The sequence below is a fragment of the Salvia hispanica genome, chromosome 1, assembly GCF_029641045.1.
Source record: "Salvia hispanica isolate PSC_SH4W2 chromosome 1, Shi_PSC_v1, whole genome shotgun sequence".
Classification (NCBI taxonomy): Eukaryota; Viridiplantae; Streptophyta; class Magnoliopsida; order Lamiales; family Lamiaceae; genus Salvia; species Salvia hispanica.
Window position 1 is genome coordinate 69,546,801 of NC_142692.1, and position 136,993 is coordinate 69,683,793.

At 36.6% G+C, this 136,993-nt stretch overlaps 18 protein-coding genes, 1 long non-coding RNA gene and 2 pseudogenes across 21 annotated transcripts; 12 read left to right on the forward strand and 9 right to left on the reverse strand.

The window, feature by feature from the left end:
- Nucleotides 1–982: 982 nt before the first annotated feature.
- LOC125224001 (uncharacterized) lies at nucleotides 983–4,086 on the forward strand. Of its 2 annotated transcripts, XM_048127328.2 has the most exons (3): nucleotides 983–1,600; nucleotides 1,676–1,723; nucleotides 2,849–4,086. In XM_048127328.2, exons 1-3 carry the CDS (start codon nucleotides 984–986, stop codon nucleotides 3,969–3,971), a joined length of 1,788 nt encoding a protein of 595 aa, XP_047983285.2. In that variant the 5' UTR covers nucleotide 983; the 3' UTR covers nucleotides 3,972–4,086. The 2 variants fall into 2 exon arrangements, with proteins under 2 accessions (XP_047983285.2, XP_047983284.2); XM_048127327.2 differs by having other exon boundaries at nucleotides 983–1,723.
- Nucleotides 4,087–6,283: 2,197 nt separating this feature from the next.
- Nucleotides 6,284–7,222, forward strand: LOC125224159 (uncharacterized). The gene has a single exon (XM_048127518.2). The coding sequence runs from the start codon at nucleotides 6,284–6,286 to the stop codon at nucleotides 7,220–7,222; it is 939 nt and encodes a 312-aa protein (XP_047983475.2).
- Nucleotides 7,223–10,895: 3,673 nt separating this feature from the next.
- Nucleotides 10,896–12,688, reverse strand: LOC148934490 (uncharacterized). Its single transcript, XR_016134443.1, has 2 exons — nucleotides 11,236–12,688; nucleotides 10,896–11,173 (listed from the first exon to the last, which is right to left on the reverse strand). It is a non-coding gene; the product is annotated as an uncharacterized LOC148934490 (long non-coding RNA).
- Nucleotides 12,689–15,534: 2,846 nt separating this feature from the next.
- On the forward strand, nucleotides 15,535–18,190 carry LOC125219500 (uncharacterized). 2 transcript variants are annotated; one of them, XM_048121491.2, is made up of 3 exons: nucleotides 15,536–16,275; nucleotides 16,339–16,389; nucleotides 16,964–18,190. In XM_048121491.2, the coding sequence occupies exons 1-3, from the start codon at nucleotides 15,659–15,661 to the stop codon at nucleotides 18,078–18,080; spliced, it is 1,785 nt and encodes a 594-aa protein (XP_047977448.1). In that variant the 5' UTR covers nucleotides 15,536–15,658; the 3' UTR covers nucleotides 18,081–18,190. The 2 variants fall into 2 exon arrangements, with proteins under 2 accessions (XP_047977447.1, XP_047977448.1); XM_048121490.2 differs by having other exon boundaries at nucleotides 15,535–16,389.
- A 628-nt stretch (nucleotides 18,191–18,818) lies between these two features.
- On the reverse strand, nucleotides 18,819–23,050 carry LOC125221877 (polyadenylate-binding protein 2-like). Its single transcript, XM_048124190.2, has 9 exons — nucleotides 22,588–23,050; nucleotides 21,879–21,997; nucleotides 20,793–21,449; nucleotides 20,606–20,683; nucleotides 20,427–20,516; nucleotides 19,953–20,087; nucleotides 19,584–19,757; nucleotides 19,311–19,505; nucleotides 18,819–19,221 (listed from the first exon to the last, which is right to left on the reverse strand). The coding sequence occupies exons 1-9, from the start codon at nucleotides 22,862–22,864 to the stop codon at nucleotides 18,985–18,987; spliced, it is 1,962 nt and encodes a 653-aa protein (XP_047980147.1). The 5' UTR covers nucleotides 22,865–23,050; the 3' UTR covers nucleotides 18,819–18,984.
- Nucleotides 23,051–23,390: 340 nt separating this feature from the next.
- LOC125221878 (polyadenylate-binding protein 2-like) lies at nucleotides 23,391–27,323 on the reverse strand. The gene is made up of 9 exons (XM_048124191.2): nucleotides 26,924–27,323; nucleotides 26,434–26,552; nucleotides 25,315–25,971; nucleotides 25,118–25,195; nucleotides 24,940–25,029; nucleotides 24,536–24,670; nucleotides 24,172–24,345; nucleotides 23,898–24,095; nucleotides 23,391–23,809 (listed from the first exon to the last, which is right to left on the reverse strand). The coding sequence occupies exons 1-9, from the start codon at nucleotides 27,189–27,191 to the stop codon at nucleotides 23,582–23,584; spliced, it is 1,947 nt and encodes a 648-aa protein (XP_047980148.1). The 5' UTR covers nucleotides 27,192–27,323; the 3' UTR covers nucleotides 23,391–23,581.
- Nucleotides 27,324–29,207: 1,884 nt separating this feature from the next.
- LOC125185499 (WUSCHEL-related homeobox 4-like) lies at nucleotides 29,208–30,497 on the reverse strand. Its single transcript, XM_048082034.2, has 3 exons — nucleotides 30,237–30,497; nucleotides 29,685–29,930; nucleotides 29,208–29,618 (listed from the first exon to the last, which is right to left on the reverse strand). The coding sequence occupies exons 1-3, from the start codon at nucleotides 30,441–30,443 to the stop codon at nucleotides 29,454–29,456; spliced, it is 618 nt and encodes a 205-aa protein (XP_047937991.1). The 5' UTR covers nucleotides 30,444–30,497; the 3' UTR covers nucleotides 29,208–29,453.
- Nucleotides 30,498–38,142: 7,645 nt separating this feature from the next.
- Nucleotides 38,143–39,528, forward strand: LOC148934491 (uncharacterized). The gene is made up of 3 exons (XM_089063974.1): nucleotides 38,143–38,846; nucleotides 38,921–39,061; nucleotides 39,169–39,528. Exons 1-3 carry the CDS (start codon nucleotides 38,232–38,234, stop codon nucleotides 39,421–39,423), a joined length of 1,011 nt encoding a protein of 336 aa, XP_088920100.1. The 5' UTR covers nucleotides 38,143–38,231; the 3' UTR covers nucleotides 39,424–39,528.
- A 2,113-nt stretch (nucleotides 39,529–41,641) lies between these two features.
- On the forward strand, nucleotides 41,642–42,773 carry LOC148934492 (uncharacterized). The gene is made up of 2 exons (XM_089062325.1): nucleotides 41,642–42,379; nucleotides 42,462–42,773. Exons 1-2 carry the CDS (start codon nucleotides 41,642–41,644, stop codon nucleotides 42,771–42,773), a joined length of 1,050 nt encoding a protein of 349 aa, XP_088918451.1.
- Nucleotides 42,774–46,626: 3,853 nt separating this feature from the next.
- LOC148934493 (uncharacterized) lies at nucleotides 46,627–47,382 on the forward strand. Its single transcript, XM_089062326.1, has one exon. It carries the CDS (start codon nucleotides 46,627–46,629, stop codon nucleotides 47,380–47,382), a length of 756 nt encoding a protein of 251 aa, XP_088918452.1.
- Nucleotides 47,383–48,948: 1,566 nt separating this feature from the next.
- On the reverse strand, nucleotides 48,949–49,707 carry LOC125219387 (ethylene-responsive transcription factor ERF008-like). Its single transcript, XM_048121359.2, has one exon. The coding sequence runs from the start codon at nucleotides 49,548–49,550 to the stop codon at nucleotides 49,134–49,136; it is 417 nt and encodes a 138-aa protein (XP_047977316.1). The 5' UTR covers nucleotides 49,551–49,707; the 3' UTR covers nucleotides 48,949–49,133.
- Nucleotides 49,708–53,024: 3,317 nt separating this feature from the next.
- LOC125224076 (uncharacterized) lies at nucleotides 53,025–55,083 on the forward strand. Its single transcript, XM_048127424.2, has 2 exons — nucleotides 53,025–53,694; nucleotides 54,641–55,083. Exons 1-2 carry the CDS (start codon nucleotides 53,025–53,027, stop codon nucleotides 55,081–55,083), a joined length of 1,113 nt encoding a protein of 370 aa, XP_047983381.1.
- Nucleotides 55,084–60,666: 5,583 nt separating this feature from the next.
- LOC125220628 (kinesin-like protein KIN-4A) lies at nucleotides 60,667–69,451 on the forward strand. Its single transcript, XM_048122783.2, has 25 exons — nucleotides 60,667–60,892; nucleotides 61,921–62,067; nucleotides 62,178–62,327; nucleotides 62,791–63,044; nucleotides 63,457–63,644; nucleotides 63,713–63,837; nucleotides 64,064–64,100; nucleotides 64,242–64,333; nucleotides 64,458–64,568; nucleotides 65,134–65,247; nucleotides 65,345–65,432; nucleotides 65,626–65,738; nucleotides 66,199–66,297; nucleotides 66,397–66,510; nucleotides 66,603–66,719; nucleotides 66,804–66,884; nucleotides 67,026–67,097; nucleotides 67,368–67,461; nucleotides 67,582–67,613; nucleotides 67,696–67,793; nucleotides 67,929–68,027; nucleotides 68,109–68,330; nucleotides 68,443–68,605; nucleotides 68,682–68,825; nucleotides 68,917–69,451. The coding sequence occupies exons 1-25, from the start codon at nucleotides 60,776–60,778 to the stop codon at nucleotides 69,130–69,132; spliced, it is 3,087 nt and encodes a 1,028-aa protein (XP_047978740.1). The 5' UTR covers nucleotides 60,667–60,775; the 3' UTR covers nucleotides 69,133–69,451.
- Nucleotides 69,452–69,706: 255 nt separating this feature from the next.
- Nucleotides 69,707–73,324, reverse strand: LOC125220629 (putative inactive receptor kinase At5g67200). The gene is made up of 2 exons (XM_048122785.2): nucleotides 71,798–73,324; nucleotides 69,707–70,551 (listed from the first exon to the last, which is right to left on the reverse strand). The coding sequence occupies exons 1-2, from the start codon at nucleotides 73,176–73,178 to the stop codon at nucleotides 69,989–69,991; spliced, it is 1,944 nt and encodes a 647-aa protein (XP_047978742.1). The 5' UTR covers nucleotides 73,179–73,324; the 3' UTR covers nucleotides 69,707–69,988.
- Nucleotides 73,325–75,281: 1,957 nt separating this feature from the next.
- LOC125220002 (uncharacterized protein At4g06744-like) lies at nucleotides 75,282–76,807 on the forward strand. The gene is made up of 2 exons (XM_048122109.2): nucleotides 75,282–75,900; nucleotides 76,071–76,807. Exons 1-2 carry the CDS (start codon nucleotides 75,341–75,343, stop codon nucleotides 76,729–76,731), a joined length of 1,221 nt encoding a protein of 406 aa, XP_047978066.1. The 5' UTR covers nucleotides 75,282–75,340; the 3' UTR covers nucleotides 76,732–76,807.
- Nucleotides 76,808–78,289: 1,482 nt separating this feature from the next.
- Nucleotides 78,290–81,204, reverse strand: LOC125217538 (putative WRKY transcription factor 7; annotated as a pseudogene).
- Nucleotides 81,205–82,607: 1,403 nt separating this feature from the next.
- LOC125223230 (cysteine proteinase mucunain-like) lies at nucleotides 82,608–85,397 on the forward strand. Its single transcript, XM_048126268.2, has 4 exons — nucleotides 82,608–83,052; nucleotides 84,383–84,618; nucleotides 84,725–84,865; nucleotides 84,986–85,397. The coding sequence occupies exons 1-4, from the start codon at nucleotides 82,623–82,625 to the stop codon at nucleotides 85,256–85,258; spliced, it is 1,080 nt and encodes a 359-aa protein (XP_047982225.1). The 5' UTR covers nucleotides 82,608–82,622; the 3' UTR covers nucleotides 85,259–85,397.
- A 1,339-nt stretch (nucleotides 85,398–86,736) lies between these two features.
- On the reverse strand, nucleotides 86,737–88,332 carry LOC125219412 (putative WRKY transcription factor 7). The gene is made up of 3 exons (XM_048121384.2): nucleotides 87,694–88,332; nucleotides 87,472–87,597; nucleotides 86,737–87,216 (listed from the first exon to the last, which is right to left on the reverse strand). The coding sequence occupies exons 1-3, from the start codon at nucleotides 88,227–88,229 to the stop codon at nucleotides 87,057–87,059; spliced, it is 822 nt and encodes a 273-aa protein (XP_047977341.1). The 5' UTR covers nucleotides 88,230–88,332; the 3' UTR covers nucleotides 86,737–87,056.
- A 7,437-nt stretch (nucleotides 88,333–95,769) lies between these two features.
- On the forward strand, nucleotides 95,770–98,222 carry LOC125224027 (low-temperature-induced cysteine proteinase-like). The gene is made up of 5 exons (XM_048127366.2): nucleotides 95,770–96,306; nucleotides 96,789–97,024; nucleotides 97,131–97,271; nucleotides 97,384–97,833; nucleotides 97,923–98,222. The coding sequence occupies exons 1-5, from the start codon at nucleotides 95,871–95,873 to the stop codon at nucleotides 98,013–98,015; spliced, it is 1,356 nt and encodes a 451-aa protein (XP_047983323.1). The 5' UTR covers nucleotides 95,770–95,870; the 3' UTR covers nucleotides 98,016–98,222.
- A 6,365-nt stretch (nucleotides 98,223–104,587) lies between these two features.
- Nucleotides 104,588–106,779, reverse strand: LOC125224053 (RNA polymerase II C-terminal domain phosphatase-like 4; annotated as a pseudogene).
- Nucleotides 106,780–129,509: 22,730 nt separating this feature from the next.
- LOC125219299 (cyclin-D3-2-like) lies at nucleotides 129,510–131,213 on the forward strand. Its single transcript, XM_048121241.2, has 4 exons — nucleotides 129,510–130,033; nucleotides 130,105–130,309; nucleotides 130,377–130,507; nucleotides 130,856–131,213. The coding sequence occupies exons 1-4, from the start codon at nucleotides 129,602–129,604 to the stop codon at nucleotides 131,018–131,020; spliced, it is 933 nt and encodes a 310-aa protein (XP_047977198.1). The 5' UTR covers nucleotides 129,510–129,601; the 3' UTR covers nucleotides 131,021–131,213.
- The last annotated feature ends 5,780 nt before the right edge of the window (nucleotides 131,214–136,993 follow it).

Consider the following 136,993-nt stretch of genomic DNA (forward strand, 5'->3'; position numbering starts at 1 on the left):
TAAAGAATGACTCCCACTTTACTATTTTCTCTATTTTTGTCTTACATACTAATATGTGAAAGATATGTAATGGGTTAAGGAATTTTTGCCTAAATATTGGGTCTCTATGTTGTCCTTATCAACTGCGCCTTCACACTATCTCCTTCTCCCCTCTATTCTTTATAGGTTAGGAGTATTATTTTGAATTGCATTTTTATAGGTAATTGCACTTTAAAATGCTTAGAAACAATTAAAAATGATCAAAGTAAAATAAATGCATTAAAAAGTCTTAAAAATAACTAACAAAAAAATTAAATGTATTAGAAATAGAAAAATTTAATAAATGAATAATAACTAAGCTTTATAAGAGAATAGTGAAAAGATAAGAAAATTAAATCTATTAATGTAGTAGAAAATTAATATGTATTTTTAAAAGAAAAAGTTAAAGGCGTTAGTAATAATAAAAGTAAAAAAAGTAATTCAACTAAAGAGAATAGAATACTTTAAAATATATTAGTAGAAAATTAAATAATATTTTATTAAGAAAAAGATAAAAAAAAAAGTCGAAAAATGAACTGCTTTTGTACATGCTCATTGGATCTATGTATGTTTTTTATGAAAGAAAATGAGTATGTCAAGCTCTCTATAATATTGTGATATACTATACTACTTCCGTATGAAAAAAATAATTCTTATACAGTTAAAAAATCAAAGGAAATTTTGTATTTCCCACTATTAACTTTTAAATTGTTCGAGTAACTCAAATTAAATTACATAACCAAATTATGATCCCTTAAAAAGAGCAACATTTTACAAAATTGAAGAATAAATCATCCACTCTAGCTATGATGAAGAAATTCTGAAGGAAAATATGAATATTCTTTTCTTATATGTTAAGTTGTCCCTAATATGACTTTGGTAAGGAGCAAGATTTGTAAGTATATATATGTAAGTGAGCTGCAAATTCATGAAAATCTATTAGAAGAAGAAAAGAAAGAGAGAGGATGAGTGAAAATGGAAAGTACGAGTTGCTCCATCATTTCCTCCATCAACATCCACTCATTCTCACCCAAACAGACACTAACAGTGAAACATGTAGTGTCTGCCAGATACTTATCTTCTCTGGAGAGACGATCTACAGATGCAGCGAAAAGTGCGAGCGCGGGATGTATCTGCACGAAGAATGCGCAGAAATGCCGCGAGAGATCACTCACGCCCTCCACCCTCAACACTCCCTCATCCAACAACGAGCTCTAGCGTATTGGGATTCCAATACCACATGTGCAGTATGTGGAGGTTGGACTGTAGAGATTGCGTACACGTGCGACGCATGCAAGTTCAATATCCATATAAAGTGCGCGCACAGCATGGACATGATGGGTGAGGCCAGCTTCACCAAACATCCCAGCCATCCACAGCATCACCTAAAGCTGTTGCGTCGGCGGGGCCGTGGCATCAGGTGCGATGCTTGCGGAGTCATACACCCAGGGAATTCCTATATCTGCACCGTTTGCGACTACTGCATCAACGAGACCTGTGCCACCTTGGGCCCCACCACGAACCGCCTTCTCCACGACCACCCGCTCTCCCTTGCTTACCGTCTTCCACAAGAATATATCGAGTACCGATTCACGTGTGATGTGTGTTTCAAGGATTTTTTGCCTTATTATTGGGTCTATCATTGTGTGACTTGCAGATATGTTGTCCATATCAACTGCGCCTTCACACTATCTCCCCCCATCAGGTAAGATTCCCCATTAATCTTTCTTGGAGTATTTTGAATTGCATTTTTCTAGAGCTAATTAATTGCACTTTATATTCCAAATTACAGATTTATACTGCTATACAAAGTTAAAGTTGTGACCTAATCAAATACAAACTTTATATATCCTACAAATTCCATTTGGACATTTTCTGTTGAAATCAAATCTTGAAATTTAAATTATAGTTTAGAATTTGTAGAAAAGACGTAGCTTGGAGTTTCGTAATTTCATAAGTTTAGAGACCTGATCCAGACATTTATTGCACATGCTAGGGAAATAATAACTTAATCACAAAATTTCCCAACTATTTCATCCGTACGTATACGTCGTCTTAACAACCTTATTTCATTAAATTGGTAAAAGAGGAAGGAAAGAATAAAAATATAAAATATTTATTTTAGTGAAACACGTAATTTTGAGTGTGGCCCAAAAATGACAACTGCGAAAATTTGTTTTGAGAGTTTTTTTCCCCTCCTTTATTGTCAATTTGATAGTTGGACATTGACAACTGAATTTGACAAAATATCCGAATCATGAATTTTGATTGTCTTTTAGTACTCCCTCCGTCCCACAAAGATAGTCCCACTTTGACTCGGCACGGGTTTTAAGAAATGTAATGAAAAGTGAGTTGAAAAAGTTAGTGGGATGTGGGTCCTACTTTTAAAGTATTAGTTTTATAATAAAATGTGAGTAGGAATAAGTTGGTGGAATATGGGGTCCACTACCAAAAATGGTAAAAGTGAAATAGGACAAACTTTGTGGGACGAACGGAAATGGAAAAACGGGACAATCTTTGTGGGACGGAGGGAGTAGTATTTATTAAGTAGAACTCCCTCCCTCCTATAAAGTTTGCCATATTTTTCCATTTTTGTTTGTCTCGCATTTCAATTTTACCATTTTTGGTAGCAGACCTCATATTCCATTAACTCATTCTCACTCATATTTTATTATAAAATTAATATATAAAAATAGGACTCACACTGACTTTTTCAACTGCTTTTCCATTATATTTCTTAAAATTCATACCCGGTCAAAATGTGACAATATTTATAGGAGTATTAAATAGAATAAATTAAACATATATATATTTTAAATGTTTTTGGTAGGAGCAATAATGATGGAGATGTCCTTGTGTTGCCCACAAATAACGTAGCGGGAGATGTGATCGGAGCTTTTGTTAGGAAATTAGGAGTAACTGTGATTTGTAATGATAATGAGTTGGTGAAAGGCAAATATAAACTTCATAATCCTGAGCATCAGTTACGTTTAATCTCGGCATCAATGCATGATGATGAAGAAGAAGAAGGAGAAAATGATGATGATGATGATGATGAAGACGATGCTGAACTTGATCCGTGTGGGTCTCAAATAGTATGTGATGGATGCACCGATCCAATTTCATGGTGGTCAAATTACATAAGTTGTGGTGAATGCAATTTCTTTCTCCACTTAGCTTGTTTCAAATTACCAGCGGAGCTCAGCTGTCATCCGCTCCATCCCGAACATGATCACATGTTAACCCTTCAAATGAGTCACAAACTCAGATCTGTTTACTGCAAGGTCTGTTCGTACAATACAAATGGGCTCTTCTATAGGTGCACACATTGCAACTTCGAAGCTGATATCAAATGTGTTTCTCTGCCCGACATCATCAAACACAGAGCTCACCCACATCATCTCAATCTGTACACTCGAGAGATGACGATGGCTCTAACACACATTGCCCGCTTGTGCAGCGCATGTGGTGATAATCCATATTTCTTTCCCTGTTACAGATGTGATGTCTGCCAAATATCATTTGATTTCAAGTGTGTGTTGCTGCCGCTACAAGTGAATAATCGCAGATGGGATAAGCATCCGCTGCCGTTGACGTTTGATGCTACCGCCAACCATCCCAGTGACTTCTATTGCGAAGTCTGTGAAACGAAGATGCATCCCAGGAGCGGGATGTATCACTGCCGAGACTGTGATGTTTCCATCCATCCCACCTGCCTCAAGACAGTGGGGGGCGAGTATCGGAACTTCAAGTTTGGGCAGCGATGTGATGTCGGGGCACTTCACCAACACCCTGTCGTGTGTCAACTAACCAATAAGTTAGGCTGCAGCATATGCGGCGTAAGGAAGGTTTATGGTACTCCGGGATTGCAATGTGCTTCACAGAATTGTGACTTCTTCATGTGTGCAGACGACTGTGGTGGATATGAAAACTCCATACACACCATTGATTGAGGAAAATTTACATGAAATGGCATTGGAATGGTTTTCTCTTCCTCAACATTACCTTCTTCACCTTTCTTCTTATTTATACTATTCAAGTTTATTCATAATAATATTATCTCCGTCCCACAAGACTATTCTCATATGTTTTTTTAAAAGATATTCCATTTGTCTAAAATTCAAGATATCCACATTGTTGAATGACACGGGATTTTAGATGGAATAATTGAGTGTGATCAAGTAGAGTAAAAACGTGATTGAAATAAGAAAAGAGATGTATTTCCAAATATAGAAGTGACACTAATTGGGACAAATTAAAAAGAAAAAGGTTTCAGCTTCTCATATACATATTCTAAAAGCAACACAAAAGAAGGCGATTCTAAAAGAGATTCTTAGGTAAAAACAATTTCTTTTGGATATTCTTTACTTCTTTACTCACACTTTAAGTTCATAATATTCTAACTGTTGTGATTTTTAGGGTGCAATTTAAGTACACAAAACAAGTAATAAATCCCTAAAAATACTACCTCTACAAGTATATAGACGTGCAATGCAATATAAAAGGTGTGAACCCATAAGGAGGAGATTAATTGCTAAAACTACTAAACTTAACTAAAAAACAGTAAATTAGTTTGATTTTGAGTTTTGTAGGATCAAGAGGCGAGTGAAGTACTAAAACGAGAAGGTAAGAAAATGCAATAGAAACACAATAGAGAAGAAAGACTACTTCTAGCTTGTTTCGGGTTGCTTGTTCACATGAATCCTAAAATCTAATTACTTTCCAATATTTATCGGGATCGTGTTGATTTTACACTCTCACGCAGCTGATCACTGATCGTGGAATTTTACACCTAGGATAAGCTGATCACGTCTCCTAGGCTCTACTCACCAACCCCTCACTCCTACAGTCGCATAAGATCCACCCTGGACTATCCCATGATCAGTTTTAGCCCAGGGTTCCATATCTATATTAGTTCCCTACTCCAAGGTAAAGAGACATTGAAGGTAAGGCTTTTACCGGATTAAGTTTCCTAGAAAAATCCAACACGAATTGAAATAAAGATATAGATAAGAACCAAAACATGGAAATCTATGAAAACAAAGTTATGGATTCATATTTACAAGCTCCCTAACAAACTAGAAGTAATTCCTAAAATCTAGCCCCTCATAGTGGGGAACAATACAAGAAGATGAGTAAATGCTACCATATGAGGCTTGATTTTAGGTGGAAGGGGGCTTGATCTTCTCTCTCCTTCTAAAAATAGCTCCCAAGCTCTAAATGCTCTTCAAAGTTCGTCCCACAACCGCCAAAGATGCATTGGAAGTCGTGCCCTAGCTATTTTAATAGTTAGGGCTCGAAAAACAGGCCTAGTAGCATTTGCCCGGTCGGGCGATCTGCACCTTGAAAAACGCCCGATCGGGCATTTTTTCATATTCTCGATCAGGTCGAGCGTTTTGACGCCCGGCCGCGCGTTTTGCACTGCATTGCGCAGTCTTCGTAAACCAGCTGTATCTTCTTCATCCGGACTCCGATTGAGGCGTGCGAGGTATCCATGCGAAGCTCTTCCGAAGGTGAATGGAATGGTGGACTTGTAGAAGCATTTTAAGTTAATCTTGCATGGCTAATTACTGATCAGATTCGGACCTTTGTTTTCTTCCCCCTCTCTTATGCATTGGTCTTTTGTCCTACAATATATCAAAATGAGTTCATTTTTCACCTAAAAATGTGTGTTAAAACAATATAAGGACTACAATTTGATTCACATCACTAACCTTGTCGAATTTAATCGGATAAATATCGCCCATGGTCGAAATCTTAGTTCAACAAATCTCACACGCGAGTCTGTTTGTTGGAGTTTCGAATAAGAAAAGTAAGAGACAATCAATGAGAACCCATGTCATTTTTAAATTTTTTATTGGTAAATAAAAAGTGAGACTCACATTCCACTATCTTCTTCCACCCATTTTTCTTCACAATTTTTAACCTTGCACCAAGTCAAACCGGGAATATAAATTTTGGACTAATTGTAATACCCGCACAGTACTTTGTTTTCGATATAGTGATGTCGAACTAGAAAAGTAACATTCTCTCTTTTCGTGAAAATAAATGGAACTCGAGCCTGTTGTTGTGAAATTTTAAACTTATAAATTCAAGTAAAAGCTAAATAATCAAATGAACTAAAAGTATTGGAAATACATTGAAGAATATCAAAATTTTCGAATAACACTTCTTATGCAATAAGCGAACAACTAGTTTAAAATATATATATATATATATATATACATAATGTATGGAACGAGGCTTCAAGAAAAGAAGAGATTGAATGTGCAACCCACCGGTATTCAATGGCTTAGGGAATCCAGTGGTGGCTGAAAACTGGATACGCGCCATGGAACGTATCTTCAACTTCCTGCACTGCAATGACCAGGAACGCTTGACTTGTATGACCTTCCAACTGACAGGATCAGCTGATTTCTGGTGGGAGGCACGAAAGAAAATTTTGACCCCGGAGCAACTGGCTCAGATGACTTGGAATGAATTCAAGACTGGAATGTATGATAAGTACATCCCGAAGAGTTACCGTAAGGCCAAGGAAGTGGAATTCTATAATTTGAAACAAGGACGGATGTCCGTTACTGAGTATGACATAATGTTCTGCGACATGTCTCGCTATGCGCCTGACCAAGTCGACACTGATGAGAAGATGGCTGATAAGTTTTGTGCCGGTCTGAGGTACGAAATAAGGATGGCCTTGGCAAGCCTTGGAGGGTTATCGTACCCCGAATCACTGAGTCGAGCTTTGGATATTGAGGCAGCCATGCCCAGAGAGAAGTCAACTATACTTGTTGCCGCAGCACCACCTCAACAACAGCAAAACTTCCGAGAGAAAAGGAGGTGGGATGGAGATCGTGCTCCAAGTGAGATTAAGAGACCACAACTTGCTCTGAAGCCACCGCAGAATGGTGGAAGGCAAACTGCTCCGAGTCAGATGGTGGAGTACCGACCTAGGGCCCCTCCCTGTGCTAAGTGCTCGAAGAATCATCAGGGGGAGTGCAAGGCTGGGACTGATAGGTGCTTCAACTGTGGAAAAAGCGGACATTTCTCCAGAGAATGCCCGGATAAGAACGCTGGAGTAAGAGGGAGACAGAACTATCAGGGAGACAGAACTATCAGGGACAGCGTCCGCAGCTGCGGGCACTTCAAGCTGAGCCGAGAGGAAAAGCGGCCTTACCCCCAGTCCCAGAACACCCGCGGCAGTTAAGACAGAGGCTCCCCACTCAGGCCAGGGCTTTTGCACTGAGACAGAGGCAGCCTAAGACGGAGCCAGGGAACCAGGAGCAGGCCAATCTGGCAGGTATAGGAACTCTCCTCAACATACCTATTGCCATTTTGTTTGATACTGGTGCATCCCACTCATTCATAACAACACCTTGCGTGGATACTTTAGAACTACCTACTGATGAAGTAAGACATAAGATGAGGGTGTCTTCACCCGTAGGAGGCCTTATAGACATCACACGAACTTGCTCAAACGTAGAATTCACTATGGGAAACCTTAGGTTAGTGGCTCACAATTTGCATGTATGTTGATGTGGAGCGTCGACATCATATTGGGAATGGATTGGCTAGCCGAAAACTACGCTACCATTCTCTGTAAGGAAAGGTAGATCTCCCTGCAATACCCAGGGAAGGAACCCACAATTTTCCACGGAATCTCCATGAGGCGACGAAAGTCCATAATTTCTGCACTACAAGCAACCACTATGATAAGGAAAGGATACCCTGCATACCTCGTTTATCTGAATGGAGAAGAGAAAGAGGACCGTAAGATTGAGGACGTAGAAGTGGTACGAGAATTCCCAGATGTCTTTCCGGACGCACTACCAGGATTTCCGCCAGACAGGCAATTAGAATTCACGATCGATCTCGAACCAGGATCGGCCCCGGTATCGAAGGCACCATACAGAATGGCGCCTAAAGAGTTAGAGGAACTCAAAATGCAGCTACAGGAATTATTAGACCTTGGTTTCATCCGACCCAGTGTGTCACCATGGGGCGCACCCGTGCTCTTCGTGAAGAAGAAGGACGGAACACTGAGAATGTGTATCGACTACCGAGAGTTGAACAAGCTGGCGCTCAAGAACAAGTATCCTCTACCAAGGATTGATGACCTTTTTGACCAACTTCGAGGGGCTGGTGTATTCTCGAAAATGGACTTGAGATCAGGCTATCACCAACTGAAAGTCCGACATGACGATGTACCCAAGACGGCGTTCCGCACCAGATACGGCCATTACGAATTCACTGTAATGCCTTTCGGGCTCACAAATGCCCCAGCAGTATTCATGGACTTAATGAACCGCGTGTTCCACCCATACTTGGACAAGTTCGTCCTAGTCTTTATAGATGATGTACTTATCTACTCGAAGAACAAAAAGGAACACGAGGAACATCTGAGAACCACCTTAGAGACGTTGAGAGCCGAGAAGCTCTATGCAAAGTTTAGCAAATGTGAGTTCTGGCTCAACGAGGTGAACTTCCTAGGACATATAGTAACGGCAGAAGGGATCCGAGTGGACCCTGCAAAAGTGGAAGCAGTACAACGTTGGCAGTCACCGACAACACCTAGTGAAATTCGAAGTTTCTTAGGTTTGGCTGGATATTATCGGAGGTTTATTGAAGGATTTTCTAAAATAGCCAGACCACTGACTCAACAACTCAAGAAAGGAGCTAAGGTCAATTGGACGCCGGAGTGCGAAGCAAGCTTCCAACTATTAAAAGAAAAGTTGACCGCCGCACCAGTCCTAGCCGTGCCAGCACCAGGGGCAGACTATGTAGTGTACACCGATGCGTCAAAGATCGGACTTGGATGCGTACTGATGCAGTATGGCAAGGTGATTGCATACGCGTCACGCCAACTCAGGCCACACGAGCTAAATTACCCCACTCATGATCTGGAACTAGCAGCAGTGGTACATGCCTTGAAGATTTGGAGACATCACCTCTACGGAGTTCGATGTGAGATCTTCACAGACCACAAGAGCCTTAAGTACTTCTTCGAGCAGAAGGATTTAAACATGCGACAACGCAGATGGCTCGAATTAGTCAAGGATTACGACTGTGGTATAAATTACCACCCAGGCAAGGCAAATGTAGTGGCAGATGCCTTGAGCAGGAAGACTATACCCCAAGTGGCCATCTTCCTCACACAGAATGAGGAGCTCATACGGGAATTTGCTAAGATGCGACTGGAGGTAGTAAGAGCACCAGAGACGGTGGAAAGTAGGATCGCCACTTTAGTGATTGAACCAGACTTAAGGGCCAGAATTATTGAGGCTCAAAGGAGTGATGAAGCATTAGAGAAAATTCGTCTTAAAGTGAGGACGGGAAAAGAGGTGAGTTACCGCGAAGAAGCGGATAACGCCCTCACGTTTGAAGGGAGGTTATGTGTGCCCAATGACGAGGCCCTCAGAAATGAGATCATGAGCGAAGCGCATGAAACACCCTATACTGCCCACCCAGGAGGTACGAAAATGTATCAAGATATGAAGAAGCAGTTTTGGTGGGATGGCATGAAGAGGAGCATAGCGTCGTTTGTAGAAAAGTGCTTAGCATGCCAACAAGTGAAGGCTCTACATCAACGACCCTATGGGAAATTGTAACCCCTAGAAATTCCCGAGTGGAAATGGGAACACATTGCTATGGACTTCGTGACAGGATTGCCAAAGTCACAACGAGGGAATACTGCTATTTGGGTGATTATAGATCGCCTCACCAAAAGCGCCCACTTTGTACCAGTTCGTATCACTTACGGATCGGACAAGTTAGCTCAAATCTATGTGCAAGAGATCATACGATTACATGGAATACCGGTGACGATCACATCAGACCGTGATCCGAAATTTACTTCTAGATTTTGGATAAGCCTGCAGCAAGAGCTAGGCACCAGGTTGAATTTCAGTACGGCATTCCATCCACAGACTGATGGGCAGTCTGAGAGGACAATTCAGACCTTGGAAGATATGTTAAGGGTCGTAGTGCTCGACCGCGGAGGAAAATGGGAGCCAGTACTACCACTTATAGAGTTTGCTTACAATAACAGTTATCAGGCAACTATAAACATGGCCCCGATGAAGCGCTGTATGGGAGGAAATGTAGATCACCACTTTACTGGGATGAGGTCGGTGAGAGAAAGACGCTTGGACCGGACTCTGTAGAGGAAATGATAGAGATCGTCCGCCAGATTCGTGAGAGAATCAAGGAAGCTCAAGATAGGCAGAAGTCATACGCAGATGCTCGCCGAACCGATCTGCAGTTTAAGGTGGGAGACAAAGTTTTTCTGAAAGTATCCCCGTCTAAGGGAATTACGAGATTCGGCGTCAAGGGCAAGCTAAGACCACGTTTCATCGGACCCTACAAGATTCTAGAAGAAGTGGGTCATGTGGCGTACAGATTGGCACTCCCTTCGAGGTTCGGGAATGTGCACAATGTCTTTCACGTGTCACAATTGAGGAAATATGTGTTCGACCCAAAACACATAGTCCACCAAGAGGAAATGGTTTTGGAACCAGACTTAAGCTATGGAGAGAAGCCAGAGGCAATTTTGGACAGGAAGGTCAAGGAATTGAGGAACAAATCTATTGTAACGGTGAAAGTTTTATGGAAGCACCATGGTCACGAGGAAGCTACGTGGGAATTGGAAGACAAGATGAAAGAAAAGTACCCAGAGCTGTTTGAGTAACATAAGCAAAATTTCGGGACGAAATTTTTGCTAAGGAGGGTAGAATGTAATACCCGCACAGTACTTTGTTTTCGATATAGTGATGTCGAACTAGAAAAGTAACATTCTCTCTTTTCGTGAAAATAAATGGAACTCGAGCCTGTTGTTGTGAAATTTTAAACTTTTAAATTCAAGTAAAAGCTAAATAATCAAATGAACTAAAAGTATTGGAAATACATTGAAGAATATCAAAATTTTCGAATAACACTTCTTATGCAATAAACGAACAACTAGTTTAAAATATATATATATATATATATACATAATGTATGGAACGAGGCTTCAAGAAAAGAAGAGATTGAATGTGCATGAATCAAACGTCCTCGGGCCTCTTCCTTCGGGCCGAGAGTTCGCGGCCGTAGCCGATCAGCCGTGGAGCCCGAGGCACCAATCCGCCCCGGACAGCAGCTCGGCAGCCCAGTCTTCTCCCAACTTGCAAGTAGAAACCAGCTTTAGTTACTAAAGAACAAAAGAAAACTAAAGGGAACTCTTACCATAAAGAAGGAGACAACATCTCTTTAGTTGAGAGACCAAAGACTTACCCAAAAGGGGCAGTCCAGCCTGCAATCCTCCACACCAATGCAGCACCTGTTTCTCACCAGCCACAACAAACAATTGTCAATTAATATCCATGTACTAAGTACTCAAATAGAGCCATCTCTCAAGTATATCTTGCTGCAAAATCATAGTCAAAGGGGATTCTCTGCAAGATGGGAACAAAATAGTATAACAGCCCCAATTAATCCCCCATAGTACCTCAAGAATTCTGCCTATAAAAACCCCTCCACAGTACTTATGAACCCCCTCCACACCACCTTTAAACACCAAAAATATCGAAGGAGCAAAGAGAGTGAAGGGAGTGGCAGTGAGCCTAGGAGCATCTCAACAAAACAAGAGGGATCCACAGGCAAGGTAATCAAAATACTCCACTGTGCATCATATTAGAACCTCATGCTCCAGACCTTAGGGCTTTAGGATTTCCACATCATAGCAAATAGTGCAAGCGAACCATAGTCTGCCTCATAGACCAAGAACAATAGCAAATCATAGCCATCTTTCTACAGCATTCGCTCATGGTAGTTCATGAACCCAGCCCAACAATTTAATAAGCTCTATCCAAAAAAAATCAGCAACAACTTATCATAGCTACTGCCCCAAAACTCAAGCTAAATAGACCAAGCTTTAGACTGATAAAAAAAAAAGAGGAACTTAGCTTCAAGGCCGACCGACGGCGGCGGCGGCGGCGCTGGTCTGCAAAGCAAGCCGAACGGCGTCAGCTTCAGCCGGAGATGGCAGTGACGGCGCTGAGTCGCCGTGAAAGGATGGGAGGCAGCAGCGGCGATCCGCGATGACGGCGATAGAGGATTCGTCGGAAAAAGCCAGGAGAACGCCGGAGGCAGGGAGAGAGAGAGGCGACGCCTCTTTCCTGTCGGCGACTCCGCCAGTGAAGGATGAAACGACGATGGAACGGGAGGGCGCGACGGAGATGCCGAGGGCACCGGCGCGACTCAAATTGAGAGCGCCTCACGGAGCCGCGACGACAGCTCCGCCTCGCTGAGCTCACGGCCGGCGTCGACGCCGGTTTCGGAAGGCGGTGGGGATGAGACGAGAGATTTTGAGAAGGAGGCTATGGTTTCCTGTTGATTTGGGAATTCTGTTTTAGGGAGAGAGAGAGACCGATGAATTTGGGGGGGAGGCATCAATTTCTCCGGCGGCGCAAGGGAGGCGCCGACCGGAGCAGCTAGCGGCGGATGACGGGAGGCGCCGCCGGTCTTCCCTTCCAAACTAGGGTTTTGATTTTGGGAATGAGTTTTTGAGAGGGGGGGGAGCCGATAGTTTTGAGAAGAGGGAGTATTGGTCTGCTTTTCATTAATTTTTTTTTATTATTGGGCCTCCCTTAATTTAATTGTTGGGCCTCTTTAATTTTTTGTGTTGGGCTGCATTTTTTTTTTGTTGGGCCATCAACTAAATAAAGTATGGACTAAGAATTTAATTAAATCATGGACTTTCCTACGTTAAGGATTAAATAATAGTCCGCAAATTATTTTCTCGAGGATAAGTCTAATTTTCCGGAATTTAGTATAAGTGGTCTAATGATTAAAATTTAAGAAAATATGATACGCTAACGATGAAGAGACCTCGAGCCTTTTTCTAGTGCTTAAATAAATGGCATAGGAGGCAACACCCTTTAGTTAAGCGAATAAATTTCTCTAATTTAATTAAATCAACTGATTTAATTGGTATTCAAGAAATCTAGAACTCTTCTAGAAAAGTTAGAGAAAGAATAAAATGAGCACGCACTTAGGATGCATTCATGTTTAAGCTTAATGGATATCTCAAAATCTAATTAAGTATATGGTTATTTTATTTCCTAAAGGGACGTCTTCACACGGCGTCTAAGGCCAAGTTAAAGAAATTACGGATAGAGATTTTTGCTTTGAGGTGGGCACTTCTCTTTCAAAATGTGAATTTGCTTCTAGCATGACTATGTGAAAATTTTGCTACTTACGTTTTGTCATGTCATTTTATGTTTTATGGATTACCTATCTGTTTGGCTATGCCAATTATGTTTAATCGAATTCGGGTCCCAGTAGGGAAGTAAAGCCTACTCGAACTAGTGTACACATATGGGGATCGTGAGCTAGCTTTTAAGTTGGCCGATCCAGTGACCGTCGTGGAATGTGGCCACATTCCCGGTTCACATACGTTACAGATATGGTATCTATGTTATGTGATTGCGCAATCAACTTTATGAAATGAAAAGAATTTTAGTGACTCGGGCCTTTCAAGTTAAAACCCCGTATTCACTCAACTGGCTGACAAAACTCTTTACGAAAATTTGTTTCGGCAATGTGCCCACTGAGTATATCAAGTACTCAGCCCTACATGTTTCTTTTCTAATGTGCAGGTTGAACGTGAACGGGGAGGCGAAGGTGTTGGGTAATGACCGTTAATAAGTAGTAGGTAGCCCAAAGTAGTATGTCCTCATACATATTATTTTGTCTTGGACTCTTTCGCTGCACTAGAATTTTATCCTAGAAACTTATGTTTTTGATCTTCATACTCTGATTCCTTTTGACTATGTACCCCGTCTCCTTTGAAACTTTTTTTCCTCGAGTTGGATTATTGTTCTTATGCTATTTCATGATTGAATGCGGTTATTTTAGTTACGAAATAGCTACACTCACTAGTACTAGGGAGTTGTGGTCGTGACACTAATAGAGTTTGTGTTAAATTGGTCCTCAATTTATTTTAACAACATAAACAAATTTGACCTCAACGAGTTCAACGCTGATCCACAACAGAAGATGACCAACCGTGCACCACTTTACGAGCAATGCCACGCCGCCTTTGATTAGGTTCATTATTCTGGGTCAAAATTTATAAAAAACAATTTGTTTAAGATATTCTTTGATGACGCACCAAGTTTATAATATTATAATCGTAGATGGGATAAGCACGCTGCCACTGACGTACGATGCTAGCGCCAACCATCCAAGTGAATTCTACTGCGATCACTGTGAACGGGAGATGAATCCCAAGACTTGGATGTATCACTGCCGAGGCTGCGATGCTTCAATCCATCCTGCGTGCTTGCCAACCGTGCTGGGATGGTTTCGGAACATCAAGTTTGGGCAGCGATATAATCTCGGGGCATTTCACAAGCACGATTTTGGGTATTCTACAAGCCATCCTCGACGGGAGCGGATCTTGTCGGCCTGGTCTCAGAAAATAAGGGAGTTTGGACAGAGATATGATGGCATGATGCTTCACCAACACCCTGTCGCGTATCAACTAACCAACAAGTTGGCCTGTAGCATCTGTGGCATGAGGAAGGTTTATGGCACCCATGGATTTCAGTGTGATTCACACAAATGTGACTTCTTCGTTTGTTTTAACCTTTGTGGTAGATATCTCAGAAATGTAAAACGCTTTAAATGAACAACACTCCCACTTTACTATCTTCTCTATTTTTGTCTTACATACTAAGATGTGTAAGATATGTTACGTGTTTCAAGGAATTTTTGCCTAAATATTGGGTCTATCATTGTGTTATTTGCAGATATGTTGTCCTTATCAACTGCGCCTTCACACTATCTCCTTCTCCCCTCTATTCTTTATAGGTTAGGAGTATTATTTTGAATTGCATTTTTATAGGTAATTGCACATTAAATGCTTAGAAACAATTAAAAATGATCAAAGTAAAATAAATGTATTAAAAAGAGTTAAATGTTTTGTAAATAGAAAAAGGTAATAAATGAATAATAACTAAGCTTTATAAGAGAATAGTGAAAAGATAAGAAAATTAAATCTATTAAAGTAGTAGAAAATTAAATATGTATTTTTAAAAGAAAAAGTTAAAGGCGTTAGTAATAATAAAAGTAAAAAAAGTAATTCAACTAAAGAGAATAGAATACTTTAAAATATATTAGTAGAAAATTAAATAATATTTTATAAGAAAAAGATAAAGGCGCAGAATAAAAGATAAAAAAAATTCGAAAAATGAACTGCTTTTGTACATGCTCTTTGGATGTATGCATGTTTTTGTATGAAAGAAAATGATTATGTCAAGCTCTCTATAATATAGTGATACTACTTCCATGAAAAAAATAATTCTTCTGTAGTAAAAATAAATTAAAGGAAATTTGGTGTTTCCTACTAACTTTTAAATTGTTCGAGTAACTCAAAATTAATTACATTACCATATTATGATCCCTTGAAAAGAGCAACATTTTACAATATTGAAGAATAAATCATCCACCCCAGCTATGATAAGAAATTTAAAGGAAAATATGAATATTCTTTTCTTATATGTTAAGTTGTCCCTAATATTACTTTGGTAAGGAGCAAGATTTATAAGTATATATGTAAGTAGATACTAATCAGCTGCAAATTCATCAAAAAGAAAGAGAGAGGATGAGTGAAAATGGAAAGCACGAGTTGCTCCATCATATCGTGGATGAACATCCACTTATTCGCACCCAAGCAGTTACTAACAGTGAAATATGTTATGCCTGCGAGATGCAAATCTTAAACGGAGAGACGATCTACGAATGCAGTGAAAAGTGCCGGCCCGGGATGTACTTACACGAAGGATGCGCAGAGATGCCGCGAGAGATCTGTCACACCCTCCACCCTCAACACACCCTTGTCCAACAACGACTGGGTTTTTATCCCTTTCCCTCATGTTTAGCATGTGGAGGTATTATTACGGAGATTGCGTACTCGTGCGGCTCGTGCGATTTCCAGATCCACGTAAAGTGCGCGCACAGCATGGACATGGTGGGTGAGGCCAGCTTCACCAAACATCCCAGCCATCCACAGCATCACCTAAAGCTGTTGCAGAAGCCGGGCCTCAGGTGCGATGCTTGCGGAGTTGTACACCCAGGGAACTCCTATATCTGCACCGTTTGCGACTACTGCATCAATGAGAGCTGTGCCGCCTTGGGCCCTACCATGAACCGCCTCCTCCACGACCACCCGCTCTCCCTTGCTTACCGTCTTCCACTAGAATATATCGACTACCGATTCAGGTGTGATGTGTGTTTCAAGCGATTTTACCCTTATTATTGGGTCTATCATTGTGTCATTTGCAGATATGTTGTCCATCTCAACTGCGCCACAATATCTCATTCTCCCTTCGTCAAGTAAGATCCCCCATTCTTTATTTTTTGTGTTGACATTTTCGGTTGATGTTATTTGTTATCTGTTAACGTAAAATTTTGAAATCTAAATCATAGTTTGGAGTTTATAAAAAATATATAGTAGTTTACAGTTATCACTATAATATTTGAATATTTGATTTGTTACAACTTTTTTGCTTGTATTTCGTTGCATAAGTTTGGAGATTCAGACATTCATAGGGAAATATTCATTTAAATCACAAAGTTTGGTAGTATAAGTCTTGAAATTGGAATATAAAATAACATCACAAAGTTCAAAATTTTTTCCAATTGTTTCATTCGTATGTATATAAAATGTCATCATTTGGTGATATTCAAAACAATGTTATTTCATTAATTGGAAAAAAAGTAAGGAAAGAAAAAGATACTATCTCCGTCCACCAAAATTTATCTCAGTTTTTCATTTCCGTCCGTCCCCTAAAATTTTCCCCATTTCACTTTTACCATTTTTGGCACATTTTATTATAAAACTAATATATAAAAGTAGGACTCACAATCCACTAACTTTTTCAACTCACTTTTGAATTGTCTTTGGTAGGAGCAATAATGATGGAAATGTCCTTGCGTTGCCCACAAATGACGTAGCGGGAGATGTGATTGGAGGTTTTATTAAGAAATTAGGAGTACGTGTGATTTGTAATGATAATGAGTTGGTGAAAGGCAAATATAAACTCCATAATCATGACCATCAGTTACGTTTAATCTCGGCATCACTGCATGATGATGAAGAAGAAGACGAAGAAGAAAATAAAGATGATGATGATGATGTTGAAGACGACGCTGAACTTGTTCAGTGTGGGTCGCTAATAGTATGTGATGGATGCACCGATCCAATTTCATGGTGGTCAAATTACATAAGTTGTGGTGATTGCAATTTCTTTCTCCACTTAGCTTGTTTCCGATTACCAGCGGAGCTCCGCCGTCCTCCACTCCACCCTGATCATATCTTAACCCTTCAAATGTGTCCCAAACTCAGCTCTGTTTGCTGCTCCGCCTGTACATTGTGTACAAATGGGCTCTTCTATAGGTGCACGAATTGCGACTTCCAAGCTGATATCAAATGCGTTTCTCTTCCCCACACCATAAAATACACAGCCCACCCACATCATCTCTACCTGTACAGTCCGGAGAGGGTGTGGACTCTAATGTTCCTTGCCCGCGTGTGCAGCGCATGTGGCGATGATCCACATTACCATCCCTGTTACAGATGTGATGTCTGCCAAATCTCATTTGATTTTAAGTGTGTGTTGCTGCCGCTACAAGTGAATAATCGCAGATGGGATAAGCATCCGCTGCCGTTGACGTTTGATGCTACGGCCAACCATCCCAGTGACTTCTATTGCGAAGTCTGTGAAACAAAGATGCATCCCAGGAGCAGGATGTATCACTGCCGAGACTGCGATGCTTCCATCCATCCCTGGTGCCTGCCAACGGTGTCGGGCGAGTATCGGAACTTCAAGTTCGGGCAGCGATGTGATGTCGGGGCACTCCACCAACCACCTGTCGTGCATCGACTAACAAATAAGCTGCACTGCAGCATTTGCTGGAAGAAGGTTTATCGTACTACAGGATTTCAATGTGCTTCACAGAATTGTGACTTCTTCCTGTGTTCATACAGGTGTCAATATAAAAACTCCATACGCGCCATTGATTGAGGAAAATTTACATGCACAAATGGCATTGGAATAGTTTTCTCTTCCTCAACATTACCTTGTTTGCCTTTCTTCTTATTTATTCTATTCAAGTTTATTGATAATAAAATCTCCATTCCACAATACTATTCTCGTATGTCTTTTTAAAAGATACTTCATCTGACTCATTCAAGATATCCACATTGTTGATTGACACGGTATTTTAAACGGAATAGTTGAATGTGATAAACTAGAGTGAACAACGTAACTGAATATTTTAATGATCAGAGATGAGAGAGTGATTTATTTACGGGATTTTAAATGGAATAGCTGAATGTGATAAACTAGAGTGAACAACGTAATTGAATATTTTAATAATCAGAGATGAGAGAGTGATTTATTTCCAAATAAAGAGAGTTAACATCAAGCGGGACAAACTAACCAACAAGTTGGGCTGTAGCATGTGGCATGAGGAAGGTTTATGGCACCCATGGATTTCACTGTGATTCACACTAAGTGTGACTTCTTTGTTTGTTTTGACATTTGTGTAGATATCTCTGAAAGCTTTAATTGAAGAAAACTCTTGGAATACAGAAATACTCCTACTTTACTATCTTCTTCGATTTTCTTCTTAAATAGTAAGACGTGTAATGACTGGGGAAGGTGAGTGTGTACTATATCTAAGTAAATATCGCATTCAAAGTGGACAGGAAATCACCGGACTGAAATTGCGAGGACATTCAACTGTAGAGATATACGCAATTAAATTCCAAAAACCAACGAACTTAGGTTAAATCCATAAAAGTAATTGCAAGCCAACAGAAAGTTTCTCAAATGCAAAATCCTAAAGTGTCTCCAAATATAAAACCCTCACTACCAAAAAGTTGTTTCAGATAGGCAGGACAAGATGACCATGTCCACATCACTTTCAAGAAACAAGGTTGTCGTTGAGCGACAGCGAAGCAAGTTGGTCCGCAGGGCTACCAGCCTGCTGGACGTTCCTCAGGACATCCATTGCCTCAGAAACCTTCGATTTCAAAGCATCAGGCGACTCGAGCAAATGAAGAACCTCGGTCTGATCCATCTCCAGAAGCATTCCAGTAACCTTCGCAGCATGCTCGTGCTCAAGCTGATCAACGAGTGGGTACAAGTTCTCACCCAGCATCTGTTGAGTATACACATTAAACACACTGGACGAGGACGAGGACGAGAAAAAAATGAATGAAATTTGTACACTTGGGGCAGACTACTTACCGTCCTCTGTTGTTCAGGTGTTGCATTGGCAAGGGCAGAAGCCAAAGCAGTAACTGGCATAGGCTGTGGAACAGCAGAATCGCGAGGAAGCATGCCGCCCAGGTCGTATGGGACAGAAAGCATTCCACCAGGAATGGGCCCATCTGGCACATTACGACCAGGAGGATACCTATACATCCTCGCCCTTGGCACCATCTAAACAAAAGAATACATCATGATTAGCACAACAGCGAACCATGAAAGATCAAAAAACATCGGAAAGGTTGGTAGAACCTGCTGTTGCATCATTGGCACAGGTTGCTGATTTTGTTGCCCTGGACCTCCTCGTCTGCCACCAGGTCGTTGGCCCTGCTGACCCTGTTGGACTAGTGGCATAAAGAAGTTTGGCATGGGAGCAGCCCCAGGGCGCATTCCAGGAACAAGCTGCTGCTGATAACCAAAGCCACCCTAAAACATTTTGCAGTAGTTAGAATTATTATCTAATAATCATTCAAAACAACAGAGGTGCCACATGTCAAATGTAGCATATCCTATTCACATATTACAAGGATAAAAAAAAATTTACAACCAAAACTCACCTCCATATCACAATAATATGAAACAACCTCACATAATAAACTATTAAGCTCAGACAATGATCACCTGAGGAGGAATGATAGCTGGGGCTTGTCCATAAAATAGTTGCTGTCCGATACCAGGTGCACCAGGGGGATACATGGGCATACGTGGAGCCATAGAAGGTGGCATTCCTACAGGCCTCATTTGCAAAAATTGGGCCTAGGAGAAGCAGTGTACCACAGTTTTCCAAACAAATAAAGTCATTATACACGATAATTCGAAACATGTGCAAATATCAATAAGCAATAGCCGTAAATCAGAAAAAAAGAAAAAACTAGATCTGGGCAACTAGTTCAAAAATGGTTACACACATGCAGGTATCATGTCTTTGAAGTTTGTTACAAAAACACTGGTGGAAAGTGGAAACTAATTTAAACCATCATTTTATTCTCATTTTTGTGGAACAGTGGGTCATCAAGAGAAGGAAAATATATTTTGTTTCACCAAATCCATTAACAAATACAGCCATACATGCTTTTACAAATAAGAAGCATATACCTGTAACTTGGCTCTCCTCTCTTCCTTGCGTTGTGCCAATGCAACATAAAGAGGCTTGCTAATTAACATTTTCCCATTCATTTCAGTAAGCTAACAATGACAACCAACAACACGATTAGTTCAAGCACACAATATTGATATTTCATCTAGACAAACATAGTTATGGTATCAATACACACAGCTCGGGAAGCTTCTTCAGGAGTTGAAAAGGCAACAAACCCAGATCCCCTGCTTATTCCACTAGGATCACGCATAACCTGTAACCCAAGACAAGACATCATCGCATCAGTATAATTGGAGACAATTGGTATCACATGGTCATGACAGCATTATTTGAATCCAGTGTAAGAAACGGATATTTAATACCTTACAAGAGGTGATGGTACCAAAACCTGAAAACAGTTCTCTCAGTTTGTCATCATCAATGCTATCATCTATGTTTTTAACATATAAATTAACTCCAGGAAATTTATCAACAGTTTCCCTGGTAGTTTGTTCAAACCGAGTTTTAAGTTCCTGCTCTCTCTCAGACTTCTTCTGGGCTTTACCAACATACCATTCCTTGTCATCAAATTTCTTTCCGTTCAGAGCTTCAACAGCTTTAGCAGCATCATCAGCATGCTCAAAATTTACAAATCCAAAACATTTCGACTTCCCATCAGCATCCCTCATCACTACAGCACTAGTGATTACTCCATATTCACCAAAAGTTGTTTTCAAATCATCATCTGTAATGGTATCAGCTAAATTTTTCACAAACACATTGTTGAACTTAGCATTGGCCTGTGTAGTATCCCTTTCTTGCTTCCGAAGGAAATGCCCGACATAGACTTGCTTATCATTAATAAGCATACCATTTAACTTATCTATAGCACTTTGTGCAGCTTCTTCAGTATCAAATTGAACAAATCCATAACCCTTAGACTGACCATGGGGGTCTGTCGCAATCTTGCAGGAAAGGATGTTGCCAAAGCTAGAGAACGTGTCATGCAAAGCTTTGTTGTCAATTGTTTTGTCCAGATTCTACAAAAGAAAATTCATGAGAAAGTACATGCAGAAACTCTAGGTTCAAAATCATAACAATACAGCTCTAACAAGAATAGCATACAAAAAATGGGTGAGTGGAACAGATAAACAGCATGTGTAGAATTATGACTAAGGAATGAAACAGCAGTGGAGTTATTCCTAATTTCCTCTCAACATAAATTAAAGACTCAGTTGCTTGACAGTTCTGCTCACCAAATTGTCAATTACTATAACACTAGCAAATGGAATTAATTTCAGATCTTTGCTCAACCAGAAAAAGAGGCAGTAACAGAGAATAACCACATTATGTCAACAATGAAAAGGTGTGACGTAGCCGTGGATCTAAACATCTCAAAAAACAATGACTAGAAAGAAACCAAAAAGGCACTATAATGAAGAAATTAAAAACCAATCACAATACGTTACCTTGATAAAGATGTTTGCCATTCCACTTTTTCTAACACTTGGATCGCGGTGAGAATACATCACACGGATCGACTTGCTATTGAGGGGAGTGAAGTTCAACAATTCCAAAGCTCTTGCAGCTGTTACCACAGATGACGTAATAATATCAGCCAGTTAAAAACCACAGCTTTGGTTTAGCCAGAAAAGAGTATACGCAAGCAACAAGATCACCAAATTAAAAAAGTAACAAGAGCAGAAAGATTAGAAGTGAAAATGATTGCTCACAGTGCCGGACAGTAGCAAACAAAATAAGGAAATATGTTATCCAGATGGCAAGACGTCACATACATGCCTAAAATGCAAAACATATTGCAACAAGTTTCAGGTCTTAGAACGACCATCTTTTCTCAAGCATTTACATGCAAAAACAACCTGATGATTCAGATTATAAAAGCTCAAATTTTTAAATAACATTATCACATATCACACAATACTACTCAAAATTGTTGACAATCCAAATATTCATCATGACAAATTCACCATCTCCATTCCTATCAAACTATTCTCTCAAAATTAACAGATACTGTCATCAATTTCATCCGAAGGATTCAACATCACAACCATGCTTAACATCCTACTACTATACTGCGATTAAATCATGTGCATGCAGAGAAAGACTCTAAAACTCTGCAATCGGTGATACAAAACAATAAAATTTTAAAGCGCTAACCATCCTGGGGGTTGGCATAGTTGACATAGCCATAGCCAAGGCTGCGCTGAGTGCCAAGCTCGCGACAAACCCTAACCGAGACAACCTGCCCGACCGAATTGAACAGATCGTAGAGCTGCGAGTCCGTTACGTTGAAATCCAAGTCACCGACATACAGAGATGTCGTCTGAAACTGTCCCACCGCCGCTCCACCAGGCGCCGGCGCCGCCACCGCCGCCACTCCATTTGGGGCAGCCGTCGCCGCCACATTCTGGTGCTGCACCTGAATCTGGGCCATCACTCGAATTTCAGGGAGATTGGTGATTCTAGGGCTAGAATAAAAAAGAGGATTCTCTTTTTGGGTTTTCAGCTGGGTGTAATGATAAATTGGGGATAAATTGGGATACGGAAAGCGATATGGAGCTTTGAGAGAGAAAATTTTTGGGTTTTTTCGGGAGAGCAGGGAACTGCACCGCACTCGGTGAATACAGTTAACTGTGACGGTATAAATATGAAAATGTGAAACCCTAGCTGCAGGAAAGAGGTGAAATCACAGCCGTTGATACGATTATCTGGTCTACGGGTATCTATGATGATGCCACGTGCACCGTGGAATTGTCACTTCGTGACGTAGTCAAATTTTCCAGTTGAGAAAATTGCGGTATTTATTCATAGATTCATCATTTATTCGGCATTACAGTTGAGAAAATTTTGTGGTTTATTTAGAATTTGTTTAAAAATAAATGCTCTTAAAATCATTTTTCTATTTTCGACATAGGAATATAGTAGAATCACAAAAAATAATTGGACTACACAGCCCCAGATTATACTAAATTGCAAACCAAATGAATAGAAACTCCAGAAACCAACCACTGTAACAAATTTCAAAACAAAATGGAATTTAAACAATAATCTCAAATGAAAACTCCTAGACAATGTGCTCCCAAATAAGAACTACCCTCACTAGCAAAAAGTTGTTTCACATACGCAGGAAAGGACCATGTCTACATCACTCTCAAGAATCGTTGAGCGACAGCGAGGCAAGTTGGTCTGCAGGGCTGCCGGCCTGCTGGACGTTCCTCAGGACATCCATTGCTTCGGAAACCTTAGATTTCAAAGCATCAGGGGACTCGAGCAAATGAAGAACCTCGGTCTGGTCCATCTCTAGAAGCATGCCTGTGACCTTGGCAGCGTGCTCGTGCTCCAGCTGATCAACGAGGGGGTACAAATTCTCACCCAACATCTGTTGCAAAAGAAGTGGTGACATTATTAAAAACGCTACTACGAGACTAAAATAAATTTACTGTGTACACTTGGGGCAGTCTGCTTACCGTTCTCTGTTGTTCGGGTGTTGCATTAGCAAGGGCAGAAGCCAAAGCAGTAACTGGCTGTGGACCAGCAGAATCACGAGGAAGCATGCCGCCCATGTCATATGGAACGGAATGCATTCCTCCAGCAACACCGGGAATGGAACCATCTGGTGCATTACGGCCAGGAGGATACCTGTAAATCCTTCCTCTTGGCATCATCTAAACAAAAAAAACAATAATGATTAGTACAATATTTTATAAACAAGATTAGAAAATCCAGGAACTGAAGTACAACTTGCTGCTGCATCATAGGCACTTGTTGCTGATTTTGTTGTGGTGGACCTCCTCGTCTGCCACCAGGCAGTTGGCCTTGCTGACCCTGTTGGACTAGCGGCATGAAGAAATTTGGCATAGGGCCGGCCCCAGGACGCATTCCAGGAACAAGCTGCTGTTGATAACCGAAACCAGCCTAGAACATTTAATTGAGTTAGAATTATCCAATAAGTAGGACAGATAGCCATATTCCTAAGATTTTTAATTTTACAAACAAGTTAAAGATGATGAATGATCAAGAATCGGAAGAAGTAGATCCTGTAGATAACACTTAACACTCGATAAACACTACAATAAAAATAAATAAAAAATTCAGAAAAGAATACCTGAGGAGGAATCATAGCAGGACCTTGTCCATAAAACATCTGTTGCCCAATACCAGGAGCACCAGGGGGATACATAGGCATGCGTGGAGCCATAGAAGGTGGCATTGCAACAGGCCTCATTTGCATAAATTGGGCCTATATTAACATTGGTTTCGGAACACATCAGTGTATAATTCAAAGAGACAACACAAAACATGTGTAGACCATAAAAAGAAATTTCAGTATTAGAAAACCAGAACTAAAGGAGTAAAATAGGGTAGTGCAGTCCAACATCATACATATGCGTAATGAAACAAAAGAGTGGGCAACCAAGCACAGACAAAAGAGTGTTGGAGAATCCTCATGAATGCATGTTTCAGATTTAATAAGTAGACAAGAGAAAGATAATATAAAATAGAATGTACCTGTAACTTGGCTCTCCTCTCTTCCTTGCGTTGCGCCAGAGCAACATAAAGGGGCTTGCTGATTACCATTTGCCCATTCATTTCGGAAAGCTTGAATGAAAAACAAATAATATAAATCGTCCAGGAAAAAAATCAATTAGATAGCAATGAAAAGGATGTCATTAATGTGTAAACTCACAGCTCTGGAAGCTTCTTCAGGAGTTGAAAATGCAACAAACCCAGATCCTCTGCTTATTCCACTGGGGTCTCGCATAACCTGCATTCAAAGATATTATTATATCAGTATAACTAGAAAACATGCATCAAAAAGTGAAGAATAAGTGATAGTCGTTAGTCTAAATCCACTCTAGTCCAGAATCAAACTATGTAAAATACCTTGCAAGAGGTGATGGTGCCATATCCTGAAAAAAGTTCTTTGAGCTTTTCATCATCAATGCTATCATCTAGGTTCTTAACATATAGATTAACTCCTGGAAATTTGTCAACAGTTTCCCTGGTTGTCTGCTCAAACCGACTTTTGAGTTCATTCTCTCTCTCTGACTTCTTCTGTGCTTTGCCAACATACCATTCCTTGTCATCAAATTTTTTTCCATTTAAAGCTTCAACAGCTTTAGCAGCATCATCAGCCTGTTCAAAATTGACAAAACCAAAACCTTTTGACTTTCCCTCTGCATCTCTCATCACTACAGCACTAGTTATCGCGCCATATTCGCCAAAAATTGTTTTCAGCTCATCATCTGTAGTAGAGTCAGCCAGATTTTTCACATAAACATTGTTGAACTTGATATTGTTCTGAGTTGTATCCCTCTCTTGCTTGCGGAGGAAATGCCCAACATAGACTTGCTTATCATTCATGAGCATGCCATTCAACTTATCTATAGCATTTTGTGCAGCTTCTTCAGTCTCAAATTGCACAAAACCATAACCCTTAGGTTGGCCATTAGCATCGGCTGCTATCTTGCAAGAAAGGATGTTTCCAAAGCTAGAGAAAGTGTCGTGCAGTGCCTTGTTATCAATTGACTTGTCCAAATTCTGCAAAGGAAGTTCATTAGGAAGCGCATAAAGCAAAAGATAAACAGAGCTCTAACAAGAATACCGTAAAAAAGTAAGTAGGTTTCATATATACAGATAGTCAGTTATAATATTAAAACTAGTGATAGTCAGTTATAATATTAAAACTAGTGAATGAATGAGCAGCACCACTACTCATCTAAATAATCAGGATATGGGACAGAATCACTAGACAGTTCTACACACCAATAGCTGCGTATCATAATAACGGATAGAGCTAATTTCATATTTTGGCACAACGAAGAAGAAAGCTGTAAAAGACTCTACATAGATAAATCAAGATAACAATTCAATATAATAAGCATTAAATATATGTGACAGTATCTTTTTAATTAAGTTCAAACTATTTGAGAACAAAAACTACAATTAGAAAGGCTTAAATAATGGATACAAATAAAACCAAACACATGATCTGAACATTACCTTAATAAAGATATTTCCAGTTCCACTTTTTCTAGTGCTGGGATCCCGGTGAGAGTACATGACTCGGATAGACTTGTTATTCAGGGGTGTGAAGTTCAAGACTTCCATAGCTCTAGCGGCTGTTAGTTCGAATGATAGGAACACATCAGACAGTGCACAACAACATTCATTTATTTATATGGAAATATACATACACAAAAAGGCACAAGATATAAAGCTCCAGACAAAGCAGGAAGAGCTAAAAATAACTGACAAATCTTCTTAACCATAGGAATAAATAATAGGAAGCGATGAAAATTTTTACAGTCATGTGATTTATCAATTACAATACATTCACCATCTCCATTTTATTCCCAATCAATCTCTCTAAACACATAAATGTCAGAAAGCTAAAACATTTTGTGTCAAAATAAACAAGCACACGCAAACAAAGGCTCTAAAATGAAATGCAGCAAATGGTGATAAAAATCACAAATTTGGAAGTTCTAACCATCCTGGGGGTTGCTGAAGTTGACGTAGCCATAGCCAAGGCTTCGGCGAGTGCCAATGTCGCGACAAACCCTAACCGACACAACCTGCCCGGTCGAATTGAACAGATCGTAGAGCTGCGAGTCCGTGACGTTCAAATCCAAGTCACCGACGTAGAGAGAGGTGGTAGCCTGAAGCTGCCCAGCCGTGGCCGCACCAGGAGCCGCCGCCGGGGCTCCGCCGGGGGAGGACGCCGCCACATTCTGGTGCTGTGCCTGAACCTGCGCCATTTCTTCAATTTCAGCTGGATTATTGATTCAATTGGATACTTCCTCACTCCTCGGAACTGATCGAGAGAGAAAATGGAACAGAGTTTTTTTTGGGTTTTTCGGGAGAGCAGGGAACTGCACCGCACTCACGGAGGAAAATGAAGTGGTGGCGATATATATGAGTGACTCTGGTGTAACCCTAGTTGATGAAAGGGGCTTAAATCGCAGCCGTTGAAATTGAACATCTGCGATGTAGGAGCATAGATGACGCCACGTGTACCTACACTAATGACGAGGTAAATTTTATTCTCGCAATGTTCTCAAATTTAGGACAAAATAATTGACATCAAATTCTATTAATTCAATCTATTTACATTTTATTATAAAATTAATATTACATAAAAATAGGATTCATATTCTATTAATTTTTTCCTTTATTTTTTTAAAATCTTTATCAAGTGAACCAGTTTTAATTAATGAAAAGGAGGGAATACTCTGTACTGCCTAAGATTTTAAAGGAATCTTGGAATTTTCAAAGTCAAGTAGTAAGCAGGAGATTTTCTTAATAAAGTTTCCATTTCAGAAAAACAGATATTGTTATTAAGAAGGTAATTGAATTATTTGTACCATGTTTAAGATACTCGTGATCTTGATATTTAAAGTCAATAAATTTCATAAATAGTTCTATTTCAGGAAAAAAATATTGTTATTAAAATTAGTAAAATTAATTTAGTTAATTTGTACTGAATAAGATTTTAAAATATTTGTGATCTTGGAATTTTAAGAGTCAAATATCCTTTACTCCAAATAACAAAATTTATGTTACAAATTATATGAACTTCAATATATTTCACAGTTATTGATTTGTATTTTAGATAGTATAATTAACGAAATATAGGTATGATTATCTTTTTCTCGCTTAAAAACAAATTGGGCAACACCCATAAAAAGAATATTGGGCCAAAATGAAATATGGGGAAAACTAAAGAAGCCCGAATCTTTGTAGGAAGGCCCGTGATAATGTACTAATAATTTACTATTTAGAAAATATGAGGCCCATATACTAAAAGTATGGGCTAAAACGTCTTTTGGGAAAGCTTGATGGCTGTAGTCCATTCAATAATTACTTGTACAAAAAATTATAGTAAGAGAATCATACAAAAGAGATCCACAATTTTTATTGGCTTTTTAGGTTTTGTGTAGAGAGTGTCTGATAATATATTTCATCCGTCTCATTTCAATTTTACTTTTGCCTAGCTTCCAATTATCCGAGATATGTACACGAGTGAATAGTACTAACAAATTAAGAAGAAAAGTGGTGTTGGTAAGACACTTACTTCTCCTTGACTTAATAGATTGAAATTCAAGTTATTATACGTGATAAAGGAGAATCACAGTTAATTTTATTTAAGTAACTTGGAGATATCTCAAATGGAATACAATTCAAGTAATTTGAGACGGACATAGTACTTATTATTCATCGTTCCTCAATTCAAATCACAATATATGAAAAATTAAATGCTAGATTAGACACCAATAACTCCATGCGGTTTTACAGCAGTTTTAGACAATTCAAGTATCGAGATTTGAGGAAAATATTAAATTAAAAATAGTGAATTCAAATCTGGAATTAACTTGTACAGAGTAATTTACACTATAACAAATTATCTTCTTTAATGTAAAATTAAACTCTATACAAAGATTACATACAATACCACACAAACCTTCTTATTCAATTCGAGTTTAAAAGATGAAATTTGCATATGCCAAATTCAAAACATATATAATATCCAAAAATTATAGATTTTCAAATTCATTCCCTCCAAACCGGGGCCCACCTACCACTACCTCACAATTATTCATAAAATAAATTTATACATAGACACACACACTTGCACCAAAATTGCCCATGAAAGAAAGGAACTTATAGATATGCATGGACTTCAGTGTCCTACCATTCTCAGCAATTGAACCATTTTCCAACCAAAAAGTAAATATTTCTATAGTCAAAAGTAACGCTTCCAAATAGCCATCACATCTACAAATAATTCACTGTATAACTGAAAATATGATCAGAAAGTTGCCCACATACAACTAATTTTCTTCCTCCCTTCTTCAAACCAAGAAAATAAAGGAAAGTAAACATTGGACTGGCAGCTGCATACCATTAATTAATCAAAAGCATACTACAAATAAAAAGTTCAAACTCCACTGTTTTTCGCCTACAAATAACCATAATTAATTAATGTCAAACATTAATTCCATTAATTAATTATCAAACCCTCAAGATCTTCCCTCCGGGTGCAGAGGGAATAACTCGAGGGTTCTATCTTCTCCTTCTTTTCCGTCTCCTCCTTCTGTGCAGCATCTGTAATCCACTTCAACGCGTTGATCAAACGCCCTCGATCCACATTTCCTCTTTTGACCTCCGCACTCCAACTCCTCTCCCTACAGGTGAGCCTAGTAAAATATCCGACCAGGTAAAAAATTTGAGATAAAATTAAATAAATTTACCGCGGTAAAGGGAGGAGGCGGCCTCAGCCTCTGGGGGCTGAGGCTGAGCTTCTGCTTCTGGCGCTCGCGCGCCTTGTGGTTTTGGAACCAGTAAAACACGTTTTTCCCTTCGATCTTGCCGTAGTTGGCCAGCTGCGCCGTGATCTGCTCGATTTGCTGGGCGTTGGGGGTTCGCATGCCGCCTTGGTAAAGCCTCTCGAGTATTTCGATCTGCTCTTGTGCCGGACTCCACCTCGTCCCACCGGGCTGCATTCACACCACAAGTTTTTTTTTTTTGGTTGGATTTGAAAAAAGTGTGAAAAAGGAATATATATCTATAAGTAGATACATACACATTGAAAATTCTAATGTGTGTGTGTGTTTTATTGCATGCAATAGTGACATTTGCATAATGTGAACTGCAATTCCTGACTTGGAAATCTAGCTTCTATACCATTTTAAATGACATACACAGCTTAATTCAAGCAGGTTTTGGTGGAAAATCAGCATTTATCATATGTATTATTTAATTAGAAAAAAAATAAGAGATTTGATTTTGTAAGGACATGTCACCTGAACTGAATCTCTTTTCTGATTATCCGAGGTTCCATGTCTCCTAGTACCACATTCCGGTCTGATGAAGCTCTTGATATCGAACGCGGCGGCTGTGGAGGCGGAGGAGGGGGCGAGGGGGCGGAGGCGCTTGCAGGCGAGGGCGAGGGTGGCCGACTCGTACCCACGTGCGACTTTCATGGAGGCTTGGGTTCGCACGGGTGACATTTTTTTTGATTGGGAAAGGTTGTGGTGGTTATATATATATATATGTGTGTGTGTGTGTATAGGCTAGAAAGGTGGTGACATTGATGAGAAGAGGGGAAAAGATAATAAAGAGGGAGATAAAGTTAAGAGTGAGGGTAGTAGATTAATTAAGCAAGACCAAATGATGAGGTGAGGTTGACTTGAGATTTTTCCTATCTTATAAAGAGAAATGGGAAAGTGATACCCTTCTCTATTCTAGGTCACAAAAGCAACATTAGTGTATTTGCTTTAATGATATACTACCTAGTTCATTTTCATTTGATTCCTTCTTTTATACCTAGATAGTAATTTTTATTTATATGTCCTTTTTTTAAAGATTGATAAGTAATGGTGCTCAAATCTCATCGGCTCTTATGATGACTCGAATCTCTAGTCTATTGACTGAGGGGTAAATATTTTATCGATGGAGTATATGCGACTTCTTAGTATTGGACTTTTTAATTAGTGATGATTCAGTTGTAGCTTTTATGAAAGTGGTTATTTCGGTGAGTCGTAACTGCCTGGTATTTAATTTCTGTTGTACTTTTTGGATGGTTTATCGGTTGGATTCATAAATATCGTGACTCTTATTTCTCGTGTCATATGTTATGTCAACAATGGTCGTCGCGTAAATGGTGCTAACTGCTTTGTCACATATATCATATACATGTCAATCGAGACCTACTCGATATGCGTGTTAATTGGCCGTAAATTTATCGAATTTAGAAATTTCAAGCTCTAATACCCTAATTTAATGGACAATTTTAAATTACAAATTTTCAGGCTGAATTGGCATTCTTAGAGTAAGATTGCCCTACAATACCAAGCCCCTTTATACTTTATACTAACTACAAGTTAGTAAATATGATGAATTTATTGTTAAAAAGTATGAATTGGTTGGGGAAATAGTTTTTATTAATCAATTTCTTTAAAAATTGTATAAGTTCAATGAATCGTACGTGTTGTATATCGTGAATTCGGTATATATGTTTGTTTGATTATAGGATTATTGGTTCAATCCATAGTTTTCAAAGGGTGGTATAGTTTTCAAAATTCTCACACAAAAAAAATAATTTTAAATTTGTGTTGCAATTCTACTATTGGGTTTAAATGCTAATTTGAAAGTATTACAGTACTAAATTTTGTATCGATTCCAATTGGCCGAATAATAATTATACTTCAATTATCACTCTCAAAGTCTCCAAAGAACTATTGGAGCTAGTTTATATATCCTTTTTAATTTATATATAGTTTTAAACATACGTCACCAAGAAAAATGGATTCTGATTCACTCTATTCATTTTTTTGAAAATCAATTAATTAATCACCCCTCTAGCTTTTGGAGTGTAATTTTACTTAATAAAATATTAATAAATTGAATTGAAAATTCACTTAAAAATGAAAAATTGACACATGGGGCATATTTATATAAATTCATGCGTATGGTTGGGTAGTCTAATCAAACTGCTTAAATTTCTTGCTTTCATGATAACTTGTCGTCGTTTATATGCTTTTCGGTGGCTCTCTCTCTACAAAGAGGAGAGAGAAAAGAATGTTAAGAAGTTAAAAACAAAACTCCTCCAATCCCAAAACATGAAAATGCAAACACACTTTTTCCTTTTCAAGATACGGATGTGGTGTGTCGCCTCACACCTACTGAATGCAGTCTTTTTTTTTATCAGTGTGTTGAAACTTTCAAATAAAAGAATATAAATATACATAACAAAATAAAATAATACTATTAGTGTAAAATAAAATTACAATATATTATGTGTTTGTGTGCCCAAACAACAAAATCTACATGCATGAATGAATTATGAAACGAATGTATTATTGGGAACTGTTGATCCAGTCTCCCAAATAGTGTAATTCCACCAACTAACTTTTTATCCCATTTTTTAAATAAATTATTGCACTAAAGAGATATTCCACTCTCGTTTAATATTGCAATCTATCCAACAAATTTAAAATTCTACTATTTATTTTACTTTTTTTTAAGAGAGAGAGAGATATTATCATCACATAAATAAAAAAATAATTTAATTTTTGTGAAGAAAGTTTTTGGGAAACTTAAAAAGTGCAGTTCGTGATTAAATGGTACGTAGACGGCATGGGGGCAGAAAAAGAGTATATAAAGAATGTTCTAACATTTTTTTGACAATGGCAGATTGACAAGTAAATGCCGCTAATAGTAAATAATTTTGGTTTTGGGAATTTGAACATATCGCTGTCTTAACATTTTTTTAAAACTTAAACAATCAATCAAGTAGGAGTACTATGTTTTTAGCAGTGGTAGCAAAAGGCAAACTATACAATTTTTTAAATATTAATTTGATTTGAGTTAATGTCACTCAAGTTATCTATTTTTGACTCAGACAAGAGATGGGGAACTTCAAACACTGCAAATTTGTTAATCTAAATACACAAATAATCATGAATATAACAAAGACAACATACAAGAATTGTTTACCAATTTAATGCGGTATGTATCTAAGCATGGGGCAATATCAAATCAGAGATTTCACAAAAAATTTCTAATATAAACATCAAGCATCATCCTAGTAACAATAGGAATCAGGCTGTGCCTAAATATATACGTACGACCTTACAATTCTATCATCATGATCATGGACTGATTCACTTCTTTTCGGGTTTCATGCTCCAACAATACCGAGTCTCTAGAACAGTCGTCTCTTCCCGAGATCCCAATCGCATGTGTAGAGTTGTGCACTTTGTAGTATGTTCTTCTACATATAATATCGAAGTCTACATCAATCAAAGTCCTAAATTTCTAAAATCCCAGATACAAAGGGTCAACATATTTTGTGGAATAATCATACAAATCTTGAAATTTGAAGATTATACAACGTGAATATGGCCCTTGTCCGAAGACTTGTATACAATTAAGAGAAGAATATAACTGTACCTTTTGTTGTTATAAGTAGGCTCACTCCCATCAATCACGAAGTTGTTATCTTTGCCTAGTTTCATAGAGGCCATAATTCTCTTCACCTAAATCCATGTTAGTTGTCCCTTCATTTGAAAAAATGAAAAAATATTTGAAAATTAAATTAAGTCTTCTTATTGGGAATTATTGAGGGAACATATCATATGATAGATTTTGACGATATATGTTCTCCATAGAAAAATGTTTGTTTTTATTTATCTCTTTTCAAACTATAGCAATTTGAGTTGCAAAGAATTTGACAATTTAGTGTGATTTTTTTTATATCTAAGTTTGACTTTGCTGTCTCTTGATTATGAGCACAACATTTTCACAAAATATGTGCTCACTAATGTTAGCTTCGCTTTGTTCTAGCATAGGAGACTATAAAGATGACTGAGTCCCAATTCTATATGTGGCCCAAATCTATTACCTATTCAATAGTCTCCAGCCCAAATGCCCCACCGGGCCGGGTGCTAGTTGTGCTTTGACTCTGATTTGGGACCCGTGACTCTCTGATTGACCCGCATGGAAATCGAGGAGTCATATCTTCACTCAATTCTGAGTGAGGGTTCATTTTAAGCCATTTTATCTTGATTTGTCATTCTCTCGAGTCTGAGTCTGAGTCTGAGTCTGAGTCTTCTCTCTTTTGTGCAACAATGATGAGATTTCTCTGAATATTATCCCTTCCTCCGATTCTTTATCCTCCTATCTCTTTATAGTTCATGTCTTTAGAGTTGTTTGTACTTGGCAAAGATATCCTAGGATTTGCTTAATCGAGTCTGAACTTTTATTTTACCAAGATATATTAATTTTTATTTAAAAGAAAAATAATTCTATTACCATGGAACGTAATAAAATAATAAAATGAATTCATTATTATGAAACCGATACTTTTGACTTCGAATATTAACTATTTTAACATGGCCAACAACACACACAATTTAGTTAAATAGAGTATTTAATGAAAGCTCGATTTTCGATACAAATTAAAGAAAAACAAGTTGATGGAATATCTATACAAGAATGACAATAGGGAAAAGAGGTGGTAATATACCCTTGATTAGGGCTGACAATTTTTGACATGACACGATAACACGACACGAATCGGCACGAAATTAATGGGTTTGGGCCAGAGCTTATCGTGTTCGTGTCCTTATCAGGTCGACCCATTAAGGACACGAAAATTTCGTGTCGTGTTCGTGTCGGGTTCGTGTTATCCGTTAACAATGCGTGTTCGTGTCGTGTTCGTGTTATCCGTTAACACATAATATTTTAATATTATTATTCTTATTAACACATAATATTTTAATATTATTATTCTTATTATTTTCATTTTTCAATACTTATTTTCGTGTTATTAATGGGTTCGTGTCGTGTTCGTGTCATGTTGACCCGAAACGGTTCGTGTCGTTAATGGGTTTGTGTCGTGTTCGTGTCGTGTTCGTGTCTGAGAGTAGCGGATCGTGTTCGTGTTCGTGTTTGAGGTTTTCTTAACGGGTCGTGTTCGTGTTTGTTGTTATCGTATTCGTGTCGTTATCGTATCGACACGATAACGACCCGACACGCACGATTTGCCACCCCTACCCTTGATGGTCAAAGAAAAAGGTTGGATGGCATGATAATTAGTTGAGCCCACAAAATGGAACAAACGGTGGAACTTCATCATTACCATTTTCCACCACATCACATTCCCTTCTTTTGCACGTGTCCGTCGGTCCATTCTGAAATAAAAACATTTTTTTTAGTTCGTCCTCGTATAATAAAACCTTTTATTTAAAAAAATTTCATCTAAAATCTATTTTTCACTAGCACACGTTTTTTATATCTATCTTACTTTACTAATTTTATATTATAATTCAATATCATTTTAACCGTTTTTATTTTAAAGGGACGGAGTGAGTAATATTATTGTTTTAAAATAACTCAAATATCTAATTTTTTAATCGAATAACAAAAATTGAAATTTTAGTACAAGAATATATTGAAACAAAAATATAAAAAGGACACGAATTGACACAATAGAATCAATGAGTGTGAATATAGTAAAGAGAAAAATATACTACAAATAAAAATTAAAGTATATATACACACAACCTAATAAAAAGCTTACAATGGAATAGCAAAAGGTATGTTACATATGCATTCGCAATTAAATATATTCATATGATATTTTTTTTATATTTCAAAACTAAGAATCTCAAATTTGAATCGCGAAATTACAAACCAAAGAATAGAAGATACTGTACTAGTATATAAATAATGGAAACAAATAAAAATCTACAGATCACTAGCGGATCCACATGTGTTAGGCCCATCTGTAGTACTTACAGTTAATACTCATTTAATTGTTAACCAACATGAAGAATTCCAATAAGGTATTTCTGAAACCAAGTAGGAATATTAAATTTTTGTCCATTACAAAAAAGAATTCCAATTTGGGACATTAGTTCTTTTTATATTTTTCATTCTCTTTAATAAAGAAAATTTTGTATACACTAACTTTCCATACACATTTTTCACGAGAACACCGTTTTAAGTCACAAGATATATTTTCACTTTATGTTTATATTTTCCTTTCTCTTTACTAAATAAATTTAGTATAACCCAACTTTCCTTATGTATTTTTCTGGAGAACACCATTGATTTTTTCTTTAACTACTTCTTCTTCTAACGTGAGTTGCGTAAGGTTTTATTTACAATTTCGTTTACTCTTATAACGTGAGTTGCCGGACAAAACTCCGGAAACGACCACTTGCATAATATCGGCACGTCCTAGTCTTCAAAACTTCACCTTTAGGGTTGGTATATATTTCATGACATTGTCATATAGTACTATTTTCGTTGCTACTTAATTGCCAATTTATGCTTTTCAAACATATACACAGTTTCTTGACGAATTAGAAGAATTCAAAGTTGAGAGATGGCCACGCCAGCATATGAAAATGTTAAAGTTTGAAGAGTCTTGTGCGGCCAATATCATCAAATCGGTGACATATTTTTAAGGTAATTACAACTTCAAGCTCAATTATATCATCAACTTCACTTCAACCTTTTTACATAATACTAGTACTTTTTTTTTCTAGCATTAATTATAATATGTATTTTAATGCCCGATCTTATGCATTGAAAACATACCTTTTATTTTCAAAGTTTTGTAATATATGCAATTTTCTATTAATTTATGAGTTTGCAATTCTGCAATATGAGTAATTGATTGAAGCTGTAATTCACACGTAATTTACTTATTTGTATTGATATCATATAAATATCTTTCATTTTATTTTTGATGTATTTGTTTCTTGATCAAATATAATAATTTGCAAAAATTAAGTGGACGACTAACTTTTATTTTTTAACTATATGCGAGCAATTTACATTATTATATACTAAGGACTCGTTTGATACAAAAGATGGGATATGAGAAGATATGTAAAACAAGATAAGAAATACGGGTTTCATGTCAAAATATGCAAAGATATGATTTTTTTCCGTTGTTGTTTGATAGAAAAGAAATTATCTAAATTTGTATTGTATATTAAATAACATGGCTTAACTTGACAAATTGGTGAGATACATAAACAAGGTTAATGTTATAATTTTAGTAAGATTAGATAGGGCCCTGGTTTTATATTGGGCTTTGAGTTAAGCTTAACTATGATATCAAACAATTAGAAATGTGCATATATAATTTTCTATCTTGGTATTACTAACTTATCAAACATGCCCTAAGTGTCTCCAAAACCAAAATTAAGTGTCATAAAGTGTATTACAATTTTACATTTATATATTTTCCTCAACCTAACTATTTTTAAATTTTTTTTTGGTTGAAACAACCTAACTATTTTGATGCTATATTGAAAACAATATATGGTATTAAAATGGGTTGATATCTTTGGCGTGATTTACGGCCAATTTAAAAGGCTAATTTACACGTACATAGTAAGAAGGCATTCTTTAGGATCAAGAAATAAATAATAATCATCTAACTTTGATAAATCGATATGATCCTTGAGATTTCACATTGTAGAAAAGGAATCCTGAGATTTTACATTAACTTTCCCTAACATTAAATTCCGATTACTTTCTTTTGAATAATCAGATCACTAGAAGGCCCATCCCATCAGCCACAAACACTATCCCTAATCCCTATTCATAAATAAGCATTCCATATTTAAGATTAGGATTCGTTTATCGATGGTAAGAAACCTATCTGTCGCTCTTCTCAGGTTTTTATCGAATTCTTACATCATGCCTATGCAATTTTTATATGACTTGTGTTCGATTTTGTGAATATATTATTTTAATTCTGTTATCTTTGTTACATACATTCTGTGTGAAAATTAGTTAGTTTTTATATTGGAAGTGAGTTAACCAATCCAACCCTTTTCCAAAAATTTATGATTTTGTGTAGAAATTGATGGATGGAACCAACTCAAACCAGCAGGAGCCCTGCAAACAGCACAAGCATAAGAAAAGAAGGATAGAGGTTAGCTTTTTGTTACTAATTGTAGCTCAAATATATGTATAAAAAATGTTAATGTTTATCATTTTAATAAATTGACATTTGTTGATATATGTATTTATAGTGTGATAAGGGAGTGGTTGATCGGATAAGTGAGTTACCTGATGAGATCATTTACATCATACTCTCTTTCCTACCCTTAAGACTAGCTGCTTCCACTAGCCTTCTTTCTCACCGATGGCCGGATTTGTGGAAGCACACTTCTAATCTCGACTTCATCGATCCTAATCGTCGCCAGAACAGGAAAACTACTGAAATCGAGCACGACTCATGGGACGTTTCGACGTGCAAGAATGTCAAAATGGTGAATTCGGTCCTCGAGTCGCATCAAGACCTTTTCCTGAAAGACTTCAGACTCCAATTTTACATAAACAACTCAGCACAGAGCACAGTCACCAAGTGGCTCGAATTCGTGTGGCCGAGACAAGTCGAGAGATTGAACTTGAAGTTCATATGTTGCAATAGCCCAAAGCATATGTTAGTGTTGGGGGATTTGTTGGGAAAGATTAGACCTATGCAACATCTCAAGATTTTGTCTCTGAGAAGTCTGAAAGTGAGTGGTAAAGACATCTCCTTGTTCCTAAGAATTTGTCCTTTGTTGAGGGAACTGTCTATCGTAAACTCATCTTTGACGTCTGATGTTCATGTATCCGGTGCAACCCTCGTGTTGGAGAGTTTTAGGATAAGTGGATGCTTCATTAACGGATCCGTTATTAACATTTCTGCTCCAAATATTTCCATAGTTAGTGTCGATGCAAGACCGGGGAAACTATGGTTCAAGAATGTTCCAAGACTTAGTGAGGCAACTTTTGGAATTAAAAGTTCAAGATATACAATGCTCCATTTTGCTTCTGCAGTGTCTTGCATTACTTCCCAACTCCAGAAGCTTAGCTTTTCTCTCACATTATACCCTAAGGTAACTAAGACATCACTCACAGATTAATTGTTTATTCTTATATTTATACATTGGTTGTCTTATTTTGTTAGAAGCTTTTGTGGGGAGGGTTTCCAGTAATGCCTAATCTCAAGGAGTTGGTCGTTAAAGATAGCTCATTGTATGAGCACGGCTGTCTCTTGCCACTAACATCTGTAATATCGGCATGCCCTTGTCTCCAGGAGTTCATGTTCGAGGTAGGTGCATTTTCTAAATATATAGTATATTCGAAATTTGGTCAAATTCTAGTCTATCACGCAAAGTTTTTAGTAAACTTGCTTTTTTAATGTATGAATGTATGCAGTTTCTTGACAATGTTGCAAATGCAACACCAAAAGTTGAAAGATGTCCACACCAACATCTCAAAATGCTAAAGTTTCAAGGGTCTTGTGCGACCGACATCATCAAATCAGTGACCTATATTTCGGATTGTTGCGATGCATTGTGCAAGCTCATAGGGAGCATATGCTTCATCTTCAACACGAATTATCTTATCAAGTTCAACTCAAGTTTTTTAAGGTCATTGATAAATAGTGAAGAGAGAATTCTCATTCACTAACAATATGTTTATGCTGTGATAGTAATTTGTGAAAACAGAATTTTCATTGATAGACAATTAGTACTTGATGTTCGGTTTCTTTGATTAAAATTTCTAAAAAATGTAAATATATATTCTTCAAATTATATATAGTCACATTAAAATCCTTTGCAATTCCTCAATTAGTTGTGTCTCTATAATTAGATACAACATGATGTTTTACACATTGTTTTCCATTCTCATTAGCAAATAAATTTGGTACTTCCTTCGCCCCACTCAAGATATCCACATTTTTGAGAAATATGGAATTTTAGAAGTTGTTAGGTGAAATAAATAAAGAGAAAAAGGTAGTTGAAAATTTTAATAAGGAGATATGAGAGATGAATTTATTTCCAATTATAGAAAATGGACATCTTGAATGGGGACAAACTAAAAAGGAAATATGGACATCTTAAGTGAGATGAAGGGAGTATATACTACCTCCGTCCTTGAAATATATAAACTTATTATATAATAATGGGTTTTTGGCTTTTTAAACCAAAACCTTTCCCCAAATTCCGGTTTTTCCCATGAACTATGAGATTTGTTTTTAAAACCACGAACTTTCATTTCGTTAGGATTTTCTCAACCCGACCCGAATAGTACATTCCCGAATAGCATTATTCAAAATGTTAAAGTTGTGTCTTGTTTATTCAAAAGTTGTCATTTGTTATGTAATAATTGTGACTGTATGTATTATTGTGCCAAATAGGATCTAAGTAATCAATTTAGTGACAAATAGGATTAAAATTGACATGTAGACAACCCGGGTTTCGTCGTTGACCCGCCGGGGGAAAATCCCAACGAAATGAAAGTTTGTGGTTTTAAAAACAAATCTCATAATTCATGGGAAAAACCGGAATTTGGGGAAAGGTTTTGGTTTAAAAAGCCAAAAACCCTATAATAATCATTTATTGAAAAATTTAGTTTGTTAATAAAAATTATACTAATAAATACTTACAGTTTATAATTTTAAAGGTATGGAGTATTTGATTATGCTTTCATCAATCCTCTTAATATATACTCCCTCCGTCCAATAGTAGATGTCACACTTGGGAGATGACATGAGATTTAAAGAGATGTTATTTTGTGTGTTAAGTGGCGAGAGAAAATATAATTTTATAATTGATGCGAGAGGGAACTTTTTCTAAAAGAGGAAATGTGACATCTTTTGTAGGACAAACTAAAAAGGAAAGTGTAACATCTATTATGGGATGAAGGGAGTATTATTTATTATTTTATAAGTATTATTGTTATTACTTTTTTTATTTAAATATAATAAAATTTAAAATAAATTCATGTCAACAAACCATACTAATCAACAATTTTTATTTCTTTCAGGTTGTGCCAAAGTAGTTGAGTCATTATAATAGTAATTGGTTAGTAAATCAAATTTATTGTGGTATAATTAATTTTTTTTTAAGGAATATACATAGATATAATTATTTATGCAATTAAATTTTTAGTCATTTTTGTAATACATTCCTTTTTTTGGGAAGTGCATATAATAATATTACTTTCTTAATTCTTTATAATTATTTTAAATTTGTATCCAATAAATAAAAATCATATGACCCGTGTCAGTTATAATATTCCATTGCTGATTCGCCACTCCTCCTATTATTTACATTAGAAAATAAATCATTGATTTGATCCTTAAAAATAACCACTATAATTAATCTTCACATATTTGCAAATAAAAAATTCCTAACCCTAATACACGAAATCACTCCTTTTCCCCCAAATTTCTCCCTAACCTGTATTTTTGGCACACTCAATTCCAAAATCATGGTTTTCAGTTTTCTTATAAGTTCTTTTACCCTTATGCGTTCAAGGATGAAATAGAATCAAACCAGCAACCCTGTATGAAGAAGCAAAAGACAGAGGTTAGTCTTTTGTAACTCAAATTAAAATATTCATGATTAGTGTGGGTAATTATATAAAGTGTTTGATTGTATTGATATAGGGTTTAGGGTTTAGGACTGACAGGATAAGTGAGTTACCTGATGACGCCATCTTCACTATTTTCTCATCCCTACCCTTGAGAGATGTCGTTTCCACTAGCCTTCTTTCATCTCGATGGTTAGATTTGTGGAAGCACACTCCTTATCTAGAGTTTTTTGATGCTAATGATCTCTACCGAATAAAGAGTGATACAGAGCATGATTCGTGGGATGTCGGGACGTGCAAGCATGTCAAAATGGTGAATTCGGTTCTTGAATCACATCAAGCCCTCTTCCTAAAACACTTCAGGCTTAATTTCTATGCAAACAAGTCAGCACAAAGCGTGGTCACCAAATGGCTCTCATTTGTGTGGTCGAGACAAGTCCAGAGCTTGGATTTGAACTTCCGGTGTGAAAGATTTAAGCATGAAATTGTGTTAGAAGATTTGCTGGGAGAGATGAGACCAATGAAACATCTCCAGAATTTGTCTCTAATGATGATGAAATTAAGGGGTGAAGACATCTCCTTGTTCCTAAAAAATTGCCCTTTCCTAAGGAAATTGAGAATCGCAAATTCATCTTTGACGTCTGATGTTCATATCTCCGGACCATCCCTCGCGTTGGAGGAGCTTTGGGTAACTGGATGCGGCTTTTTGGAACCCGTTGTAATAAACATTTCTGTTCCAAATCTTTCTATAGTTAGTGTCGATGCAAGACCGGGGCAACTAAGGTTCAAGAATGTTCCAAGACTTGTTGAGGCATGTTTTAGAATAACAGGTCCAAGCTATACAATACACCATTTTGCTTCTACATTGACCTGCTTGACTTCCCAACTCCACAAACTTACCTTGCGTGGTCCTGACACCGACAAGGTTTTGGGGAAAGGGTTTACTCAACTGCCTAATCTCAAAGAATTGTTCGTTGAGCATACCTGTCTTTTTCCAGTGACTCATGTGATATCGGCATGTCCTCGTCTTCAGTACTTCATTTTCATGGTTGGTATATATATTTTTAGTACTACTTATCTTCTCAATGTCATATTTTCTTACATATATGGATATACATGTGCGTGTGCAGTGTCCTGACAATGCCAAAGATGGAACAACATATGACAAAAAATACAAAATGTTTTTTAAAGGATCTTCTTCGGTAAATATCATCCAATCGCTGACGTATATTGAAGAAAGCAGTGCTTTTCAAAAGATAAAAAATCCCACTTTGCTTATGGGTGAGGACAGCCAGAAACAATTTGAAGCCCAATTATCTCTACAAGTTCAACTCCGATCCAGTTTCAAGTTCAACTTCGTTTGGAACTTGGATGCTACTGCATTAAGTATTTATATTAGTACTAATGCATTTTTTTGTTCATGTAAAGGATGTGATATTTGATTTGATTTTCAAAGTAATTTTATGTTAGATTTAATAGTCATGATATTTTATCAAATTCTGGTCATAGCTACTTTGTATTTAACAATATCCCCAAGAGCATCACAACAGAAATTCTTTATGAAGATGCATACCTAAACATTTCTATTTCCAAGGCACGTCAAGTAGAAAGTGCAAATTGGAAAGTGATCTGTTTTGAAAATCTGATATTATTTGGTTTTATACATAATACATCAAAAAAGTTTTTTATAATTTCTCCTAACTACTTTAACTAATTTATTCAATCCTACTATTTTGTTAAGATTTCTGTTCTCTTAACGAAGCGTCTCTGTCACGAAACCAACAACACACGAATCCGGCGTCCCTAAGCTTGGGATCGGCGGCTGATAAACGATAGGCTGGCGCGGAAGAGGTTTCCGTCGGCAGCGTGTAGGGTTTGTTGTGTATTGCACAAGTTTTGTGGGCAAAATTATTACTTCATTAATTGAGTATCGAAATTAATGAATGCCCTATTTATAAATTCTAGGACCCTAGGGTTGGTTCGACCTAAACCTACATCGGGAAAGAACCAACAAAGAAAACCCGACGGAGCTTATAAATCGCTCAATTTAAATAACAAGACAAATACTTAAATAAAGAAAAAACAGAATGTTCGACTCTTAACAAAAATAAGCAAAAATAAAATAGAGGCTCCTGCCTATTTGGTGACACAATCATGAAGACGATTTGGAGGCTTCAATTGCTCCCTCGGACGTAGCCTCCTTCCCTCCACGATCAGCTTCGGTGTCTCTTCCTTCTCCAGTTCCTCCGACTCGCCTCCCCCTGACTCTGCTGCCGTTTCCTCTGTTGGCGTCACCAACTCCTTCGTTGGTGGCGTCTGCTCTGATATTGACTTTGACGGTGAATCGCATTCCTCTCCATCTGGTGTGTTCGTAACATATTTACAACACTTGCTTCAAAAAGATTGTTTTATGGTTAAATAAAGATGACACCTCCTTTTTCACAACTTATAAAGAGGATAGGCCATCTTCATATTTAGTTTTGGTTTCAATGATAATTAATACCAGTAATCAGCTATTGCTACATAAATACCACTTTTCCATCCAATATCGGATCCAGCTTTTCCTAAACTTGAAAAACCTGAGCAGAAGTTGATCAGATAATTCGAGTTGAAGGTGTTTGAGGACTGTTGGTGTGGACATTTTTCAACACCTGGTATTGTACTCCCTCCGTCCCCGAATACTTGACACGGTTTGACCAGGCACGAGTTTTAAGAAATGTAATGGAAAGTGTGCTGAAAAAGTTGGTGGGATGTGGGTCCTAATTTTAAAGTATTAGTTTTATAATAAATGTGAGTAGGAATGAGTTATTGGAATATGGGGTCCATTACCAAAAATGGAGAAAGTGAACTATGTCAAGTATTTGGGGACGAACCGAAATGACAAACTGTGTCAAGTATTCGGGGACGGAGGGAGTATAATTTAACATTCTCAAGAAACTAGTTGCATACATACATATATGCAACAAGCCAAGTTAGCATGCAAAACATATCACATTTCTTAAACTTATTATGCATGCATGCTAGTACTTTACTACCAAAATTTGACCAAACTTTGATTATAGACAACACTAATATACATACACCAACCACGATCGAGGATCTCTGAAGACGAGGACATGCCCAAGAGACATACGTGCTCATATGATGACCTCTCTCTAATGATCAACACTTTGAGATTAGGCATCTGAGCAAACCCTTTCTGCAACTCTTAACTTTTAGATTCATGGATTGTGATGATGATGACAAAGACGACCATATCTTAATTTGGCAAAAGCTATTGGGGAAATGTTTTCCTCAACTGCCTAATCTCAAGGAATTGATCGTTTGGCACTCTTGTCTTTCTCATTAAAATTATGAATGAGACTATTTTTAGTGGACAAACATGTATTAGGTAATAAGAGCAATATGTATTTAGTCTTTGGCCATGCATCATAAGTGGTACCAAGTCATCAAAACCTATCAATTTGGTACTTATTTGTAGTATAATATTTGTTGCAATTTAAGTTTTTTTCTTCTTATGAGACATTTAGTTTTTTCTCATGGGTTGTTATTAAGATAGCACTCTGGAATATAATTTTATGAGTTTATAAGTACTAGAATTTTACAATTTTAGGGAAAATCAAAAATAAATTCACTAAACTTGCATAGCACAATAGTATTTCAAGAAATGTTAGAAATAACTTACACAACATGACAGTGTTTGGGTGATGGTATTCATCAGATAAGATTGCAACAAAATAAAATGAAGTAAATATATTATAATGTATGATATACTAAAAGAATAATAATAATAATAATAATACAAAAATGCTCTATATATATTTAATTTAACATAAAATATTTTAAAATACTAAAATCATAATACACACTAACCAATTAAATTATATTCCCTTCATTCAAAGGTAGTTGAGTCATTTAATTTTTTGGCAAAATATTTTATTATGTTTCTTATTTTAGTGTCTCTTTTTCCCTCTTACTTTATTATAGTATATGGCAATCATTTATTGAAAAAAATAGTTTGTTGAAAAAACTATACCCAATATCATGGAGTATTTGATTATGCTTTCATCAATCTTCTTAATAAAATTTAAAATAAATTCATGTCAATAAACCATACTAATAAAAAATTTATTCCTTTTGGGTTGTGCCAAAGTTGTTGAGTCATTATTGGTTTGGAAATCAAATTTATTGTGGTATAATTAAATTGTTGTAATAAATATTTATAGATATAATTATGAATCATATTTGTAATGCATTCCCATAACGATATTATTTACATTAGGAAATAAATCATTGTTTTGATCCTAAATACTAACCACTATAATTATTCCTCAAATTTTCCAACCCTAATACACGAATTCACTCCTTTTCCCCCAAATTTCTCCCTAGCTGAGTTTATGCCACTGGCGGAACCTGTATTTTTTGCTCCCCCAATTCCAAAATCATGGTTTTCGGTTTTCTTTATAAGTTCTTTTACCCTTTTGCGTTCAAGAATGAAATCGAATCAAACCAAGCGTTTAAGGATGAAGTCGAATCAAACCAGCAACCCTGTACGAAGAAACGAAAGAAAGAGGTTAGCCTTTTGTAACTCACAATAAAAATATTCTATAATTAGTTATAACATTCCATTGATGATTTTCCTCTCCTATTTTTTACATTAGTAAATAAATCATTGATTTGATTCTTGAAAATTACCCATATAAATATTCTTTCGCAATGCATACTTGCAATTTCACTCCTTTTCCCTCAAATTTCTCCATAGCGCTGCAGCTAGAATCACGAAATTAGGTCAAATATGTACGTAAATTAAAATGCAGATTTAGAGTTTAAGTTGTTACTACGTGAGTTTAGATCCTATATATTTTTTCCCAAAATCACGGTTTTTAGTTTTCTTTACAAGTTCTTTTACCCCTTTGTGTTAAGGATGGAATCGAATCAAACCAGCAACCCTGTACGAAGAAGCAAAAGAAAGAGGTTAGCCTTTTGTAACTTAACATAAAATTATTCATGACTAGTGTTTAATTAATGTGTTTGATCGTTTTGATATATATTATTGTTTAGGGTTTAGTGTTTGGGGATGACAGGATAAGTGAGTTACCTGATGACGTCATCCTCACTATTCTCTCATTCCTATCCCTGAGAGATGTTGTGTCCACTAGTCTTCTTTCAACCCGATATTTGGATTTGTGGAAGCAGACTCCTAATCTCGACTTTTTTGACGCCGATGATCTCTACCGAATAAGGAGTTATACAGAGCACGATTCGTGGGATGTGGGGATGTGCAAGTATGTCAAAATGGTAAATTCAGTTATTGAATCGCATCAAGCCCTCTTCCTGAAACATTTCAAGCTTAATTTCTATGTAAACCAGTCAGCACAAAGCGTAGTCGCCAAATGGCTCGGATTTGTGTGGTCGAGACAAGTCCAAAGACTGGATTTGAACTTCCGGTGTGAAAGTGTAAAGCATGCGGTTGTGTTACAAGATTTGGTGGGAGAGATGAGACCAATGAAATATCTCCAAGATTTGTCTCTAATGATGATGAAATTAAGGGGTGAAGACATCTCCTTGTTCCTAAATAACTGCCCTTACCTGAGGAAATTGAGAATCGTACAATCATTTTTGACGTCTGATGTTCATATCTCCGGGGCAACCCTCGCGTTGGAGGATCTTTGGATACTTGCAAGCCACTTTTCGGGATCCGTTATAATTAACATTTCTGCTCCAAATCTTTCTAAAGTTCATGTCGATGCAAGACCGGGACAACTATGGTTCAAGAATGTTCCAAGACTTGCTGAGGCATGTTTAAGAATATCATGTCCAAGTTATCCAATGCACCATTTTACTTCTACCTTGTCCTGTTTGACTTCTCAACTCCACACACTTACCTTGTATGGTCCCGACGCTGACAAACTTTTGGGGAGAGGATTTCCTCAACTGCCTAATCTCAAACAATTGTTCGTTGAGGATACCTTTCTTTTGCCAGTGACTCATGTGATATCAGCATGTCCTCGTCTCCAGCTCTTCTTTTTCAGGGTTGGTATATATTTTTAGTACTACTTATCTTCTCAATGTCATATTTTCTTACATATGGATATACAAATATATATGTGCAGTGTCCTGACGAAGCCAACGATGCAACAACAGATTACAAAAGATACAAATTGTTCACTTTTAAAGGATCTTGTGCGGCAAATATCATCCAATCGCTGACGTATATTGAAGAAAGCTGTGCATTTCAAAAAATAAAAAATCCCACTTCGCTTATGAGTGAGGACGACCTGAAACAGTTTCAAGCTCAATTATATCAACAAGTTCGACTCCAGTTTCAAGTTCAACTTTCGATTCAACTTAATGGCTACTTCTTTAGGTATTTATAATACTAGTACTATAATGCATTTTTATGTAATGTAGTAGTATAGCATAGAATTTTTGGATTTTTGTTGATTTGATATTTGTTTTGGTAGTAATTTTATGTTATATTTAACACTCATTTAAATAGTGAAATTTTATCAAATTTTTGTCATTTTAATCTTGAAATTGTGTTAATAAATCACAATGCTAGCTATTTATTCTTTTATTTTCTTATTTATTTAAAACAAGGTTGCTTTTAACAACACATGCATCAAAAAAGATTATTGTATGGTAAAATAAACGTACGAAGCCTCCTTTTCCACAACATAGGATAGGCCATCTTCAGATTTCGAAATTAATATAAATCATTATATATTTTACAATCTAATTAAGTCATATTTATGGTATTATCCAATTATTATAAATTTACTGTATTATCTAATTAACATTAACATAACTACTCAACACATTAATTAATATATTTGACAATATCGAAGAAATCATCGATAAACTATTAACCGATTATTTGCACGATTTATATGAATCTATGATTTGTTTTCAGTTTACATAGGTAGGATTACACAAAACACATTTATCCACATTTTAAGTAAATGGGCCTCGTGATTTTCTTGAGAAAAAGTTACTTCTCTACATGGGCCATCATATTTTCCCATGTTCCCATCATATAAAAATTAAATATTTAATAAATGGCATTATGACCGTGAAATTCATCACTGAACCAACCAAGAGGAACAGAGAGAGCACAGCGCTTATAGCACACCAAACTCTGTTGGTGAATTACAAGTGTTCAGTCAACCAAGAAGTTTTTCTACATTTGCGTATGAGTTGATCAAGTGATAGAGTGACTAATGTTTCGTGATCAAAGAAATAGCGCGGCCTATACGCGGCCTATAAATTTAAATGCATTTACCAATTTTCAGCGCCATGTCCACCGCTAATCTTTTTGCTATCCCCCATTTTCTTAGAATGAATATAAAGCAATGATTATTGATTAGTCGTGCGATGCCATACTATTCCCTAATACAACATTATTAGGCACTCTAAATCGCAATATATTTTATCTTAAACTCGCATAAGGTGTCAATTCACTTTTTCTTTATAGGTCTATTATTAGGGAATAGAAAGGATTATAATATTACTAAAAAAATGTCTATCTTATCCTCTCATCAAGTTGCAATCCACAAAAGTAGGCCATCACACACTGAATGGAACAGAGAAATCATCCACATACAAAATATTCCCGTCTAGATCATCATAAAATAGCCCATACTATTATTGATCAGAATTTAAATAATTTCGACGCATACAACCTCTTATTCCCTAGGTTTATACAATTATCTTTTCTTTATATAAACCGAATTGAAGAAAATACAGTTAATTTTCCCGCGAATATTAAAAAAAGAAAAAAAACAAAAAAAAATCAGACTAATTCAATTCTCCTCCGAGGTCTCCGGGCTGGGAAACTCATTCAAATCGGGCTTCTCCGAGGCCCGGCCCGATCCCGTTTGCATGGCGTCGACTCTCGCGCCGACCTCGGTGGCTTTTTTCCTGATCGCGGCGGCGGACAGGCCGTCGGCGGCGTCCTCGGCGGCGAACTCGGGGAAATTGAGGCGCGCGGAGGGGCCGCGGAGGTGGAAGAGGGCGGTGTCGTAGGCGCGCGCCGCCGCGACGGGGGAGGAGTAGGAGCCGAGCCAGATTCTGGAGCGCTTGTTCGGCTCGCGTATCTCCGCCACCCACTTCCCCCACTTGCGCATCCGTATGCCTCGGTAGGGCTTCTCCCGCCGCTGCCGCTTCGGAATCCCCGGCGAAGACGTTGGGGAAGAAGCTGTGCAGTATGCTCCGTCCATTGATTTCAATCGATGATTTTTTTTTGTTGTTGTTGTTGTTGATTTAGTTTGTAGGGAGATTTTTGGGGAGGAATTTATGATTTCGGGATTGATTTTAGTATTTTTGAGGGAGAGGAAGAATGTAAAGAGGAATTCATGCTGGAAAAGAGTTCTTGCTCTTTGATGCGATGCGTCACAATATTTATATGGAGGTGGAGGGATTGGATTTTGATTTTTTTTAATTATTTAGGTACTAATTAAATATTTATGGAGTAATAATTAAGAGAAGTAATATGTACAGTTTGTGTCACTATACGATATTTTGTAGAACTAAAAGTTTTATTAGTATTAAACAGATAGTACTACAATTTGAAAGTTGGGATTTTCATTAAGAATAAATTATACAAATGTGTAATTGGTACATAAAAGTAAAAAAGAAATTATATTAAAACAGTCTTCATGTTTCATGAAAAAAGCAATCCGAAAAATTTATACTATTAAAAAATATTGCAAATTTTAAAAAAAATTAAGCAACGAAAAAAAGCAATATACTGTATAATATATAGTGAGACAATTCTCAAATGCTACCACTTAATTTGGATTTTATCTAAAAATAAATTTACGTTGAAGTAAAGCAATACTATAATGTATATTGAGACAATTCTCAAATGCTACACTCTGGATTCAAACTAAAAATATATTTTCTACAATTGTCAGAATGGAAATTTTAGACTGAAAATAAATACCATTTATCTGTTAAACTCAATTATTTAATAAATGTAATATTTAAATATAATCAATATTCAGCAATTTAGAAAAAATTCCCCCTCAATTAAATTATTGAATGATAATAAATTAATAATAATACATCAACATAATTAATGATATATTTATACTAATTATTATTATATTGTTGTACTAATCTGTAATCTAGTCATATATTTGTGTTGTTTACTTATTGGTGTTATATGATTAACATAATGATCAATCATCTTATTTGTGGAAAAGAATGAAAATGAGTGAGAGGGATATCGACCGTTGTTGGTGATAAGCTGTGGTGGTGGTGGGATTAAGGGTTATGTGTTGGCTGCTAGCGTGTCTTCCGTGAATGGTCGACACGTGTTGTGTGATATTAGAGATAAGTACAACTTCAGCCGACACCATACATCAAACATCCCAACTGTTCCGAATAATGTCTTCCAGCACAAATTGGACCATGCCATCATCAACAATAATAATACTCATCCAATTTCCTGCTTTGTCTACACCCAATCGTTATTTTCGGTTTGTTTTGGATATATTATTATGAACAAAGACTAAATATGATCCCTAACATATGACTGTTTTATTAATTTGGTCTTTAATATTATCTTTTTGATTATTTAGTCCCTCACAAATAAATTCGGACCCGAATCGGTCCTCACTTGTCAGAACCGTCAAGAAATAGACGATGACCGCAATTTGACTATATTAAATTACTAATGGTAATTAATTATACCTAATTATAATTTTTTTCCTATTAGCAAAATTGGAAAAAAGATAGTATCAGTTGCAAAATGAAATGAATAATTTGTAATTTAATAGCAATTAAGAATTATAATTTGGTATAATTAATTACCATTAGTAATTTAATATAGTCAAATTGCAATAACCGTCTACTTTTTGACGGTTCTGTTAAATGAGAACCGATTCGGGTCCGAATTTATTTGTGAGGGACCAAATAATCAAAATGATAATGTTAAAGACCAAATTGATAAAACGACCATATGTTAATGATCACATTTGGCTTTTACTCTATTATCATTTAGTTCTTTCATAAATTATCATTTAGAAAATACGAACGACGAATTATATTACTATAATGTCCAAAAACTTAAAATGTAATTCCCTCTAATACATGACATGTATAGATATACACTATAGATATAAAAAAAAAGTGTTTATCCTATTTATATTCGTGATTCTTACGCTTTTACTTCACTATAAATCTGTGAATTATTTAGCCCGAATTTTGTTAAAAGGCCTGAGTGATATAAGTGGTTTATCATTACGTAGTAAGTAATACCGACTCTGATTATAATTAACAGAATGTTTGACTATTTATTTTTATATCAATTATTAAAATATAAATATTCATTGCAAGTCCACGTGCACCGATCGATCACTCTTCAATTCGCAACGATTGAATGGACAGGAGTTGTTGTAGAAAACTAAGAAAAGAATGATAATTTAGCTCTTCATTTGCTTCTCATTTAAAATTAAATACTACTCCTCAAATTAAATGTTCATTTGGTACAATCCCAGGCTGACTACTGCAATGTGGTGAAAGTATTAATGCACAATATATCTCACTATAAAAGAATTGTTTGTTCCCATTCTTTATATTATAGGGTGGAAATATTAATGCAAAATATATAGTAATTTTACTATAAAGGATTCTTTTGTTTATATTTAAGGGGTGAAAAGTTACTAGTAATATATATACATAGGATGTAATCAAATGTAAACTCTAAATATTATACAAATACCAAACTATGATATGGACCGTTAAAAATGTCAACAGATAACAAAATAACAATAATAAAAATGTTAACGGTTGACGCTGTGTTGACATTTTTTTAGCTGTTATTTTGTCATTTGTTTACATTTTCTAAAGGTCCAAATCATAGTTTTAAATTTTTACAATATTTAGAATTTGCATTTTATCACTAATCTTATGTGTATATATAAACATTGTGACATAAAATATATAAACAAAGAATCATTTATAAGCAAGAAGCACATGCAATAATTTCTTACTAGAAAAGGATTCTTATTAAAGTGGATTCAATTTCATATTTTGTTGAACACTTAATCAATCGGTCTTGGTTTGGTTTAAATGGTAAAATAGTTTCACTACTTATATACTATCTCTGTCTACGAAAAATAGTCATATTTTTATGATCATCCATCAAAATTCGTCTCTATTTATCTGCGACAAGTTTTATCTAATAGGGTGTGTCTTATTTTTCACTAACAATACTTAAAGTCTTCAACCATTTTACACGGATTGAAGTCAAATCATTCTGTTAATTCATATATTAATTAAATATCATTTATAGAATAAATCTACTGAATCTAGTAGAGCATGCAAAATTTTAAGAAGAAATAAAAAAAAAAAAAAAAAGGGATATGCAAATTGAATAAATTCCCTTTTTAGCTTTAATAAGATTGCATCTCTATAAATGAATATGCGCTAGTTAAAAGGGTGGGAAAGGAAATTTTCCAATTTTTGTAATTAATCTAGTGTGTTCATAAATTCATTTGTCAAGTATGCCGATTTTCGATCGCGTTTATAATCCCTAATTAATTACATCAGACCGTCCTATTTAGTATTTGTACACAAATAAATGTGTTTTATATATGAAATCAAATCCCCTCTTTATATTAGTACTAACATCTTCTCCTCTTTTGAAATATTTTTCTTTCTCATTTCTGTATGAAGAAATTAGAGAGATGAAGATAAGTTGGATATATATCACTCTGATTTCTGTTTCTGCACTCGTAATAATCTTGCTGATTTTGATTATTATTCGCAAGAAATGCTCAAAGCCTACTACTCCTACAGATTTAGCTACGATCGATACAGAAAAAAGAGACACAAGTGTTAAAGAAGGCTCGAACAAAAGGAGAAGTGTTGTCCGACAAAGGAAACGGTTTTTCAGTTGGTCCGACCATCCTTCTCTCTCGGCCGAGGCCGTCGAAAATGGATGGCAGAGATTCGCTTTGGTTGCAGGCGACGATGGAGAGGGAAGCAATGTGGAGATGAGTTGGGAGGTTTTCGATGATTCGGTGGATTATATGCAGAAAATAAGGCTGGCTCGAACGACGTCGTTTTGTTTGGTCCGTTCAGCTCTGCCGTTGCCGGGCCCACAGTTTGCTAACACATCTTTCCCAAAGGAAGCATATTTTGAGATTAGGGTTTTGCCTAATCATCATGGTGAAGAAATGGAGGTGAAAAACAAGATTACGCCAGAGAAATTGGAAGAGGTTGAGGTTGATGATGAGAGTTTTTTGGTGGCTATAGGTTTGATTGGGGGAAGCGATTCACATTTCCCATTGAATAATCCAGGCAGCTTTCTGGGATCTGTTGGCTTTGATTCAACTGGTTCAGTCTATCTTGATGGTAATTCTTCAATCTTGATTACATTTTTTTTAAAGATTTTTTTGGTTTATTTGCATTAAAAGTGGGTTTATTTAAAAAACATTAGATGATTTTAATTGTTATAGACATTATGCATTTAGGTCAAACATTATTTATCATCATTTACCACACGTTTACAAAATTTGATATGGTAAATCTTGGAGAAATTAGGTCAAATTTATTGCTGAGTAGATTGCATAAATCAAAATCTGGTTTGACTAATTTGAAAAAGGGAATTAATATAATTTTTCTTTTGTTGTTATAAAGTAAATAATGACTATTAAGATTTTCATAATGATTAAAAAAGTTACTCTTACATTATGAAACTCTTTGCTTGTGAACTGATCATATTTTTGTCTGCAATTCACAACTACTAAGTTTTAGGAGTAATTACTAATTAGTTTATTCATTGACCATACTTTTAAATATTTTCATTTTTATTTTTATGATTACTTATCATCTTTACAATAACAAAATGGGCCAAGTGTGTACATAGTATCTGTAACTATTAAAATTCACAGTTTGTAAAAGAAGTTTGACTTGTTGATTATCCTATCTCATCTATATAAGAGTGGATAATCCAACCTTTTTATGAGACCTTTTAAGGAGGGTAAGTAGCTCATTTCTAATATAATTATCAGATCGGACCCAAGTAGATGATGAATTTCTTTAGTTACCTCACTTACCAGTGTGGAAATTCGATGATAATTCCGGTCCACGTTGATAATAGATCTTATCACTTGTCTTATCAAACTACGCGATGGAAGTCCGATGTTCATTGCCGGCCCACACATATGGGGCATGTTAAAATCTCTAAATATTGTCCCACATCTTAAGTTTTGTAACAAGGCACCCCTTCTCTCGAAGTTATGCTGAGTTATTTTTAAATGAGAATTGACTTGCGCCTCTAAGTATTCTCTACCTACAGGAACGAAGCTCGTGGGCAAATCCGAAAACGGAGAATGGGGCAGGACCGGAAACGTGATTGGTTGTGGTTTCGATCCAAACCATAAAAAGGTTTTCTTCACTCTAAATTCGAAGCTAGTTTACGAGATCCGGTGCAAGAGGGAGGAATTCGGACACCCACTATATCCTACGCTGGCTGCAAACAGCGACGTTTCAGTGGTGGTAAATCTTGGTCAGAGCCCTTTCAAATATGGTCCCGCGAATTCGCGAAGAACTCAGAACCCATGCTTCATGAACAAGAATGCAAGCACCAATACGGCGCCGTTCAATGAATTGGACAGTCAAGAGCTCTTTTCGATGGGAAAAATCGATGGGAAATGGAAGCAATGGTGTAACGAAGAATACAATAAAAGAGATTGTGATCAGATGTCTGAAGCTGATCTCTTTGAAATCGTTACCAAATAATTTTGTAATCGTTACCAAATAATTTTATTTATCGACGTTTTTGAAAATGTTGAATATTTCTGTTCTATAATTTTTATTACGTTGGGACATATTACAACTGTTATATCAGTCGTACATTGATAATTACAAAGTTACAAATTATATGTAGTTGGTGAACTTGTCAAATATAAAATAAATCAGAAAATTTGAAATTAAAGGAAAAAATAATAATAATAATAATAATAATAATAACAATAATAATAATAATAATGATAATAATAATAATAATAATAATAATAATAATAATAATAATAATAATAATAATAATAATAATAATAATAATAATAATAATATTGGTATGGGTTGATTCTAAATGCAATATTTGGAAGGAAAATGATTAAAATGGATATAGGCTTATATGTAACGCATATTGGGGACGATTGAGAATTGGGCTCTATCTCTACAAAAGAATAAGATTAGGCTTTAAAACAAATCCAAGTATTGGGCTTATTTTTATTTATTAAAATAAAAGGGATTCTGTTATAATATGATATGGATAATATATTGGTTTTCAACCTTTGACAATTTAATTAGATCATTGAGCAGCTTATTCAGTAAGATATTTTTATAATCGATTGATTGGCATGAGGAATAGGAGTGAACATTTGGATTTCGGATCGGATCGATCAATCCGATCCAAAAACCAAAATGTTATGAAAAATAAATCTAATATGATCTGAATTGTTTGAAAATCTGAAATCCAAACTATGAAATCTATCTGAAAATTCCAAAATTACATAAAAATATATGAAAAACCTAAAAATCCAATACCAAAAATATGAAAAATTAAAAATCTATTACCAGAATCCAAAAATTTAATACTCCTATCAAATATCATTATAATTGTTCAACACCGAGATTTTATAGTAGTATTTGTTAGGTTGTTTATAAACCATAGACCAGGCGAAAAACTAATGTAGTAAGTATTTGTATAAAATCACTAAGTGTAGACTAAATTGGTAAGTCACTAGGTCATGTGCTTCTTTTAACAACAACAATAATAATAATGATAAAGAGATCTTTAATCAAAATTTAATATATAAATAGCTATGACAACCGGATATGTAATTATATCGATCTTAAATCATCATTTCGGTTTTGTTTTAATTGTGTGTGATCTAATATATCAGTCTTCACTTAAATGTTATGAAATCATTAGTTTTCACAAAAGTGGACCTATTATGAAGCAAGACATAATCCTAACCATGAAATTAGAAAACAAAACTATCATGTGATGCCAAAAGGGGTATTATAGTTTTAGGGATGTTGGAATAAAGCATTTTTTTCTTGCATGCTAAAAGGTGGTGGCCTATCATAGAATTTGACAATGGTAATGGTGATGGCACTGTTTCAAGAATTTTAGTCACATCATTTACCATGTGGTTTGTTTTCATGGTCTAATCATAATGCTTTGCTGGCTATATGTAACTTATGTAAAATAAACCAATATAAAAAGCATAGTAGAAATATGTAAAGGGAAATAGGAAAAAAGATTAGTAATGTTTCAATTAGGAGTGATCCATTGTTGTGTTGTGCCGTGTGTATGATAGAATCTGTGATAGATATCATGATAGACTAATAGTTAATAATTAATATTAGGGGTGCGTTATATTGCTGACTTTTTATGTTGCTAACTCTGCTAACTCATCAACGCAACGTATTAAAAATATCAACACATAATGCCAATCCAATATATTGAAATGTCAACAAAATCATGTGTTGACATTGTAATGTCATTATGTTGACATTTTTAATACACTGTATTGATGAGTTAACAACTTAAGAAAGTTAGCAATTGAACACGCCATTTAAACTTAGTATTTAAAATTAAAGTCCATGATAAAAAAAATGGTCCAATCCAACTTAGATGTAAGTTATTTATGTAAGTTATTTATACAAATGAAATGCTTAAAGACTAAACTTACATGCATGCTATATGGTTTTATTTTTTATAGTACAAAAGAAATGCTTAGAGCCAAAACTTACCGTCCATATGATTCTCATTGTTGTGCAGTTTTTGAAGATTGGGCTCATTAACTGTATTATCATTTCGAAATATATGGTAAATGTGGGTGGATGCATTTGATAATTTAAGAGAGAAATTAGGTATGTATAAAGTAAGTATGTAACTTGGAAGAAACTAGTAATTAATTATGGAGTAGTACCAGTCATCAATCATTACTGATTTTTGTTTGCTAGTATTTCCAACAATTTAGTCTTAGGTTGTACGCAATTAACTAACAGTACACCATAATGCATGTATCAGGTTGCTCATATTAATAAATAAAACATTAAACTACTTATTATAATATCTTCATCAATAAATTTATTTGTTTGTGTGCCGACATCTCAAACTACTGTTGTCAAAATTGACTTCCCTCCAACCTTCCAAAATTAAGCAATATTTATATTTACATACTATAAAATTTTTAATTCACTGACAACAAAGCACCGTCCAAGAAATTCATCGAAAATTAATTAATATTTTCTTAATTTTAATTTCGTTGGTTAACTTCTATTTTTCATTAATCAATGCATTTTGTAATATGTTTGAAGAGAGGAAAATGAGATTATGTGTGTATAAACAGAAAATTATGAGTACATGACATGTAAATATATATTTGAAATAATTCGAGTACTAGTGACCATTATCTACTTTATTAAGTCATCATCTCTCATTTTCAGTCCGAAGTTAGGTATTAGTCGATGATGATTTAAAACTTCTATAATCTTGATGGATTTTAATTTGGATTTATCACCTAACTTTCATTACAGCTGAATTAATTAATATTCGAGAAGATTTGTTAAACATATTACTATAACATAAAATCTTCAAATTTTTACTTGCAATCGAAGAAAATCTACAAGTTGTTTCCTAACTGAAATTCAAATAAATTTCTTTACCTAGCTTTTAGTCAGCTGCGTTATTTCCTAGTGTGTGTTTTTCATTCAAATGTAATTAATTTGATTGGTATACCATTGAGGATATTATATATACGTTGCATCTGTTCATAATTATTCATTAATACATTCTCTCAACCCAAAAAGTTTACTTAAAGTAAATATTCCATCTTACTAATTAGTCTAAACAACTTATAATCATAGTATTAACTTAGGTTTGTGACCTATTACTGTGGCAGTAATAATATGCATTCATGCACCTACCCTCGTCCTGATTTTATTTCAAAAAATATGTTACAACTAATTTAAATTTTATCGCTTTTGATACAACATGAGTACCATATTTTATTGGCAATGATTCAATGTATGATTTTATAATACAATATAAATCTCGTTCCAATGACATGAGTTTGTATCTCAGTGTTATATTATCAAAGTATGTATGTATGTCACGTTTTTGTATTTTAGCAGTATCAGTTTTTGTATTTTATTATTATTTTACTAAGGGCGAGCAAAATATCGTAAATCCGATATAAACTAAATCTGAATTTAAAATTCAATTCGGATTTTCGATTCGGATGAAATCTGATTTTTTTCAAAATTTTCAGATGTTCAAAGCAGAATATTTTATATACTAATTCATGGAGTATAAAATATTTATGTTGAACAATTCTAATGGTATTTGGTTAGATTTTTGGATTTTGGTATAAGATTTTCAAATTTCTGGTTTTTTGATATTGGATTTTCTAATTTTTATCTATGCAATTTCTATATTTTAGTCAATTCAAATTGGACAAAATCAAACCCGAAATCCGACCTCTATTAGTAGCCAACTTGACATATACACAACCTTTTTTATTATTACATTACAATTTAAAATACGAAAATCGAATATAGGTATTTATAATTTATATCATACTCTAATAATTTACTATAGTTTTAGATGGGCTGTCATAACCATAAACATGTTGGGAGAGTTATAATTCAAAATTGGCACATTCAAAACCATAAATTTCCTTCCTAAAAATCATAAGTTCACAACCATAATTATGCAGGGTTTTGAATTTTCAAATTTCAACAAAGAAGTGAATAATTAATTTCTTTAATTGTAGATGCAATTTTTCTTCAAAATCGTTATTGCAACATAAAGTTTTGACCAAATTCGATTCAATATAATTATTTAAGATAAGAGTAGGTGCATTAATTAGGTAGTATAAATGACGCATTTATAACATACTAGTATTAAAGTGGACACTGGTCTTCTAGCTAGCGGGGTCGTCACTACTAACCGTTTAATATTTTTGTCCGTTTTAATTTAAGAGTACTAGTATATTATAAGGTAAGTTATTTAAAACAATTTTTGTAAGCCAAGTCATTATTCTAACTAATTCTCAATACTCAAATGATGATTATAACAAAAACGTTGACTTCTCTTTTCAAATAGGGATATTGGGCTCTAATATCATGAAACTTTCAATCCTACTAACTTTAAAATTGACAAATAATATCACGAACTTTACCCCTTGTTTGTTTTTTTCCACGAATGAAAAATTCATGTTATTTTAATAGATTGAAGACCAATTTTGGAGGGTGTGCTTCAAGAAAAACTATTTTCAAAGATTGAAAAACTATTTTTAAAGATTGAAAAACTTGAAGCTCTCAAAATTGTTGTTGAGAAATTAAGAAATAAAATCCATTTATTTGAAGAATTTTTTCATTCGTGGGAAAAAACAAACAAGGGGTAAAGTTCGTGATATTATTTGCCAATTTTAAAGTTCGTGGGAAAAATCCAACTTTTTGAAAGTTTCGTGATATTAGATGCCAATATCCCTTCAAATTATACTCCCTCAATCCCACAAATATTGTCTCACTTTGACCGAACACGAGTTTTAAAAAATGTAATGAAAAGTGGGTTGAAAAAGTTAGTGGGATGAGTCCAACTTTTATATATTACTCCCTCCATCCATGAAAATTCGTCTCGGTTTGACCGGACACGGATTTTAAGAAGTGTAATGGAAAGTGAGTTGAAAAAGTTAGTGGATTGTGGGTCCTACTTTTAAAGTATTGGTTTTATAATAAAATGTGAGTAGGAATGAGTTAGTGGAATATGAGGTCCATTACCAAAAATGGTAAAAGTGAAATGGGACAAATTTTGGGGACGGACGGAAATGGAAAAATGGGACAAATTTTCGTGGACGGAGGGAGTAGTTTTATAATAAAATGTGAGTAGGAATGAGTTAGTGGAATATGAGGTCCACTACCAAAAATGGTAAAAAGTGAAATGAGACAAACTTTATGGAACGGACCGAAATGGAAAAATGGAACAATCTTTGTGGGATGGAAGGAGTATATTAGAAAAAACAATTACACCATCGAAATTGTGATCCAGAGCTACGACATCACCAAAAATACTTTCTATTGTTTGTAATTATCACACATATTTTGATTTAGATGAAATCGTATCTTATGTAACAATTGATGAACTTTAATTTGATCGGCATTTTTCACGATTTTTCAAACAAATTAAATTGTTTATAATGTCGACTTTAATTGATTGAAAATAATTACTCAAAATAAAAAATAATTACACGCGCAAATACAAAAGCGCGAAACAGTAAACAGTCATCAACATCAACACTTGTCTCTCTCTAGTGTATAGAATAGATGCTGTGTCATTTTCTGCTGCGAGAAACACTCTCTGTGTCCCGCGATTCTCATAACTGAATTCATACACCATTTTTTGGCTTCGTCGATGGCAGCTGCCGAAGATTGCTGTGTCAAAGTCGCAGTCCACGTCAGGCCTCTTATCGGACTCGAGAAGCTACAGGGTTGTAACGATTGCGTCTCCGTACTACCCGGGAAGCCGCAGGTACTACTATCACTCCCGATCAAATTTGGGGATTTTTCCAACACAAAATAAAATGCGATTTTGATGCTAGCTTTATGATGCTGGAGCTGATGATTTGTTGAAACGCTGATTTTCAGCTTTTTCTCGATTTTGGAAGTGTTTGGTGGGATATTCATGTTGCTCTTTAGTTTCAGCAGTCTAGAGTTTGATTAGAGTTTTGTCACCATTGGCTCCTGAAAATAATTTTGTTTCTTGGAATGCACAATTTTTATAAAAAGCTGCACCTGTAAAAATTGGATTTTTGGCACCCAATTTTGTTCTAAGTTGCATAAGATTTCGGTTTTGGGTGAGTATGTGGTTTAGAGTTCCTTTATGTTCTCTCCACATCTAGTTTATACTGACACAGTAAGCCTTTTGCTTATTCTTGCGATCTTGCTTTTATTTCTGCTCTGAAATTTCAGAGTATATGATGCTTCAGCCTTCACTTAAGCTTCAAGAATGTGAATTTATCTACAAAAAAGTTTTCTTTTAGTCTGAGATTAATGTATGTCTAATCATGTTACTAAAGAAACAAGATTTTTTTTGTGTCCTATTCATTCGTTTTTCTTTGTTTATTGTTCAGGAAGCGAAAACTACGATCATTTTGTTCAGGAAAAATTTTACAATGCTTATGTGGGAAAGAAACTAGATGCATGTATGTGGGGTGGGATTGGTTTTTCATATTCACCATAGTACTAAGTGTTTCTAGTTTTTTGTGATATAAGAAAATAAGAAGAAAGAGCAAGCAATAGCTTCTTAGAGGTGGCCTCCATAGAAAGATTTGTAAAATCAAGAGAAAAGTATTTTTGGTACTTTTGAGCTATATTCAATTCTCCGTCTTGGTAGTGATGTATCTGTCTCTGATTTCCCCTTTTTTTAGTACATTGGGTGCCTTTTTCGTAGTTTTATATTTGTTGCTTATTCACTTTGCTGACTATATACAAGAACACAATTACATGCTACTATATATCTGTCTGGTGAAAAAAATCATGGTTTTGTGATTGCTGTAGGTCCAAATTGGCTCCCATTCATTTACATTTGATCATGTTTATGGAAGTACTGGCTCTCCTTCAGCGGCAATGTACGAAGAATGTGTAGCTCCTTTGGTTGATGGTCTATTTCAAGGTTATAATGCTACTGTTCTTGCCTATGGACAGGTGCGTCACGATCTGGTGCAACTTTTGTATGAATGAGAATCAACTTTACGATGCTCTGTCGCTACTATTAGTCTGTAATCTCTAGTTTCCTGAAATGCTATACGTTGCAGACGGGGTCTGGGAAAACATATACCATGGGTACTAGTCTCAAAGACGGATGTCAAACAGGATTAATTCCCAAAGTTATGAATGCATTATTCCACAAGATTGAAAGCCAGAAGGGTGATACTGAAGTTCAACTGCATGTTTCCTTCATTGAGGTTTGTCCAATAATCCTTTCCAGATCGTACTATAGCTAATCTGGTACGGTCAGGTCAGTTTACGTGCATGGGCTCAGTTTCACATCATTTCTTTTTAACATATGTCTGAACCTTTTGTGTTAGGATTTTTTCATTTAGACCAGTGTACGATTTTTTCTTGCCTCTCTGTCTGAACCTTTTGTGTTAGGATTTCTGATTTCAGGATTTCTACTTATACTGTCTCCGTCATATATGTTCTGATGTTCATATTCTTGAAGTTTCGGGAATGATACTATTACTTTGTCTAAAAACCAATGATGGCAATGTTTTCTTGTAAGTGAGTTTTTTGTGTTTGTGCGGACTTGTCTAGATGTCTTATGTTGTTCCTGGTGTATATGGACACCCCATCTATGTATGGCACTTGGATAAACACAACATTAGAAATACAAGATTTCTGATGGACACCATCATTATTTAATGCAAGATTCACAAGGAGGAAGTAAGAGATCTCTTAGACCCTAGTTCTTCCAGCAAGCAAGAGACAGCAAATGGAAATGCTGCAAAAATAACTACCACTGGGAAACCGCCAATTCAAATTCGTGAAACATCAAATGGTGTGATTACACTAGCAGGATCAACCGAATGCAGTGTGAAAACTCTCAAAGAAATGGCTGATTGTCTGGAGCAAGGATCACTAAGCAGGGCAACCGGGAGTACAAACATGAATAACCAATCGAGGTATACACTTATTTTGTTTTCTCATGTAACGCTTACACATCAGCCTTTTCCTATTCTTATTCTGTAACCTCATAATAAGTAAGCAGTAAGACTTTCTTGAGTTGCTACAGTGGAAATTCTAGATGAAAATCATACTCAGTTGCTGAATCAGATGATTTGTCCATGTATGCAAAGTCATGAAAATTTAAGCGGCTCTATCATGACATGTCTTTAAATTTACTTTAGTAAACCTAAACTTCATCTCATAAGTGGGAATTCTCAGACATGTTCAAAAATCCTTAGCAGATCCTAGTTAGCAATCAATAAATATTTGGAAAACTAATGCTGGATTTGTTAACCAAGACTGTCTTTAAGCTGCTTCTGAGAGTAATGATTTTTTTGCCCTTTCTTTCTTTCACACACACGTACACAGCCGCTCTCATGCCATCTTCACCATTACAATGGAGCAGATGCGCAGGCTTCATCCGGGCGATTCTAGTGCCAGCAATCTGAGTGATTGTATGACAGAAGAATATCTATGTGCCAAGTTGCATTTGGTGGATCTTGCTGGATCAGAGCGTGCCAAGAGAACAGGCTCTGGCGGTCAACGTTTTAAGGAAGGTAACTATCCCTTGAAATATGCCTTGCAAATATATGTGTTTTTATTTTGAAGCAAACTCTGCATACAGGAGTTCACATCAACAAAGGTCTTCTTGCGCTTGGAAATGTTATAAGTGCACTTGGCGATGATAAAAAACGGAAAGAAGGTCTTCATGTGCCGTATCGAGACAGCAAACTTACGCGGCTTCTGCAGGTCTGGTCTATCTACGTTCATTTACCGAAGGAAAAGAGTGTTACTATAACTGTACATTTTAAAGAACTTTTTCAGGAAATTATCACTATCTCCATCTCTTGTTACTTCAAAATCTGTAATAATATGTTATTTTCTATGACAAGTTTATCATATATGATAGATACTTGGTGCCTACAACATGAACCTTTTTTAAGCTAAAGTTGCTTACATCTTTGGTTATCTGCAGGATTCTCTTGGTGGGAACAGCAAAACAATAATGCTAGGTAATATTATTTTATAAGCTGTTCTCAAGGATTATGTTCGTTCTAATCTTATATGGTCCCATATCATATTAGTTAAAGCTTACTTATCTGGTGCACTTCTATACGTTTTTTTCTCACTCCAGTGTTTACCTATTTTTACAGCATGCATTAGTCCCGCAGATGTAAATGCGGAAGAAACTCTCAACACTCTCAAGTATGCTAACCGTGCTCGTAATATCCAAAACAAACCTGTTGTAAGTTGATATCTCTTGTCTGAAGCTTCTCATATTTTGGTTTGGCATTTCCACAATATAGAAGTGGATACTTTCAAGAAGAAGTTTGCTGTGTCCAAATGATCATTTGGTTCTCGATGACCAGATTAACAGAGATCCAATATCCAGCGAAATGCTGAAGATGCGTCAGCAGTTAGAATATCTGCATGCAGAACTCAATGCACGTGGGGGTGGAGTTTCATTTGATGAATTACAGGTTAGTGCAGCATCTAGTTTTTACTATTTTTTTTGTATGGACTTTGAACAGAATTAAATTCCCTAACTGGATGATCCACCAATCTAAAGCTTATGTTTGTTTCTTTTCTACCATTTTCTTGTGTTACTATACTTAATAATTAGAAGACAGTTCTTTATTTTCCACCACTCATGCCTTTAATTAACAGAAAAAAGTACTTAACTTTTTTATCTAGCAAGAACTTTGAATTTATGTTATTCTGTTTTCATCTAATTCTGGATTCAGTTATTCAACTAAAGTTCACTTTATTTCACATTAAGTTCTATGTGATGGGTTTTTGGCTGCACTAAATGATCTATAGTTCCATTTGAATTGATTTATCAATAAAATTTCTTCATTTCTCCACAAGTGTAGAAATTTTAGATTAATGGATAACTATCTTTTAAAATATGTGTTAATAAGTATCCCAGTAATGTTCGGGATCAGAGTTATCTTGATTCTAAATTTCCACCTAAATGATCAATTTATTTGAGAAATCCATTGACTACAGGTAGAGCTTTAATTGTGCTAAGACTGAGACATGCAGGTTCTTAAGGATAGGATTGCTTGGCTTGAGTCCACTAATGAGGAGTTGTCTCATGAACTTAGTCTGTTTCGTAATGGAGATGGCCATGTTAAGCAACATGAAGCAAGAACTAAAGTGAGTTAATGTCTTAAACATGCAATGTCAAACTCATCATGTGTACATAGAAGCACCAAATAAGTGTGTAAAATGTAAAACTAACTCAAATCCTCAGGTCCACAAAAGTGGTGCCACCAAAAACGAAGGTCTCAAGAGGGGGTTGGAGACTATGGAGTCCTGTGATTATCAAATGAGTGAAAGCAGTATGTTTCTCTTTGTTAGAAGTAGCTTCCGGCTGGATGTTATTTCTTTTCATATCAGTGAAACATAGCTAAAATTATTGATAGAGAAAGTGAATGCTCCGTATTAAGTATTTATTAGTCAAATTTTATGTCCATTGAGAGAATAAAATCACTTAGGAATTATATTTTGAGACTCAAATAATAATGTTTGCAGGTGATCCTGGAGATGTTGATGAAGACACAGCAAAAGAATTGGATCATACCTACTTCCAGAATAATATGGATAAAGAATTGAACGAGTTAAATCGAGAACTAGAGCAAAAAGAGGTACTCTCCATTCCCAATTCATGTTGTAACCTCTATGAGAACTTTCTTGTTTCTTTTCTGATTACTCATTAGTTGCATGAGTAGTAAACTGAGTTTAGAGGAGTTAGCGTAGCATTCTATTTTACATTTTACTCCCTCCGTCCGCCAATAGAAGTCTCAATTTGCCATATTGGTCTGTAAGCCAATAGAAATTTTGTTGCACTTTTACTGTACATTTTAAGTAGGCCCACATTCCATTAATTTATTCCATGCACATTTTATTATAAAACTAATACTACTATATAAAAGTGTGAACCACATCCCACTAACTTTTTCAACTCACATTTATTTACATTCCTTATAATTTGTGCCAGAAAAAAGTAAAGACTCCTAATAGCATTCGTAGGGAGTACATTGTAACATTTTTTGTGAGTCGAGATCGAATGTAACTCACTACTGTTCTATTACAACAATGTTGCAGTCACAGATGAGACTTTTTGGAGGCTACGACACTATGGCTCTAAAACAACACTTTGGAAAGAAAATTTTGGAACTTGAGGAAGAGAAAAGGACTGTTCAGGTCTTGCAATCAGAAACAAGTTACTGTATTTATGTTTTTTTGATCTTTTTGTTTTCTGTTATAAGTCTTTGATGATTTCAACAAATATGATGGCTGCAGCGAGAGAGGGATCATCTGTTGGCAGAAGTTGAAAATCTTTCAGCTACTTCTGACGGATATGCACAAAAACTGCGAGACACTCATGCCCAGAAGCTAAAAGCGCTTGAAACCCAGGTTTTGCCCATATTTCTCTCACAACATAAACTTATATAAACCATCACCTTGTCACATTGTGATTGATATATATGACATAATGTGCAAATCAGATACAAGATCTTAAGAAGAAACAAGAGAATCAGGTTCAACTTATAAAACAGAAACAGAAGAGTGACGATGCAGCTAAAAAGTTAAAGGAGGAAATACAATGCATGAAGGCACAAAAGGTCATATTTTGGTATTCAAGATAAAATTCTGGGGTCTATTGATTATTATGATTCTTCCATTCACATTCTTGTTGACTGTTGTAGGTTCAATTGCAGCATAAGATAAAGCAAGAAGCAGAGAATTTTCGACAGTGGAAGGCAACTCGAGAAAAGGAATTACTACAGGTGTTCAGCTTGCTCTGGATTTTAGGAATACATTTCCCACTGCACTACGCCTACGATAAAATCCAAGGATGATGTTTCCTTCTAGCCACTTCTTACCATCTTTTTAGTAATTACTTAGGCATGCAAATGTTTTGTATGCAGTTAAAGAAGGTGGGTAGAAGAAATGAGTACGAGAGACATAAATTGCAAGCTCTGAATCAGCGCCAGAAAATGGTGAGCATATTTGCCAGACTTGTGTGTCCATGGACCCATAACTGTTAGCTTCGGACCTCTTTGCTAAGAGAATTACTCCCCAAAGTCTTTTGAATTTCGATAAATACATATTTGCAGAGATTTATACATCTATTGTTTCACTTTGCAAAGAAGATTTCAGTACTTTTTTTATCTAAGTAATGTATTTTCCCTAAAGATCAGTTTTTACCTGTAAATCTAAAGGATAATTATTGTGCCTATTATGGATGCTTGCTAACCCGTTTATTTCAGGTTCTCCAAAGAAAAACTGAGGAAGCTGCAATGGCTACAAAGAGGTTAAAAGAATTGCTCGAAATTCGGAAATGTTCTACTCGGGAAAACTTTGGTAGGTATTTTTCTTGGATACGTAAGTTATGTTTTCATCCAAGTTCTTCAACTTAATAAAAATCCAGCGAATTAGTTCTTTTTGTTTTTTCCCCTCTTACCAATATGACATTCTTTGCAGCTAATGGTAATGGAAATGGAATGAGTGGGCAGGTATACTAATTCTCTTACATTGGGTATCTTATCCTTTTCTACCATTTTAATAGACTATATTAATATAAGGTTTTATTTCCAGAGCAACGAAAAACCCTCCCAGCGATGGCTTGATCATGAACTAGAAGTAATGGTCAATGTTCATCAAGTTCGTTACGAATACGAGAAGCAAAGTCAAGTGTACGCAATGCTCAACTTTCTTTTTAATCACTTGAATTTTCGGATATTCTTGCCTGGCTCAAGCACACCTCTGGAGTGTCCTTGACATCCAAATCACGTCATTATTTTGTTAAGCCTTGCTCGTCTCATGTCCAGAAAAGCTGCATTGGCAGAAGAGTTGGCTGTTTTGAGACAAGTTGGCGAAATTGTTTCCAAGGGTGTCAGCCCTTCTAGACAAAAAAATGGTGCTTCCAGGTGAGATATAACCGTATTTCTGCACTATATATTTAACTGAACTGAGAGATCTAGAAAATAATACTATTGTTCTTGAATCAGGGTATCTTTGATGTCACCAACTGCAAGAATGTCAAGAATTGCATCTCTTGAAAGCATGCTGAGTATTTCATCAAATTCACTCGTTGCAATGGCTTCACAGTTGTCAGAAGCTGAAGAACGTGAGCGTAGCATCAGTAGTCGTGGACGCTGGAACCAGCTCCGTTCTATAGGGGATGCCAAGAACCTACTCCAGTATATGTTCAATCATCTCAGTGATGCAAGGTAGGTGAACTCAAGTTTCCTCGCCCCGTTGAGAATTTCTGATTTTGTTCTATTTTATGGGTTCTTATTTTTGCTCTTAATCAGCTTTGTGGATTATTATGTGAATTGACAGGTGCCAACTTTGGGAAAAGGACACAGAAACGAAAGAGATGAAAGAGCAGATCAAGGAACTCGTAGTCTTATTACGGCAAAGTGAACTCAGACGAAAGGAAGTTGAAAAGGAACTGAAAAACAAAGATCAAGCTGCTTCTGTTGCAATGGCGACAACTCCCTCAGTATGATTTCCTTTTATTATTCTTAAAACAATCTCCTCTACGAGCAAAACGTGTCTTGACTGTTCTGTTGGTTCAGGCGAAGTCTCATAAACACACTGCCGATGAGATGAGTGCTCCTCTGTCAGTTTCAGCTCCGGCACAAAAACAGCTCAAATACACAGCAGGAATCGCTAATGGGAAGCTGAGGGAATTAGCAGCATTCACGGGTCGATCACAAAAGGTAAAATCCTACACCTCTAAATTGGAATTGCTTACAGGTTACAGTTCAGCGTCCACTTTTCTAATACAATAGAGTGTTGCTTCAAGTGCAGACGGATCAGTTGTCTACGAAGAAACTAGCAGTCATGGGACACGGTGGGAACTTATGGAGATGGAAAAGGAGTCATCATCAGTGGATCTTACAATTCAAATGGAGGTGGCAGAAACCATGGAGACTTTCAGAGTCAATCAAACGCAATGATGAGATGATCGCGAGGGGCAGGCCCCGTCCAGCTCCCTCCGATGCTGTGTATAGAAATGGCCGCTAGCTTTGTATATCCCAATGACGTATATATCCTCCAGCTACAACACACGGTGCAAGGCTGTGCAGTGGAATAAGTAGAAATGAAATTCATTCTTTCTCTATTCCTTGGACATTTCGTCTTCCTGATGATATGTCAACCCCATTCTGCATTGAAAAATGCAGGTATGGCCACTTCTATGAGGTGATGCCATTGTTAAATACATCTCACCTTCACCATTTTCTTCAACTCGAAGCATCTGGTGTCAGATCCCCATTCTTGTATATAGTTTTAGGTTTGTGGATATTGTATTCATTTTGTTAAAAGAGGTATAGTTCAAATGCTAGCAAGGATGATTCTTTCCATTTTTTAAGAAAAAAGGCCCAATTTGGCCACGCAACATAAGGGCAGCCTCATAATGCTAGAGATAAGTGCTTAAGATTCAAGCATCAAACTTCCTAAATGCTTCTCTCTATTTTTAGCATCTAAGTGCATTCAATTGTATTTAAATCTTGAGAATTTGATAAGTTGGAGTGAAAAATTAAAATGTGAAAATTGTAGGAAGTGAATGCATTGCATCATGTGGTTTGGGCTCCATAGATGAAAGAGTAAAGGAGAAAAAGTTCTCTCTTAGAATTAATATGAGATATCTAATGACTATCTACCTCTATGAGTTCGTATATCGCAGTTAAATTTCATTTATATAGTTGTAGGTGGCATAAAGTCTTAGGTCATAAATAGGGAAACACCTAACATCCTCTAACTCAATTACACCACCCACAAAATTGCAAAAAGCTAACCATAATTGGACCATCAATGCCACAATATCTAAGCTGTTGTAGGCCTATTCTTACTTCACATTTATAGCATAAAAATTTACACATTAATTAGGGTTAGGGTTGAACTCACTATCTTCCATCAAGATCATCTCCTTAATCTCTTGTATCATCTTCAGCACCTGCCACATTGTCGGCCTCTGCTCCGGGGACGCGACGCTGCACGCCAGCGCCACCTCCAGCAGCATCTCCAGCCGGCTCTCCCCGCCCTCCTCGCCCCTCACGGACCTCAGCCACCTCATCATCTCGTCCGGGGCCAGATTCGGGTGCTGAGACGGAGGCCTACCAGAGAGGAGCTCCAGCAGGAGGACCCCGAACGAGTACACATCTGACTTGGAAGTGGCCTCCCCGTGGCTGGCCCGGAGGGTCTCTGGGGCCTTGCAGGCCAGGGAGTCGGCATCCTCGTCGGGGGCCTGGGTGGCTACGGCCATGAGGCAGTAGTCCGTTAGGCAGGCCTCGAAGTCAGAGCCGAGGAGCACGTTGGACGACTTGAGGTTGCCGTGCACGAGCCTCCAGGCTTGGTGGATGTAGCAGAGGCCTTGAGCTGTGTCCTCTGCTATTTTCAAGCATGATGTCCAGTGAAGTGGTTTGGCCTTTCCTGACTTCGTACCTGTACAATGTTGCCACCCATAATTAACTCATTTCAACAACATTCTTTTTTATTTAATAATAATATGATTAGCTCATTTAGTCATAACCGTCATTGTTCAAAGAAGAAATGAGAAAGTAGAAAATAAAAAAATGCATGTGAACTTCATACGAGTAATTTTTTAAAAAGAAGTTGCATGAGAATCATCATTTTTAAACAGACTATTTGTTTAAAAAAATTTGTCGGTAAGAATAAATAATTGCAAAATTTTACAATGTTTGTGAAGTTATTGAGTTGTTTAAATTCATGTCAATCAATAGAGGATATTGCGTGACATTGCAATCAATTTGGTCCATGGGATATTGGGTCTTTCTAGGAAGACATTGTATTGACTGGATATACATGATGTGATGATGAAAAGAAAATGGAAATACAGCTTTTAAATGGAAATTAATCTATTAGGACTGAAAAGCATAGTGAATATATTAATAAAAACCTAGAAGTCTAGAACTATGTCCATAATTAAATTAATGAATGTCAGTTCCCTAGAGCTAAAGTGGTCTGTTAGATTCTCTTAAGCCAGAGAAGATACTATAGCAATCTTGATTTACACATAATTATGTCTCATTCCATACCATAATCTATTTGGCATTTGTTGCCACATACTGCAAATACTACAGTCCCCATGCCCAATTTACAATTTATTATTAAATGCTTCAATACGTTACATCAGTTTACTACTGTCCCCTTCAATTTCACATTACCCATACACCAATAATTCATAGCTGCCCATATCCAAAACAGTCAATAATTTGAATTTTATTAGTACTTCCTCGTCCTACAGATCTAAATGTAATTGAGTGATAGGAGTAATTTCTTTTTTTAGTCTCAACATATTTAGCTTCAACTATGATAGGACCTATGAAATTCTATCAAGTTAAACTCACTAATCATCTCATAATTGATAGTACTATTGAGAATTGAATAAAATGAGACTCTTTCCGTCCTGATTAAGATGACACATTGCTTAGCTTGCACGGGATTTTAGGAATTATTGATTAAAGTGTTTAATTGGAGAGAGAGAATGTGAGTATAAGTATTAAAGTAGAGAGATAAAAAAATATGGATATTTTAATAGGAATGAGAAAAGTGGTTGAGTATATTAATTGGAGAGAGAAAGTTACGTGTCATCTTAGTTTGGACAAACTAAAATGGAAAACGTGTTATCTTAAGCGTGGATTAGGGAAAAGAGGATTAGAGTAGTTACCGTGGATTAGGGAAAAGAGGCTGCCATTAGCGTGATAATCATAGATCAAGAGGCGTTCTTCCTTCGCCTGAAAATAAGCTCTGAGAGCCACCAGATTGGGGTGGCGGAGGCCTCCGGCGGCTCCCATATGCCCCTCGAAGACCTCCTGCTTGGTGGCGGCGAACCTCGCCGCTTCGAGCCTCTTCACCGTGACGATGAGGCGGCTGTCGAGCACCGCCTTGTAGGTGGTCCCCATCGTCCCCCTCCCAAGCAGCTCCGCCGAGGCGCGCATCAGCTGGTCCAGCGTGTACACCGCCGCCTCGCCGGCGCAGAACATCAAGCTCCCGCTCTTCCCCACCATCATCTGCTGCTGCTGCTTCACCTCCTGCGCTCTCTTCACCTTCTCCGCCAGCTCATCGTTCTCCTCCTCGATCCGCATAACCGCCTCCGCATTCCCCGTCACGCTCGGCTCCAGCCCGATCTTCGCCATCTCGCCCTTCCCCGCCGCCCTCCGCCACCTCCTCCTCGCCGCGATCCCCACGCAGATCGCCGAAATCGCCAAAATGCACCCGCCGATCGTGACTCCGATCGCCAGCGCCGCTCTCTTATGCCTCCGCATCACGCCGTCAGCGCCGTCCAATTTGGCGGTCTGGCCGAGCACCGCCGCGTGCGGATGCGGCGGCGCGGCCGTCGCATTCGCCGGAGAACCGAAAAACGGCCGATCGGAGCGGCATTCCTTGTTGATGATCTCGCCGCAGAGGCCGGAGTTCAACGAGAACGACGACGAATTGAACCGCGACAGGGCCGGTGTGACCGGAATCGCGCCGGCGAGGTCGTTGTGGGAGACGTTGAAGATCTGGAGCGAGGACTGGTTCAGCGGCGGCACGGAGCCGTTCAGCCGGTTGAAATCGAGGCGGAGGTAGTAGAGGCGGTCGAGAGCGTTGAGAGAGGCCGGAATCGCGCCGGCGAGCATGTTGTAGGAGAGATCGACGGTTTTGAGGCGGTGGAGCGCGGAGAGGGAGGGAGGCACCGCGCCGGAGAAGTAGTTCCGGTTGAGAAATAGCGCTTTGAGATTGACCAGACCGGAGAGATCGGGGATTGGACCGGTGAGCGAGTTGTTCTGCAGGCTGAGGACTCGGAGCTCGGCGAGCTGACTCAGCGAGTTCGGGGCGAAAACGCCGCCGAGTTTTACATCCTCGACGATGAGTCGAATCGCTCTGGAATCGGAGCATTCGACTCCTTTCCATTTGCAGAATGCGGAGGTAGATTTAGGCGAAAATTTCAATTGGTTGCTCAAATCGGCTTTGGACTTGAAATGGAGCAATGCAGCTGCATCGTTAGAGGAAGAAGAGGTTAATTCGAGGAATAGTAAAATGAGAAGAAGAGAAGGATTGAGCTTCATCGTCTTCTTCGATGGGGATGGAACCTAATTTGAAGCAAGGTTTAATGGAGGTTTGAGTTTTAAGTAGAAGCAGCAGATTTATGTTGACAGGTCACACTCTTCGTTTCGAGGCCGTACCATTTTGGATTATGGTAGTATGAGAGTCTCGTCACGTGCACTTGCTACATGGCTTTTTAATTATTTTTTTATGAAATTAAACTTATATTAGAGCTATGGTGAAGGATTAATAAATTTATTATAGCATATGGTATTAATATGGACTAAAGAGAGTATTTATATAGTGTATAGAAATTTAAAAAATGAAGAAAAAGGGGACGGTGACACAAGCATGCAAGGTATGAGAGAAAAAGGCAGTTGTCGGAGTGGAATTGAGGAAACAGGGTCAGTAATCACGTGACAAATAAAGGAAGCGAAAATAGAGGTGGGGAATTTTGAATCTCTCTTTCTCTTTCAAGTAATAATAGAGTATGATGCAAAAATATCATAGCTATAGAGCTTTTTATATTCTAAATGGAGTCGTAAACCTATTACCCTTTTTTGTTAGTATTAGACTTTCGGCCTTAATCCGCAAATTCAGTCGAGCAGGATTAGTCGGATTTTGCCGAAGGTGGATTCGGTACACCTGTGGTCAAACAAAAAAAAAAAGAAGAAATTCTACTAGTTTACTAAAATGATTTATTATAATAGCATAATTATCATATTAACATAATTTTAGCATTTAATAATATTTAACATTTCAATCAATACATTTATACTTAATTTATTGTACTACTAAATGTTTCTAAAATTCTACGACGAAATATTGAAAGGTTTATTCGAACAATATTATTATTGTGTTTAAAAGTTTCTTTTTAAATTATTAATATATAAAACTATTTAATGTTATTCTTTATCAAATAAAAAAATTATTAAGAATATAAAGATCATGATATACAGTAAAACTTTGTATTTACATTCGTAGATGGAAAGAAATGTTTTCGCTAAATGAAAATTAAAAATAATCTCAAACTATTTAGTAAGTTTTTTGCATTTTGGTTTTCAATACTGTACACGTTTGCATTTGTCACCTCCTCCTCTTAGTAGATGCATATGTATCCATTAAATTAATTATTAATTGTAAGGAAATAAATATAATATCAACTAACTATGTTAAATTACTATAATCAAACCTAAAAGAACAAATGAAAGAGGGGGGATAACAAAAGGCCCAATCCAACCATAATGTTGAAATTGGACTCCAATAAGTAAACAAAGGGGGAAAAGGTAAAATAGGGACTAGAAATAAGCCACAGTTATAGGCCCATCCAAAACTAAAGGGAATAGTATTTTCTTTTATAGATGTAATCCTAGTAAAAATATTGAGGAATTATGAGAAATTTACAAATTTTGAATATTATTATAATTGTAGATAATAACTAATATATAATTGTTAGGATAGAAGTTTACTATTTATATTAAAATTTAATCCAATAAAGATAAAATATTTTAGTAAAGGATTATAATAATCTCTATGATGAGAAATATACATAATTATTAAAAAAAATATGATATTCATTATGTGAAATATTTTTAAAATTATTAATTATATCATTATAATATATTTAATGATCTTAACATCTAACAAATAGAAATTAGAGAAAATATGATGAGAAATTCAATAAATAGGAGTATTAAGAACTGCTGTTATAAAACTACTGTATTTTTTAAATGGAAATAGTAGTAATGAGGGGACATGCATGTCACCAGTGATAGCTTATTTGGACATTAGAGGTATATTTGACAATTTTCTCTCAAAAAAATATTTGACCCTAAAAATACAAAGTATATTTCATTATAACTCTAAATCCAATTTACCCTACACTAGTAAAATCAAAATCTTCTAGTAGCTAGTTAATTTCTTATATGGTATTGCATTTGAGTAAACTTGTAATTTACTCAATATAATTATACACATGTACACACATCTTATAATAACATGACCTAACAATGAAAATTCCCAATTTCTACCAACCAAGCCACTTCTAGCCACCTAAGAAACAGCAAATGCACACTCCACATTCTAAACCTTCACACTACTTTAAATCTCATCATGCACTTCCTTTTCTCCCTTTTTATGCTTCATCCCCACCATTCAAAAATACTTGGAAAAAAACCCAATCAAAATGAGAGTAAAAACTTTCACAATTCCACTCCAAACTATCATATTCATCACCACCATCCTCCTCCTCTTCCCCACACACCACCAAGCCAAAAACAACCTCCCAATCTCCGCCACCGACGCCGCCGCGATACTCCCCCCTCTCCAAGACCTACTACTCTTCGCCGATCAAAGGCTCGCCGCGGTCTACCCCGTGATCCAAAGATTTAAAAATACCATCACCTCTGACCCCTTCAACGTCACCGCCACGTGGACCGGCAGCAACATCTGCCGCTACAAGGGCTTCTTCTGCGACACCCCTCCCGACAACCGCTCCGCCACCACCGTCGCCTCCATCGACTTCAACGGCTTCCATCTCTCCTCCCCGACGCTGGTCGGCTTCCTCGACGCGCTCCCTGACCTCGCCCTGTTCCACGCCAACTCCAACTACTTCTCAGGGGCCTTCCCCTCGTCCATCGCCGCCCTCCCCTACCTCTATGAGCTCGACCTCAGCAACAACCGCCTCTCGGGCCCATTCCCAACCGCCATCCTTGCCATGGATGGCCTATCCTTCCTTGACATCAGGTCAGTGCCTGACCAGGGGTGCTGGTCCAGCACCCCTGTCAGGTCAGACAAATGTTTTATAATAGGAGTACATTTTAAAATTTATTTTTTTCTTGAAAATCGTGCGAAATTCTATTTATAAAATAAAAAGGTCCAGGGTTCAAATTTCACCGTTGTACGATAATTATCAGGTTCAATTCCTTCTCGGGAGCCGTACCGCCAGAGCTATTCGCGATGGGCCTCGACCTCCTCTTCCTCAACAACAACAACTTCATGACGCGCCTCCCGGACAACGCGGACGCGGATGCCCACGTGGCGTATCTCAATTTGGCAAACAATAAATTCTTCGGGCCGATCCCGCGCAGCATAGCCAAGGCCTTATCCGGTTTGTCGGAGATTCTCCTTCTGAACAACCTCCTCAGCGGCTGCCTTCCCTACGAGCTGGGGCTGTTAAAAGACGCGGTGGTTTTCGACGCGGGAGGGAACGATCTCACCGGGCCGCTGCCGTTCTCGCTGGGGTGCCTGGAGAAGCTGGAGGTGCTGAATCTGGCAGGTAACAAATTGTACGGACAGGTGCCTGAGCCATTCTGTTTGTTGGGGAATCTGAGGAATGTGTCCTTGTCGGGGAACTACTTCATGGGGGCGGCGCCGGCGTGCATGAGGCTGATCGCGGCTGGGGTGATGGATGTGAGGGGGAACTGCATTCCCGGCCAGCCGCTGCAGAGGCCGGTGGCGGACTGCGCCGCCTTCATGGCGCGCCCCAAATATTGTCCGTATTCGGATACGTATTCCAAGATTCCTTGTTGGATTCCTAAGTATGATTCTTCTGGTTTAGCCCCTTCTCCTTCTTGATGCTTCCTTTTCTAATAATTACTGTATCATGTTTTTGGTTTAACTAAAATTGAAGAGGATTATAATTTTAAATTTAGTCTTAATCTTTCAAGGTTAAGCTCAATAATTAAAATTTTACAGTAATCATTGGAAATCTCTAATTTGGCCGTAATTCTTTGATCAATTTCTCAACTTTCAAACAACATTTAACAATACAAAACTAAAATAAGACAGCTATTTCGAAACCCTTAATTAATTCTGAGTTTTGATATTAATCATAAATATTTATAGGACAGAGGTCTTGAGTGAATTTATTCAAAAACTTATAGTGACGAATGTATTATAAATCGCAAAATTAGGACAGTATTGTTCCACCAATGTGCATGTGGTATTTTTGAATTTGTCCAAACAGAAATATAGTCTCTATACTACTAGGAATTTGGTTATTGTGTTGATATATTTTCATTTTATAAATTGATATCTTATCTCTTGTATTTTCAAAAGGCTAGTAGTATTTAATTTCATGAAACGTTCAACTATTAGGACTAAAGTTACATTTAACCTTAATAATAGGAGTATAACAAAAGGAGGATGTGTGATTTGGGTGCGATGAGGTTCTTCATCACATAGTTGTTATTATTGCAAATAATGATTGGGTGGGGAGAAAGTAGTGTTATAAGTCTTGCTTTTGTTAGTGGTTGACACTTAGTGGGTTCGAATCGAAATGTTTGCCAGCATCAATTTGTGGTGTGGCTAAAAGGTAAATTCTAGGTTTGGGCTCTACTTTAGCAATAAGGCAGATTAAGACTAATTAAATTCTGTTGGCATTTAATTGACTGAATAATTAAATCTTTTATCATCTTTAGGAATCTTAGGTTAGGAATTAATTAATCTTAAATTTAATTCTTATTCATGTCATACTATAAGATATATCTAAAATAAAGTACATTATTTAAATCTTAATAAGACATGAAAAATTAAATTCAAATTTTATCCTTGTTCAAGATTAAGATAAAAATAATTATATTATTTAATGTAATCTTACATATCTATCCTTATTAGGATTCTAGATATATAATATTTAGGAAACTATTAAATTATTCTTATCTAATCTATATCTTCTAGGATACAAAATATTCTATAGATATAGAAAATAATCAAAATATTCCTAAAATCTAGGGAAATCTTCCCAAAATATTTCATTTCCATTAAATAATATTAATTTAATGATATCTTTTAACTAAGGAATTAAATAATCATTCATCGTTATCTCGAGACCAATGTTAGCATGATCATCGACGACGAAGATACGCCGGTGATTGGCTCGCCGGAACGGCCAGGTCGCCGTCCAACGATCGCCGGCAGCCCGCGCTGGAGTCGTGGCTGCTTCCTCTCTCCCTCGCGACGAGCTGTCCCTCCGTCGACGTCACGTATTGCAGCAGCGATGGTGACGGTGCTCCGGCGACCTTCCTTCACCGACGGCGACTCTGCGATGAACCAGCGACGACCGCTCTAGGCGGTGAAGCTCTCGGCTCAGCGTCGCACATCCCGGAATTTGACTAGGGTTAGGGTTTAGGTTAGAGTTTGGGTCATCGTGGCAGAGAGAAGCCAGTGCTCTCGGACGAGCAGCGAGCTCGTTCGCTCTCCACCATCGTCGAACCGCCGTGAGCTGTGAGGAAGATGATTGATTGAAATGGACGGTGGTGATTGATTGAAACTTCCTTCTCTTTCACAAGGCGAAACCTAGGCCATCCGATCAAGATGATTCAAGTACTAGAGCAGGCTTTTCCATATTTGAAAGGCCGTGATTGTGCTCTCGTTCGTATGTTACGATCAACATAGTCGGGTCATCCAAGGCCCGCTCCACATGCTTTCGAGCCGGACACCTTCTTACGCTACTACATTTGTAATAACCCCTGAAAATTCATCATAACATTCAATCAATTTTCGATGCAATGTGTATTAGGACTATTATATTGGATACTAGATGTTACGATGAGAGGACATCTATATATAAGCAATATAATCTTAGTATCATTAACAATCAAATTGAACCTTAAAATATATTATAATGTGATCAACTGCATATATATATATACTATTTTTTAGATCAACTTTTACTTATAATCATTACCAGTTTTATTCAAAATTTGTGATTAAAATTGATTTGAGAGAAAAGAATTACCTAGGATTAGGGGAACCTTTAATGGGTTTTTGACCATATTTTCTCCAAGAATAGTCATCTGGTGGAATATCAGCCATTTTCATACTAATCGCCGGAACTCTAACCACTCTCTTCAATCTCGACTTCCTGTTTAAATAGTTACTAACCAAATTAGGAACAACCAACCAAGGTAGGAATTTTAATTAAATCAATTAGTTGACTTTCTATAATTTCAGCTGACCTTTTCTTGGGGCAGTGGCAACGGGACGCGCCGTCCATCGAGCTGCACTTCCTCTTAAACGACGTTGTCGACAGCGGCGACCGCCCTGTGATCTGAAACCCACACGACATTGACGGGTCTGTGTCGCCTGTCAGAGAGGACATGTAGGATGCGAAGGAACTGGTAGTGGAAGCGATTGATATTTAATCGAACAAATAAATCAAATAAAAATCAGATCTATTTAACAGATTATTTAAACAAATTCTATTCGCGTAATTCTCACATGTATCGTGCTCATAACTTGAATTGATCATGCTTTAAGTATGATTGGAACCTAAAACATTCTTTTCTACGGAGCAGGAATAATATATTATTAATTCTCCAAAGAATTGACGATGGCTAGCGACTTCTCCACATGACGCTTTGAATACTAGACCACGGATCTTTTCTCTGGTTCCCGAACTGTACTCCAATTTCAGTGTGGGCTGGTCTCACCGGAATACTAGGACTTAAATAAGAGAGACATAAATTCGACTACACGGAGGATAGGCAAAATTCGACCAACTCCAAAAAGGGGAGGGGAGGGGAGGGGGGGGGGGGGGACGAAAATTTTGAAAAAAAAAATTTGTTGTTATTGTCTTTTTCTGTCTCCTTTATTCTCTTATTTATATTAAGTTCATTTTGGGCCCAGACAGGGATCTATGGAAGGTTTTGGATATGAGCTCACCCAATTTACTTTTTACTAATTAAATTGAACCCACAGTTTAATATAAGCTTTAATTGGAATATTACGAGCAGCCACTACAGAAGTAATATTGAACTCTCCCCATCCAAATCCGAATGTATAAGTAATCCGGGTTTCCGTTTTAACTTTCATTCCCGCGCTTAAAATAAAAATGTCCATTAATTAATTAATGTCTGCTATGGACTTAATTAATTAATTTCTTATTAATTCCAAGAGTTGACTTAGCATGAAACGCTTATTTATTATTTTTAGAGTGATCAAACTCCAACTAGCTAGGTTCCGAATAATAAAACTTTGTTTCGCACTCCTCTTGAGGACATTATCAAACGAGACTCACCTCGCGCACGATTCAATATAATAGCAATCCTGACACCGCTAGATATTAATCACCACTACCCAATATATCAGGATTATTGGGTTGCGAAAAACCACCACCATTTGATAAGTCAAAGTAATGCATAATCAGTACCGTATGCTCAATGCTAACCAACATTGATTAAGAAACAAATATTTATCAAGACCTCGTCTTTCAGTAGATAGCACAAAGACACGTCTTGCTGTTAGATCCGTTCAGTGTTGTACCACACCAATGCCATCTAATTTCAGTAACGCTTAGAAATATGCGGAGTGACATTGCAACCTTTCACGATGGATAGTCTAATTCCATCTAGGTCGTGAAATTCTCCTTTTTCTTTGTTTAGGACTGACCGTGTTACCTTAAAGTGGACGTCGCCCACAACCGGTCTACTAAAACAAAGACTTAGACTTTGTTAAGTTAACTTATACATTTAAACATGCAATTAACATTCACTAAATGTAAATATGACAACATTATGACAAAAATAATCTGTTTTATTCATTGGGAAATAAAATAAGAGTTTTACAGTATTCAATCACTCAAAACGTGATATCTAGTATACAAAGTCTTACAGGATGTCGTCGGCAGAGGGAAGTTTATCGTCGTCGACGCCTCCTTCCTCTCCACCACGCTCTTCGCCTGCGGTGGCGGCGGTAACCGCTGAATCGGCATGGGGCAGTAGATTCTTGAACCGGGTCCGGCCTCATCTGTTTTCGGTGTGTGGACCGATGGACCGACCGGTTCGGTCTACGAGGAAGGAGAGTTCTGGACCGGTCCGCGGCGGAACCGGGCGTGACCGGTTCGTGAAGCCCGGTCGATTAGGGAGATGAACTTCTTGAATTTGTGGACGGCGGCATCGACAACGGTATGATAATCAGCGGCGGCGTCGAGATTCCGTTGGTGGGAGATTAATCTCATCAGCTGCTCGACGCTTTGGAGACCCGCCGCCTCGCCTTCTGAGCGGCATTGGAGTTGAAATGGTGGACCGGCATCAGCTCCACCACCATCTAGAGAGAGATTTGTGAAAGGAGAAATGCTAAGTCGAGGCGCAAGAGTTAAATAGAGGTTGCCGTCAATGGCGCGACGACACGTCGGGGGAGGAGAGAGAAAGTGGTGGATGATTTGACTAAAACGGGTGAAGGGAATTGATGAGAGTTGGGTGAGAAAGTCAAAAGGGGATTAAGAGCATCAGCAACGCGTCTCGTTACCATCCCTATCTCGTCCCGCAGAAACGAGACGGCGACGAGACGCCATTGCAAACACCATCTCGTCTCGTCGGGACGAGCCATCCCGTCCCGCGTCACGCGCGGAAGGGCACCGCAACGAGCTTTCTCGCCACGCGCTAGCGCCACGTGGCGTGCACTGGCACTAGGCGTGACACCCACTCACCGGCCCGCTAGTGGGCGTCGTAATTATGACGTCATAATTTAATTTTTTTTTTTTAATTTGATTTTTCGAAAAAAAAAATTTAATTAAAAAACGGTAATATGACCGTTAACGGTCGAATTTTTTAATTTTTTTTATTCTATAAATACTCTTCATTCTCCATTTTAAATTATGTCTTTTTTATTTTTTTAGTTTTTTAAATTGTAATTTTATTTTATTTTATTTAATGAAGTGTGTTTTTATTAATTGAATTTGATGGAAATAAAAATAAAAAATGAAATTGAATGAATAGTTAAGTGATGCGATGGTTAAGAGATGAAGGGATGCATGTGTTGTCTCTTAGTTAAGAGATGGGCTGAAAAGTACAATGGGGCCCATGAATAGTTAAGGGATGAGACAGTTAACGGATTAATAAGAGATACCGTTGCTGATGGCCTAATGAGCCGTTGGATTAGAGAGGAGGGGTAAAATGGTGTTTACGATCCTACACTGCAGCCAATCAGGAAGAGTTGACATTTTAACAGATTTAATTATTAAATAAGAAAGTCACCCACAGAAGAGTTGACATTTTAACAGATTTAATTATTAAATAAGAAAGTTACCCACAAATGAGTTGACATTTTAACAGATTTAGTTATTAAATAAGAAAGTCACCCACAGAAGAGTTGACATTTTAACAGATTTAATTATTAAATAATAAAGTCACCCACAGAAGAGTTGACATTTTAACAGATTTAATTATTAAATAAGAAAGTCACCCACAGAAGAGTTGACATTTTAACAGATTTAATTATTAAATAAGAAAGTCACTCACAGAAGAGTTGACATTTTAACAGATTTACTTATTTAATAAGAAAGTGACCCAAAGAAGAGTTGTCATTTTAACATATTTAATTATTAAATAAGAAAGTCACCCACATAAAAGTTGACATTTTAACAGATTTAATAATTCCCAAAAATTCCAAACCTTTCTCCCCCCTATATAATCTCACTTCTTTCATCTTCACCCACAAACACAGGAATCTCCTAAAACCTAACAATGACATCGATTGCAAAATCACTGCTCTTCCTCTCGCTCTTCCTCACGCAGGCATTCGCTGCCAACATGTCGATCATCTCCTACGACGAGAAGGAGCTGACGGCGATGTTCGAGTCGTGGATGGTGAAGCACGGCAAGTCGTACAACTCCCCAGGCGAGAAGGAGAAGCGATTCCAGGTTTTTAAGGAGAATCTGAGGTACATCGAGGAGCAGAACGCCGTCGAGGGGCGGACCTACAAGTTAGGTCTCAATTGCTTCGCCGATCTGACCAATCAGGAGTACCGGAGGATATATCTCGGGACGAGGCCACGGAGGCTCGCCGCGACGAAGAGCGATCGCTATGCGTTGAGGGACGGCGATGTCTTGCCTGACTCAATTGACTGGAGGACCAAGGGCGCGGTTGCTCCGGTGAAGGATCAGGGCACCTGTGGTAATTCATTTCTTCTTTTGATCCGCGTTGCTTTCGGAATTTACAACTTGATTTATGTGTTTTTTAATCTAATTTTTGAGCATCTTGTATATGAGTGAGGCTGATAGGGGAGTGTTATATTGCTAACTCATAACTTAATTGCTAACTACAACTAAATAATAGTCATTAGATATTCAAATTAAAGGCTTAGATCATTAATTCCTAAATGTCAATACGATTAACGAAAAACGTCAATAAGGCCATAGGATTAATTCCAAAAGATATCAATAGGGTATTAATGTCAATTAACTACATGTTTAGTTATAACTAACTTTGAAAAGAAATCCAAAAACTTTAAATTCATATAACATATATCAAATTAAAGATAATTTCATAAGGATTTCAACGATATCCTACATGCATATGTTCCGACGTCAAAATTTGAAAAAAAATTCAAAATTTTTTAATTTTTTCGTACAGCAGAAATGTCAACATACTATATAATATATGTCAATATAATACATGTAGAATATCAATATAAGCAATGGGTTAACATTCTAAAAGCTTTGTGTTGACATTCTCAAAGCATTGGGTTGATATTTTCGAAACACTATATTGACATTTGCATCCAAAACCCTAATTTGGAGTTTTTTTTTTAATCTTTTTTTTATTTTATTAATAAAAACGAAAATTACACGTGACAAATTATAGACCACGTGTTTTCTAAAATCATATGGCCTTAAATTAGTTGTAATTAGCAATTAAATGATGAGTTAGCAATTGATCACTCCCCATGTGTGCTGTAGAGATTATCGGATGAGAGGAGTGAAGAAAATGGTTGTTTATGTCTGGTGGCAAATTGTCAGTATAAAAAGTTAGAAATTGGTATCTTAATAAAGTTTCTCTGTGATTTTTTTATTTTCTATATATATACGATTGTAGACACGAACAACATGTCCTTTTATTTTGGAATAACTTAGAGCGAATAAGAGGGATCATCTTTTTTGTGATGTAGTGTTCCCGTTTGGCGAATAAAAACAACACATTGAAATAATGGATTCATGTTGTGTTGCTTACAATTATTATCATTTTACAAGTGAACATATAAAGGTTGAATCTTTGTTCAGAATGTAAATCAGTTTCCCACGTCTACTTTCGTGCCATTAGAGTTTTTAAAGTATCATCCATGAATCGGTTTTTTAATGACATTTTAATTAAATATTTATGACTTACAGTATCACATTTGTTGATTTATTTTATTAGGCAAAGACAATGAATTTCCTTGTGCAAGACATGTCTTCATTTTAATATTGTAATCATGAATATTGAGAGAAATTATTGAATTTTATAGGAAGCTGCTGGGCATTCTCTACAATTGCTGCTGTAGAAGGTATCAACCAGATCAAAACTGGATCTTTGATCTTGCTTTCCGAGCAAGAACTGGTGGACTGTGATAAGTCTTATAACCTAGGGTGCAGTGGTGGTCTCATGGATTATGCATTTGAGTTCATTATCAAAAATGGTGGGATTGACTCCGAAGAAGATTATCCTTACATGGGAAGGAATGGCAAATGTGATACTGACAAGGTGAGTTTTAAACGTTGATTCTTTGTTGGCAGTTTCTTTGAGCTAAATCAGCACTCCAGTTAGTTTTTCTCTGGAACTAACGACGTCCCTGGTAATTGTTTTGTAGAAAAATACCAAAGTTGTGTCGATCGATGGTTATGAAGACGTACCTGTATATGATGAGAAGGCGCTGCAGAAGGCAGTTGCCAACCAACCAATTAGTGTTGCCATTGATGCCGCTGGTATGGACTTTCAGCATTATCAATCAGTAAGTTCTGCACATTAATGCCTAGAAAGTTGTTACAATTTATTTTCATTAGTTGGAAAAATTATTTAGTAGTTCAAAGAATTTTGGTCTGAGTACATGATCTGGTCTTAAAAATCACAGGGTATATTCACTGGGAAGTGTAGGACGAGTTTGGACCACGGTGTGGTTGTTGTTGGGTATGGCACTGAAAACGGAACGGACTATTGGATCGTTAGAAACTCTTGGGGTTCAAGCTGGGGAGAGGAGGGCTATCTTAGGATGGAGCGCAACGTTGCAGATAAGGCTGGTCTTTGTGGGATTGCCATAGAGCCCTCGTACCCAACCAAGACAGGCGCAAACCCCCCTAACCCGGGTCCATCTCCTCCATCCCCACCACCAAAGCCATCAGTCTGAGACGAATACTATGAATGCCCTGAGAGCACGACCACCTGAAGTAGATATAAATAGTACTACTCCATAGTCGTAGTAGCTAGTAAAACGACAATTGAGCATTTGTTAGCATGGTAATCAAGGGAGATTCAAAGATTTAGCATCCCATATTCTCAATTGCTTCCATTAGTTAGTATTTGAATATGGATGGATCATAGCTTGAACGACAACACAATAGGAACAACAAACACATTAAAATTCCAAAACTGGAAATGCAAGCAAACTTTGATAAATAATCATAGGAAGGAAGAGCAAACCAAATTGATATAGTTACCAAATTAATCACAAAAAAAATATTGGTTTATTTAAGATTTAAACACGAAGCAAATGGAGAATCATGTAGAAACCAGAGCTTGGATACCTTGTGATTTGAATAGAGTTTGCCTTGTACCACCTTCTTCTTTTATTTAGTAGAATCAACCCATCGTTCGTCAATAAACTTAACCAAGAATTGAAATTTAAAAAATCAACGACATAGCGTATACGTGTTTTGGCCAATTAAACCTACGTCCAGTGGAGAACTCGAGCAATTTATATTGATTACAAACGTACAAGTAAAAAATCTCACACATAGCTACACAACCAAGCAAGCTGATCATGACCTTAACTTGATAGAAGTATCAACTACTAACCAATACGACGTGAGAACACCAAAACGAGGTTGTTCCTCGACTAAATCACGAGCTAGCTCTGTATTGTGTATTTCTCAGTTAAATGTGTATAATCTGCATGCACTCATGCTTAACAAAATGAGCTTTGAGATAGGAAGATGATACTATCCATATTTACGGAAATCACAATTAATTAGTTATCTTTTTATTCATCAAATCTTTTCCATATGTTAGTTTTCTTATTCAATAAGTTAGGGTAGTATTCTAGTATTATAAACAGGAGAGCATGTTATCATATTTAATCATCCAACAATGAATCAATGAATATATTGTTTTGGCCAAATGTCTTGCGAAATGCTTTGAATCCATAGTCCCCTACGCTACTTGCTGCCCGACGGAAGGTCTCCGCGCACAGCCGGAACGTATATCTGATTCGTAGCCGTTGCCCGATGGGTTGGAACCCGCGCACAGCCGCCCAAATCCTTATCTCCGCCGATCTTCACGGGCGTCGGATAATCTTTATTTGGTTATTGTCCGATTTATCGAATCGTTAGGGATTTAGATCCTTAACAACTGGATATTTCCTTAAATACCCCCAAAACTCTCCTTTTATATATTGTATAGATGTATTCACTATTCAACCGTCCCACACACGACACGTTCTAATTCATATAATTCCACCAAGTCATTAACTAATAATTACTCATTTCTCCCATTGACTAACCACTCCAAAGAATTGTCCTCAAACATTAGTCTCGTACTCGAAACTAGTTAAATTTGGTATCTATAAGCAACCCACCACATACTAAAAAATTTAAAAAATTTAAAAAGTAGGAGTAAGAAATACACTAGAAATCAAATCATCCTCAAAGAACATTTTTATATTCTCAAACTTGCGTGATTCATTTCCCACTAAATCCACAACTCTCTCCACTTTTTTCCTACCATTTTCAATATTCTTCCTAGACAATCCAATTGATTTTTCAACGGTGTGTGATAAAGAAAAGAAAAGAAAAAGTTAAAAATCAAACGAAATGGGTCCCACATTTTTTGTTCCCCTCTCATCGTTGACCATGTGTTTCCACGAAATGGACGGTGGTGATTGATCGAAGCTTCCTTCTCTTTCACAAGGCGAAACCTGGGCCGTCCGATCAAGATGATTCAAGTACTACAGCAGGCGTTTCCAAATCTGAAAGACCATGATTGTGCTCTCCTTCGTATGTTACGATCAACATTGCCGGGTCATCCAAGGCCCGCTCCACATGCTTTCGGGCCGGACACCCTCTTACGCTACTACATTTGTAATAACCCCTGAATAATCATCATAAACTTCAATTAATTTTCGATGCAATGTGTACTAGGACTATTATATTGGATACTAGATGTTACAATGAGAGGACATCTATATATAAGCAATATAATCTTAGTATCATTAACAATCAAATTGAACCTTAAAATATAGTATTATAATGAGATCAACTGCATATATACAATATTTAGATCAACTTTCACTTATAACATTTTTATTCAAAAAATTTCATTAAAATTGGTAGAGAAAAGAATTACCTAGGATGAGGGGAACCTTTAATGGGTTTTTGACCATATTTTCTCCAAGAATAGTCATCTGGTGGAATATCAGCCATTTTCATACTAATAGCCGGAACTCTAACAACTCTCTTCAATCTCGATTTCCTGTTCAAAATAATTACTAACCAAATTAGGAACAACCAACCAAGGAAGGAATTTTAATAAAATTAATTAGTTGACTTTTCTATAATTTTAGGTGACCTTTTCTTAGGGCAGTGGCAACGGGACGCGTCGTCCATCGAGCTGCACTTCCTCTTAAACGACGTCGTCGATAGCGGCGGCCGCCCTGTGATCTGAAACCCACACGACATCGACGGCTCTGTGCCGCCTGTCAGAGAGGAGATGTAGGATGTCGTCGGCGACGCAAAGTTTATCGTCGTCGTCGTCGTCTTCGCCTGCGGCAGCCGCTGAACCGGCGTAGGGTGGTGGATTCTTGAACCGGGCCCGGTCTCATCGGTTTTCGGTGTGTGGACCGATGGACCGGCCGGTTCGGTCTGCGGGGGTCCGCGGCGGAACCGGGCGTGGCCGGTTCGCGGAGCCCGGTCGATCAGGGAGATGAACTTCTTGAATTTGTGGACGGCAGCGTCGGTGACGGTTTGATAGTCAGAGGCGGCGTCGAGATTCCGTTGGTGGGAGATTAATCTCATCAGCTGCTCGACGCTTTGGAGACCCGCCGCCGCCGCCTCCTGAGCGGCGTTGGAGTTGAAATGGTGGACCGGCATCAGCTCCACCGCCATCTAGAGAGAGATTTGTGAAAAGAAGAAATGCTGAGTCGAGGCGCAAGGGTTAAATAGAGATTTCCACCAATCGCGGGGCGACACGTCGGTAGAGGAGAGAGAAAGTGGTGGAGGATTTGACAAAAATGAAAAATGGGTGAAGGGAGAGAAAGTCAAAAGGGGATTAATAAGCCGTTGGATTAGAGAGGAGGGGCAAAATGGGAAATATGATCCTACACTACACTAGCCAGTCAGGAAGAGTTGACATTCTATATACTCCATCCGTCCGTCCCCTGTTAGAAGTCACTCTTTGGCTGGGCACGGGTTTTAAAAAATGTGAAGAAAAGTTAGTTGAAAAAGTTAGTGGAATGTGAGATCCATTTTTTTATATTGGTTTTATAATAAAATGTGAGTGAATTGAGTTAGTAGAATGTGAGACCTATTTATTATTTATGGTAAAAATGAAGTGTGACTCTTAATTGGGAACGGACCGAAATGGAAAAATGTACTCCCTCCGTCCCGGAGTATTAGACTCACTTTTTTTGGGCACATGATTTAAGGAAGTGATATTTAAATAGTTAAAGTGAAGAGAGTAAAGTATGAGAGAGGGAAAAAGTAGGGGAGAGAAGAGAGAAAAAAATAGGTAGAGAATAAAATAAGATAGATGCTTTTTGCTAAAAAAGGAAATGAGTCTAATATATTGGGACATCCCAAAAAGGAAAGTTGGTCTAATACCTTGGGACGGAGAGAGTAACTCTTAGTGGGGGACTGAGGAAGTATTTAAATAAGAAAGTCATCCACCAACTTCTGGACTTACCGGGAACCGGATGCTATTATGATTTTAAAATTCAATGGGTCACCTTTGTCATGTCACTAGGGATTTCTTTTTATGGAAGAGAATGAATTCTTGTTTTGATATCCTATTTTGGGGCTTCTTTTGACTTTCACTCCTAACTTTACTTTAACAAGAAGATAATGCGTGTTTCATGTGGATTAGGGGAACGAAATTAATGAGCTATTTTGACATTATCTTTCCCATTTGTAATTGTGCTTAGATGACTAACGATGAAAAATCAATTTCACATAACACCTGTTATATTAATTCACATATTCTGAATAAGTATTCATGTTTGGTTTTATTGTACTTTATCAATCAATAATGATCCAATACACGTGAATTATTTGGTTTCTAATTTTAAGTTATTTATCGTAAACTTGTTGTCTAATCCATCATCAAACTTTTATCTTCTGTGTATGTCAAGACAACACAATAAGAAAACTTAACACTATTCTAAATGAGTATTTGGACTTTGGTCTTATTTTGTCGGTCGATAACTATTCGACACATGTAAATTGTCTGACCCAATTGAAGGTTTCGGATTTTAAATTATTAATTTGTGAATCGGTAGCCTACTCAAAAAATCAAAGATACCAAATGTTTAGTTTTATATCTTAATGATAAGAGTACAACTCCCTTTTGGTCCAAAACATATAGTCAAATTACGAATTTGGTCCATTACATTTATTTTCCGATTTTCATGTCCATAACATACGAAAATTAGTCTCGGTTTGGTCCTTTTTGGACGGCACCGTTAAAATGCGGAAGTCAAACGTTAATTAGCAAAAGTTTGACTCAATTAAGCTTAAAATTAGATTATTAAAGACTAAATAATTTGCTAATTTTTTTCTTAAAAAATATACCAATTAATTGTTTTCATAAAAAATACTAAATATTTATTTTCTTTAAAATAACAATTATTTAGTTTAACACTTTACCTCTCTTCTTTTCTTCTCTCGTTCTTTCTTCCCCCACACAGTAGCAAAGAATCCACCAAAACTTCGTCCTTAATTAGGAACACTGAGCAAACAAATTTGAAATCAAGAGGTTAGGGTTTTTGTTCTCTCGTTTCTGTTTTCTACAATTATTGCTTCAATTCTCTCGCGAATATAAGGTATTCTCTCTCCAACCATGAGTTGGGAGTCGCCGTCGCCGAACCCACCTGAAAATGAAGTGGATCCACCTGAGAATGAAGGCGAGAAGGGCCCTGGTCCGTCGGTAGCTAACCCTAGTCCCGAAGGTGGGTTGGTGTAGTCGAACCCTAGCCCCGCCGTGGAAGTCGAAGCAGAGCTACATTCTGGTAATGACGAGTCAAAGTCAAACCATAATTCTTACAAGGGTGCCGACGACCTCCGATTGACGCCGATGACCCCGAATTAGAGAGGAGGACGAAGATTAGACGCGACCGCTCGGTTTCTCGTAAGCCGCCACTTCCTCCGAAGGAGAAGGCCAAATTTGAGAAATTTATGTATATTGTTGTATATGCTCTATGTTTTGTAGTTGTTGTTGGGATATTTTGTATGTTGAATTAATTTGATGAAAATCCTAGTTTTTGTTTGAAATTTGTATTTTGAGTTCGATGCATTTGTAAGCTAGCTTGCTTCTTCTTCTTCGAGATTCGAACTTGTTCTTCGATGCATTTGCGAGCTAGCTAGCCGGGTAGATTTTGAAACTAACAAATCACCCGGCTGGGTGATAGAATATCTACCCATTCTGGACTCCTTACGCCTTTGAATCTTTGTATTTGTTGGTGCAAAACTCACCCGTTGCGATGTATGCCCGGGCGGGTAAGTAGCTTTGCTGTGTGAAATGGTAGATAGTGGTTCTGTTCGGAGCATTTGACGTGCATTTCTGGCGGGTCTCCGGCAAGATTCATGCTGCTGCTGTGCTGAATTTTGTGTTAAAGCGTAGTGCACACCAATTGTTTGATGGAATGTTTAAGTGAGCTCCAATAAGTTTTTTACATCATATGAACAGATTTGATGAAAACACGATTAAAAATATATATATTTATTGTTATATTTTTTTAAGAAAATAATTAGCAAATTATTTAGTCACTAATAATCTAATTTTAAGCTTAATTTAATCAAACTTTTGCTAATTAACGTTTGACTTCTGCATTTTAGCGGTGCCATCCAAAAAGGACCAAACCGAGAACAATTTCGTATGTTATGGACCTGAAAATCGGAAAATAAATGTAATGGACCAAATTCGTAATTTGACTATATGTTTTGGACCAAAAGGGAGTTGTACTCTAATGATAATAGTGATTAGAACTTGATTTTAGGCTAATTAGGTTGAATTTGGTGTGATGTTAGGAATGAATGAGTGGTTCGGATTTAACTAATAATTCAATCAAGATTCATATACTTCGATAGATAAGGAATATAGTAGTCAATACGAATTTATTCTAGGAAAATAAATTAACACGCACCAAAAACAAGGGAAAATTTTGCCTATTAATGAGAGGAAAAAAACATGGGTGTGTGAAAAGAGATTGCCAATATTTCACCCCATGTATCTAATGCGTGCTTGTCAATGCTTGATTTCTTCTGTTACGAATGAGGTCATCATATCATCTCAAAATAGCAATTTTCAACAGATACATCTAATCAAATATTGAAACACATCATTAATTCCATGCTTTTGACTTGGTTTAGGATCATCATGCACGCCACAAGAAAACATTTCAATACAATTGGACTTTACGTATTTGAAGGTATTTATAGTTTTTTCTTGAAAAAAATCTATAAATAACTTTGTTGGTCTTCTTCTTAAAAAAATATGCAAATCAGGGCCAACGGCCAACCGTTGCATTTCCTCCTTTTTTTTTATCTAATTAATTTCAAGAAAATATTATTGGGCCTTGGCCCGGTAAAAAATAATTACAGTTCATAAATCGGGTGATCTATTTTACTCGTGCTCGCTTCTATATTTATTAATCAATACAATAAAAAAATGGCAAACTAAAAATGTTGATTTAAATCTACTAAAAGAAAGAAAATACTCAATAGTAATTTATTCAATTACAACTACTTCAGCATTTAGAATCCAAAAAGAAATTAAATTGTTGGGCTATATTCCCTTAATTTAGTGGGCAACAATCAATTTCCATATAATTAACACTCCACAACTTTATTGGGCTTTTCCAGCTTTGCCATCTAATTAAAACTAGCAAATACTGTACTATAAAGAACGTATGGAAATATCCTTTCACTAAGTGCAATCCACCACAGAAACATATGGAGTGTAAGAGCACTCCCAATGGAGTTCCCTTATTTCTCCCTTATTTCTCCCTAACTCCTGCCACATCAGCGCCACATCAGCATCACATTTTATCCCCAGTTTTTAGCCAACCCCTACAATGGTTTCTCCCTTATTTCTCCCTTATTTCTCCCTAACTCAACATTTCATTTTTACATCATCACTAATTTAATTGTTTTATTTTTATATATAATAAAGCTAGCTTATTTAATTTATAAAGATAAATCAAATAAATAGTAATAAAGTTCGTTGTATTAAACACGGGTACACATTACAACGAAGAAAATTAAAAAAAAAAAAAGTACACGAATGGAAATAAAAAATCAAAAAAAAAATTCAAAGAAAAAAAAATTCAAGGGCGGTGGGCGCGGTTTCTATTTGCCCACAATTCTTCGATGATATCGTGTTGTAGTGCTTGATGGGCCTCCTTCTGGTGTATGTCCATGAACGCCTGGAACCGTTCATGTTCGTTGTGCGGTACACCCTGGCGGGCGGACTCGGTTGAGACACCGTGACTCGATGATGCAACACTTGGGTCGTTGGTGACGTCGAGGACGCCTTCGTGTTCATCTTCGATGATCATGTTATGCATGATGATGCACGCATACATGATATCGGCAATATCCCCCTGGTAGAAAAAGCGCGTCGGACCCTTTACCAGTGCAAATCGCGATTGGAGCACCCCAAATGCCCTCTCCACATCCTTGCGCGCAGACTCTTGCGCTCGGGCAAAATACCTTCTTCTATCTCCGAGTGGGCATCTGATCGTCTTCAGAAACACGGGCCATTGCGGATAGATGCCGTCAGCCAGGTAGTACCCCATGTTATGCACATTGCCATTGGCCGTGAATTCGATGGAGGGGCCTAATCCGTTGATCCGCTCGTTGAAAAGGGGCGAGGAATTGAGAACATTTAGGTCGTTGTTCGACCCGGCTATACCAAAATAAGCATGCCAAATCCAAAGCCGTTGGTCGGCAACGGCTTCAAGAATGATGGTGGGATGCGTACCTTTGTAGCCGGTAGTAAACTGGCCTCGCCACGCGGTTGGGCAGTTCTTCCACTGCCAGTGCATACAGTCGATGCTGCCGAGCATCCCCGGAAAGCCGTGGGTCCTCCAGTGCCAATCCAGTAGGAACTGGCAGTCAGCTGCGTCCGGCGAGCGAAGGTAGTGCTCCCCAAATATCTCTCGCACGCCCTGACAGAAATTCTTCAGGCACTCGTTGCCAGTCGTCTCGCCGCATTGCAGATACTCATCGAACATGTCGGCGGACCCTCCATATGCCAACTGCCGGATGGCAACAGTGCATTTCTGTAGGGGCGATAGTCCGGGCTTCCCTGCTGCGTCTCGCTGGAGCCGGAACTCGGGGTAACGCGCGGACAACGCATTAACAATGCGCAGGAAGAGGGAGCGGCGCATTCTGAACCGGCGACGAAATACATCTGCCGGATAACGTGGTTCCTCCGCGAAATAATCGGCGAACAGCCGATCGTGCGCACCAGTGTGGTTGCGAGGGATGTATCGGCGCCGCCGGCGGATTGGCCGTTGGGGGGGTGGCTGCTGCATTCGAGCGATCTCGCTTTGTATGCAGCGGGAGATATAGTTGTTGATTGGGTTGTTGGCGAAACCCGCTACATCCCATCCGGTGGGAGCGGGAGGTACCTCTTCTTCGGAAGAAGAATGTGATATTTCCTCGTCGGACTGAGCACGAGACGATGAATCAGAACTCATTTAATAAAGATGGAGAGAAAAAAGATTGAAAATTTGTGTGAATGAAGTTTGTGGGTGATGAATGGAGGAAGAGGATGAAATATTTATAGGGGTGGGATAAAATAGCCGTTCGGCCAAAAAAAAAAAAAAAAATTTTAAAAATCGCCGATTATCGCCGAGCGTCGCCCACAGTGGCCGGCGATCGCTCGGCGATAATCCGGCGATAAATCGCCACTCGGCGAAGCAACGGTAACATTATCGCCGAATTATCGCCGACTTCGCCACAATGGCCGGCGATAATTCGGCGATAATCGGCGATTTATCGCCGAGAATTCGCCACCTCCATTGGGAGTGCTCTAAAACACATAAATTTTCATTAATTGTTATACGTTAAATATTTATTTATTCCAAATGTGACAGATACATTATCGGACGACAATAGATGCATGCACCCATATGTAACGACATGATTGCAATATTTTGGAGTGGTTAATTAGTTAATTACATATGAATTGTCTCAGCTCTTAAGCATGCCAAATTAACCCAAAACTAAAAAACTTGCACAAATCAAAATATTGATTTTGCTATTTAAATAGAGTGGTGAAGTAAGATGCGTGCATCCACAAGAAGAAGTTGCATCTATCTCAAAAAATGTCTTGATAATATGATAAACATACATGGCCCCTGATTAAACTGAAATTATGACAATAACACCAAAAGCTATTCAAAGAAATTTAAAGAAAAAAGGTGCCATTTTATACCGTGTAGGTAGAATTAACCATTTTCATTTTATCCATGTAAAATAGTAACAAGAATTAGTTGTTTTTTCATTTTATATGACGAATATTAAAGTAGAAAGTAGAAACGTATTACTAATACAGTAGGTTACTTTTTTTGTCTACTTTATAGGCTTATCCAGATATCATTTACACCAACCATTTGTTTTTTTTTAAAATTAAAAGTTGTACTTTTATCGTCAGAGTATCATACAGTAATTGTACAACAAATCATTGGTCTATAAAAGAGATTTGCAGAGAATCTTTGTCACACCCTCTCAATAATGTGATTAAAAACTACGAAAATACAACAAATTGTCCATTATGTTGTGAGTGACAACTAAACCTTAATCTAAATTCATCAAATTGGCCTCGTTAGGCGATGATGTTGACCTTACGTAATAGAAGTAACGAATAGATTCATACTACCAATAATTGAACCAAAAATATCTCCTTCAGTAATAAAAATATCAAGGCACAGTCACTGTATATTTTATGATGTGACCAGTATTAGAAAAAGATCACATATTTTAATTAGATGTCTTAGCAATATAACTTTATGATTCAAATTTATCAATACAATGAATCGCGTGAAATTAAGAAGAGAGATCCAAAATTCCCAAAAATAAATGGCGTGTGTATAAGGAAAGACTTATCATAAAAATGTATCTCAATATCTAATGACTAATCACAGTTGCTTATATAATGCAGGTGTGCGATCATATCATAACTCATATTTATGTAATAATCTAATAACCCTATCATTTTACGGGTCAAAAGTATCATTTTTACTAAAAATGATATTTTTTCAACATGCATAAAATGATACTTTTATTCCATAAAATGATATTCTGTTCCATAAAATGATATTTTTCATCTATAAAATGAGGGTTATTAGATTATCACTATAAATATGGGTTATGATATGATCACATCCCTACATATACATAGGTAAGCAAGTTGGAAGAAAATTTTAAAATCAAATAATTCCCAAAAAGGTCCAAACCTTTCCCCCCCTTTATAATCTCACTTCTTCATCTTCATCCACAAACACAGGAATCTCCTAAAATCTAACAATGGCTGCTGCGATTGCAAAATCACTGCTCTTCCTCTCGCTCTTTCTCGCGCTGGCATGCGCCGCGGACATGTCGATCATCTCCTACGACGAGAAGCAGCTGACGGCGATGCACGAGTCGTGGATGGTGAAGCACGGCAAGTCGTACAACGCCCTGGGCGAGAAGGAGAAGCGATTCCAGGTTTTTAAGGAGAATCTGAGGTACATCGAGGAGCACAACGCCGCCGAGGGGCGGACCTACAAGTTAGGCCTCAATCGCTTCGCCGATCTGACCAATCAGGAGTACCGGAGGAGGATGCATCTCGGGACGAGGCCGCGGAGGCTCGCCGCGAAGAAGAGCGATCGCTACGCGTTGAGAGACGGCGATGTCTTGCCTGACTCAATCGACTGGAGGACCAAGGGCGCGGTGGCTCCGGTCAAGGATCAGGGCAGCTGTGGTAATTCATTTCTTCTGTTTTTATTTTCTATTTTAAAAAAAAATGAATTAGAAGAGTGTGTGCTGTTGTTTTTGTCGTCTATAGGATTGTAGACATGAACAACGTGTCCTTTTTGTGATGTAGTTTTCATGTTTGGCGAATTTAAATAACACAATGAAATAATGGATTCATGTTGTGTTGCTTGCAATTATTATCATTTTACAAGTGAGCATATAAAGGTTGAATCTTGATGGCTTTCATATCTTATCAGTATGTAAATCTGTTTCCCACGTCTACTTTTGTGCTATTAGAGTCTTGCAAGTATCATCCATGAATCGGTTTATAAATGACATTTTAATTAAATATTTGTGGCTTACAATATCTGTTGCTCTATTTTATTAGGAAAAGACAATGAATTTCCTTGTGCAAGACATGCCTTCATTCTATTATTGTAATCAAGAATCTTGATAGTGAAGCATGCTCTATATTATTGAATATTGTAGGAAGTTGTTGGGCGTTCTCTACAATTGTTGCCGTAGAAGGTATCAACCAGATCAAAACTGGATCTTTGATCTCACTTTCCGAGCAAGAACTGGTGGATTGTGATACGTCTTATAACCAAGGGTGCAATGGTGGTCTCATGGATTATGCATTTGAGTTCATTATCAAAAATGGTGGGATTGACTCAGAAGAAGATTATCCTTACAAGGGAAGGGATGGCAGATGTGATACTTACAGGGTTAGTTTTAAACGTTGATTCTTTGTTGGCAGTTTCTTTGAGCTAAATTAGCATTCTAGTTGGTTTTTATGTGGACCTAACGACGTCCCTGGTAATTGTTTTGTAGAAAAATGCCAAAGTTGTGTCGATCGATGGTTATGAAGACGTACCTGTGAATAATGAGAAGGCGCTGCAGAAGGCAGTTGCCAGCCAACCAATTAGTGTTGCCATTGAAGCCGGTGGTAGGGACTTTCAACTCTATCAATCAGTAAGTTCTGCACATTAATGCCTAGCAAGTTCCATTTTCATTAGTTGGAAAAATTGTTTAGTAGTTCAAAGAATTTTGGTCCGAGTACATGATCTGGTCTTACAAATCACAGGGTATATTCACTGGGAAGTGTGGGACGAGTTTGGACCACGGTGTGGCTGCTGTTGGGTATGGCACTGAAAACGGAAAGGACTATTGGATCGTTAGGAACTCTTGGGGCTCAAGCTGGGGAGAGGAGGGGTATCTTAGGATGGAGCGCAACGTTGCAGCTAAAACTGGTCTTTGTGGGATTGCCATAGAGCCCTCGTACCCAACCAAGACAGGCGCAAACCCCCCTAACCCGGGTCCATCTCCTCCGTCCCCACCACCAAAGCCATCAGTCTGTGACGAATACTATGAATGCCCTGAGAGCACGACCTGCTGCTGCGTCTTTGAGTACGGAAAGTACTGCTTCGCATGGGGATGCTGCCCTCTCGAGGGTGCCACTTGCTGCGAGGACCACTACAGTTGCTGCCCACACGAGTACCCTGTGTGCAACGTGTATGCCGGTACCTGCTCAATGGTGAGTTGAATTGCGTCTCTGTCTTGCTTTTTGTCATGATATTCTTGAGACTGGGATTGTTGGCTTATATAAAATGATTCAATGTGCAGAGCAAGGACAACCCGCTCAGCGTGAAGGCGATGGAACGCGTTCTTGCCAAACCCATTGCCTTCGGTACACAAGGCCTCAAGAGTGACCTTTGAGATATTTGAGATTGAAAGAAGGTGAAAGAAGGCAACTGAAATCAGAAGGTGTATGGAAGTTGTGGTTTGTACATGATGCTCGATTTGCTTCAGGTTTGAACCTTGAAAAAAACCAAGCAGAGATTCTTGTGTATAGTTGGATATTTGTTTTATGATTAAGATGTAACAATTCGCATAATTATTATAGTAGTACCTTTTCACTTCGTACATTGATGATTATTTATCAAGTTTGCTCCCATTTATGCTATTTGTTAATGCAGATTCCTTATAAACAATGAAATATCTAGTACTTGTTTATAAATATTGTGCATACTAGTACTTCCTTATGCAGAGTATATAATACTGTGCATACTAGTACTTCCTTTATTGGAACTTATTCATCTACATGCTTTCCAGGAATAACTTTATTTATTTATTCTATAAATACTGTAAAATACCTTATTAATGAATAATTCTATAATTATTTAGTGTGATAAATATAAACTAAAATTTTAAGGGACCACTCCACCCTTCAAAAAACATTACTATGACCGAATTTTGGTAAGGAGGGCAAAGCTTTGGTTGATAAACCGGAGTGGAAATTGAGAATAGGGGATAAAAGCAGAAAATAATCATATGGTACTATTTAATTGAGGAAAATGACATCTCCATTGGGCACCCTAACAAGCCGATTTGCAAAAGAGTATTTAGAGGCAAATTAATAAATTTGAAATATGTGAGTGAAGTAGACTAAATTAAAGGAAAAGAGTAGCCTAAATATCCTTCAAAAAAACATTACTATGATTCGAAGTTTTTTTTTTTTTTTTTTTATTGTGTTGACTGTTTTGAATAAAAGGAAAAATTCATGTTGTTGGTATATGATTGCATCTAAAATTTAATCCAAATTGATGTTGTTATGTAGCCAATGTGTGCAGACAACCTTAATCACGCTAATAAATAGCTTGTTTGGCCAAACGTAATCAATATACTCTTTTATTAATTCTCTAATTCATGAGTGTGGTCTAAAAATTATTTAAGTGTCGACGTAATTTGAAGTTGAGTATACTAATGAATTGCAACATACTGTGATCGGTTATACTAGTAGTATATGTTTTCCCTGGAAACTTCTTTAGATAAAATATCCTTAATATTTAAGTGAAAATAAGATGAGAATTTATTTGAGTCGATTGGTGATTATATGAAATCTTATAGTAATAGACAAGAATTAATACTGATGTACATTATTAATATATACTCCTATATTATAACGTTCCAACCTAGTAAGTGAATGAGAAGTGTCCTAAGAATTAAACTTGCAATTATGGCATGTGATGGCAAAATGATTACTTTGGTCAGAAATTATTTTTGATGATGCATGAGTGGTGTTGTCATAAATTAAATGGGTTGAAAGTCGTTGAGAAATTCCAAATAATGACCAAACTGGGCTCAGTAATGTGGTTGAATTGTAATTTGTGGAACATTCGAAATAGAATAATGTATTGTGAGAGAGAATTAGTTTGAATGAATAATATCATAAAGACGTTTAGAATTTGTAATAGTAAGTTGTTTTGCATTATATTGATTAAAGATTAAAGAGAGTGTGCAAGTTATAAGGGTGGATTCCCTAAAATGTACACATAAAATAAAAGCAAGGATGGTCGAGGATGGAAACATGATCTGAAGCTCCACCCCTGGCTGCAAAAAGAGTAGCCTAAATGTGGTGATATGTAAGTAAATGAGGGAGTTTGGTGGTTGTTTCCGCTTAGATTAAGTAGAAATGAGTAGACAAATTTAGAGAGAGTTGGAAAAAGGTTGGATTTTATGGTATAAGTGATGATAATGAAAGCACCCCAAGTCCCGAAAGTGGGAAGACTTGGGGAGGCCGCTTCCATGGTGAGCTGAAATAGAAACAAACTCTCTCTATATATTTATCACAACACACACGAACACTCTCACACTCACACGGAGAGAAAAAAACAGAGATCTCACAGAAAATGGCAGGACAACCCCCACCACCGACACCACCGCCGACTCCGCCACCGAAGCCGCCCTCTCGCCCACCGCCGTCTCCGCCGACTCCGACGCCCCCTCGCCCACCGCCGAATCAATCCCCTTCCTCCTCCTACTACAGCTCAGAGGAGGACTCCAGAAATCGCTACCATCTGAAGCAGGTCTTCATATCATGCCTCGTAAATAGTAATTACTAGTCATATGATGCCTAATTATTAGTAGTATTAAATACTAATGCCTCCTAATTATTAAATACTCATGCCTTATTGTACATACTAGTAGATTGAATAATTTATTTACATACATATGTATGTAAATACTCTATATAATTTGTGTCATCTTTGCCTTTTGGATATTATTGGATTTATGAATTTACTTTCGATTTCTGCTCCTAATTTGCGCATGCCTGCAAAATCTATATTCATTTTATTCGTCGCTCTCCTCGGCCTCTGTAAATAACGAGTACTCATGTTTTCCATAATTATTAAAACAGCCCTCACTAAGTAATCATCTTATAGTCGCATTGGTTTTTAATTGCCTTTTTCTTGTTTTATTTTTCAATTTTATTGAAATCAATTTTCTTTAATTTCCTGATTCCAGTGCTAAAATTATTTTTATTATTCACTGCTAAAATTTCTTATTTGATTTTGATAGCCTACAAACTCAAACTATAATCCACAGGTTTCAAATATGTCCTATTTATATCCAAAATATTAATAAAACTAGTCTTTTTTAAAAACATAAGCCAAACAACGTAGGAAAAGATTTAAAACATTACAAAAATCTTTTTCTTTTTATTATAAATAAATTAAACCTGAAAAATATTTCATTCATCGCTCTCTCCGCTGTATTAATTAACAGTTATGCTTAATACATTTATTGGTTCATTAATTGATTTCATGAATATAATCAAACAATTGTTTTCTTACTCCACTGAATCAACATATAATCAAATGTGGGCTGCTCTTTTGTTTAGCATTGCACATGTCTGCAAAATGTACTATTTTTATAGAAATCAATTTTCTTTCTCTGATTCGGGTGCTAAGATTTCTTACTAGCATTATTTATCCTACAAAATAAAAATTAAAAGTAAGTCGTGTTTATATATAGTAAGCTTTATAGTGATCGGTTACCTACCTGGTATTAGTACTTTTGATTATATATATATATATGGAACCTATTTATTTTATTATTTCGCTTATATCCCCTATATAATCGACAAGTTACAAATATGTCATAGTCAACTAGTCTTTTTCTAAAGTATACTCCATAAGCCAAACAATGTAAAGATTTAAAACATTAAAAAAAAAAAAAATCTTTTTTCACTAAAATTAGGAATTAATTACATCGGCAATATTGGGACGCGTTTTATTCATCATTTCCACTCTAAATTAATATTTGATCGAACAATTGTTTTCTTACTAATCGAATGTGGGCCGCTCTTTTATTTATTATTGGATCTTGCCATTTGAAGATAATTAAAGAATGGACTTGGCATGTTATGCAAATTTATATGTACTTAGTAAAGATCAACAATTTGAACTTAGTAATGAACCATCCTACCCCTCTTTTCTTCATTACTAGTGCCAGTTACTTGGATTTAAATTAAACAATGATTTATGTACTTACTACTATTAGTTCATAAGAAAATCATGAAACGCAACACAAAGAACTAAGACTAAAATAGAAACTAAAAAACATACATAAAAAGTTCACAAATAGGCAATATGAGCATTAAAAGCATAGGCGGTGTATTTCCTTTTTGTAATTCTAAATGTTTTCACAAATTTTTTCAAAAAAAAAAAAAAAAAAAAAAAAAAAAAAAAAAAACTCTTCTTATCACTCAAACATTTGTTTTCTTACTTCAATGAATCAACATATATAATCAAGTTTGGTCGGCACTAGTCTTTTTCATAGCACATATATCCGCGTTTGTATTTAAATTTTTTTTGCAAAAATGATCAAAAGAAAAAGAAAAAATAAAAAACCTGACGAAGACTTACATGTCTACATAAGGGAATACTAATATATAAGCGTTAAAAGCATACGCGCATTATCAGATTTTATTCTTTCTTGTAATTATAAACGTTTCCACAATTGGTGTCTTTGTTTCTTAATTAAATATCTTCTTGATCTTACGTGTTCATCATACAAACAATTGTTTTCTTACTCCAGTGAATCAACATATAATCAAATGTGGGCTGGTCTTTTATTTACCATTGAATTGGCATGTCATGCAACTTTACACTTAGTAAAGATCGACAATCTTAACTTAGTAATGACTAATGAACCAACTTATGATTCGGATCAGGTGATCCGTTCCACTTTTCTTCCGAAAAGGATCATCTAATCCAGATCCTAATACATTTCCTACTCCACCCTTTACAAACATGATAGTGGACCCTACCATTATATTTTATGTTTGTGAGGGGTGAAGTAGGAAATGTATTAGGATCCAGATTAGGTGATCCGTTCCGCTTTTCTTCATTCCTATCATTCCTAGTGCTAGTTACTTGGATTAAATTAAACATTTAATTTATTTACCAATTACTATTATTTCATACAAGTAAGTTTCACTAAACATAATACTAAGAAATTTGCATGCAAACATAAAAAACTAGGCAAACAATGACAAAAGTTTAAAACATTATTTATAGTAATACTAGGCATTAAAAGGCCCATACCACTTTTTTAATGTCTCAAATTCATATACAAAGACTTGTGTATTTCATAAATAAATAATGTCATACAACAAGAAAGAACTACGACTAAAATTAAAACTAAAAACCATAAATATAAATATAAAAAAAATAAGTGAGAAACAATATATTTGTTGAACTCAAAACACACTGGGCCTATACATGGGAGAGAAATGGACTTAAAGTATTTATTGGTCACAAATTTATGTATTGCACATGTCTGCAAAATGTAAAGGTTTTTATTTTTTATTATTATTATTGATGCTAAAATTTCTTATTTGATTTTGATAGCCTACAAAGTCAAACTATACCCATCATTTCACTATAATCCACAGGTTTCAAATATGTCCTATTCATATTCAAAATATGAATACAACTAGTCCTTTTTAAAAACATAACCCAAACAATGTAGGAAAAGATTTAAAACATTACAATTTTTTTTTTAATTTTAAATTATAAATAAATTAAACCTAAAAAAGATTTCATTCCTCGCTCTCTCCGCGGTATTAATTAACAGTTATGCTTAATACATTTATTGGTTCATTAATTGATCTTACGTGTTGATCATATTATACAAGGCCATGTAAAAAGGAAAGGAGAGCTTTTGATTTCATGAATATATGAAACAATTGTTTTCTTACTCCACTGAATCCACATATAATCAAATGTGGGCTGCTCTTTTATTTAGCATTGCACATGTGTGCAAAATGTTAAGGAATTTTTTTACTGTTTTTATAGAAATCAATTTTCTTTCTCTGATTCGAGTGCTAAGATTTCTTACTAGCATTATTTTTCATACAAAATATAAATTAAAAGTAAGTCGTGTTTATATATAGGAAGCTTTATAGTGATCGTTTACCTACTTGGTATTAGTACTTTTGATTATATATATGGAACCTGTTTATTTTATTATTTCGCTTATATCTCCTATATAATCGACATGTTACAAATATGTCATAGTCAAAAACATTTATAGAACTAGTCTTTTTTTAAAATATACTCCATAAGCCAAACAATGTAAAGATTTAAAATATAAAAAAAATCTTTTTTTAATAAAACTAGGCATTAATTACATCGGCAATATTAAGCAATAAAATCGTAGTCTGTGTATTGGGATGCGTTTTATTCATCACTGCAATTCTAAATTGATATTTGATCATATCATACGTGTTGATCATAGTACAACACAAGGCCATGTAAAAAAGAAAAGCATTTGATTTCATGAGTATAATGAAACAATTGCTTTCTTACTCCAATACAATCAAATGTGGGCCGCTCTTGTATTTAGTCTTGCCATTTCAAGTCAAAATCCTTTAACCATGCCCGATTCCAACAAGCTAAGGGTTGTTGATGCATTGGTTGAATATCAGTAGTATATAATTAGTCATCTTGAGATATGGTGTGTTTGTAAATCACAATAGGAAGGAAAAGTCATTGAACATAGATTTATTTTTAGCTTGAGGTTAATACATGTTGAACTTCTCACTATAATGTTTAATTAAGTTGCACATGCTGATTGTTGAAATTAAATTTCTAGCTTTAGTGTTGGGGTTAATGTTGGTTGTCTCTCACTCACTCTTGTTTTCTTTACTACCGTAGAAAAACTACGCCATATAACATTGGAACAAGTTGAAACTTCATAATTTAATATTCTAATTCCAAACTCTAAACGTTATGGGCTTGACCAGAACTAAATAAACTACATGTTTTAAATGACTATTATTGCTTAATAATAAAGATAAGACTTAACAAATTAAGTCTATAGAAATAAATAATAATGATATGACTAACCAATAAATTCTAGATTCACGTACAAAATAAATGAAGTTGAATAGATATCCATATAAGAACATTTCAGTTGCTCATGGTTGCTATGCTATTGCACTACTTTTTAGCTCTTTTCAACAAGATACCTATTTTGAGACTTCTTACTGCGAAACGCCACAGCGTCCCAACTCTGCACTTCTCAAATAATTGGCAATGATAGAAAAGTTTTGGCCCAATTGATTTTACCACCTGCCAAGATGATGTATCATCCCTAAGAAATTTCAATAAGTGAAGCAAAAGTAGCGAAAATTCGTGAATGCAAGAATAAGCATGCTTCAACTCATGCATGACCTAAAAGGACCTCATTTTCCTTTTTGGTTCTTGTGTTTGCATGTATTATGGTGCAAGATACTAAAACGTAGAGCAAAGACTTGCCTGTCTCACATCTCGATCCTCTATATTATCCTTGCGTTTCTAAAAGAGAAAAAGAAAATTAATAAATGAAGTTAATGAACTTAAGTTCACTTAATAATTAGGAATGAGATTAGGATTGGGAAATCGTGTGGATTGAGTCGTTATCGGTTTAACATGATAATGACCTAATCCAATAAGACCTAGTTTGAACCTGAACACAAACTCAAGCCTGCTATTTAAAAACCCACACACGATATGTGCCCATTAATGACACAATATAATATAGGTTGATGTGGCACAATAACAAAACGATAATGACAAGAACACAATTTACACGATTAAACCTCATTTACACGATTTAATTCTTATTCAAATGAACCCAGAAAATAAAACTAATGTATAATTTAAATACTAATATTATTAGTATCAAATGGGTTGACACAATTAAGACACAAACTCAATAAAGTCTGATCCAAGTCATAACCAAAATTGTCAACCTATAAAAGAGTAGAGACAATACCTTGTCAAAGAACAAGGTGTGTACTTGTTGGAGCACCTTTAAAACATTGGCCAGAGGCCCCTTACTCTCACTTTCATCGGTTTTTCTTTGAGTGTGGCTATCAGGACATCTTGAGGCAAAAAAGTAATATTGATCTATTCGTATCACATTCTCCACTTTCTCTCTCCATATCTAAAAATAATTCAAGGAAATCTATTAATCAACATGAATTGAACTCGCTAAGATTAAAATTAAACTTCTCACCCATACTGAGTCATCAACAACCAGGATAGTGCTTTCTCGCCCGAAAATAATGTCTAGACCCTTTTGATGCTCATGAGTGGAGTCCTCTCGTGAAATTATTCTTGAATGGAAGTATTTATTTTGAGGATCAAGTAGTTCTGCCATTTCCAAAGCATAGCCTCTTGCACCCTTAGTATATATGTACATCTCAAATAGTTTACTAGCTTCTTCAAGGAAAGTGTGCACGAATGGCCTCAACTTAGTTATAATTTTACTCTTGTCCAATTTGAACAAGTTGTTCATCAGGGTATCCAATTTTCATAAAACTTTAAGTCAAAGTAGAATATATCAAAAACTAAGGTGCACTCCACAAGTAGGTTTAAGGTACAGGGAATCTTTTTGGTTGATTAAGAATGTTTCATTATCTTTAATATCGGATTGCCAAATTGTATGTAGTAGTGTGCCATCTAAACCAAGGACCAGATAAAGCTTTTTCCTGCAACAAACCAAATCCTCGAAACCTTTGTCACGTAATCTAGTCATTTCGTCTTTAGCGATCCTCAAATTCTGTAAAGAAAATAATAAGATTATTGATATGAAATACTATATAAATAAGAAGGTTAGAGAGAACCAACCTTATGAATGTATTTAAGCGGAATGGCAGAATCATCTTGTACATGTAGCCCACATTTGATGCAAAATTCATGTATAGAACCAGGATGTGTGCATATTTTCTCATTCTCTAAGTCTAAGTCTAAGTCTAACTTCATCTTCTCCATCTTAAGTTTAACGCTACAAAAGGGCAACAAAAATGGTACTATTAATTAATGTTGACAATTAAATTTCCAAAGTAGACCAACCTCTGAAGATCCAAGTGATAAACAGCATCATCAAGAATTCTTGCAGTCTCTTCATCACTGCTTGAAGACCTCATCTGTCATATTCCAATTTATTACTTTATACATAAACTAATTATAAAACCAAACATATATAAATCCTCTATCAACCAACTATCTTGATATAATTGGATGTCTCATAACTCAAAAGGACAATTGTATACCTTCTTCTGAAGATACACCAAATAGTTTCTTAATTGATCCTGACCGTCCGCATCTAGGTCAAGAGCCTTGAACCGTTTATCATCTCCAAACATTGTCAATGCTTTGCTGATTGTTGCATTACAAGTTAGACTAAAAAATTCAAGAATAAAATTTGAGCAAGAAAAGAAATACAACCTCCAATATGTAGATGCTGTGAGTTCTTGAGATTCCTAAGGCAAACCAAGAATTGCATTATACTAAAATGTCTGTAAATTGTTTCAAGCAGACATGTGTGAGAATATCAATCAAATGGAGAACGAAATCTTACTTCCAACATCTTCATAAACACCTCCATTGTTTTTCTCTGCATGAGACGTATCTTCTCCGCCTCTATCTTTTTTCTTTGCATTAAGTACTAAAAGAACAAATATCAAAGATATGCAAAATAAATTGTTGTAGCTACAATAAATTATAAACATAATTATATTACCTCATTGAATACTTGCTTTCTTTTACCAAGTGTTTTCAGAGCACCATATCTTTTGTCATTAATTATCACCCTCATAGCCTGATATATATCAACAATTAAGTAAGCATAGATGAAAAGAGAACAAGATTCAATTTACGAGAACAAGATTCAATTTACCTTGTCCCAGCTCCAGTCCGTCCCCACATTTGCAGACTCTAGTAGTGATTTAAATGCATTTTTCGCCTCCTGAACGGGCAAGCAATTACCATATAAATCCATGTTTGTAATAATTAATGAATTAAGTCAATACCAGCTTTGTAGCATATATGAAATGTTTATCATCCACAGTTTTCTCTTCATCTGGTGCAACAACAATTTCTTTGTCCCCCTTCTGAACAATAGAGAAAAAGCTATTATCATTTATCGACCACTATTTTTGTGAAGTCTACCTGGAAATTGTGTCCCTTATGTCACATATTATATGTACTCCATCTATCTCATTATAGTTTAGTTGTATCGTATTCCATTTTGGGTGCAATTGCATATGTCTTTTTAGTTTGTCCAATAAAAGGAATAAAAGATGTCATATCTACCTATTTTCTCTTTCACTAAACACACAAAACAACATCTTCTAAAATCTCGCGCCATTATATAACGACATAAATGGAACTACCTTGCCAGGTAGGGTAGGTTGCGTCATGAACCGTTGCATTGGTTGAGAATGTTGAGGTGGTTGACCTTGACCTTGACCTTGAGGCATATCCAATTGACTCGGACCAACCGCTCTATCACCTTTAATAAATAGAGTTAACAGTCATTTATATCATGAATTTTGGTCAAATTCTTGTCAATCTCACGAAGTTTGAAATCGGAATATTAAATCACAAAATTTAAGTTTTTCTCAATTTCTCCTTTAATATACTCCCTCTGTCCCACAAAAATATGGACATATGATATAACACGAGAATTAAGACAAAATTGATAAAGTAAGAAAGAAGAGGAGAATGATAGTTAAAGTAGTGTTAACTGATGGTAGGACTCACATTATTATTAGTGTCTTAATGATGGTATAAGTTGTACTCCCTCCGTCCCAAGATAAGCGAGTTATATTCCTTTTTGGTATGTCCCACTGAAGAGTTGATTTTCTTGCTTGCTGTATCCTATCAATTTCTAATTACACACTTCCTAGATCCAGTAAATCAACTAGATCACAAGGTCTAGAGACTCACAAGACTGGAAGTCTGGTCGTTGGTACGCAAGCAAACCTTCAAAACCCTCAACCACAGATACTAAACTAGCACAGGGAAGTAGGGATCGATCCCACAAGGATGGACTCGTATAGTACATGCATAGAGATTTGGAAGCTATTTTTGGGTTGGCTGCTGCCACGCATATTTTGGGTTGAGGAATTTAACTAAGTGAATTTGGAAATAAAGTATGCTATGCTAACTGCTAGATCTAGGCAAAAAATGAATTATGTATAAGAACTAAATCAAATCAACTACTAGATCTGGGACTTCTACGAACATCTCTAGACCAAGGAGATTAAAACAAGTGGGGACCAAACTCTGAAAAAGGTAAGTACGGACAGAATCGAATCTGCAGCCTAACTAACTAAAGCATCAACTGAAAATGACTTCATCTTCTTCAACGAACACAAATAAATGCAGAGATCGAGAAAAACAAACTCAGATGTAGATTGGAAACATAATTTTAACGGTAAACGAAACAACGACGGAAATCACACTACTAGACGAAGCAAACCAAGCAGAACAAAATCCCCATAATCTCATGCACAAATTTCACCTCCCCTGTTCAGATCCACACTTCGGATGCTAAATCCACTCCGGATCCAAGCATCAGAACAAAAATCCAACCGAACACAACTTCAATACCACGATTCTCGAATCTCCTAAAATATTCAGCAACAAATTCAAGAGAACATCTCAAATAAACAAACCAAAATAGCAAGCATCATAATAATCAACACGAAATCTAACTTCATCAAAGCAAATCAAATGTAAATAGAACGGATAAACTGATTCAGCAACAAAACAACAAGCTCGACTTCCAAACGTGAAGTTCGAGACTGAACTGAGTACCAAACAGAAATTTTAAAAGAACAATTGTTTCTTCGCCCTCAAGGGACGGTGATGCACTGATACGAGACTCCTGAAAACGAAAACCACCCCAAATTTCCCATATCCCTAGTGTGTGTGCTAAGAGCGTGACTGTGTGTGGAGTGTAACCGATCTGCCATTCTTGTTGCGCACTCCTTTATTTATAAGCTTCGAGGTGGGGCCCAGCGAGGTATTGATTGACTTGATTGCCCTCAGCTTTTGGCTTCCTTCCTCTAGCTTTTCCTCGTGATTCCGTTCCTGCTCCTCGCTAGATATCCTCCTCCAGCATCTCCTGGATCTAGCGCTACACACACACCTGGCTTAACAAAACTTGTTAGATCCAGCAGAAATGTGATGTTTTTCACTACATAACCAATGCATGAAATTAGCCTTATCAAACTGCTCACACTTAAACCATACTTGTCCTCAAGTATAAAGACAAGAAGAAAAGAAGAATAAGGCGAATTTCAAGCATGGTTATCCCCTTGACCGACTCTACAGACTCTAGACAAAACTCCTACACCTAGACACAACTGAGGCAAAGCTAGACACTAAAACAAAGAGTACATAATCACATAGGATGAAAACATATAAACACATATGCATGAACTGGTTTCAACTTTTAGGCAACCGTCCCCACAAGATTAAGATCAATCCAACAGGCTGCACTCCTCCAAATAGGCCCTTTTCTCCCCTCTACCTAGCCAATCTGTCAGCTCGTCAAGATAGCCTGTTACTTCCCCAATTGTTAGATTCACTCGATCGCTCATTCCTTACCAGGGATGTTAGGACCGATTCTCTCTTAAGTTATTGCCAAACCACTGAAGCCTCGGGTTATGAGAATTTCTCCTTCTATCCTCCGTCACTATCCCCCTTTTTTTTCTTTTTTTTTTTTTTTTTTTTTTTTTTTTCTTTCTTTCTGGACTTCGTCCAGCTTATACCTCCTTGATTTCCTGGACTTCGTCCAGCTTATACCTCCTTGATTTTTTTCTCTCTTTTTATTTCCTCCTCTGGACTTCGTCCAGCTTATACCTCCAGATTTTATGATTATATATTTTCTCCTTTCCCTTTTTTTTATTATTTTTTTCTTTTCTCTTTTCCTTCAGCATTCAGTGGCAGACTTTTGACATGTGTTAGCTCTAAGTGTTATCACAGGCTTATAACTCACCTCTAGAGTAGGGCTTCACAACTAGGCAAGTAAAGGCATTTACTATCGTTCTTGCTTCATTCAGATTGGTTCGGCTTACTAAAGAATCAGGCTTCTAAGTTGGAATACCTCCTATTTTCAATTACTCTCCCTAAGGGAATCTGCCGTATTATATCCACTAGTTCATGCGATACAATCCTAGACCTACAACTCCTCAAAGCATAATAACACTGCATTGATTCCTCTCCCCCTCCCACTTCACTCAAGCTTGTCCTCAAGCCATCGTCGTGAAGGGGGGAAAACAGAGAATTCAATGCAGAATTAAACAACAATTTCACTTCTCACACTTAGACCGAGCAACGGGCTAAGTGGGAGAAGAATAAACCAACAGAAAACATAGAACTTCTCACACTTAGACCAAGCATTGGGCTAAGTGGGAGAAGATAGCATAAAACACAGCAACGCATGGAAATAAAACACAGAAAAAGAAACACAAAAACTAAAATTTACTTGGTCTGGGGAAATTGCTCATTTCTGGGGCTGGCTCCCGCGAGAGCCAGACGGTGGTGGAACACTGGGGCGGTTTGTTTTCACTTTCTTCTTCGCTGGTTGCTCCAGCTCTTCCTTTCCTTCTGCAGCTTGATCGAGTCCTGGTTTCCTCATTAGCATTTTCGTCCTCGGTGGATTTGGAACTTTCTCGGGAATAGTCGGGGTGGTCAACTGCTGGAATGGCTTGATCGAGGGACTGCTGTGGATGATCTTCTGTGCCTCGCCACTTGACCCAGGAGTCGACTTCGACTGGGTCAAGGGAAGCGTCTGATGCAGCCATTTCAACATCCGCGTAGATATCTCCACAGCTTCCGCCACTCTTTCACTTTGTTTGGCACATTTCGTGGCCAAATCTGCTACGTTGCTGCTCAGAACTTTTACTTCTTCCCGACTCCCATTGAGTTCCTTCCGTATTCCCCCGAGTTCCTTCATCATCTCCTTTTTCATCAGTTGCATTTCCTTTTTCATGTCCTGCACTTCTTTCCTCATCTCCTGCACCTCCTTCCTAAGCTCTTCCACCTCTTCACTTGGCATGGCCTCCTCAGCTTCCTCTAATTGATTCCCTTGACCGCGACCTAAAAAAATATGAAGACCCCAGACTCCTGGGTCAAGGTTAAAGTACGAGACATAAACCCCCTTTGAGTTTGGGTCTTCGAAAATATTTTTGGAAATTTTTGAATTTTTATTTTGTTTGGATTTTCTTTGTCTTCTAAAGCAATTAAACTATGTACAATTACCTTTGAATATTCTCGAATCCCCTGGATCAGTGTGTAAAAACATAACATTTCCCTTGACCCAGGAGTTCATCGAGAATATTCCTTTGTCTGGCTAAGTGATAACTGAGAGCGCACGTAGTGGTATTTCCTCCACTACGCATAGCTCAGAATTATCCCTATAGACTTTCAATCTATGGCCATTAACAAGAAAAGGGACCGAGTTAGGAGCACTTCCCTGGATTTCCACTGCTCCGTGTGCGCGGAGGCCAACGATGGTATATGGACCTACCCACTTTGACTTCAACTTCCCTGGCATTAGCTTGAGTCTGGACTGAAATAGAAGTACTTTCTGCCCCACCTGAAGTTCCTTGACCCGGAGGTTCTTGTCGTGCCAGAGCTTCGTTCTTTCCTTGTACCACATTGCTGAATCGAATGCCTCTAGCCGTAGTTCCTCCAGCTCCTGTAATTGCAGCTTCCTTTCTTCTTCACATGCCACAGACTTCATATTCATTTCCTTAATGGCCCAGTATGCCTTGTGCTCCACTTCCACGGGTAAGTGACACATTTTCCCAAACACCAACCTATAAGGTGACATCCCGATTGGTGTCTTGTAAGCAGTTCTATACGCCCACAAAGCATCGTCAAGGCGTTTACTCCAATCCTTCCTTGTGGTGTTAACTGATTTTTCCAAAATACTCTTTATCTCCCTATTAGAGACTTCAGCTTGCCCATTCGATTGGGGGTGATATGGTGTAGACAATCTATGATGCACGCCGTATTTCCTCATGAGCGCTTCTATAGTGCGGTTGCAGAAGTGTGTTCCTTGATCTGAGATAATCGCTCTAGGAACTCCATATCTGCTGAAAATGTTTGACTTCAGAAACTTGGCCACCTCTTTAGACTCACAAGTGGGCGTAGCCTTCGCCTCTATCCATTTGGAAACGTAGTCTACAGCGACCAATATGTAAGCATTTCCGTACGACGACGGAAATGGGCCCATAAAATCCATCCCCCAAACATCGAAAATTTCGCAGATCACTATGGGTACTTGGGGCATCTCATCTCGTCTCGAGATTCCCCCTGTCTGTTGACACCTTTCGCAGCATTGACAGTATTCAAAGGCATCCTTGTTCAATGTAGGCCAGTAGAATCCACTGTCTAGAACTTTCCTTGCGGTTCTCCTTGGTCCGAAATGCCCTCCACACGCCAAGGAGTGACAATGATGGAGTACATCTCTTTGTTCCCATTCAGGAATGCAACGTCGAATTATCTGATCTGCACACATCTTCCAAAGATAAGGATCATCCCAGAAGTAATATTTGGCTTCGCTTTTAAGCTTCATCTTCTGGGCCCGGGAGGCTTCCTCTGAACTTGGCACCTCTCCCGTGACCAAGTAATTTGCCAGGTCTGCGTACCATGGTTCTGCGTTACGTACGCGCTTTCCTCGATCAGATTCTCCTGGACCGGTTAAAACTAAGACAGATTCCCAGCTTATCGGTCTAGGTGGTTCGTCCATATAGTACAAATGCTCTTCGGGAAAAACATCGGGAATAGCCTCGTCCGTATCTCCTTGATGAATTCTACTCAAGTGGTCAGCCACTCGATTCTCTGTTCCTCTTTTGTCTCTTACTTCCCAATCAAACTCCTGTAGAAGTAGGACCCATCGAATTAGCCTTGGCTTTGATTCTTTCTTAGCTAGCAAGTACTTTATTGCTGCATGATCAGTGAAAACAATAACCTTTGACCCAAGAAGATAAGGGCGGAATTTTTCGAACGAGTAGACGACAGCCAACATTTCCTTCTCCGTAGTATCGTAATTCTTCTGAGCTTGATTTAGTGTCTTGGACGCATAGAAAATTACGTAGTTTTTCCCATCTATCTTCTGCCCTAGGACGGCTCCCACAGCGAAATCGCTCGCGTCGCACATTATCTCAAAAGGGTGATTCCAGTCCGGTGCCCTGATAATTGGTGCGGACACTAGTCTCTCCTTGAGCAATTGAAATGCCCTCTTGCATCCCTCATCAAACTCGAACTCCACATCGTTGTGCAGCAAATGAGTGAGTGGTTGCGCAATTTTTGCAAAGTCCTTGATAAACCTTCGATAAAACCCTGCGTGACCGAGGAATCCTCTAACTTCCTTTTGATTTGTAGGGTAAGGTAGCTTTGCAATCACTTCCACCTTTGCCTTGTCCACTTGTATTCCTCTTTCAGAGACCACATGACCTAAAACAATCCCCTCAGTTACCATGAAGTGACATTTTTCAAAATTCAGAACTAGATGTTTCTCTTGACATCTTTGCAGCACTAGGTCAAGGCTGGCTAAACAAGTGTCAAATGAGCCTCCATATACAGTGAAATCATCCATGAATATCTCGATGCACACCTCTAGTAGATCCGAAAAAATACTCATCATACAACGTTGGAATGTCCCTGGTGCATTACATAGACCAAATGGCATCCTTCGGTAGGCATAAGTTCCAAAAGGGCATGTAAATGTGGTCTTTTCCTGGTCCTCTGGGTTCACGAAAATCTGGAAATAACCGCTATATCCGTCGAGGAAACAGAAATACTGTTTGCCAGCCAGCCTCTCTAGCATCTGGTCAATGAATGGTAAAGGAAAATGATCCTTTTTGGTGGCTTCATTTAGTTTCCTATAGTCGATGCACATCCTCCATCCAGTGACCAGTCGAGTAGGCACCAACTCGTTCTTGTCATTCTTCACCACTTGTATTCCAGATTTCTTCGGTACCATGTGAACCGGACTGACCCACTCGCTATCTGGAATAGAGTATATGATTCCAAGGGACAGTAGTTTCAGAACTTCCTTGAGCACTTCCTCCCTCATGTTTGGATTCAGTTTCCTTTGTGGATCACGCCGAGCCTTTGCCCCTTCCTCTAGTCTGATGTGGTGCATGCAAAGATCAGGGCTAATTCCAACTAGGTCAGAAAGTGTCCACCCTATGGCCTTCTTGTTCCTCCTTATTACTTCCAGCAGCGCACTCTCTTGGTCTTCAGTCAAGCGGCTGTTAATTATCACTGGACAAGTTTCTCCTTCCTCCAGGTATGCATACTTTAAATTTTCAGGCAAAGTTTTCAACTCCTTCTTCGGTGTGATGGCTTCCTGAGGTAAAGGGTTCTCCGCCTTACTTCTTGGCGCCATTTCCTCTAGATTCGCTCCCTCGTCTGGGCTCTTCTCCTGAACAGATCTGGCTGATTGGAATGATAGTGGCTGGTGGCAGAATGCCATGATCGCTTCATTGATCTGATCATCTGTCAAGTCCTGTGTGAAAAAAGTTTCACACCATCCTGTCACCTCCTTTTCTACAGTCTGGCTCAGCTCCGAATTGTCAAACTGTTCCTGCATTAGTTCAGTCTCAAGATATTCTTGGACTAGGGGGTTAATTACATCTACAACATGCAAGTTTTCAACATCAAGCGGTTTTTTCATAGCTTCTTCAATGTTGAAGGTGTATTTCTCCCCATGATAGTCCAGGCATATGGTTCCATCAAACACATCAATAACAGTCTTCGCGGTGCGAAGGAAGGGTCTCCCCAGTAACACCCCACTAGACTCAGCAGATTCATTACCCCTCATTTTTATCACATGAAAATCAGCTGGGTATAGGAAATCATGCACTCTGACTATGACATTTTCCAATACTCCCTCAGGCGATATGCATGTTCTATCGGCCAACTGAATCACTACTTTAGTATCGACCAAACTGACTCCCACCAATTTTTTATATATTGACAGCGGTAGGACATTTATCGAAGCACCTAGATCACACATGGCATGCTCAATTTTAATATCACCTATAGAAATAGGAAGAGTGAATATACCTGGATCTGTACACTTTGACGGCATCCTCCTCTTTTGTATCACGGCGGATACATTTTCTCCTATAACAATCTTCCCATCAGGTTTGGTTTTTCCTGCTATGAATTCCTTGATGAACTTGCTGAAGGTGGGTATTTTCAGAGCCTGCAAAAAGGGTAGGTTAATCTCCAGCTTACTAAATATTTCCACAAGGTCCTCAGTATCATCTTTCTTTTTCTTGGCTTCTCCTCGATATGGGAATGGTTTGGGTCGCTTTACTGCATTCGTGGAACTCCCTGCTGGGGCTGCACCTGTCTCCCTGCTTCCCTCTTTAAGTTCCAACTCAGGTTCTGGATCAAGGAAAAATGGGTCACTTAGTCGAGGCATAGATCCCCTTAAATCTCCCTCCTGGAGGTCATCCTGTATAGGAATTTCTCTGAGTCCAGGATCATCTCCTCGAGACTTCTGATTCCCCTTTTCTCCGTTCATCTGTGAGGGTGTCTCCTCGTTTATCACTTGCTTCGGTCCTTCATAGCCTTTCCCCGATCTCAAGGTAATTTGACTAATATTTGCTCGGTCTGGTGGTTTGACAGTGGCAGGCAATTTCCCTTCATTTCCCCGCATTTCGTTCAGCGACGTGGCCAACTGGGACATCTGCTTTGCCAACATGTCCATGGCAGACTTCTGCTCCTGCTGGGCATCTTGAATTTTGTGCACCACGTCATTGTTAGCCTGCATGTTATTCTGCATGTGTTGTTGGAAATTTACCAGGTCATGCACCATGTCATCAAGATTCCGCTGTGGTCGGAAACCTTGAATTGAACTGGGATTAAATCCTTGATTTTGATTGGTTCCAACCACCTGGTTCTGGCGAAAATTTCCCTGACCTCCTTGATTATTGTTGTACTGGGTTGCTGGACCTGGGTGACTCTGTTGGAAATTTTGATTGTTTCCTGAATTGTTCCTCTGATGCGGTGGCACATAAGAATTCCCTTGGTTGCTCTGGTTCCTGTTGTTCCAGTTATGCTGATCCCCTTGGTTACGGAAATTCCAGTTGTTCAGCCCCTCTTGCTGCTTCCCTGCCCAGTTAGAATTATGCTGTGGTCCTTCCTGATTCCGGCTGGGCCATGTCTGCTGGTTCTCCGCTGGACCTGGGTGTTGTGACTGTGGTTGTTGGTTCCCTTCAGCCCATCTGAAACAAGGATTGTCCCTCCATGGTGCCTCCTTAATCTTCCACTGGTTCCAGTTGGTATTTTGATTACTTTGATTCCAATTCCCCATTGCATTCACTTGAGCTTGGAAATCTCCATCGAGTGAGGGATTATTGTAAAATTGAAGCTGATGTTCCTCTTGACCTGGGTTTTTTTCCTTATCAGTCGACCCAGGGGTATTTTTCTTTTCAATGGCATTTAGCAGTGCCTTCTCCAGTCGATCTATTCTGTCTCTAACCTCTTCTCCTTCTCGTTCCTTAACTGTGTTCGCGGAGCTTCTCCTCATGATAGCACGCGGGCAGTCATACGCCTTCTTCGCGTCGATTAATCTTCCCAGAATCTCGCGTGCCTCGCTTGCCTTATTCTTGGTGAAATTCCCCCCGCTCGAGGAATTCATTAAGTCCTTGGACTCAGGATTTGCCCCTTCGTAGAATAGATAAAATGTTTCAGCCTCCGTCATCCTGTGATTTGGGCAAGCGTCAAGCAGGCCTTTAAACCGAGACCAATATTGGCTTAAAGATTCATCGTAGTCCTGCTTACACTCTTGAATTTCTTTTTTCAAAGCGTTTGTCTTATTGGACGGAAAGAAATAGTCCAGGAACTCCAATTTGAAATCCCTCCATGTGGTGATCGAGTCAGGTGGAAGCCTCAGCAACCAAGTGTTTGCCTCTCCTTTCAATGCAAATGGAATCGCTCGCAGGCGATAGTCCTCCTCGGTAGTTTCGTTAGGCCTTTTCTGGATGCTACATAGCTTACTAAACTCGTTCAAAAACTCATAAGGACACTCATTCCTCCGTCCAGAGAATGTAGGTAAAACGCCCAGCACATTCGTCTTGATCTCAATAGACCGCTGACGTTGATTTGACACTATGGCATGAGCTGGCTCTCCGTCGAGATGTGCAGTTAGCGAACCAATCTCTGGGTCTAGGTCCACTAAGTTTGCCATTACAGACTCCTCTTCCTCCCTTTCCGAATGCTCAGTTTCTGACGACGACCGTGAATCCTCTTTCCCCGATGAATTCCACTCTTCTTCACTCCCTGATTCAAACGGAAATGGATCTACAGTTGACAACCCCGATCTGGTAGTTATGGCGGATGTTGATTCCTTAACTTGCCACTTCAACTGCACGTTCCTTGACCAAGATGGGTTGCTCCAGATTCCTGACCTTGAGCCCTTGCTCATAAACTGCCAAAAGCGAAATTCAAAAGATTAAAACTATTTACACCAAATCTCTAAACACATAAACAAACTACGCCATCCATCCCCGGCAACGGCGCCATTTGAAGAGTTGATTTTCTTGCTTGCTGTATCCTATCAATTTCTAATTACACACTTCCTAGATCCAGTAAATCAACTAGATCACAAGGTCTAGAGACTCACAAGACTGGAAGTCTGGTCGTTGGTACGCAAGCAAACCTTCAAAACCCTCAACCACAGATACTAAACTAGCACAGGGAAGTAGGGATCGATCCCACAAGGATGGACTCGTATAGTACATGCATAGAGATTTGGAAGCTATTTTTGGGTTGGCTGCTGCCACGCATATTTTGGGTTGAGGAATTTAACTAAGTGAATTTGGAAATAAAGTATGCTATGCTAACTGCTAGATCTAGGCAAAAAATGAATTATGTATAAGAACTAAATCAAATCAACTACTAGATCTGGGACTTCTACGAACATCTCTAGACCAAGGAGATTAAAACAAGTGGGGACCAAACTCTGAAAAAGGTAAGTACGGACAGAATCGAATCTGCAGCCTAACTAACTAAAGCATCAACTGAAAATGACTTCATCTTCTTCAACGAACACAAATAAATGCAGAGATCGAGAAAAACAAACTCAGATGTAGATTGGAAACATAATTTTAACGGTAAACGAAACAACGACGGAAATCACACTACTAGACGAAGCAAACCAAGCAGAACAAAATCCCCATAATCTCATGCACAAATTTCACCTCCCCTGTTCAGATCCACACTTCGGATGCTAAATCCACTCCGGATCCAAGCATCAGAACAAAAATCCAACCGAACACAACTTCAATACCACGATTCTCGAATCTCCTAAAATATTCAGCAACAAATTCAAGAGAACATCTCAAATAAACAAACCAAAATAGCAAGCATCATAATAATCAACACGAAATCTAACTTCATCAAAGCAAATCAAATGTAAATAGAACGGATAAACTGATTCAGCAACAAAACAACAAGCTCGACTTCCAAACGTGAAGTTCGAGACTGAACTGAGTACCAAACAGAAATTTTAAAAGAACAATTGTTTCTTCGCCCTCAAGGGACGGTGATGCACTGATACGAGACTCCTGAAAACGAAAACCACCCCAAATTTCCCATATCCCTAGTGTGTGTGCTAAGAGCGTGACTGTGTGTGGAGTGTAACCGATCTGCCATTCTTGTTGCGCACTCCTTTATTTATAAGCTTCGAGGTGGGGCCCAGCGAGGTATTGATTGACTTGATTGCCCTCAGCTTTTGGCTTCCTTCCTCTAGCTTTTCCTCGTGATTCCGTTCCTGCTCCTCGCTAGATATCCTCCTCCAGCATCTCCTGGATCTAGCGCTACACACACACCTGGCTTAACAAAACTTGTTAGATCCAGCAGAAATGTGATGTTTTTCACTACATAACCAATGCATGAAATTAGCCTTATCACCCACTATAAGTGAGTAGTTTCCCTTTTTATCAAAAATTTATCCCTCTTGCTTTATTCACATACTTTATTATCTCTTTACTTCTCTACTATTCGCTCTCTCATACTTTCGCAATCTACTTTAACTCTTTAAATATTAATTCGTTAAATCATGTGTCCATCTGAAGTGTTTTGCTTATCTTGGAATGGAGGGATAAATAGCTTGATTTATAAATTGGGATAACTTTCCATAAATGGAAGTGCCCATATTTTTGAGGCACGAATGAAAATAGAAAATGCACATATTTTTACAGCACGGATGGAGTACGAAATTTCATATTTTGATGATATTTGAAACAACTTTGTTTTATTAAAATATGAAAGTACTTATTTTAATAAAATACGTTATTTTGAACATCATCAAGACATTTTGAATAAAGATGAGACAACTAATAAAAAAATAAAATTTCATAATTTAATATTCCAATTTCAAACTTTATAAGACTGGCCATAATTTAGCAATACTTTATAATCCAAATAACTATTAACTCTAACAAATATCCAAGAAAAATTTGTATTCATAGAAAAATTTGTATCTATATACATAAAACTAACAGTTTACTTAATTAACACGTATCTATAGAGTATACATATACATACACTGTATAATAAATAGGGTAGTGATAAAAAATAATTAAATCCCGCATAACTGAAATAACCAAATATAGAGGTAAATTTTAGATAATAGTTAGTTTATTTTTATATTGATATATTTCATTACACATATGTCTTTCTAGATTGTATTAGTTCTTAGACCTCGACTGAAATTAAACAATTTTAAAATGAGGTATTTTTAAAAGCTTGAACTATTTAGAATATTCTCTAAGGTTTAATATGCTACGTATAAGAAAAACCATTGAAAAAAAGGCGGCAAGCATAAACGTAATATGAGTCTATGACATAAATTAGGTTACCTTACAATAAACAAAAAAGTGGGGTAGCACTTTAAAAACTTTAATACTACTGCTAATTTTGCTATCAAATACTTAGTAAGTACAATATAGAATATAAAAGAAAATAGTCCATTACCTAAAACACATAGCTTATTTTATTTCTCTCTTTAAAGTTGACGGCGAGGTGAAAGACTACTTGGGTTTTGTAGATCCAATTATTTTTTATACAGTATGTTGTTATCAACAACTTCGATTCCAAATGTTGATAATTAGTTTCTTTATATATATATTTGAATTCAATCAAATTTTCAAATTGCATGTAGTATTTAATGCATTTGTATTTTGAGATATCTTTGCACGAGCATTTGATTGACAAATTAAATTAGACGATCTCATCATTAAATAAATGAAAATACCAAATTATTCCTTCCGTGCACGAATAGGAATTCTGTTTTTTCCATTTTAGGTCATCCGCGAATAGGAGTCTCGGTTCATAGTCACTATAAATGGGAAAGAGATCATACATTCTACTAACTCATTCCACTCACATATTAAAATCAATATATACAAGTGGGATCATATTCCACTTGCTTTCTTCCACTCACTTTCTCTTAACATTTCTTAAAACCTGAGCCGGAAGAAAATGAGACTCCTATTCACAGACAGATGGAGTATTAAATATAATTTATAATCCAATCTTAATCAATTTGTTATGGAGTAACTTATAATTTTTGGTATATACATAGCTGTAGTTCACTTACTATAACTCATTACCATATAATTATCCACTTAAGATTGAGTTTGCGAGTATTTTTATTGGAAGAGATAATTATAACTTATTATTATATAATTATTCATCTAGGATTAAGTCGTGAGATTCAATCTCATAAACGAAACATTATATGTACATACAATCTTAAAGTTGTTTTCACAATTCTTATTCCCCTATTGGCTATTACCCCCCCGGTTCGTCTCATACACAATACATTCGTCTGACTCCTTTATTTGTGGATTGTCGTTTGATCATAAGCTATTTAACAAAATTAGACATTAACACATTTCACACACATAGTCACATAGGGTTCTAATGATTGTGTGAATTGTTTCTTAATGAACCACTAGAATGAGGTAACTGATTTTGGTGTCGATTTAATAAAGTGTCAATTGCTTTGCATGAAATTGATTTTGATGAGAATTCTTAACTCCACTGAATATGGAAAATTTTATTTGATAATGCTTCTGTTGTGTAGATGGTTCTTTTTAGAAATTTGGTTAGATGGTGCTTCAGAATTAAGTAGTACTATTTTGTTTCTTTTATTTTTTTTTATTTTATTGAAATAATGTTGTTTTTAACATCACCTAATCTATTTTTATACAAACAAGACAATTGGGAAAAACAGAAACTTTATAATTTAATATTCCATTTCCAAAAGTCATGAGATTAACCAAAATTTGACCAAATTTTATATTTCAAATAACTATTATTACACAATAAAAATATAGATAAGACTACAATAATCAAATCCAAACCAAAATCTATAGAAATAAGTAATAATAATAATATGATTAATCAATATATTCTAGATTCACGTATAAAATTATATGAAATTGAATAGTTATCCATATAAGAAAATTTTAGTTGTTCCTAGTTCTTATGCTATTAGACTGCTGCTTAGCTCTTCTCAACAAGATACCTATTTTGAGGCTCCTTACTGCAAAACACCACGGCATTGGAACTATCCACTTCTTAAATACTTTGCAATGATCGAGAAACTCCGTCCCAATTGTTTTTACAACCTGCCAAGATGATGTATCATCTCTAAATCAACCGTAATAGGTGAAGTAAAGCAGCTAAAACTATTTGAATGCATTAATAAACATACTTTAACTCATGCATGATCTAAAAGCATCTCATTCTTCTTTTTGGTTCTTGTGTTTGCATGTATTGTAGTGCAAAATACTAAAATGTAGAGCCAAAACTTACTTGTCTCACATCTCGCTCCTCTATATTATCCTTGCGTTCCTAGAGAGAAAATGAAAATTAATAAATGATGGTAATAGAATGACAACTTCGATTAAAAATTAGATACGAGAGAGGGCTGTAAAATCATGTGGGTTAGGCCACTATCAATCAACTTGATAATGATATAACCCAATAAGGCCTAATCATATCCTAACCTGTTAATTACACTTTTAACCTCAACAATAACTCGACCAGCTATTTTTAAACTTGTATGAAATATACCAGCTAACGACATTGGTATACTACGAGTTAATACGACACAACAACAACACGATAATGACACAAACCCAATTTACCCGATTAAAACATGATAGTATACTATTAAACCTGATTAACACGATTTAATTTGGATGTAAACGTTCGAGAATAAAATTAAAGTATTATAGAAAAAATAATATTGTTAGTTTTCAATAGGTTACTCGAACTCAACTCAAACCTAACCCAAAATTATCGAGTACCTAATGAGTTGATACGATAAAGGCACAAACTCAATAAAGATTGACTCAAACTCATTGGATTAAATTTGTGTGTGCTTGGGTAGTATTTTCGGTGTTGTATAAAAAATTGTCAATCATATAAGAAAGATAATACCTTGTCAAAGAACAAAGTGTGTACTTGTTGGAGCAGCTTCAAAACAGTGGCTAGAGGCCCCTCACTCTCACTTTCATCGGTTTTTTGTTGACAGAGGCTAACACCAATATTCGAGGTAAAAAATTGATATCGGTCTATCCATATCATATTCTCTATTTTTTCTCTCCATACCTAAAACAGTTTTAGTAAATCTATTAAACAACATTAACATAACTACCTAAGATTAAAATTAAACTTCTCACCCATGATGTATCATCAACGATGAGGATAGTGCTTTCTCGCCCCGATATAATGTCTAGACCCTTTTGATGCTCATGAGTGCAATCATCACGTGAAATTATTCTTGAATGAAAGTATTTATTTTGAGGATCAAGTAGTTCTGCCATTTCCAAGGCATAGCCTCTTTCACCCATGGAATATAGGTACATCTCAAATAGTTTACTAGCTTCTTCTAGGAAAGTGTGCACAAATGGCCTCAACTTAGTCACCATTTTACTCTTCTCCATTTTGAACAAGTTGTTCTTCAAGGTATCTAATTTTAATAATACTATAAGTAAAGCGGACGATATCAAACGAAGGTGCAGCCAACAATTAGTTTAACATACCTGGCAGGGATTCTTTTTGGTTGATTAAGTATGTTTCTTCCTCTTTAATATTGGTGAGTTTAATTGCATTCATTAGTATGCCATCTAAACCAAGGACCAGATAAAGTTTTTTCCTGTGACAAACCAACTCCTCGAAACCTTTGTCGCGTAATCGAGCCATTTCATATTTAGCAATCCTCAGATTCTGCATGGAGAATAGTAAGACCGATTGGTACGAAACACTATATGAGTAAGGATATTGGAGAGAAACCTTATGAATGTATTTGAGTGGAATGGAGGAATCATCTTGTATGTGTAGCCCACATTTAATGCAAATTTCATATAAAGAACCAGGATGTGTGCAAATTTCCTCATTCGCTGAGTCTATGTATAACTCCATCTTCTCCATCTTTAGTTTAACACTATAAAAAAGGCAACATAAATGGTACTACTATTAATTAATGTTCACAAATAAATAATGGTACTACTATTAATTAGTGTTCACAAATAAATAATCCCTTTGTCCCCAAAGAATATGCACTTTGAGGACGACACGGGTTTTAATGTAAAATTGGTAAAATAAGAGAGATGTAGAGAGAAAAAGTAAGTAAAGTATTGTTAGTGGAGAATGGGTCCCACCTAATTAGAGAGAATAGACTTTCCAAAATTAGAAAATGCATATTCTTATGGGACGGACTAAAAAGGAAAGAGTGCATATTCTTGTGGGACGAATGGAGTAATTTGCTAAATAGACCAACCTCTGAAGATCCAAGTGATAAACAGCATCATCAAGAATTCTTGCATACTCTTCGTCACTGCTTGAAGACCTCATCTGTTATATTCCAATTCATACTTTATATACAAACTAATAATAACATCCAACATCTATTGTCTATTAACCAACTATCTTGATATAATAGGATGTCTCAAAACTCAAAGGAAAATTTCATACCCTATTCTGAATGTCCATCAAATAGTTTCTAAAGAGATCCTGACGGACCGCGTCTAGGTCAAGTGTCTTGAGCCGTTTATCATCTCCGAACATTGTCAATGCTTTGCTGGTTGTTGCATTATAAGTTAGACTAAAAATATACAGGGATAAAATTTGAGCAAGAAAAGAATTGCAACCTCCAACATGTAGATGCTGTGAGTTCTTGAGATTCCTAGGCAAATAAAGAATGACATTACACTCAAATGTCCATAAATCGTTTCAAGCATACATATGTAAGTATATCGATCAAATGGAGAAGAAAATCTTACTTCCAACATTTTCATAAACGCCTCCATAGATTTTCTTTGCACGAGACGTCTCTTCTCATCCTCCATCTTTTTCCTTTGCATTATGTACTAAACAAACAAATATCAAAGATATGCAAGATAAGTTGGTATAGCTACTATAAATTATAAACGTAATTATATTACCTCATTGAATGCTTGCTTTCTTTTACCAAGTGTTTTCAGAGCATCATATCTTATGTCATTAACTATTACCTCCATAGCCTGATATGTATTAACAATTAAGTTGAAAACAATTATTGATGAACATAGAAGAGGATTCAAGTTACCTTTTCCCAGCTCCAATCCGCCCCCACATTTGCATACTCTAATAGTGTTTTAAATGCCTTTTTTGCCTCCTGAACATGCAAGGAATTACCGTAAAAATACATGAAGTAATAATTTCTGAATTAATCAGTACCTGCTTAGTAGCATATATGAAAGGTTCCTCATCCATAGCGTTCTCTTTAACTGATGCAACAACTGTTTCTTTCTTCTCCTCCTGAAAAATACACAAAAAAAATTATCAATAGCTAATTGTTAACATGTTTGCTAATTGAATATTCCCTCCGTCCGCGAATAAGAGTCCCGTTTTTTCATTTTAGTCTGTCCGCGAATAAGAGTTCCGATTCACTCTTACGATAAATGGTAAAAGGGTTCTACCGTCCACTAACTCATTTCACTCATATTTCTTTTAAAACTAATATACACAAGTGGGACCTCTTCCAACAACTTTTTATCACACACTACATTTCTTAAAACTCGTGTCGCCTATAAATGAGACTCCTAATAGCGGACGGAGGGAGTAGATGTTTACAATAATAATGACAAAAATGGAACTACCTTGCCGGGTAGGGTAGGCTGTGACATAAACTGTTGCATTGGTTGAATATGTTGAGGTGGTTGACCTTGACAATAATTCCACTTTCTACCGAAGAGCGAAAGGAAAAGCCAACATTAACGTAAATAATAACATAAATTATTTAAAATATAAACAAACTATCTTAGTATCAACATGCGGCAAGCATAAACGTAACTATGACATAAATTATGTTGGCTACGATTGAAAAAGAAAAAAAAGAAAACAAAAGTGGGGAGAACTTTAAAAACTAAAATACATACACAAACCTTGTTTTATTTGTGTTCTCTTTGGAGTCGGAGCGGCGTAAAGATTGGTTGGGGTTCGTGGGTTTACGATTATTACTTTATGTGTTGTTATTAACAACTTTGATTCCAAATGTTGATTCTTAGTACGGAGTATATATTTGAATTGGCATATTAAATTCAGACATATTCACAAATTGCATGCAATATTTAAAGCGTTTGAACTTGGAGATATCTTTGCACGAGCACTTGATTGGCATATTAAATTCAGACAATCCAATCATTAAATAGACGGAAATACCAAAATATTATAATACTATGTTAAAAGGGGCATAGTTTGTGATATAAATGGAATACATAAAATCATGTCTATGCCATACTTAATACTATAAAGTCCATTTATCTCCCATGTATAGGCCCAGTGTGTTTTGAGTCCAGCAAATATATTGTTTCTCACCCTTTTTTTTTTTTTTATGGTTTTTAGTTTTTATTTTAGTCTTAGTTCTTTCTTGTTGTATCTGTATGACATGATGTATTTATGAAATACACAAGTTTTTGTATACGAATTTGAGACATTAAAAAAGTGGTATGGGCCTTTTAATGCCTAGTACTGCTATAAATAGATTATTTTTTAACGTTCTAAACTTTTTTCATTGTTTGGCTAGTTTTTGATGTTTGCAAATTTCTTATTACTCCCTCCGTCCCGCTTAAGATGTCACGTTTTCCTTTTTAGTTTGTCTCAACTAAGATGACATATTTCCTTTTTTGGTAACTTTCTCTCTCCAATTAATACACTCAACCACTTTTTCTCACTCCTATTAAAATATCTATCTTTCTTTATCTCTCTACTTTAATACTTACACTCACCTTCTCTCTCCAATTAAACACTTTAACCAATAACTCCTAAAACCCCGTGCCGGCTAAGCAATGTGTCATCTTAACCGTGACGGAAGGAGTATGTTTAATGAAACTTACTATGAAATAATAGTAATCGGTAAATAAATTAAATGTTTAATTTAATCCAAGTAACTAGCACTAGGAATGAAGAAAAGAGGGTGGGTTGGTTCATTAGTTATTACTAAGTTAAAATTATCGATCTTTACTAAGTTTAAAGTTGCATAACATGCCGATTCAATGCTAAATAAAAGACTAGCCCACATTTGATTATATATTGATTCACTGGAGTAAGAAAACAATTGTTTGTATGATGAACACGTAAGATCAAGAAGATATTTACTAAGAAACAAAGAAACCAATTGTGGAAACCTTTTATAAAGCATCATAGCTTAAATTTTCCTAGTTTGAATAGTTCTTTTATTATGCTAAGAATACTTTTTTAGAGGTATGAAATGTTACTTAATATGGTTAAAAACCACTATTTATATGATTCAAGCTAAGATGAATTTTCTTTAAGGCTTTATGCTCCTACAAATTAAGACGCAATTTAAATACTGCAAACATCAATTCAAACGTTGAATTATAAGACAAATACCATGTTTTTAAATAAAGAGCTTGCATTGTGATAATAGTGATGTTTAATCATACTCATATTTAGATATATCTCACAAATTTTAACAAGTGGGACCCTCTCAAATGAGACTACTGATCACATGCAAATGTATGTATGTAGAGATAACCGAAGATATATATTGGTTGGGATTAATATTAATTAGTATTAAATGTGCATAAAGTGGGTGTAACATTTTTAGAAATTGGCACAAAAAGACTGATTAAATATAAAAGAGACAATACTCCAGATTTCATTTATTGGTGTCTTTAATCTTTATAACGCCGGTCTTCTTTATTTATCTTTTTCTTTTATTATCGCTAGCTATTTAATCTTTTCTTTTTCCTTTAGCACTAGAATTATTTATGTCACTTCGATATTATATATTCCTCTTTATTGATGACGTGATGTTGTTCTCATTTCATAAAGTGAATAATAATTTTGTTTTAATAATTAGAGATAACAAATAAAGTATATTAATCTATTCCCTTAAATATAGTTATCTTACAAATAAATTAGACAACATTTTAAAGAATGGGCATGCGGCCTAGCTTCAAATAATTGGCCTACTAGCAAGCATTATAATGATAGTCACGAGTTATAAGCTTTTATTCTTTTGTTTGGTCGTGACTCATAATAACATAGATACACATATAGGTACACGTAGATCCAATTGCATCTACATATTTAACTCCTTCAGCTATACTAATACATTTATTTTATTCCATGCAATTATTTTTATCTTTATTTATGAAATTACAGCCACTCACGCTTCAAATTATTTCGTCTCTAACCATGATATCAACTAACATCTATTAACTCCCATAATTAGATGTTTCTCGTCATATCGAAATTAGCATAAATTATACAATCATTTTGGTTCGATATAACCATCATCGATGAATTAATAATTGTGAACATAAATGATATATATAATGATAATGGTAACGAGCCAATTATTTATACTGATATTATTTCAGACGCCGTATAGAGCAGTGGAGCGTCAATTTTAGTAAGTGATGATATCCTCTCTTCCAAATGTTGTTTTGTATCCTAATTTACTATATATAAATATAATTGTGTTAAATACGGAACATAGAATTGAAAAGGCTCTGGATTCTTTTGAATTCAATTGGAAGGCAAAGAGAGAGAGATGGATGGTCGTCAATGATATATTGAGATAGTCGATCCAAAGAGAAAAAATGGTGTTTGGTAAGAAATGCATACAGTTCTAGGTAGAATTGATTGGGAGACTGACTCGATTATCAAGAATCTCCATAAATCGGCCTCCGATCCTACGACAGTTCAGCCTCTACCCCCAGCTATTTCTCTTCGTGATGTGCAATTTTACATGGTTTTGTCAAAGTGTGCGATTAGAATATGCAAATTTCATGATTGTGATAGCTACGGAGAAAAATAACATTTCCGCCATCCAAAAAGTGGCAGAAAACCCCAACAGATTGTCAACGACTTTTCTTAGCCGGTCTTGAGTTCTGTCCCCAAGAGTTCTTTTTCGAAATTATATCCGTAGGAGAAGAAAGTAAGATAAATAGCAAAAGAGGATGAAAGATAGAGGGAATAATTTATACAGATATTATACTCATATAGTTTATGACTCAAATTTGAAACATTTCATTAAAAAAAAATTGATTATCGATTAATCTCTTCACTAATTCAAACGTACAAATACTCACGTGCCGGATAATGTTTTTTTTTTTTTTTTGCAGGGCCCATTATCATCACGGCCTTATTAAGCCCAAAACACACGCTCCATGTATCTCTTACATACAACTACAAGAGCAATGAGAAAAGTTTCCTTCGTCTCAGATAATTCGACCCAATATTCCATTTCAGACCGTCTTACATAATTTGTCTCACTTCACTTTTACCATTTTTGATAGTGGACTCCATATTCTACTAACTCATTCCTACTCACATTTTATTATAAAACTAATACTACTTTAAAAGTAGGACCCATATCCAACCAATTTTTTCAACTCACTTTCTATTACATTTCTTAAAACGCGTACCAGATCAAAGTGTCTCGAATTACCATATCAAAGTGTCTCGAATTACCTGGGACGGAGAGAGTAATTAAAGACGCCTCATAAATCCGTCTCTTACTACTACTCATTAAAATGGCTCCAACCTCATCTCTAAGCATCCATCTCGGTTTGAATAGAGAATGAGCGCACGCCTCGAAACTCTTCTTCTCGGAAGAAGATGTCTTCTCATCCTCAACTGACCTCTCAAATCCTCCTCGATTCCGCCCTCTACTGCCACGAGGAGGACGAACGCCATTGGGACGCTGACATTAACTCCTCCTTCACACACATACTCAATTACCATAACGCCCCTCAGGATGAAGACGACGAGCTCATCTCTCTACTGCACAAAGAGCAGGACCACCAACCGCACGCGGGCGCTGCGCCGGTGAGAGCCGACGCGGTTCACTGGATGCTTAAAGTCGCTCACCACTACTCCTTCTCTGCCCTCACCGCCGTGCTCGCGGTTAACTATTTCGATAGATTCCAACAACGTAGCTTCCAATCTGGCGGCGAGAAGCCATGGATGGCGCAATTAGCTGCTGTTGCCTGCGTTTCGTTGGCTGCCAAAGTGGAGGAGACTCATGTGCCCTTGCTTTTAGATCTCCAGGTATGTGTTGTATCTTCGGATCTCTCTTCCTCTGTTTTTTCCATCTCTGATTGTTGAGATCGGATTTGCAGGTTGCGGAGGAGACCGATTACGTTTTCGAGTCCAAAACGATTCAGAGGATGGAGATTTTACTCCTTTCCACTCTCGATTGGAAGATGAATCCGGTTACTCCGCTTTCGTTTCTCGATTGCATCGCCAGAAAGTTAGGCCTGTTCAGCGACACCTCTACAGAGTTTCTTCGGAGATGTCACTGCCTTCTTCTCTCTCTGCTTTCTGGTAATTAATCATCGTTTCTTCTTCTTCTTCCTCTCTCTTCAATTTTTGAGTGTGAATCGATCTGCAGACTGTAGATTCATGAGGTATCCGCCGTCTGCATTGGCCACCGCCACAATGCTGTGTGTGATCAGCAGCGTCGAGCCAACAATCGGCGTCGAACATCACGATCATCTCATCGGAATTCTCGGAATCAACAAGGTAGAAATCGAATTCCGAAACATACTCCCTCCGTCCCATATAATTTTACACAATTTGACTTGGTACGGGTTTTAAGAAATGTAATAGAAAGTGGGTTGAAAAAGTTGGTAGGACGTGGGTCCCACTTTTAAAGTATTGGTTTTATAATAAAATGTGAGCAGGAATGAGTTAGTGGAATATGAGGTACACTACCAAAAATGGTAAAAGTGAAATCGGTAAAATTATGTGGGACGGACCAAAATGGAAAACTGGGTAAAATTATGTGGGACGGAGAGAGTATTAATCAAGCAATTTGATTGATTTTGTCACGTGATTTAAGTAGAGTTGTGATGATGGAAATTGGAACAGGATAAGGTGGAGAATTGCTGCAGCCTGATACAAGAGGTGGCCACCGTGTGCAACAAGAGGAAGCTCCCCGGCAGCCCCAAAGGGGTGGTGGACGTCGACTTCAGCTCCGACGATTCCTCCGCCGTCTCTTCGCCGGAGCATGTCGCTAAGAAATTCAAGTCCTAGTAATTAAATAATGCAATTTTCCCACTTCGGTTCCTTTTTAATTTATTTATCTGTCTTTTCTAGACTATAGGAGTATTATATAGTTGAGTTTTAGATATATGTTGAATAATATTTTGTACGGAATCTCGCTACTATCTTTGCATTCAATCCAAATGCCAACCTTCATTCGACGGTTGTAATTTTGGTATTTTTATCCAAGACTATAACTTAATGCCTTAATTTAAGTATGCACAACTATATCTCAAGATTGTTCAGTCGTTCATGCATGATTAAGTTATTCTTGAGATTTCTCGAGATTGAATTGGCTCGCGATAATTTTGTCAACCAAGATTCATAAATCATCAGTCAAGTCTACTTATATATGACATTGTTATGAATTTTCTTATATCATTAACTTATCTATTATAATAATCTTATCTAATTTATCAAATTAAATCTAATTGCAAAAAAATTTGGAGAGAGAAAGAGACGTGTGTGGGAAAAATGTAGAATTTGTTTGCATATGAGGGAAGGAACAAATTGTCGGCCACTAGCATCATTTTTGCAGGTTAATTTGTTACCGGAGTTTTGACCTTATGGGTAGTGAGAGCTCACTCACTAGTATTTTTTCATCACCCAATTGATTTGATTGACTGGAATTTCATTTAATATACTTTATTAATACTAGCTCCGTCTCTAAAAAAAAATTAGATAACATTAAAAAAATTAGATAACATTGAAAAGTGAAAATCAATATAAGTTTTAATATATAATTAGTAAAGTAAGAGAAAAGTAAAAAAAAAAAGTGATCAAAATCTTATTAATAGAGAATGAGACCCACCTCATTATAGTGATAGAATTAGTCTTATTTTAAGGGATATTCTAAAATAGCAAGTTTTCCCCAATGGTGATGGTAGACCAAAATGGTTTGCATAACGAGATGTGGCTGTAGACCAAATCTTAGTGTCTCTAAACACATTATTATTTTCTATCTTCCAAAACATATTTTACACCCATTTCAAACATGCTATATGATGATTTGCATGACCATATATGATATATCGACACATCATAATTCGATTATCAAAGTCAATGAGTCATCATGACTGCGATGCTAAGTTAGACCCATTCTTTGCATATAGTTGTTGGTTAGTAGGGTAATAATATAATTTTGCATGTTGAATTGAGTGTGAAACATATTTATTAAAATTAGGACGAATGCACTTAATTGTGTCTTGTTTTTTAATTCCATTTTTTGATATTTTATGGCCAATTTTGAATCTATCCATATATACTTTTGTGGGTACATGGTGGTGTTTGGTTGGCAAAATAAATTAATACTAAGATATAATCTAGGATTGAGTTGTGAGATTATTTTAGTCATAGAGGGTTAGCTAAGACTAATTATCTCATGATTATCTATCTAGTATTGAGTTGAAGGACTTAATCTCATGAACCAAACACACTATAAATTTAATCCGGGATACAATCTTGCAAACCAAATACTATATGTGATGACACGAATTGTTATATAGTACTCCCTCCGTCCCATTGAAGATGACCCACTTTTCTTTTTGGTTTGTCTCAACTAAAATGACTCATTTATTAAAATGGAAACACTTTTATCTCTACTTTATTCCCTCTCTCTTACTTTACTCTTTCCTCTTAACACACAAAATATAACTGCATAAAATCCCGTGCCTCCCAAGAAAGGGGTCATCTTCCTTGGGACGGAGGGAGTAGTATAAAAAGAACTTTTGGGGAAAGAGTAGTTTCTCACCTCCTAATTAAACCTTAATAATTATGATTGCATTAATCGATCACATGATTGAGATATGTAGCACGAAAGATGCTCCATCCAACAGCTAAAATACTCAAAAAAATAATATAAATATGAAAGTGTATGTGTATCACACAATAACTCATAATATTGTGAAATTTTCTCAAACCGGTAAAAGGTTCAGTATGAATCGAAGCTTGCTTTCAAGAAAAGACAATCTCAAATACGGCACAAACTACAAAATGCTCAGATTAATGATAAAGTGATGTTCTATTTAAAAATTCCCATTTGAATCTTTTCTTATGTGGAGTATATATATATATATATATATATCTATATGAATGGGGAAAAGTGAGTAGATTTATGGGAATGAGTTGGAAATATAAGCATGCCAAACCATTTTTGTTAAAGAAATAGTGTGGCCACCTTTTTATTTGTCATCTTATGTTATTTTCCTCAATGGTGTGTAGCTTTAATTTGATGTGCACTAGGATTCCCTTCTTGTAAATGATATCCATCTCTAGTATTTACTATCACGCCTATCTAGGGACTCGTTTATTGCATATAACGTGATTTTTTCTATTGAGATATCTTGTATCATATCAAATATAGATTATCTATAATAGCTTGGATATTATACTATGGATCCTTATAATTAAGAACGTCAAACTCGATCTAGAAGACGTAAGTGAACGTTAAGTGTTTCTCTTTGATCTACAAAGTTTCCACATATGTAGATTAATAACTAAACTTCTATGATTCATGAATTCACTACGAAATTTATTGCACTGAAAACGAAATTTATGTCTTATATATTTTCATTTTTTAAGGCAGACTAATTATGTCGGCCTACTACAAAGTACACACAGATATAGAGAAAATAATAAATCCTAGCTAGAAGGAAATTTTATTAAATTTTCCAAAAAGAAAAGAAGAAAGATGGGGTTAAAATGGAATTAGATACAATTAGATTAAAAGGGTTGAAGTAATATTCGTTGGATTAAAGAATAAAAGTTGTTTAAGAAGGGTTTAAAATAGGAATTACATGCAATTAAGATTCAATAAAAGGAAAAGGGGTTAAAGCATGAACAATGTTGAAATTGGGGTCACGTTTTCTTTCATTTTTCTCTCTTTTATTGTGTTGCTTTTGGTAGTTAGGAAAATGGTGCTTTGTTTTTTTCTTTTCTAAACAAAATTATACTCTCTGATTAAAGGTGAGAATATGTACTAGTTAAAATGATGTGCTAATTCTCTACATGGCTAAGTTTTTTGGTTAAAATTCAAATGATTTTATAACTTAATTTTAGAGCTTATAATTTGTTAATCAGAACTAATATTAGTATAGGGTTTCTTTAAACTCGATCTAGAGTTCCACAGCATAGCTTTGGCTATTTTTAAAGCTATATATCCCTTTTCTTTTCTTTTTCAACTAATGGCTAAAGACTAAGAAGATGCAGTAAGATAAAGTATAAAGAATGAAACTTTAATAATTAGATTTATCACTATAGTCTATATACATCGTATAGTTACTACAGAAAAAAAATTATATCGCGATGATGCTACCTACTCTAGCTAATCTTCTTACTTACACACCCACATTTATTATATATATGTATATCCAAATAAAATAGTACTAAAACAGAAAATAAAGTAAAAACTTAAAGAAATTATCTATACATATAAATGTATATTGTAATTAATCAAAATGAATGATTCCTCAAGATTGATGCAGGGAAATGCACATGCTATCGAGTCTATGTACTTAGTTTGTACACTACTTCCCTCATTGAAATCTGCAGTTTTTGTTTGTTAATTTCCACTTACAAAACATTCATTAATTGCTTCAATTCTGACAACTTCAAATTTTGAGTCCCCAGAGTTCATATGTGAGAAGTCAGAGTCTGTGGACCAAATTTTGAAATATTTTCCACCATCCTACCTAATGTTCTTAACTAATTACTTACTACTACTACTATCTATACATATTACATACAAGTAGTAGCATTACTTACACACATACACGCACTACATGTATTACTATATTATTTGAGTTGTGGATGTACTTGTGAAATGCGCAGTACTATTGATTGCAGTGATATAATAGCATGACTATTTTAATTTATTCATGAATGTTAATTATTCTTTTTCTTGGTTGGTTGTGGCTAGATGTCTAGATCTTGGTATTTGAATCACGATTAAATTAGAAATTTTAGTAGTCAATGAAGTCTTAGTCTCTACCAAATACCCACTAAAAGTTGATTCATGTCCTAACCACTTTTAAACTTGTCTTTACATTAATCAACATGTAATATTATCACACTAAACAATTAGTAGATCAAGTAAGAAAACACTTAGTTCAACAACTTTCACAAGCATTTGTTATAATCATGTTCTTGATATTAATACAAGCTAGTACAATCGAAGTCAATAACGCAGTCCAAGTTCACACTATTGATCCACCCGTCACAATTGCTTTAAGATCAAACATCGGGATCCGTTCTATACATATTAGAATTAGGCTCCTCACCCGCATAAAAGGCTTTGTAAGAAGACAAGATTATCCGACGTGTTAGTTATGTATCGAGAGCATGCATGATTTTACCAAGATGATGCACTTAATCAACTTGTTTAATTCATTGAGCTCAAGTTTCATATATATGAGATATTTATTAATCATCAAATGTAAAAAGAATCTGATATTTGGTAAAAACTTATAAATTTAAACTGTGTGTGTGAGTCAGATAGGGAGAATTGAAGGAAGGGCCCAATATTCAGCAGTTGATTGTAACGAGACTTAGGCAAAGATAAGGGCCTATTTCATCCATCTCTTTTGCCACACACATTCCCAGCGTGAATCCAATTATTATCAACCACCCTTCCATCATTATTTTATTAAATTACAAAGTCAGAAAATTCTAAATAATTAATGTATTTTTAATTGCTCACAAAATCACAAAGTATATATAGGTGCTTTCTGGTTTGTAATTACTGTTTTAATTCTGAGAAATCAAGAAAAAAAAAATCTTAAGTTGCTCGAAAATTGTAACTTTGTCCATGTCTATATCATCTTCAATTTTGGGTAAAAAAAGGCAGTATGTGGCTGTAGTTGGAGCTATAATTTAAGAATCGATAACCCCTTTTTTTTGTAAATCTTGTGAAATGATAAAAATTGAAGCACGTTTATATATTTTCGATGCATAAGATGTAAATAAATGCCAAAGGGTATCCAATGGTGATAGAATTGTAGGTGAGATTTGTCTCCATCTTCATGTATTGCCAAACTAAAATGCTAAATACAACAAGATTTGTGACAATATTATTAATATAGGTCGGGAAAATTTTCGTGAAAAAAGGTATGTTTGGGTTGGGCCGTACAAGTGGTCCATTTTCATGTGGTCCAAGAGATCCAACTGTCTTAAAACTTAATATGCCTATCTCACTCTCACTATTCGAACTAACATTGTCGAATTTTTAGGCCTACTTTAGTATCCGCGTTGTTATTTGTCAGGTTAGTTAATAGTGCTAGTAAGATAAAGTTATTTAATTTTGTATAAATAAGTTGACATTTGTAGGTGTTTGGTATGTTAAATAAATAAAATAGTAGATTGCAATCATACAAAAATATCCCTAGTTAATCTCAATTAAAATAAGAGGGTGAAAAGTTTAAGGCCAATGAGCACATTTGAGTAAGTTATAATGATTGGATTTGCAGTGTAGATTATTAACCCACCTATTAGTGGGTTTATTAATATGTCAAAATATGGAAAACAAGATAGCCCAAAAAATAACATGGATAAAGAGATAATTTAACTCTCATACCAAAATGATATGTAGAGCTAGAATAATGTCATTTATCTTGTGCGATAGATGTCGAAAAACTAAAGATGAAAATAAACCTCAATTTTGAAAGATACGTGGGGTTAGTAATACATTAAAAGACTGAATTTAATAGAAGTTTTCGCCATCGTAGGTGAATTTGACCTACCCTTAGACTCCACATTGATCCGCCATGGGCCATGAGTATGTAAATATCACACGAGCGATGAACTATGCTAATTTGAAGTGAGATAGCACACTCTCAACATTCGTATTAGACTAATCAAACCATAGCTCTAGACCCATTTGTTTTTTTACTAAGCCCAAACCCAAATCCAAAAAACCCAGACCCAACTCGAAGCACAAGTTAACAATTACTATCACACCCAAAATTTAGA

Excerpts from the sequence above, each read along its gene's own strand:
- LOC125224001 (XM_048127327.2), top strand. The coding sequence starts at position 984 with ATGAGTGAAAATGGAAAGTACGAGTTGCTCCATCATTTCCTCCATCAA. Across the intron at positions 1,724-2,848 it reads ACACTATCTCCCCCCATCAG|GAGCAATAATGATGGAGATG; the intron begins GTAAGATTCCCC and ends TGTTTTTGGTAG.
- LOC125224159 (XM_048127518.2), top strand. The coding sequence starts at position 6,284 with ATGTGCAACCCACCGGTATTCAATGGCTTAGGGAATCCAGTGGTGGCT.
- LOC125219500 (XM_048121490.2), top strand. The coding sequence starts at position 15,659 with ATGAGTGAAAATGGAAAGCACGAGTTGCTCCATCATATCGTGGATGAA. Across the intron at positions 16,390-16,963 it reads TCTCATTCTCCCTTCGTCAA|GAGCAATAATGATGGAAATG; the intron begins GTAAGATCCCCC and ends TGTCTTTGGTAG.
- LOC125221877 (XM_048124190.2), bottom strand. The coding sequence starts at position 22,864 with ATGGCCCAGATTCAGGTGCAGCACCAGAATGTGGCGGCGACGGCTGCC. Across the intron at positions 21,450-21,878 it reads TGGCAAACATCTTTATCAAG|AATCTGGACAAAACAATTGA; the intron begins GTAACGTATTGT and ends TTTCTTTTGTAG. Across the intron at positions 19,758-19,952 it reads CAGCTATCATTCCTCCTCAG|GGTGGCTTTGGTTATCAGCA; the intron begins GTGATCATTGTC and ends AAAATGTTTTAG.
- LOC125221878 (XM_048124191.2), bottom strand. The coding sequence starts at position 27,191 with ATGGCGCAGGTTCAGGCACAGCACCAGAATGTGGCGGCGTCCTCCCCC. Across the intron at positions 25,030-25,117 it reads CTGAAGAAGCTTCCAGAGCT|CTTTCCGAAATGAATGGGCA; the intron begins GTGAGTTTACAC and ends TTTTCATTCAAG. Across the intron at positions 24,671-24,939 it reads AGAGGAGAGCCAAGTTACAG|GCCCAATTTATGCAAATGAG; the intron begins GTACATTCTATT and ends ATGTTAATATAG.
- LOC125185499 (XM_048082034.2), bottom strand. The coding sequence starts at position 30,443 with ATGTCACCCGTGCGAACCCAAGCCTCCATGAAAGTCGCACGTGGGTAC. Across the intron at positions 29,931-30,236 it reads AGAAAAGAGATTCAGTTCAG|CCCGGTGGGACGAGGTGGAG; the intron begins GTGACATGTCCT and ends GTGTGAATGCAG. Across the intron at positions 29,619-29,684 it reads CGCCTCCTCCCTTTACCGCG|GGAGAGGAGTTGGAGTGCGG; the intron begins GTAAATTTATTT and ends GCTCACCTGTAG.
- LOC148934491 (XM_089063974.1), top strand. The coding sequence starts at position 38,232 with ATGGTGAATTCGGTCCTCGAGTCGCATCAAGACCTTTTCCTGAAAGAC. Across the intron at positions 38,847-38,920 it reads CTCTCACATTATACCCTAAG|CTTTTGTGGGGAGGGTTTCC; the intron begins GTAACTAAGACA and ends TTTTGTTAGAAG. Across the intron at positions 39,062-39,168 it reads TCCAGGAGTTCATGTTCGAG|TTTCTTGACAATGTTGCAAA; the intron begins GTAGGTGCATTT and ends GAATGTATGCAG.
- LOC148934492 (XM_089062325.1), top strand. The coding sequence starts at position 41,642 with ATGGTGAATTCGGTTCTTGAATCACATCAAGCCCTCTTCCTAAAACAC. Across the intron at positions 42,380-42,461 it reads TTCAGTACTTCATTTTCATG|TGTCCTGACAATGCCAAAGA; the intron begins GTTGGTATATAT and ends GTGCGTGTGCAG.
- LOC148934493 (XM_089062326.1), top strand. The coding sequence starts at position 46,627 with ATGGTAAATTCAGTTATTGAATCGCATCAAGCCCTCTTCCTGAAACAT.
- LOC125219387 (XM_048121359.2), bottom strand. The coding sequence starts at position 49,550 with ATGGACGGAGCATACTGCACAGCTTCTTCCCCAACGTCTTCGCCGGGG.
- LOC125224076 (XM_048127424.2), top strand. The coding sequence starts at position 53,025 with ATGAAGATAAGTTGGATATATATCACTCTGATTTCTGTTTCTGCACTC. Across the intron at positions 53,695-54,640 it reads TGGTTCAGTCTATCTTGATG|GAACGAAGCTCGTGGGCAAA; the intron begins GTAATTCTTCAA and ends CTCTACCTACAG.
- LOC125220628 (XM_048122783.2), top strand. The coding sequence starts at position 60,776 with ATGGCAGCTGCCGAAGATTGCTGTGTCAAAGTCGCAGTCCACGTCAGG. Across the intron at positions 62,068-62,177 it reads CTGTTCTTGCCTATGGACAG|ACGGGGTCTGGGAAAACATA; the intron begins GTGCGTCACGAT and ends TATACGTTGCAG. Across the intron at positions 68,606-68,681 it reads CAATGGCGACAACTCCCTCA|GCGAAGTCTCATAAACACAC; the intron begins GTATGATTTCCT and ends CTGTTGGTTCAG.
- LOC125220629 (XM_048122785.2), bottom strand. The coding sequence starts at position 73,178 with ATGAAGCTCAATCCTTCTCTTCTTCTCATTTTACTATTCCTCGAATTA. Across the intron at positions 70,552-71,797 it reads CCTCTTTTCCCTAATCCACG|GTACGAAGTCAGGAAAGGCC; the intron begins GTAACTACTCTA and ends AACATTGTACAG.
- LOC125220002 (XM_048122109.2), top strand. The coding sequence starts at position 75,341 with ATGAGAGTAAAAACTTTCACAATTCCACTCCAAACTATCATATTCATC. Across the intron at positions 75,901-76,070 it reads CTATCCTTCCTTGACATCAG|GTTCAATTCCTTCTCGGGAG; the intron begins GTCAGTGCCTGA and ends GATAATTATCAG.
- LOC125223230 (XM_048126268.2), top strand. The coding sequence starts at position 82,623 with ATGACATCGATTGCAAAATCACTGCTCTTCCTCTCGCTCTTCCTCACG. Across the intron at positions 84,619-84,724 it reads GCAAATGTGATACTGACAAG|AAAAATACCAAAGTTGTGTC; the intron begins GTGAGTTTTAAA and ends ATTGTTTTGTAG. Across the intron at positions 84,866-84,985 it reads ACTTTCAGCATTATCAATCA|GGTATATTCACTGGGAAGTG; the intron begins GTAAGTTCTGCA and ends TAAAAATCACAG.
- LOC125219412 (XM_048121384.2), bottom strand. The coding sequence starts at position 88,229 with ATGGCGGTGGAGCTGATGCCGGTCCACCATTTCAACTCCAACGCCGCT. Across the intron at positions 87,598-87,693 it reads TGCCACTGCCCTAAGAAAAG|GAAATCGAGATTGAAGAGAG; the intron begins GTCACCTAAAAT and ends TATTTTGAACAG. Across the intron at positions 87,217-87,471 it reads AAAGGTTCCCCTCATCCTAG|GGGTTATTACAAATGTAGTA; the intron begins GTAATTCTTTTC and ends ATGATTATTCAG.
- LOC125224027 (XM_048127366.2), top strand. The coding sequence starts at position 95,871 with ATGGCTGCTGCGATTGCAAAATCACTGCTCTTCCTCTCGCTCTTTCTC. Across the intron at positions 96,307-96,788 it reads CAAGGATCAGGGCAGCTGTG|GAAGTTGTTGGGCGTTCTCT; the intron begins GTAATTCATTTC and ends TGAATATTGTAG. Across the intron at positions 97,834-97,922 it reads ATGCCGGTACCTGCTCAATG|AGCAAGGACAACCCGCTCAG; the intron begins GTGAGTTGAATT and ends TTCAATGTGCAG.
- LOC125219299 (XM_048121241.2), top strand. The coding sequence starts at position 129,602 with ATGTCTTCTCATCCTCAACTGACCTCTCAAATCCTCCTCGATTCCGCC. Across the intron at positions 130,034-130,104 it reads CCTTGCTTTTAGATCTCCAG|GTTGCGGAGGAGACCGATTA; the intron begins GTATGTGTTGTA and ends TCGGATTTGCAG. Across the intron at positions 130,508-130,855 it reads GAATTCTCGGAATCAACAAG|GATAAGGTGGAGAATTGCTG; the intron begins GTAGAAATCGAA and ends AAATTGGAACAG.